At 44.8% G+C, this 144,179-nt stretch overlaps 4 protein-coding genes across 11 annotated transcripts in view; 2 read left to right on the top strand and 2 right to left on the bottom strand.

The window, feature by feature from the left end:
* Positions 1–12,204, bottom strand: part of mtnr1aa (melatonin receptor 1A a) — a 39,525-nt gene extending 27,321 nt beyond the window's left edge. The window contains exon 1 of the mRNA XM_012835219.3: positions 11,616–12,204. Coding sequence (XP_012690673.2) covers positions 11,616–11,799 — 184 coding nt within the window. The 5' untranslated portion in view covers positions 11,800–12,204. The remainder of the gene's footprint in view (positions 1–11,615) is intronic.
* Positions 12,205–27,355: 15,151 nt separating this feature from the next.
* Positions 27,356–28,884, top strand: LOC116218431. Its single transcript, XM_031560128.2, has one exon. It carries the CDS (start codon positions 27,371–27,373, stop codon positions 28,766–28,768), a length of 1,398 nt encoding a protein of 465 aa, XP_031415988.1. The 5' UTR covers positions 27,356–27,370; the 3' UTR covers positions 28,769–28,884.
* Positions 28,885–33,756: 4,872 nt separating this feature from the next.
* On the top strand, positions 33,757–35,139 carry LOC105906967. Its single transcript, XM_031559376.1, has one exon. It carries the CDS (start codon positions 33,757–33,759, stop codon positions 35,137–35,139), a length of 1,383 nt encoding a protein of 460 aa, XP_031415236.1.
* Positions 35,140–36,397: 1,258 nt separating this feature from the next.
* Positions 36,398–111,615, bottom strand: fat1a (FAT atypical cadherin 1a). 8 transcript variants are annotated; one of them, XM_031559795.2, is made up of 31 exons: positions 111,371–111,615; positions 104,879–108,171; positions 92,129–92,443; positions 80,594–80,655; positions 76,042–76,371; positions 75,308–75,518; positions 74,829–74,897; positions 74,187–74,326; positions 66,776–67,051; positions 66,134–66,344; positions 61,248–65,318; positions 60,166–60,362; positions 59,436–59,589; positions 57,041–57,274; positions 53,028–53,417; positions 52,672–52,886; positions 51,371–51,508; positions 50,952–51,095; positions 49,992–50,189; positions 48,297–48,881; positions 47,984–48,212; positions 47,613–47,738; positions 46,808–46,974; positions 44,729–45,197; positions 43,937–44,090; positions 42,637–42,747; positions 41,790–42,430; positions 41,525–41,662; positions 40,889–40,934; positions 39,566–39,601; positions 38,313–38,386 (listed from the first exon to the last, which is right to left on the bottom strand). In XM_031559795.2, the coding sequence occupies exons 2-30, from the start codon at positions 108,141–108,143 to the stop codon at positions 39,583–39,585; spliced, it is 13,305 nt and encodes a 4,434-aa protein (XP_031415655.1). In that variant the 5' UTR covers positions 108,144–108,171; positions 111,371–111,615; the 3' UTR covers positions 38,313–38,386; positions 39,566–39,582. The 8 variants fall into 8 exon arrangements, with proteins under 8 accessions (XP_031415650.1, XP_031415651.1, XP_031415652.1 ...); XM_031559790.1 differs by lacking the exon at positions 40,889–40,934 and having other exon boundaries at positions 36,398–38,386; XM_031559791.2 differs by lacking the exons at positions 40,889–40,934; positions 111,371–111,615 and adding an exon at positions 110,098–110,665 and having other exon boundaries at positions 36,398–38,386.
* Positions 111,616–144,179: the final 32,564 nt, after the last annotated feature.

Raw genomic sequence — 144,179 nt, 5'->3', positions numbered from 1 at the left:
GGCATGTGACCGCAGTCTTTTTTGGCACAGGTATGATGGTTGATGCTTTGAAACATGGGGGGACATGAGAAAGGGCTAGAGAGCGGTTCAAAATGTCTGTAAAAACCTCTGTCAGCTGGTCCCCGCAATTCCTTAGTACGCGGCCTGCCACACCATCTGGTCCTGCCGCTTTCCTGGGGCTGATGGTTTTCAAGCAGAGTCTGACCTCGTGGGGGCTCAGAGTGGGTGCAGCAGCGTCAGAGGGTAGGGGCAGAGGCAGCTGACCAGTGTTGTCCCTGTCGAACCGTGCATAGAACTGATTCAGCTCTTCAGACAGGGTAGCACAGCTGGACGGGGGGGATGACGCAGTCCCTTTGTAGTCCGAGATTGCCCTTATTCCCTCCCATACTTGTCTCGGATTGGTGTGAGTGTGGAAAAGTTGCTCAACACGTTGCCTGTGCTTGGCTTTTGCAGATTTTATGCCTCTCCTCAGTGCTGCCCTGGCTACGCTGTACGCTGGTGCATCACCTGATCTGTAGGCTGCATCTCTGGCCTTTAATAGTGTACGCACCTCTCTGCACATCCATGGATTTTGGTTGGGGAACACTCTCACAGTCCTCCTTCTTATGACATTGTTCACGCAGAAGTTGATGTAGTCCATAACTGAAGATGTGTATTCCTCCAATGCCCTTTTTGGGTCAACAGGAGCTTCCAGGCTGTTAAATATTGTCCAGTCCGTGCTGTCAAAACAGTCCTGCAGCTGAGGGATGGCATCCTCATTCCACACTGTTATGGACTTGGTGGCAGGCCTTGTCGCTTTTATTCTTTGTTGGTATGAGGGGTACAGGAACAGCGAGAGGTGGTCAGACAGGCCTAGGTGGGAGTCAGACTGTACTTTGTAAGCCTTAACAACACTAGTGTACACCTGGTCTAGTGTCACACTGCCTCTTGTTGCACAGGTCACGTTTGGATGGAATGTGGGGAGCACAGATCTGAGATTAGCTCGGTTAAAATCTCCTGCTACAATGAAGGCGCTGTCTGGGTGTGTGGCCAGTCTTTTACTTATGTAGACATGTAGCTGTGCTAATGCTAGTTTAGCATTAGCGTCCGGAGGGATGTAAACAGCACAGATGAAAACAATGCCAAACTCCCTCGGTAAGTAGAAGGGCCTGCACTTCAGAAGCATAAGTTCCAGTTCGGGGCAGCAATACTTTTCGACAATGCTTGCGTTTGTGCACCAGCAGTTATTTAAGAATACACACAGACCGCCACCGGACTTCTTACCCGAGTCAGCTGTTCTGTCGGCCCGGTAGACGGTGCGGCCTGCTAGCTGGATAGCTGCGTCTGGTGTGGTGCTGTCTAACCATGTCTCCGTGAAAATCATGCAGCAGCAGCTTGTCAACGTCCTCTGTGCTGTGAGTCGTAGTCTGATCTCATCCAGTTTATTTCTTATTGAGCGGACATTGGCGAGGAAGATTGAAGGAAGCGGTGGTTTGGATGGGTTAGCCTTTAGCCGAGCTCGTACACCGGCCCGCTTGCCTCGTTTCTGCTTCCGCTCACAGCGTCTCCTCTGCCGGCCCGTTGAGGCAGAGCTTTCGCTGGGTAAACTGTGGATCTCGGGAGGAATGGATATCTCGCTTGACAGTCGATGTAATTCACGATTTATGTCCAGGAGCTCGGCACGGCTGTACTGTTGTGCCAGTGCAGGGCACATGAGTGCTAACAAACAAACTATTATAGTAGTAGCATAACGGAACAATTGCTAATCGCTAACGATATGCTAGTGGCTAAAACTAACGAAATCTCTTGAAATGTGCTGACTTTGACATTATGACAAACTAGTTAGTCAACAACTGTCCTAACACAGTCAAACACCAAGCAAGTGCAACACACAAGACAAAGCAAGACGGCAAATAAGTTACTTACTAGTTCAGCAGACAGTAGAAATTGGGCAGCTTCAGGCAAACCTACATTTAGCAGTAATATGCCTACGGACCCTGGTATGGCAATGGCACGGAGGCGATTCTCCATATGAAAAGTCATTGTAGCGCCCCAATTTTTAAAAAACTGTTATTTTAAGGTAAAACTGTTTATCCTAACCCTAATCCTGATGTACAATTACTGTATAATGCCACTTTAAGAAAACAGCACGTCAGCCATGGGCTGTCTAGAAGCTACTGGATCCTAAAGCTAACAAATGTAGCCTGTCAGCCGTGGGCTTGCCTATAAACTCCTGGGTCCTAAAGCTACCCGGTTACATTACATTGGGAATTGCGCTAGCAATTAGCCAAGCATGCATGTTTCAAATATTCACCAAAAATCTCCTTTTCATCTTACAGTCAACTTTTTTCAGATTTGTGTACTAAACATTCTCAAGTGTCTTCATATGAACTTGTGATTGAATCAGAGTATCACTTTTTGAATGAAAAATGTGTAAAGCATTGTTTTAGCGTTAGCGATTAATGCAATTTGCTTTATATCAATCATTTTTGAAGATATGAAGTTGCCTTTGCACATCGGAACATGTTGTAGTGTCTCCCACGTGCTTACCAAGTTTGGTGTTGATATCTGAAAGATTTGCTGAGATATGACTTTACTTCCTGTTTGGCATCTTTTCTGCTGAATTTCATTTTTGAAAATCGGTCAAACGGTTCAAAAGTTACAGTGTTAACAAAAGTCCAATTTTGACCCGTTGGTGGCGCTAGTGTGGTCTAGTGGGAGACATGAAACTTGGTGTGAGTAAAGTAGGGACTGTCCTTAATGAGTGTGCCAAATTTCAGAAAAAGTTACCATACGGTTCTAGGGGCTGCCATTGACTCCAATGGCACAAGAATAATAAGAAGAATACCTACAATAACAATAGGTTTCCTCCTGACGGAGGAACCCTAATAATTTAAAAAAAGATCTTCAAACTACCCCTGCCACCCATGCACTTGACCTATCCAGCCCAAAGCAGCTAGGCTGACCTGCCAATCAGCAGAACAGTGGATTGGATGAAGAACAGAATGGCAGAGGAGGACAGGAGGGGGGAAATAAAACCAACCAAAACACCACCTAACACAATGCAACTTTGATCTTGTCGCATGATTGCTTCATTTAGTGAACAAAGACACTGCTCTGCTATTAGACACAGAAAAATACACCAACAAAAATGAGCACGGCAAAGGAGTCTGTTTTGCAAGGGACCAGGAGGAGAGCATTAATTCCAAAAAGAGATTCTGTCCCTTGACAGCTGCAAACAGCCCCCACGTCAGCCAGTGATCCGGCATCGGGCACAGGGTGCTCAGAAGACTGATAGGTTCGTGACAGATTAAAGCCACAATGCAATAAACTATCACACCCACCAAGCCCACCAGGGCAGCACGGCCAGAGGTGTCACTGACCCCACTCTGATCAGGGACCGAAAAAGCAGATTGATATGCGTCCACCTCCCTCGCTTTGTGTAAGCGCCAGGGAATACAGGAGAGCTCAAACAACAAAAGTAAACACTGAATGCAGCGGAGGAAAGGCAAGAGACAGAGAGAGAAAGAGAGAGAGAGAGAAGGAGAGAGAAAGCTGGAGAAAAATCAGTAATTGCAGAGATTTTCTGAAAGAGCAACAACCAGCAACAACCAGGGAGAGCAACAGTGATGAGAATGGCCAGAGAAGGAGAGCGCAAAAAATAGCCCAGGTGAGTGTGTGAGAGGGCGAGTCAGCAAGAAACAGGGAGTGCCACACAGAGAAGGAGAGGCAGACTGACTGAGAAGGAGAGGCAGACTGAGAACGAGAGAAAGACTGAGAAGGAGAGGCAGACTGAGAAGGAAGGAGCTCAGGCTGAAAGGAGCAGACAATGACTGAACACTCCTAGCTCCAGTGCCAACACAGTTTAAAGTGTTTCCTTATGCCCGTTCACAGAAGGCAAAGGCTGACACGCCACTGACTTCAGCAGCCCACGCATGCTGGCTTACGTCAAGGGACACCATTATGGTGATGGGAGGGGGACAGACATTGGACACTGCACTTCACAACTGCAGGTAGCAACCCAGGCAAAGAGATGTCCTCCACTGTTCAGACAAATTCTCAACGAATCAGTCAACTTCAGAAACTATTGAGTAGATGCAGTGTTCATTCACTGGTCTCCCTGCATTCTACCTTTGCTACATGCTATTGCTGTTTCAGAGGGCAGACGTGGGGTGGGTTTGCACTTCTTCTGCTTTTTTGCCCAGAACTTTTGCATGTCGAACAGCTTGCCATGAAGGCTCGGCTCCAGCACTGATGTTTGAGTGACCACCTCAACACAGATGTCTTACACCGGCGAGTAAACTAAGAAACTCATTACTGCCAGTTTTTGCTACAGCCAGTCTTCGTTCTGTTACAGAGGTTTCCTATTCTATTCCAGGGCAATCAGGAAGGTGATTGAGCACAAAGGAGCACTCCCCCCCAACCCAAACCCTAAACCCACAGGCTGATGATCCCATCCTGATCTGGCGTGGGTCCAGAGGCTCATCCGTCTCGGAGACAGTTAAGACCTCGCCTCACTCTCCTCTTTTCATCTGGGTTTATGTGCTGCCCATCACTCTCGTATTTTTACAGCTGTCTACCAGGAATCAGGGGCTAAGACTGATCCACACATTACCTGATTTAGGAGCCTAGAGGAGCAATGGTTGTGCTTGGCTGGCCGCCTGGCTAACTGACTGGCATTGGCTTTCCCTAAGGACATGATCCTTTCTGGACTAGTGAAACAATACCAGGCCACCAGTAGACTGCACTCAGGGTTAGAGGCCGTTGACAGCTTGCCACTGACGTTCAATTTATCCATTCAACTTTATTTATATAGCGCCAAAACAATAAAAATTGTCTCAAGGCGCTTTACAGAGCCCAGGGCCCGGACCCCGTAACATACATACACAACAATCCACACTAAGTAAACAAAGTAACGCAGCAGTTTAATTTTATAACTGACTGGCCAACACACAAAGGCTCAGGTGATTCTACTACACCCACTTCTCCTTATGCTTGCGGAAGGACCTAGCAACATTAAACCATTTGGAAAGTCATCCATCAGGGTATAGCAGCTCTAGAGGTTGCATGAGCACTCGAGCATTCGGGTGCTTGAGCAGTTACATCAATTCTCGAGTTTCTACATTAACATTGAGTACTTTATCATACGTTAATCATGTGATGGTACGTATTACCTCAAGTGCCTACTATTTTAGCTGACAGGAAGGTAACATTGAAGTTTTGTGATGACACAGAGGGTTGCTGTTAGGTGAAGCTATCAATTAGGCCTATTAGTTTTATAGGAAACAAGTAATCGATTCATAAAATTATGCACTCATGCAACCTCTAGCCGGTGCTTAAGCGGCTCTGTAATGTTACTATACGCTGTTCCAAAATAACAATGGAACGCTATGGACTGGACTGCACTGAGGTTTGTACTGTGTCAACCACTGAGGTTTGCACTGTGTGAACCACTGCGGTTTGTACTGTGTGAACCACTGAGGTTTGCACTGTGTGAACCACTGAGGTTTGTACTGTGTGAAGCACTAAGCACTGAGGTTTGTACTGTGTGAACCACTGAGGTTTGTACTGTGTGAAGCACTAAGCACTGAGGTTTGTACTGTGTGAACCACTGAGGTTTGTACTGTGTGAAGCACTAAGCACTGAGGTTTGTACTGTGTGAGGGGGAGCGTGCCTATGTTCCCACAGCCCTATGTTCCCACAGCCCTATGTTCCCACAGCCCTATATTCCCACAACCCTATATTCCCACAGCCCTATGTTCCCACAGCCCAATGTTCCCACAGCCCTATATTCCCACAGCCCAATGTTCCCACAGCCCTATGTTCCCACAGCCCAATGTTCACACAGCCCTATATTCCCACAGCCCTATGTTCCCACATTTCTAAGAGCTTTTTCAAAATGAGGTCTTATGTTCCCACAACTCTGTGTTCCCACATTTCTAATATTCATTACAAAATTAGGCCCTATGTTCCTACAGTTCCCACATTTCTACCCCTGCCTGGTAGTTAAGGGTTCACCATTCCGTAGCTGGCGATTTGAAGGAGCTAGCTAGCTTCCAATCTCTAACCCTAACCCTAGAACATAGGGCAGTGGGAACATTGGGACTCCTTTTTTTAAATAAATCTGTGAACATAGGTCTGTGGGAACATAGGGCCTAATTTTCAAAATTGTCAATGAAAAAAAATCCTTAGAAATGTGGGAACATAGGGCTGTGGGAACATAGGGTTGTGGGAACATAGGGCTGACCCGGTGTGAGGCACTAAGCACTGAGGTTTGTACTGTGTGAAGCACTGAGGTTTGTACTGTGTGAAGCACTGAGGTTTGTACTGTGTGAGCTCTTCCACTGCTTGTATACCTGGTGCTGCGTTGCCCATACCCTCATATGGGTTTCCTGTTTTTCCCCTTCCTTTGGTTTAAGGCTCACTCATCCAACACACAAAGTACCGTTAGGGCAGACTGATCCAGGCGCTCCAGCAGGACATCACAAATGCCCGGGTGAGCTTTCAAAATGGATGCCTGTCTGGATGACTTTTTGTGTGTGTGTTTGTGTGTGTGTCTGTGTTTGTGTGTGTGTGTGTGTGTGTGTGTGTGTGTGTGTGTCTGTGTGTGTGTGTGTGTCTGTGTTTGTCTGTGTTTGTGTGTGTGTGTGTGTGTGTGTGTGTGTGTGTGTGTGTGTGTGTGTGTGTGTCTGTGTCTGTGTGTGTGTGTCTGTATTTGTGTGTGTGTGTGTGTGTGTCTGTGTTTGTGTGTGTGTGGGTGAGATAGAGAGTAAGCCTATGTGGGTCTTTGTGTGTCATAACAGATAGCTTTGATCCAGGAGGACATCAGGTTCCACCTCGTGCCGTTTCTACTGTTTAAAGACTAAGGATTCCCGCTGTGTGGCTTGGGCACATCTGGTAATTAGACGCTCTCCTGGAAAATAAGAAAAAGGAAAATCACTTCCACGTCTACACACATCAAATAAATCTCTCTCGCTCTTTCTCTCCCTCAGTCTGAGGCTTTCTGCTTCAGCAGTTGCTCAGCATGGTGTCATTTTGAAAGAGCATCTCAGGAAATTGTGATCCTTGTTGTTGACTCACTAGGCAGTGTTTAACCATTATCCAGTGGTCTGTAAATGCTTCACAATCTTGAATCTATTACCCGGATTTGTCTGTCTGTCTGTCTACCTATCTTTTTTTTTCTGCTTACATAATTACATTTTGAGTGTATTGTGCATTACTGCCTGCAATCCTATTTAAACTCACACAGACCAGCAACTTTTACTCAGCATTGAACTTTGCAGAAGATTGACACCTGGGGGCCTGAGCCCTCAAAGCGCTTCATTCAACAGACCATCTAATCAGAAGGCAGGCCAAGAGTTTCCCACCAAAGGCTTGTCAGTCATTATCCTTCCTACACCACAACATGCAAAAAGTTGGTTTGCTTGCTAACTGTTGCAGTTTAAGATAACAGGGAGATTTTCAGCCCAAGGCTTTTTTTGAAAAAGCATTATTTTTGTTGCTTTTACAGCAACATTCTGCTTCGTATGTCCTTTTTACGAACTCTGATATGAGTTTTCTGGTCCACTATGCTTACCTCACTAGAGGGAAATCCCAGAAAGTGCACAGGCGTGTGGGGAAAAATCCACAAGGCCCCTGCTACGGTTCAGCAACGTGTTTAAAAATGTTTTCTTGACATGGAGCTACGACAATAAACACTGGCCTCCTGATGAACGTGGGGGTTGTGGTAATCCCAAAAACAATACAGCCCAGGGCAGCCCCTCGCAGCCAAAGAAAACCCACGGAATATGCAATGCAATTAATTGTGACGTTAATAAAAAAAAATTCATGCCTGGACATCTGGAGACAAATGAAACTGGAGCACACACACTGGGAATCATGGGAAAGCTCGTATGAAGTTCCCATTATGGCATCAGCTTGCCTCATGCTGCTTATGGTAGCATGTGCCATATGTCAAATGCATATTCTCTCCCAAGCCAGCCAGGAAGAGACAAAAATGTGTTCGCATTAATGAATATGACACATTCTACTCCACATGTTCACTGCAACTGACAAACTAACTCTATGGTATCTCAAATTAACTTCCTCTGTAATATATGCCACATGCTGAGAAGTCAATCTAAAAGGCTTTTTTTCTTTCCTGTGAAATCTGATTGATCACTCAAAGTCAAAGGTGTTGACATCTCCGCCCACCCATGACATAATTTCCATTAGCTGAATGTGCAGGGACAGCTGTATTCTCCCTGTCAGTCACAATAGAGGTGGACAGATGTGCTCATGACATGGAGGCATATCAGCACATTCCCTTGTGTGTGTGTGTGTGGGTGTGTGTGTGTGTGTGCGTGTGTCGGTGTGTGTGTGTGCGTGTGTGTGTGTGTGTGTCGTGTGTGTCGTGTGTGTGTCGGTGTGTGTGTGTGTGTGATATGTGCCACAGCCCTCGTGCTCAAAACTACTTCACTCACATGACAGGTGAGAGTATTTATGACTCTTTGCCTGACATTTGTGTTTGCTACCTGGCCCAAGCACTCACAATATAGTGATCACTCAATCACCAACCAATACAAATCAAGTCTATAGTATGCAAAATGATAAATGAACATATTTGATCTATCAGCAAAGATTTCAAGCGAAGTTTACATACTCTGCAGTGAAAATGCGCAGTGTTTAAGTATACTCAAATTGACCTTGGCGTTGCTTCTGTTAGTCAACAAAAATGCAGACTTCAAATTGGCTTCCAGATGATCCATACTTTTGGAGCACAGCAGTTCTGGCAAGCAGCAGTGGGCCAGCTACTGACTACAGCGAGCTGAGCCAGTGAGCACCACAGAGGAAGACCAGTAATTCCCTCTCCAGCACTGACCTACAAACGCCAGCATCAGCACTGTTAGGGCCCAGAGAGAGAAAGAGAGCAAAAGGAAAGATTGATAGAGAGAAGGATGGAAAGAGAGACTGACGTGATGATGTGTTTAATATAAGGTGTGTGTGTATGGTGAGCATGTATGTGTATGAGCGTGAGAGACATCTGAGATTATGGGAGCATTGCTGCTGCTGCTGAAATCGGACTGGCCTGAAGCACAGAGGAGGATGTGATATGTGCTAAGAGCTTTGCAGCTTCAAATCCCTCCAGCCCTACCCCACAACCCTTCCCCCATCCATCAGGCAGTGTTGTGTGTGTGCTGGGAGGAAGGTGGGCAATATGCCAGTGCCTAAGGCAATGGTACTCTTGAAGTGCATACATTTTGTCAATGTTTTAGTTTGTTTCTGTTGTACTGTTATTTTGTTTTCTTCTTTTTTTTTGCTTTGGTGCATAGTAGAACCACGGCGGCTCGCTTCCAATGTGATGCAAATTCGGATAAATCGCATAGAATAAACGGATTGAAAGTCCTGGGCAAATCTTATAGACGAATCTATGAATGCGAAAGTGCATTTAGAGTTTATGGGCTGGTCATAAATGAAGACTCCTGACACAGTCGAATGCTTTACCCAGTGCAATAGCTAATCATCTGTCCGAAATGCGAGAGGGAGAGCGCATGCAAGGAAGGGGCCTGCTTCGCAATATATGTGCATTGTTTATCTTGTGAGGCACGGGACATTTCGGCCGACTAGTATTTATGACTATTAAGACTATGATTATTTCCCTGATATATATATATATGCACTGTAGACAGGTGTGTAAATATGATCGTGGAGAAAGCCTCGGGATTCCCTCCATCCCAGACAAAAATGAACAAACACTTTAACATACACGATTGTTAGACTTGCAAGTATCGCACACTTAATTTAAACAAATCATTCCATTGTTTCAAGGTAAATGATAGAATGCTTTTTGAGAAAGTCTCTTCGTAATTTACCGACCATACAACCCTGGATTCTAAAATCCTAATGAAGGAGGCAGTGCACAACCAAATCATTGAGATATAATCTTTTCTGCCAAGCTATTTATGTAACTGCTGTCCCTGTATATTCCAATAAAAAAAAAACTCAATCCAGGACAGCAGTGGCTTGTTGCATAATTCTGCGTACAGTTTGGGTGGAAAAAAACAGGGATTATAATATAGTCAAGGAGAAATGAGAAAATGTCCCCTATGTTAGAATAAAAGAGGTGGAGCTTGCAGGACACATGAATGAGGGAGAGCAAAGAATGAATCCCATCCTGGCGTTTCACATCAATTCACAACATCCCCCGTTACAAATATTTCGAGGGGCCGATGCACTCAGCAGTGGAATTCTTTAAAGTTGCGGAGGAATGACGACGCTCATTACATATATTTCTCCAACTGTGGTAGAAATAGTCCTGCTGTGTAAACAACAACAGGGTTATGAATAATGATGGATATTTATTTGAAAAAAATTATGAATCACTGAATCATTCATTTCAGAAGTGGTGGGTGCGCACAGCAGTGTGTCTAGTGGCAGGTGCAGCTTCTCAAGAGATTAAAGCACGATTGCCGCACATAATGAGTGGGAATCGTTTTCAAACGTTACAGTAATATTAGTATTCAAATGTCTTGCTATCTAGTCGGAACGTGTGGCGTGAGATACGTGGTACACATATTGAAAATGCCCCGTGGGTGACCCAACTAGTACGAGTTGGAAAAAATATGCATTCCGCAATTATTCTCATTTTATGAAAGTAAATGGGTGCACAGAAATTCCCATTGGTTACCTGAATTTCAGGTTGCTCCTCTGATATACAGTACACCTAAACAATCTTGAAGCAGTTCACTTCGAAGTTCAGAGACAGCTGCCAAGATAGACCGCTTTAAATCATACCTCCATCCCAGCAACCCAAGGCACTGTACATCAGTCACTCTTAAATCTCCTCTATTCATTCTTACTCGATCATCTAAAGCAGCGAGGCACGTCTACACCGGTAAACTTACTCCCACTGTCGTTGGAATAGAGGCAACTTCTCAGGTTGGAAACATTCGGGATACGTAGCAACGAATAAGACCACTGGAGTTAAAGGCATGACTTTGTAAAGGCAAACTAATGAACTGACAAAAATACACAACGTTGCACAACTGTGCCATTCATTCATAACGCAAGTTACTGTGCCATTCATTCATAACGCATCACATGGCATCTTTGATAGTGCAATAGTCAGCTTTTTCCATGATATACACATGATTCTGAAATCGTGACACAACGGGTAATGTATTGTTTCTCTGTGTAACAGCAAGGGCAATATGTAAATATGCGTTCTAACATCGTCTCAGCAATATTGGAGTCAGTATGAGGTGCCCGGGAAGGACGCTCATTAGCCTGTAGGTTATTCTAAAAGTAAACACATATAATTGAATATCAGCACATGAGAAAAGCCTGTGTTAGGATACGGTGATTATTTGAAGACAATGGTACGTTCCCGTAAAATCGAAATGATACATGAAGCACCAATACTTCAACAGCGCTGAGCTACTCAATTTGTCTATACCGTAGAAATGTGAGCGTTTTGTTTGGCGCTTTTTCGTTTGAACAGACACATTTAAACAACTATGAAACGAATACGAATACGGACGTAGAACCGAACGCATACAGATGTAAACCGCATTCTTTTACTGAAGGTATGTGCAAAGAGTCACTAAAGGCAACTACCTCAGCTCTTCGGAGCACTCTCTCTTGCTCGCATCACTCACCTGCGTTCCTCAGCTTCTTGTTTCTATAGACGGAGAAAATCACCAAAAGGTTCCCCAGAATATCAACCACTATTGTGAATATCAAGAAGCAGCCCAAAGTTGTAATGACCCACGGAGGTCTATTTAGAGGTTGCTCGTTAAGGTCCTGCGAAGAACTGTTCAGATTACTTCCATTTATAAGCATTGTATATTCTCACGTAACTTTCCTCACAGTTAATAAAATAAATGTGCACATTTGCGTTCCATGAAGTCTAAATGTTCACGCCGAAGCTGCCGTAAGGTTCTCTGATGCTTCTTCGCCTCTCCATGGTGTAGGTATGTATACTCCCCAGTTTGGCGGTCAACTTTCTCTATTATCAGTTTAACTTGGATGTGCCAGGAGGTTTCACTTTTATGGGTATGTCTGCTCCCATCACATGGTCGATATGTGGCATCCAGCGGCAACTTTAGACCTCCCCAACATGAGATTAAATTGAGTACCGCGGATTGCGAGCATGCTGCCGCGCTGTGGCAGCGAAGGGAAACAGTGCTCACGAGATGCCGTACACAAGTACCCTCCCTCTCCTCCTCCAATACCCGCTTGGAAGCCTCGATGCTCTCTCATTCACACCTCGCAGCAACTCGCCGTTCATTTATTCATGTGCTCATTCATCATTATTTAAATAATAAAGAAAAAAAGTATCTCATGCTTTATTTATTCCACGTCCTATCCATTCACATGTTTTGAAACAGGCACATGGCAACACAGTGTGATGATAATAATTGAGTAATATAATGAGAATGTAATTATAATGATGATGAATGATAACAATAATAATAATAACAATAATGCTATGGCGATGATGATGACGACGATGAAGAAGATGACGAAGATGAACTGGAAAATGGATATTACTTAGATTGCATTATGGACCAGATACTAGATATGATCATGTTACAGTAAAAAACATTATCATCCTTAAAGATCTGTGTGGTCTCCAGCATGTGGATTAAGGGAAGGCTTGTTATCTCTCTCTCTCTCTCTCTCTGTGTTTTGATACTGCTCACAGTGTAGGCTAAGCACTGGAGCTTGTGATGCTGTCAAATATTGGAGTATATCTCTGGATGCCCAAATATACCATCTCATCATGACAAGCATTGAATGAATACAACAAAATAAGGTTTTAGTCATCTTTGCCATCTTTCATTATGACATCGCCTAGACAGCTTTGTGAGAATATATTCATATATTTGTTTTCCATGACTTATCAAAGGTCTAACCTACCATAATGCTACAATGGCCCTGATAGACATTTATCCAATAATAATACCCAGCACCTGTTATAGAAATGGATGGATTCTAACAGAGCTAAACATAGCACAGAGGAAAAAAAACAACAAGGACATGTGACTGTCTCGCTATCGCACTCTCCCAGTTATACCCACATACTCTTATACAGTCTCTCTCATGCAACCAGCCACAAATGTGTGTACAAGCAGTCTCTCTCTTCCACCTACTTCTACACACACACACACGCACACACACACACACACACACACACACACACACACACACACACACACACACACACACACACACACACACACACACACAAACACACACACACACACACACACACACACACACACACACACACACACACACACACACACACACACACAGTCCCCAGCGGAACTGTGCATCATCCAGTCAGACATTGAGAGGGGTTGTCAGTAAGCCTCACACAAACAGAACCTGCTGCTTTAATGTAACTTTAATGCGGAAACATCTCACTAATGGGCTCTCTGTGGTGAAAACAGCTAATTGGGATGTCAGCGTAGGATTCCTCTCTCCTCTGTCCCTCTTGCCCTCTTGCCCTCTTCCTTGGCTCTCTTCTCTCCACTCAGATTGTACTGTGTGCTTTTCCTCTCCCTCACCGGCTTGCTCCTCCATTTGGGCAGGAATGGGCTCAATGCATGGTGCAACTTTATAACCAGGGCAGGGCACCCTTATGATTTGAATGTGACAGTTACGACATGACACAATGATACTCCTGGGTCATTCCACGCCAAACGGGACAATTAAGGGAAAATTCCCCACTCGACCATCTCAGATTTGGCTGAAAAAATTCAAGGTTGTTCATACACTTCTTAATATGAATAGTCCCAAATATTAGCTCTCTACTCCCAATAGTTTTTTCACAATAGGATGTTTTAGGGGGAAGGGGGTGCCAATACTTAAGACGCTTTTTGAGCAGCGTTTTGTGAAGAGCCATTTTCAAATTGCTATTACTAGAAAAGTATTTAAGCTAGCTCCTTCAAACTTTGTACTAATATTTTGGACTATACCTATTAAGAAGTGTATGAACAACCTTGATTTTTTTCAGCCAAATCTGAGACGGTCGAGTGGGAGCCATTGTCCCGTTTGGCGTGGAATGACCCTCCTGTGAAAATGTGCTGTGTTTTGGTTACACTGAATGGTCTGAGATTTCAAGTTATCCCACATGTTTACTTTAGTCTTCAGAAGCCAATTGACTTCTTTGTACAGCAAAGTAATGGGTACTCTTGTGGTCTCAGTTGCACTGCACTGCACTGCTATCTACAGCCATCTGCTCAATGAAAGGTGTCCCATTTCCTGGATTACATTGCGTAGGGAACCTCTTGCATAAGAACATGAAATGATGGAGTCGTTGTCTTGTCTCAGTGCATTCCTCACTTGATAGCACATGTAACCTTTTTAAAAAACAGAAGCCTGGTAAAACACCAGTGGGTATTGTGAGATTTTTTAAATATAGTCATCGTTGTGGCTTTGAGGCTGACCAAACTAGCGAGGGTGTGCCTGTCTACCTGTTTTAAAGGTACTGCAGACATGTATCAGTAACAAACCATTCAGTAATGACACATGGAATAGCCATGGCTTCAATGGAGAGAACAGACCTTGAAATGCATTCAGAGAGCTTACACTGGTGTTAAAGATTTCTCAGTCTGAAGTGATTCAGGAGGGGCTAGAGGAACACTTTCCTGCAACCCGATGAAATTAGGCATACCCACCACTGCTAAAAGCAGTCATGTTTTCAAGGAGAATGGCAGAACTTCTTTATGCTCTGTAATTTTGTTTCAATGGCTGCAGTTTTGAAGGACAATTGCATTTGTAGAGGCAAAAAAGCATAGGAAGAGAAGGACAGATGCAGAAGGGGAGAGAAAGAGAGAGTCTGCAAGTCTGTAGGCTGTCTGAACAGGAGACCACTAGACAGGCACGTGGTCTCATGCTCTAAGGACTAAAACTGCAGCCGCTTGTGTCTCTCTCTCCCTCTCTCTCTCTCTCTCTCTCTCTCTCTCTCTCTCTCTCCCTCTCTCTCTCTCTCTCTCTCTCTCTCTGTCTGTATGCACATGCTGGATGCAGGGAATTGACAGAGGACATCACTGATAGGACACTATTCTCTTGAGGCAAAGTCTTATCTGACTTCTGTTGGAGATTAGTCACTGACTTCCAAACCAAACCTGTCAATGTCTTAAAGAGCCTCCACTTGGTGGGGGTAGGATATAGTATAAAAAAAGAAAACAGTATCCAGACAATTTATCTGTTATTTGTTCCAAGTTTTAATGCTTCGGAAGTACAAAGTTATCCAAGAGAATCAGCATGGCCAATGCCAAAACTCTGCACAGGATCATGGGAAACATCAACAAATCTCAGCGCGTGGATCTGTTTTCTTTTTCTTACTTTTGCTGTGTCAGTCCCTGCTGCCCAACACCCGTGCTGACATTGGATGTGCCTGCACTCTCCCTCTACTAAGACACAACCATATAAATCCCACACTTTGCATATACCTCTGCTAAATAGAGGCTACCTACCTTAGACAAGTGGTCACGACCCCCTTAAGTGGTCCATTGACCTTCAGATAATCATGTTATATTGTAAAAATATATTTTTAAAGCCTCCTCTCTCATGTTTTGTTGTGCTAGAGTTTAAATACATGACAATATGCAAGTATGGAAAGTAGCCAGAGCCAAGGCTATTCACTGCCCTTAGTTTGACCTGAGAATAGAGATTAATGCTTCCATTTTGAAGGGAGCGAAAGGTCAGTCAGAGCTGTTGTAACAATGACCAGAACATTTCACTTCTGCCTGAGTAGTTCCCAAGAATGTCAAAAGAAACACCAAAATCTACTGTAAAAAACTATAGTTTTCCCCAATTCTGATGGAATGTTAACAATTGCTTTTGTGCAATGCAGTTTACTTTACCAGGGCATGGACTGAAGATTATCCAGGGCAATGGCTACGGCAAGTCTAGGTGAGCATTTCAAATTTGATCTTAAATGATGGTGTGAGGTATTCAACATGGATTAGTCCCCAAACATAGGTACACACACACACACACACACACACACAATCATGCCTGTGATGTGAAATTGTCCCGCGCTCCACTGACATACCCCCCTTCTTAATCTCAAGGAAGAGGTCCAATCATTGGAAAAATAATAGAAACCTCAACGTCAAACAGCACCATTTTTCTATCTTTAATAGCTGACAGCTGTAAACTGCCTGTGTGGGTCTATTTGTGTGTCACAGACGGGGGAACCAGGCCTGGTGGCTGAAATCCTCTCAATATCCAGTAATGCTGGTTTGGGTTCGAGTCCACCTAGGGTCAGAGAGCCAGCACTGCTTTCTTAAATGTTCCACTAAGATAACTCAAACAGGAAATGCTGAAAAATGAAAGAAAAACACACACACACACACCCCCACACACACACACAAAAGCACACACACACAAAAGCACACACACAGGGTGAGACAAAGAAGGGTGAGGAGAAAGAGCCAAGAGAGAAGTAAAGCCTGAAGTAGATATAAATAAACACATGATAAAAACATAGCAAGGGGATATAGAGATAAATAAAACAGAAAGAGAGACGACAAATTAAGAGAGTGGTAGAACAAAAAAAGAAATACAGAGCATGCAACAGATGAAGGGAATAGGATGACCGATAGTGAAACAGAGATAGAGAGAGGAAAAAAAGATGGAAAGAGATAGACAGAGCGAGATAAAGGAGACAGCAGCTCCCCTGACACAGGGCCGGCCCTGTCTGTAGACAGTAGACATATCAAACTTCACGGGCATCGAAGCAGCAGTGGCTGCAGGATACGTCTGCTCTCTGTTTCCTCAGCGTTCTTGCTAAAGAGCAGCCTGCGCAACGGCAACAAACGCATGTGCCACAGCCTCGGGGTCCAGCTCCTCCGTCGCAGACTAATGATGATGATGATTTCAAAACAGAAAAAGAGATGGCAGGAAGGAAGACGGAGGTGCTCCACCATGACAGTTTGATAAGTGTTTTTGACCGTGTTAGTTCTCACACATTTGCGTTAAATTGACTTGTTAAAAAAAGTTGAGTGGGGTGCTAGGGGTGGTGAACCTTTTGTGAGACAATTTAAAAGAAAATGAGCATGAGAAATGTGTAGACAAAATAGGAAAATGGGAAACATTAGGTGCCAGGAAGAGGAAAAGCAGGACTGAAGGGCAAAAAGATTTATAATGAAGAAATAATGTGTGCTAGGGGGAAATGAGAGAACAGAGAGGAAGAGACAAGGAAAAAGTGAAACATAGCCAGAGAGAAAGAGAAGAAAGAGAGAGGACGGGGAGATGCTTTAAATCATCAGAGAGACTACTGCTGAATGCCTAAGGGCACGTACTGTATCCCCCTGACCTCAACTGACCCTATTGAAACACCAATGCATCATCTAGCCTATGAACAGTGGATATTACACTAAGCATCTGGAGACTACCAGGGGGATTTGGTCCTGATTGTGGGTTCAAATGATGATCAACATATTTACTAGTGCAGTGCCTCGAGACGGCAGAGCTAAAAGTAGCAGAAAACCGAAAAAGTAAATGGAGCTGTCCTCAAGTTGTGGGCAGGTTTTTGAAGGAAAGCCAGCTGTCTTTGCAGCACATTTTGGGCACGAACCAATACCAACATTTCACGTGTACTCCTGTCATTCGGTAGTGCATGTTACCTTCTATAACCCTGCTCATAATCCAATTTTAGCACTGTACCCCATCACCCTAGCAACTACCACAACACCACAACTGCTACCACGACCACTATCTCAAATGCAACTCATGAAGAAATAAGCACAGTAATACACACTCTGATTAACCCGGGCATCGTACTAGAGTAGTTTACACCCCTTTACTCAATATTTGTATTGCTGTCACATGACATTGCCAAACTACTCTATTCTAACCAAAACAGTGTTTTGATCTGCTCCAGTTTTGTCTATTGTTTCTGATTGTGCATTGTCCAGTAGAGCCTCCCTTTCACCCCAGTCTCGGCCCATGCCACACTAGCGCTGATGGGGCCTGCATGTTCAGGCGGAGAGCCCCTGCGATGCCCCTCAGATTGCATGGAGTGGGTTGTGTGTGGAAAACAACAGGAGCCCACCTGGCTTTGGCAGCTCTGGCGCGCTCCATGCCTTGGAGCCGAGGCCGGCGTGAAAAGGCCCGTTAAGCCAGCAGCAGGACGCAGGGGTCCACCGGGAAGCCCCAGTGGATCCATTTGTTTCGGGCTGCTGGGACATCAAAGGCTGAGTGACTGCGGCAGCTGCACATAATTGCCGGCATGTTATCCCGGCGAGCCGCTGGGTTTGTCAGTGGATCAGTGGCATCCCCCTTGTCCGCTGTGCCCAGAGCCAGCACTGAATCACTGCCACGGCCTCGCCGAGCCCCGGCGCAACAGCACGTGGCACAACAGGCATCTCAGGCATAAAATGGAAAAAATGAGGAAGGGAAAATTGGGGGAGATAAAGGAGAGAGGTGGAGACAGACAAACAGAGAGACAAACAAGCAGACAGACAGACAGACAGACAGACAGACAGACAGACAGACAGAAACCACAAATAATAGGCAGGAAGAATAGGGAGATAAATATAAAAATAGACTCAATAAAGGAGAGAGAATAATTGTGGATAGATGGAGTGTGGGTTGAGACATTGCAAAGAGGTGAGGGACAGAAGGAAAAAAAAACCTGAGCAGTGGAGATGAGATATTGCCCCGGTAGCAGGGTCGGAAATTGAGGATATTTATAGCTCCACGTGAGCACTGAGAATCTCCCTCCCCTTCCCACCTACGACTGAGTAGCCACTCAGGAGGGAGTTCCTCCACCGGCCAGCCAATCAGAAGCCCAAATGTGAGGCGCTTGACTCAGTCACGCCTGCTCGGCTTGGCACGGAGTCAAAGCAGGAGCACGTGGGGCCAGAAATAGCGCAGCAGCTCGATATTATTTTTATCACCACTACCCAAAGGCTCCAGGCAGACTCTCGTCCCTGCGGAGATATGGTACATGTGCAGAAACTCTTTTAGCCGTGCAGGCTTGTGACACAGACCTGCTCACCAAACACTGGCATCTGTGAACACTGCAGCTTATTGACAGTGGATGCACATTCCACAACCCAATAGCCATCCCCTTGAGATGCCTTCTGCCAGTCAGATAGCTGTTCTGAAAGGCTCTTTGGTCTGGCACCTGAAGTTTTCTCATTTTCTATGCAGGAGGCATTTATTGTATTTTGTTGACGAGGCCCGCTGCCTGATAGGGCTATTGTTTGCAGGGGAGTTACCTTTCAGTCAATGCCATTGAATCTGGACGGGGTTACTCTCTAATGAGAAGGTAGGAGTGAGAAGAGAGAAACAAAACAAGAGAGATATTGCATGAGAGCACCATAGACAGACAGAGAGAGAGAGAGAGAGAGAGAGAGAGAGAGAGACTCAGAAGGAAAGGAAGAGAGAGGGAGTGAGAGGAAGAGAGAATTCGATGGGTGTGAGAGAGAACAGGAACAGGAGAGAGAAGGAGACGAAGAAGATGGAGAGGGGGAATGAGTGATTGTGGAAAGGAGGAGGGGGAATGGGGGGTGAGTGAGGCAGAGAGAAACATGCTGAGGGGTGCTGTCTCCGAGGCGGTGTCAGCCACCCATGGCCATGCAGATTGGCCAGACAAGCATGACAGACTGATTTCTCCAGGAGCAGCTTATGGTATCAGCCCATCACAGAGCGGGGACAACACTGCCAGAATCACCCCCAGCCTCCCTGTCCTCCCTGTCCTCCCTGTCCTCCCTGTCCTCTCTGTCCTCTCTGTCCTCCTCATCAGCCTCCCCTCTGCACCCCATCCCTACAGCACCCCCTGTCTCCTTTCCTGTCCTTTTGTCTGTCTCATACACACACATACACACACACACACACACACACACACACACACACACACAACACACACACACAGACACACACACACATACATATTGACAGTAATTGTGTACCACTTGGTGAGTTTATACACATACACATACATAAACACACACACACACACACACACACACACACACACACACACACACAAATACATATGGATGGTAATTTTGTACCACTTCGTGAGTACATACACATACACATACATAAACACACACACACACACACACACACACACACACACAAATACATATTGACAGTAATTTTGTACCATTTGGTGAGTACATACACATACACATACATAAACACACACACACACACACAAATACATATTGACAGTCATTTTGTACCACTTGGTGAGTACGTACACACAAATACATATGGATGGTAATTTTCTACCACATACACATGCATAAACACACACAAATAATAATCTCTTGTGTGTCCACCTAAGGAAGCTGATATGGCTTTACCCGAGGATGACAGATAGACAGGCTGGCTGTTGGACGCACAGCCGTGGAAACGCTCCCCATGGTGCCCACCTGTGCCGGAAACAGTTTTACACTCAATTACAGCTTGGTGGAGTGGAGAGTACCGCTGAGCTACATTACTGTGTATGTGTGTGTGTTTATGTGTGTATTTCTTTACAGTATTACTCTGTGTGTGTTTGTGTGTCTGTATTTGATACTGTGTGTGTGTGTTTATGTTTGTATTTATTTATTACTGTGTTGTGTTAGTGTTTTGGGGTTTGGGTTTGCGTGTGCATGTTGTAGCGAAGGGAGAGCATGGTCACCCCACCCGGACTCGAACCCGGGTCTACAGGGTGCCAAACATGCGCTCTGACCGCCACACAAAAGAGCCCGGCTCGATGGCATGGCAGCCAGAGCACATATTCATCTGTAGGGACGATCACATCATCAAACTGCCCTCACCTTCGGGAAGCGCAACCATGCGCTTCACGCACACAGGCATCCATCACGCATACACCAACCATGCTTTTGCCATCCAGAGCACCCCACACACAAGTGCTTCACCCAACCATGGGGTCCTTCACACAGGGTGAACATTCCTGGGGGTCCCTCACACAATGTTCACGGATGCGCCTCCGATGACCTTACAGAAGGGCATCCCACTTCTGACACCATTTGTAGCGAAGGGAGAGCGTGGTCACCCCACCCGGACTCGAACCCGGGTCTACAGGGTGCCAAACATGCGCTCTGACCGCCACACAAAAGAGCCCGGCTCGATGGCATGGCAGCCAGAGCACATATTCATCTGTAGGGACGATCACATCGTCACACATGTTCATTCAGGTTTACAGGAAGCACCACTTGTCATCATCCGCATCTCATTCTGTGCCTTTCTGTATTCTCTGCTCCCCTCCCTGACCCCTGACCCCTGACCCCTGGGAAGGCCAGGGAGAAGAACCCAAGACAAGGCAGCCTATATAGACAGATGGCACCCGCCTTTGAGAGCCTGAGATTAAAGATGCTCCAAAAATGAGGTTTGCATGCTTCACTCATCAGTTCTTAGAAATCATGGTTCGACCTTAAACTTTTTTGTTAGTCCTAGAAAAAACCATCCTGTCCAACTCATTTCAGTCTGAGAACGTCTGTTTGGGAGGACCTACAAATTGATGTCTATAGTGCCAAAGAATGCAATCAATAATGTACATTTCATTGACATCACATGAGTGACTATGCATTGTATTGTACTGTAGGAACCAGGAGTTTTATGGCCGAGGTAGGTGTCAGGAAGCTGGATAGAGCTGGTTGTTTTTTTGTACAGCAGGTTGTTTTTTGTGCAGCCTTTGGACAGAGTTATGAGACCTGGCAAAGTGATTACTCATGCCGGGGTAAAGGTGTCAGGGTGATTGACAGATGTGGCCCTCCCACAGTGTGCCCATAATTGCCAGTTGTGGTGTTTTTTCCCTGCAACCAAAACAGAGCAAAGTGTGGGTTTGTGTGTGTGCTGAATTGGGCAGTTGCAAACGAGAGAGAGACAGTGTGTGTTTGTTACAGGAATGATAGAATAGACAATCTCTCTCTCTCTGTCTCTCTCTCTCTCTCTCTCTCTCGCTCGCTCTCTCTCTCTCTCTCTCTCTGTGTGTGTGTGTGTGGTTTTTTTTTTGTAGAGACAGTGAGATAAGGTGTATGTGCATGTGTGGTGTTTGTGTGTGTGTGTGTGTGTGTGTGTGCGTGCGTGCGTGCGTGCGTGTGTGTGTATGTGTTATGTGCCGGTTTTATTAAATTTAGCACTTAGCAGGACACGGGGAACCTGCTGGGCGGTCTGAGGGAGTGAGATACCCTGAGCGCCACCGGACTGACAGGCGCTGAGTCCTCACTCCTCTTACATAATCACACCATCCGCCCGTCCATCCCAACTCTAGCCGACTGAGCCTAACAGGACACCCTGGACCATTCAGTGCCAATGGACGAAGGCTATTTTTAGGCAACTGCTTCATTTTGAAAAGCCTGGCAGTGCAACGATATAAATCCAATTATTTTGCAGTCCGTCAGGATCTCTGGACTGCCGGTGCATTCCAATCTTTGGCTGGCGCATGCATCTTAGGAGGAGGGGCGTGTGTGGATTGCTTGTTTAAGTAATATAGTGCTCTACTGAAACAACTAAAACATACTAATAAACAACAGACAGATAGACAGATGTGGACTATGGTAAATGTATAAGGCAAGCAGTGTGTCACTAGACCTTTATGCTTAGAGAGAGAGTTCTTCCCATACATTAAAACACCAGTATGCAGGATATTAAGAAATTCCACAGGAGAGAGTGTATTACTGAAATTGGTGTAAATCACAGTGTTGAACTGACACCACCACCTCCAGAAGAAAATACTAAGACCTTCTGATGTGTAGAGAGATCAATTAACCCACCCATTTCATTTTTTTTGTGAACTACCAAATGCCACGTTGCTTTGTTCTTCTTCTTATCTAAAGGGCTATGTCGCCATCTCCTGGTAACTGTGAGGTACAACACAGACACATTCGACGGTTACATTGATGATCCCGTAACCAAGCAATATTCACACATCACGACGCAAATCCGTAGGAAATCTATTCAATTATACCAAACCTAACATATTTTGACAAGGTATCATTTAATATTCATGGGAACCTTTTGCTCGATTATCAGTAGAAGTTTGTTTAATGGTTTCCGCCCTGATGCCATTTAGAATGTTAATCGGACCCGTGAAGCATGAGATTAAAACCCAGTCCTCGGGATTGCTGTGCGCACCATTCATACATTTCCCAGGCTTCATCTGTGTCTTGCACAGCCTGGTGCTATGCAGATGAGAGACACCGACAGTCCATCATGTCAACCACAAACCACTACGCCTAAAAAGCTCTTTCCAGTTCAACCCTTGCTTCCCAAGGGATGTATGTGCTCATCTATCCATGCAGTGCTCTCCACTTTCCACACAGTCATACCACAAGGCAAACATATGGCCCATGATCTGTCCTTAGCAAAAGCTGGCAGGACATTTCTGTTTGCCCTTACTGTGCCAGCTGTCTGATTTTATATGTCACACCGTGTGTGTGTGTGTGTCAAGTATGTGATAGACAGACAGAGAGAGAGCGTATGTATATATGTGTGGATGCATGTATGTATGAAAAGGTTTGTTTTGCAACTTAACTTTTTGTCTGGAACTGTATTGTGTAAAATTGTAGGTGGGTTTTTGCAGGTGCGTTTCTGTGTGTGTGTGTGTCTAGTCTGGACAATATTAAACTTTCAGTGTCTGAAAAAGTAGTGTTGGCAAAAGTGTGTTTCTCCCCTATTTTTCTTTTGGCCAGGTTGATAAATGGAGTGATTTGGGGTCCAATCAGCACACTTGGCGAGGTTGAGCATGTCTGAAAGTTATGGGGCAAATAACTGAACCGCGAAATGAAGCCCTCAGGGAGAGCTGTGCAAAACAAAAATGCACAGAAAGTACACAACACACAACACACACTCACACACACACACACACATACACACACACACACTCTCTCTCTCTCTCTCACACACACACACACACACACACACACACACACACACATACATATATATGCATTTAATTCGCTTCAGGTGGCTGGTCCAATTATTCCATCTGACAGGGTGGATCACGATTAAGCAGGTTTTACAAATTCCTTTACAATCCTACCTGGGTAGAAGGATAAATATTGAATTACTTATTGATTACATGAGTGGGGCACCTGGCTGCACGGCCTTATCAAGGGACAGTGTTTACTCGACTGTGCTTTACTGCCTAACCGAGCTTCTCCGCATGCCTGAAAGTCTTTGTGGATTTGCACCTGGCTAGTCAATACTCCAATGCGATTAGCTGAATCAATGTCTTGCACAAACATGCTATGCAGTGGCACAGGTGTTTGCCTAAAGGTTAGCTCCCACGTTCACTGTGATGAAAACAGGCGTGCCACCTCAGTTTCAGTCAGTGAGGTGTATGAGTGACACTGGTGGTTTCAGAGATTAGGTACGTTTTCTTGTTTTCTTTTACTGCACACTGTCATTTGGAAATGACTGCCCTTCAAAAAAAGATGAATGTGCATACAAGTGACCTTCATTGTAAAACTTCTTATTAGGGGTGCTTTAGGGCTTGAGTTTTACGGATGGTTTTCTGGACTTCACTGACTGGCTTTAAAAAAAACAAAAAAAACAGCAGTAAGGGGTTTTGATCCAAAACTAGCTAGCTAACTACCTTGAAGGCATGCTCAAACCTTGCAAACACCATCAACAGCCCAGTTGGTACTGATAAAATCTTGTTAAGATGCTAACTGGTGTCTTTTGGCAATAAACAGTGACTGGTAATGTCGTGCTGTGAAGAAAGCCTTTCATACATTTTTGGGGGTGTTCCGGCCAGGAACACAAAACCACATAGGTCATATCTTGGATGGCTGGTTTTTATGGTGGTGTTAGACACGTGTTTATGTGTTTCTTGTTTTCCATAACTGCGTATATGTATAAACATTACATTATCTTCAGCTTTCCTTTTACTCTACCCACATCATCCGAAGGTCTACAAATGTGGTACTACAACTTGCATAAGCCATTTTAAAAATGGAAATGTCTCTAGTAGTTCTTGACAATGCTCCCTTTACCAATATGGAATGTGAGGACTTCAGTCGCATTCCTCTTCAGAAATTCTCTTAAGCTTCAGATGTTGTTAGATGTGATTCCGCCTGACATAAGGGTAGAAACTGGAGTCAAATGTCTTTTGGAGAGACATGGGAGTCAATAGAGAGCTTTACTCTTTACCTACTGAGTTTGACATTTGTTTGACATTTCACTTAAGATGCCATAGACCTGCTGTGCTAGGCTTTGATGTTGTGTCCTTTTTTCTAGAAAGAGTACATGTTCCCTGTTGACTCGTCCCCTGTACACCTGTGGCCTGTGTATTTCCAGCTTCAGTAATATCTTGGCTACAGGATACAGCTTTTTCTCTGTGTCTCTGCAGACAGTGCTTTAGATGAATATACTTTCCATTACAGGTGATCAGTAGAATCAAATGTACTTTTGAAATGGCTAAAGCTGATACAATAAGGTGCCAATGGGGGACAGCTGAAGGATCCTCACTATGTGACCATGTCTACCATCTCTGTCGTGTCGTGATTTAAATCAACAGATTTACTATATCTTCACGAAATATTGTCAAAGAAACCAGACACTGCTCTCATACAGGTGATTATCTTAAGGGATAGTGAGGTTGTTACCTTACTGAGCATAAAATCATTCCATACTTCATACAAAATGAAAGGCTATGGCCTCAACACTTCTATTTCTACTATTCCTGTTGGGGCTCCATTTTGAGGTTACTCTGTTTTTGAGGCCATGTTTTACAGGTGAGCATACAACGTGGACTTTTGTAATAGTGATGTTAAGGACAAAAATAGCTTGTGAAACAGATGAATCATGAAACTGACCTGACAAACCTGATCAAATATTATACAAGGCAGCCTTTATCAGAAATACTGAAAGGCAGTGGGCTCAGAACTGCCACTTGTATTTGCGATTTTCATGTTTGTGCTGTTTTGCAAGATCAAATCCATTCCTTATCACATTGAGATAACACACCACTGAATGTGCCAAACCAGTAAAATACGAATGCCCCTCCATAAAAATGTCATAAACTAAAGGTACGGTCACATTTATTTGTTATCAACCGAAAGACACAGGGTGTTTCCAAGGCACAGGTAAGACTTTTTGTCACTAAATGTTCACACACATATCCATGTAAATTATTTAGTTTGATCAATGCAGAGTGATAATTTCTTAAAATATCTCTGTGTTTTCAGAATGTTAGCAATTTGGTCAAGAGGTTACTGAACAACAGTTCGACTTCTCAAGTGTCATATAACAATGGCTACGATGAGTTTAACTACTGCCATGGTGCAGATGGAGTTATTTAGTGCATCAATAGATCGCTAAATATGTCAAGACTGAAATCAATTGAAACTGAATCAACTGAAATTGAATGGTGTCTGGCGTCTAGCGTCTGGCGTCTGGCGTCTGGCGTCTTTGGCGTCTATCAGTGAAATATTAAAGAATGTGGTCTTGGTCATTAAATACCAGAGGCTATTGTGTTAGAATGTAGGGGCGATTTTAAAACAGTCTTGTGGATAGACAGCTTCCAGGGTTATTGAAGGATTGTTTGTCTGATCCTATCATTTATTTATTAGATTTAAGACTTGTTGTTATAAAGATGTATTGACTGTATTAAACTGAATTTTAAGTACAAGACTAACAGTAAACATTTAAAATCATATTATCAATATTACTGCAAATTACAATACATAACTGGACATGATACCAAACACACGCATTTATTTAAGTTTATTGATTTATTTGACAGGACAGTTCTATCATGTTTGAATAAAAAAAGGCATCTAGCTATTGATAGCTGAGCAGTATGTGTGTGTTAGCTAGGCTAACACATGATGTCATAACTGAGTATTCAGTTAAAATGTTCATTTATTGATGCTAGATTGTGCTAGATAGAGAATTAGCTTCCAAACTACTTCATTCAGTGGCAAATTATTTTTATTTCTACTTTGTTGCTTTACACCAATCCATTTGCAGCAGTTGTAAAACTTTCTGGTGTACATAGCCATAATCGTCAATAGTTTGTGCCGAGCATAGCCACATAAATGACCTGATGTTCTCCTCTACATAAGATAAGATAGCCAAAGGTTTCTATAAAATCCTACACAACGTATATTGCCAATGCTGCATGAACATGGCAGGCATCTGAATGATAAAACATAACTGTTGGATTTAAAGATGACAAGACAGGGGGCCTGTTCTCTTGCCCTCACATGGGTACATTCACAGTCCTGCTCAGACAAATAATGAAGGTCACTCGGATATTCATTAATTACTCCACATAAATTACAAGATTTGTGTATGAAATTGAAGCTGACCAATAATAATGTGGCTAATTCACTGAGCTTGTGATACCCCCATCCATTATTTTTGTCTTATTTCACAGCTTTTGCTTGTCTGACTGTTTTTTTTTTTTTTTTAAAGGATCGCCATGGATTGGAAAAGATCACTTTGTTGTCTTCTGTTCCTGCTACCACTGATTTTCACCCTTGAGATTCAGACCATCAACTCCATAAATGAGCTGGAAGAGAGTGATTTTGGCAAATCCTTTCCCCAGCATGGCCTCCTTCTCCTCTACTGGTTCAACTCCCTGATAGATATGGACCCAAACGACATCATCCGGTTCAAGGACAGAAGTTATGACCCGGTCACTGACTACCCATTTCAGCAAGCAGAGAATTCAGGTAACCTTCCGCACATAATTCCAAACGGACAGAGAGCTTACTACTCAATCGGTGACTTTGAAGATGGTTCAGTCAGCTACTTGCCTTTTTACGTCACCCAGGACTTTTACAACGCCAAAAACCACGAAGGACGAAATCTAGACAGGCTCATAATTGTGATAGATAAGTGGTACACGCCAGTCAGAGTAGACCAGGTGTACGTCACTGAGAAATCTGAATGCAACGCTCCAAATGTGACCTACAACAATTTCACCGCAACCTACAAAGTGGGCGCTCAGCTCCTTCGCCAGATCACAACTTTGACCAACCCATTGGACTGCCAGAGCACATTCCTGAAGGAGATCTTCCCCCACCTTGGCTTCAGTCTGACTCTTGCTGAGAACATGTTTGGTCAACTGGGTCTCCCTTTGTTTCTGGCATTATCGGGCTACGACCTCGAGAGCAGATACAATATCACTGCGCAAACGTGGTCTTGTCCGACACTGTGGCTAGCCGGGGGCAGGAAATCCTTGTGCGACACCAGCAAGCAAGAGCTGGCCATCAAGACCAGCCAAGACGGCCACGCTGTAATCAGCTGGCACGGGCTGCCTAGCAGCGTCCTGAAGGTGCACACGACCGTGGCGCTGTTTCAGACGAGCGACCGCAGCGGCCCCCTGGTGGAACAGAGGATCGACGGCCAGGCATCGGGAAACCTAGAGACCACAGTGCCCTTGAACCCCGGACTTCAGGTCCATCTGATCAAACAGGACGTCAACGACGCCACCATCTGGCAAGGGCCTGAGTTCAACGACGGCAACCGGCAGATCCCTGTTCAGGTGGGGAACGCCAGCGCCAGCCTGCTGATGTTCACGCGCAAAGGATACGCCGCAGCTCGACTGTACATCAAAAAGACCTTCACCACCTGGAAGGATGACTTTTATTACTCTTGGGTTGGCTTCTATTCCAGTCCAGAGGAAAGCAATGAAAACTATTTGAGTCGCCAGTGGCAGTGGGTTAGTCATTTTAGAAAGCATAAGCTTCTCAGTCTGTTCAGGTATGATACTTATGAGTATGTGTCTGGAACCGCCATGACTCCAGAAATCCAGATACGATTTTTTCTCAGTGAATTTGAGGAGGTGGCTCGTACAAGGGGCTGGAATATGTGAGATGGTTACCAAACCGGCCAGTACAACAGGGGCATTTTTGCTGAAATGACATGAGTTTTAGAACATCATTACAGATATTCCAACGTGATCATTGATGTTGATGTTTGCCTATAACGTAGTACATGACGTGCATCTAAAAAGTGATCATTTGTTTTTCTTTATTACATTTTGATTATTACTATAATTCTGAAAAGTTTGTATAATTTAATAATTTACTTTAGATGTACCAGGAATGTCACTTCCTATTTAATACATTCATTTGATTCTCAATTTTCAAGTCCAATCTCTGTAAAATCATACACTAAATGGTTTCCTATTCATTACATCTTTTTAATTCAACATGTTGTTAAACTTCCCCAGTATCTTACAGGAAAACATAATTCAGGGTTGTATGAAGTTTAATTTGTACTGTAAGTTCTTATGACATGTTTCTCAATAAATACAAAGCATTCTGTTGAATTCAAACTGTGTCAAAGGTTTTGGTCCAGATTCAAGTTGCATTCCTTCCCAGCAAGGTTTTCCAGTGTAGCAACACACTATGGCCACTACTGTATATACAGATGCACATAGAACTTCCATTTGCAGGGAAAGAGTAAGACCTTCTGCAGCCCTGGACTTATCCATTGATGATTGCCCAAAACAAAAATCACAAAATGTAAGCCAGAGGATTGACATAATTCAATAATTCTTCCTCTGACGGACCGTAGGGATACCAGTAATGTGCCAAGATGTATACATGTCTTTGTGTCTAACAGTGAGCAAGCCTGTTAAATTACCTGCAGAGCTTGGCTGTCTTCAAGAATGAATTTGCAGTCCAGCCATAAGATATAAATCTTACAAGAAATACAACACCATCTAACACTATGAAGAAAATATTGCTAGAGAATTACAGGTGAGCCTATAAAAGCCTAGGTCAAGGCATAGTCTGCTATCCTTTGTTGTTCCCTGAGATCTGAGCCTTTAACTAAAGCCACTTCATTACAGTGTGACTGAGTGTTTATTCCGCAAAACACTAAAGACTTGCAGACAATTATTTACTGGTAGCTTAGTTTGATTATCAGCAATTTGAGCAAAGTGTCCCATGTTGAAAGTAATGTATTGACATAAAGTCAATGATGAAGTCATGTTCACAGGTGAAACCTGTGCAGCTGGAGTATTGGGCCTACTGTGATAAAATACAGCAACATTTCAATAATGACATTTATCCAAAATATGTTTTAGTCTGGGGATTTAGGTATGCTCTCATTGCAGTATTCATGAACAGAATAGAATTTGCAATGGAATGATGGGATTTGTGATTGACACACTATACTACCACAGGTCAAAGCTCCACAGAACCACTTCTTCAGTTCTACATGATCTACATTTACAATATGTTATGCTATATTTAGAAGTCTGTGTTATTTATGCTATTTAATCGACACAAACTGGACCTGTGCTCTTAAAACATATTGTTATCAAGATCAAATCTATTTTTCACAGTAGCAATTTACCCTTTTGTAATTTGGTGATTTCCTTTACACTGAACTGAAACCTTTTAGATTATATTAACGTCTGTTCGTACAAAACTGATGATAACGTTTTTATTATCTCTTATCAAAAAATCAAAAGGTCATTAGATGATCTATTCTTTCGTGACAAGTAAGCAGGTCTCCTTTGTGCAAATTATCAAACCATCTGAAGACGGACATCTGCTGTGCTGATTTTCTATCAACCTGAATGTTATCAGAATATTTAGTTCACATTAACCAATGGCATGCTCACGTACCACAAAAAATAAGGTGTCCCTAGACACACTACCCTTCACTGCCATAAACTGTTCAAACCACACAAAAGTGGTGGTACTATAAATGAGGGGAGTACAGTCTAATGAGGAGTAAGTATTCAGATTCAGTTTTCTCCTCAGAAAACAACAAAATACAAATGGTTGGCCTTGGCTCTCCATTTATGAGTGAGTTTACCCAGAAATAATCCATTTGTCCATGGAGAATGTATGAGAATGCACCATGATTTCTACATCACTAAGGTGTTATGTATGTCATTAGGTTTTCCAAAGTTTTTCAAGATGAAACAACGAAGTCATAAACTAATAATGATTTAAAAGATATCCCCCTTTTATGAAAGAGATGATGTGTGTTTGCAAGCATTTGCATCTGCTATTACAGGTAAGACAAAAGTGTGTGTTCATTTGTAAAGAGGTATGGTTTTGTTTATTGGGGCACATACTAAGCTAATGCTTGGAATGACATGGGTTCATAATTGTTGATATTTATTTATATGCTTTATTTATTTATATATATACACATTCATCTCATTGCAGTGCCCAATAGGTTAAAGGTTTATAGCTATCATTTATATCACAGAGACGGCCATTTTGCCCGTGTCTAAATATGACTTCTGGGCTCCAGTGTCCTTTCTTTGTCCCCCCACTGTCTCATCATTCTGCTGATCTAGCTACGCTCCTGAGCTGCAAGGCAATGAGGCTTCTTTTTGTAGAAGTGTGTGAAATCCCTACCCGGCCTTTTCATTTCTCTCTTCTTTTCTCCTCTCTCTCATGTACCTCTGGATAGCGATGCCATGTATTTGCACTGAAATGCCCAATACATCCAGCCGCTGCTTAATTAACACACACACACACACACACTTTGTACAATCAATCAGTCACTTTGGAACACAAAATATCTAAGCATGTTTGCCCTCATCTCACTAATCTACAGGAGACAAGAACATCTTATCAATCCCTAGCAGGAATGAGAGAGGGAACTTAGGGATAGATCTGGTAGAATATTTTGAAGAGTACCTGCTGGATTGGCTAATCTGTGATACAGTAAAAAAAAAAAAAAACAGAGTAAATCAACTCAATTGAGTGTGAACACTAGAGTTGAACTCCATGCAGATGATAGTTGCTCCTATTCTGATTCAAATGGCCCTTTTGTATCAAATGTTTGAAACCCATACACCATACAATTCTATAGAGCTGAATTTACATTTAAATGAATATTTTCAATTTTATACATCCACTTTTGATTCTCATGTTAAAGGTACATTCAGGGTCAAAATGAGTCAATACTGACACTCCCTTTTATAAAAGTGGGGGCCTACACATTCATGCTGAGAAGATACTCAGTGTTTCACAAAAATGTAAGCACAAAGCCCAAACTGGCACGATATCAACACATTGCCAGCTACAGTGCTATTACGTATATGCTAACTACTGCAGCTTCATTTGTTGTCAATAGAAAAATAAAAAAATCTTTGTATCTTCGCAAATTGTATGAACTTTCAGGTGCCACAAACTTTATCAGCGACCTCAAACCAAGGACCTGTTATAAAGTATCTAGTGTATTATTTATGATCAATTATTTCCAGGCCACAGAATGTTTGACCCAGTGACACATTAACACTATTTGTGATATGCAGGGTAAATTCCAGCAATAAGTATGAAAACAAAGTGCCACTGTTATCGTCTTAAATGTGACTTGAATGCTATCAATCAGCTGTAAGAGCCATTCATTGTAGAAATTCTTTTTGAGTTTTGAAAGAATATCAGCACATATTTGCAGGTTCTATAAATAGACACAGATATTGAGAGGCAGGGATGTAACACAAGCAACACAATGGGGATGGTTTCTTCATCTATGTAATGTAAGGAAATTGGAATCAAAATCCAAAGTATGTGTTAAGCAAAGCAAATATTTCATCCAGTCCATCAAAATTATGACAGACATTACATTTATACATGATATGCATTCACTTCTAGACGTACATGTATATGGAAGGCATATTACTTGGGGGCTTTGATAAATCTAATGTTTTTAGGTCATTTTAAACTGTATGTTCATGAAGGTGTATTGACTCTTGTATTGAATGGCTGTTCTTTAATAGGCATATCAGTGATTCAGTGAGAGCATATTATGAATTTTGCAATATGTGTATTTAACATTGTATACATTGTGTCTACTGTGTTCTCAGTGAGACCATTTTCACACCTAGTATAGAAGTTTCCCCAAGAACATTCAATAATTATTCTTTAAGAAATCCAGGTGGTTTAAGGGTGGACCTTTGTGAGGAAAGTAGAGTTCAGCAAGCTGTTCAAACTACACATCATATGGGGATAAGAGTCAAAAAGGTGCCATTTCCAACAAAACAATACTAACACACTAGCCCTTAAATGACCTCTGAGATGCCCATTGACGCTCACCAGGAAGTCTGTGGAGAAAAACAAGATTGTCAACTATTATACAAAAATCACATTCTGTGAGACTTTGAAATTCTTATGATAAGATATGGTGATAAACTGGATCACAAGAATCAACAGCAAACAGAGGTGTGGGTGTATTCAGTTACAGTGATTTATATAAATATTCTTCAAGTAAGGTCAGACTTTGTTCAGTCATTTATTCCTGTGGACTGGAGTACTGCAGAGGGTAAAGAGATTTATGTTTTTTTTAATGATTAATTCATAGTTTTTTATCATCTACTCATCTACTAACAATTTAACTTAAGTGCTGGTCCTAAGTGACCTAAGTGTTTGTGAATTCATGATTATTACCATCTTGAAATTAAATCATGTATGTGAATTGATACTTGCAAGGGAATGTTAAAATATAAGTTAGTGAGGGTTAATGTCCTAGATTTTTCTTGATACAACTATTATAGCAAATGAAATTGTAGCCACTGTTAATATAACATCTATTTTTAGTTTTGTAATTATAATCTGTAATGTGGTCTTTTAGTAATCATTCATTAACTCTCAACATTCTGTGCTTGTGCAGGTGTGTGTACTGTTACGACATGCAGTTATCTATTCCCTTAGGCACAGTTCCTTTTCAAAACGGCCTTTAAATGGGCTAAGCCTTTTTAGACAAACAGAAAGAGTCATGTTCCTTTATTTACACAAGTCATGACTTTACCTATATGGCCTGTGTCATTACGTAAGATTTTCTACATAAGCCATCATGCCTTCCCTATTTTCTTGAAAGGTTATCATGGAATGGAAGAGTTCCCTTGGCTGTCTTCTTGTCTGGCTCTCTTTAGCCTTGTCTGCCGACATTCCAACCGTCAGCAGCATATCGGAGCTGAGGGCCCTGGACTATGGCAAGTGCTTCCCCCAGCACGGCCTGATGCTGCTCCACTGGCTCTCCTCAATCGTCAGCGTTGACCGCAACGACGTGGTTCAGTTCATACCCCAGGTCTTTGACCCCATCACCAGCTACCCCTTCACCCCTTACGCTAACGATAACCACTTCCTGCCCGATCTGACTCCTACAACAGCGTACTACGCGGTGGGCAACCTACTCAGGGGCTCGGCAGGCCGGCTTCCTTCATACGTCACCCAGGACTTCTACAACTCTTACAACTACCCCACGAGGAACCGAGACAGGGTCATCATTAGGGTAGATTCCTGGTACGATCCTGTTAGGATCGATCAGGTCTATTTCGCACAGGAGAGCAGCTATCAACGTATCCCAACTTATAGTCCTTACCCTCTGACTCTCATCTCTGCAGCTCTCTTCCGACAGATTGCAGTGCTCCGAAACCCCTTTGGCATCAGGAATTCATCTGTGGGAGAGCTCTATCCCACCTTCAACCAGAGTCTGGTTCTTGCTGACAGCATGTTCAGCGAACCAGGCTTGGCAAAGTTTCTCACCTTGGCTGGGTATGATGTGAACGGCAGATACGGCGTCTCGGTTCAGATGTGGTCTTGTCCAAACTCGCCGGCCCTGTGTAAAACACTTTGGGTTTCCATGGAAGTGAAAGCCACGAAAGAGGGTAATGCACTTGTGAAATGGAGCGGTTTGCCCAGCAGCATCCAAAGAATGCACACCAACGTGGCCCTCTACAAGAATGGGGAAAGCAACAGCCCCCTGTTCGAGGTCAAGGTTAACGGCAGGCTCAGGGGAACGGCGGAGACCACCATCAAACTTCAACCCGGCCTCCAGCTGCGCCTCCTGCGAGAGGAGGTCACCAACATGGTGATCTGGAGGGGCCCCGAGCTGGATGACGCCAGAGGGAGGATTCCTGTCAGAATAGGTTCCATGGATGCCAGCCTCCAGCTCTTCACCAGTGATGGGTTTGCCAGCGCAAGGCTCTACATCCGCAAATCCTTCAACAACTGGAAGGACGATATGTACTACTCTTGGGTGGCTTTCTATGCCAGCCAGTCCGATGGCAACGATGACTACCTGAGCGGCCAGTGGCAGTGGGCAATCAACCTCGAAAAGAAGCCATCTGATGAGTTTGAAAACTGTGACATTTATGAGTACGTGTCTGGAACAGCCATCTCCCCTGGTGTGCAGATTCGCTTTTTTGAGAATAAAGATAACGCGGGAAAGGAAGAGGATGGATTCCACACAGAATGGGGGTCTTAGTACTAGTGTCTCAAAGTCTACAACACTAACATGATAACATTGTACATTAATGCACAAATTTAGCAATTACGCAAAATGACATGTAAACTCGATGATCTGTCATAATTACCATACTGTGTACTGTCTACTGGTATGTTTCAGTCTACCACTCCACAATAGACTTATGTTTTCAAATGCAAGCCAATTAATTCCTAATGAAATGTAATCATGACTGTTATGATAATCATGCGTTAATGTAATGTTTTTTCCTTACAACTTCCCATTAAAATGTCAAATAAATGCATCTAGCTGTTTCATATTCATAGCACTAATGAAATTTCAGGTCTTACTGTCCTCTCTGGAAATAGTATTGCCACTCCTTAAATTAGGGGGGAAATATATCAATTGTGTACGTCAATAACCTCTTTTATGGTCCATTTGCCATTTTCACTATGCCTCATCAACTATTGATTACTTTGTTGTAGTGCGCCTGAAACCATTTTCATTGATGTTTAACTTTCAAGTTTCTTTGTAATTATTAACCTAATTACCTGGACAAACAGGACTAACTTTAGGCTACAATTACCCTTCAGTAGGAAATCCCATCACATATAGTTGTAGTTCCACATACAATGTTTTTTATTCTTGCGCAGTTTCCTGTACAGACTAGGACAATTGATAGGACTGATCGACAGATGTTAATTGATGCAGTCGTTGCAGAATTAAGAATACTTCACTAGGCTATACTCAACGGAAAGTGTTTGAATCAGGCATTATTGAGCTTAACCGAACTCCACACAAAATCTTAATTCTGCTATTTGTTTAATACTCCTAACTTCTCATTTGAGAACAGCCTGAAGCAGTATGTCTTGACAAATTATTGAGTCTAAAAAACAAGTGTAAGTGGTCCAATCAAGGTGTAATCACTTTCAAAATCATTTACTCTTCAAATGTCTCACTGTTAGAGGCTTTGAATGGCTGTAACAGACATGTAAGGACTTTTCCAGCTTCCTGTAAAAACAAGGGCCTCCTCTCTACTGTTGAGAGATGATTCAACTGAATTGGTGCCCCCTTCTGGTGAATCCATGTATTTAAATAAGTGCATTCAATGATTAAATATGATAATGCTAACAAATACTATGTCAGCACCATCCATGACACATAATTAAAATGTACATTATTAAAATGTTCATGAATACACTCTTAACTCTAAATCCAAAGACAGTATCAACAAGATGAATATGAAAACATATGCAACAAATGTACAATGGGACAACAGTTTATTATTTTTTTGAATAATTTATTGCCAGTATGAAAGCGTGAGCTAGTGGCAGTATTCAATAAAAACCGTAACAAGACCGTAGAGTCGCTCACACACACGCACAGACACCTGAAAAACAGACACGTGTCCATGAATCTCCTCCAACTATAAATATATTGGGTCCCATTTTGTGGTGGAAAAATAAAAGAGGTTTCAAAGTCGCAATTTACAAACAAAACAAACAAACAGTTCATAAAAAAAGAACACAAGAATATGCAGTCGCCCACCGCTGACCCCCTTTTTTAAGTTTTCTTTTGAAATGAACAGGAAAAAAAAAACTTGACATGAACTTGTACGTCTCTATCTCTCTTTCCATCTTTAAACAACTTTTTTCTTTTTGTGAAATACAGATACAGTAAGGCTGATAATGACAACATTTAGGGCTTGTCTTCTCTTTTTTTTTTGGAAATAAAAAGCATAAAATATCTACAAAACCTAGTAAACCTTGAAATCAAAACTGTACATTTAAATTTACATTGGAAATGAACGAGAATTCGTATTTAAAAAAAAAAAAAAAAATCTTTTTGCATGGTTTGTACCTTTACGAATACAGATGTACCTTTTGAAACGTATCTCATTATTGTCGTGGTGGTTTATATATCTTTATTATTCTGTCTTCTTCAGTTATTCATCTCAGCATGGATCCTCTTCTTCTGCATGATGTCTGTTACTTAAAGTGAATGGCACAGCCAACTCAAATGTGCTTCCCAGTACAGCAGGCAGAGGAGAGTTCACAAGAGACAGCTTTCAGAGTTCAGGGCAACTGTCTCTCCTCGCTACCGAAAAGAATTCCGCGCCGCGCCGAAAGAGTCTCTACAACCACCTCAGTTGTTTGCGATAAGATCCAATGTGTGTACGCATGTTTGTGTGCATGTGAACACTGTGATGGTGTGCAGAGGGTGTGCTCACTGGAGGTGGCATCATCACTGTATTTATTTATTTATGACTTTATTTGTATTATTATTTTTCTTTTCAGGTCAAGGGTTCAGGCACTTCTTCTTTTGTTGACTAGGGCCGTGTCTCAAAACGCCTACAAATCTAATCAGCGACAGAACGCACTACAGATGTAAGTGCTTATTGTGCACTACGCACTGTATTGCAGTGTACTTCGTAAAGTAGGCGGTATGAGACACGGCTATGGATGTGTGTTTGCATGTTTTTTTTTTTTTTTGTCTTTTTTTTTTTTTTTGTCGTGGTGTTTGTTTGGGATCCAGTGTCAGACTTCAGTGTGCTGCTGGGAGTCCAGCGAGGGCAGCGTGAGGCACTCGAACGCGGCGTCGTCTCCGCTCTCGTAGTCGCTCAGCATGGCCTCGGACTCCTCGCAGCACGCCGACATGTCCGAGCAGGACGCCGTGGACGTGTAGAGCGACAGCGACATGTTGTCCAACGCCGGTGGCTCGTAGCCATTGGGGAAGCCCCCCCGGTAGCCGCCGCCGCTGTCGCCCCTGCCACCGCTCCCGCCCGTCCCTGCTGCCGCGGCGGTGGTGTTGGTGGGGGTGGTGTTGGAAGTCAGGGTGTTGCTGAAGGGGCTTCCGGGGGAGTCGGGGTGGTCCAAGGGGTAGTGGTGCTGGGGCAGGTACTGGCTCAGGCTGTAGAGCTGGGGCAAGGGGGGACGCTGGCGCACCCGCGGGGAGGAGCGCGGGCTCCTCGGGGCACCGGGCGTCTGGAGCGTGTCGTAGGGCTCGCCGTAGTCGGGCGCTGGCAGCAGTGGGAGGGGAGGGGGCGGGGGGAGGTCATCATGGGCGGGGAAGTCATCTGGTGGGGGAGGGAAGTCGCTCTCGATATCATAACCACCAGGGTAGTAGTCGGTGTCCATGGCGGAGGGGTCGCTGTAGAGCCCTGCCCCGGTTGTTGCTAATGGTGACTCCACCACCTCGTACTGCGGGAACTCCTGGATCCCAGGGAGCTGGACGCTCGGCATCCAATCAGATGTGTCCCAGTGGTAGCCTAGGTAACATCAAGGAGAGAGTGGTATATCACCTTCTAATTTGGAACTTTTATTCTCACACAAACATTAAAGTATGGTTAAGGTCAAACTCTGTTAGATAAGGTTAACCACTGTCACAACACATCACTCTGTTTCACATCGACAAATGTTAAGGGGAAGATAAAATAAACACCCAACACATGCACTGGTAAAAGCACACCAACACACTAAGCTGAGGGCACATTTTATACACAATACACAACACAAGATTTAAACACAAATCACAACAAACATCACACAAAAACAAAAACATAAACATTCTGTAAGAACTGGCTGTTATTGCAATTAGTCATGAAACAAATTGTCAATCTATAGAAAACTAACCATGGAAATGTGACACTACAGAGGTCAAATTTTCATATTGTGTGTGTGTTAAGGGTGTATAGAAATATCAATATACACTTGAGTATCGCAATATTATGTTTTGTGATACTTTATCGATTCTCAAAAACACTGTATTCATTTTTAATGAATACTTTTCATGCAAAGATCCGTGGCAGACAGTGGTTCATTTTGTGTTGTGTTTAAAGCCTGGACTGTTAGATGGCAGAGTCGTAATCTATCTTCAATCATTCTTCGACTCCAAAGTAACTGAGACAGGAAGTAGCTTAAGGGCACTCCACTAACGTTAGCATTAACAAACCTAGCTCACAAGATTACTGAAAATCATAATCGCCTCGCTTTACAGTACCACAATATATCGAATTGTAACCCCTGTATCATGATACGTGCTGTACTGCCACATTTTGGCCAATACACAGCCCTAGTGTGTATGTGTGTGTGTGTGTGTGTGTGTGTGTGTGTGTGTGTGTGTGTGTTTGTGTTACACAGGGGAAGCCTTGGTATCAATTTGATGAGTCAGAGTTGATCACTGACAGCAAAACTGAAGCAGCAAAAACAACAGCAAAAACAACTGCACGGATTAGCATGCAATGAGTCAATCTTTCATTAAATGACCAGGACATTCTGGGTCTACATTTTGAGTGAATATTCACATTTCAGTGTGTGAATATTCAGTAGCATATGACAAGATGTCTGCCACAGCACTGTCATCATGCAAGACATGTTCCATTTGCTTTGTTTAATAACATAAACGGGGGAGGACACGGGGCTTCAGGCAAACAGTTGATAAAAATCACCTCTCGGGGTCTTGAGCTCATGAACTGAGAATGACTCTTCAAGGCAAAGGTAAAGGAGAGAGGAGAGAAAGACATGTCAAAGTTGAGAAAAAACATTAGTACAGGAGAGAGGCAGAGCAACCACAGCAAACAGTCAAACCTAGAACCTCACCAGCAGAGATCCATTACAGACACCAGATATGCCATTTTTGAAATAGGGAGTACTTGGTGTATATGGTGAAACAGCTTGTCTGATAAACAGGAGTGGAGTAAATCACTTGATTTACTTTTTCTATAAAAATATCAATCGGAAGTCTAACTCACTGTTAGCTCATCAATCGAGTTAGACCAAATTACCATAGTGGAGCTCAAATCACATTCAACTAACTGCTCAAAGGAGCACTTAGCGAGCTTAGCCGCAGTGTAAGGAAATGGCATTTCTGACTGGTCTGTCGTTTGGCCCAACACTAGAGGATAGAATGAGAACTAGACATGTAAGACGGACAAAACGGACGGCTACGGGTTGAGGTAATGAAAAAGAGTACCTTCTCGCACCACCGAGTCAACGGCAGAGTTGACAAGGTGGATTACAGTCACTATGGAGGCTTGTGAGAGGTGAGGGGATGGAAGGGGGGTGGGGTGGACAGATAAGAGAGATCTAGCATTAGTGCAAATGTCTCAGGGAGGGGAAGATGACACCAAACCAACTAAAACCTGGAAAATGGCCTGGAAGACCAGCAGAGAAACATCATCGTACAAGAGACATTTCCCAACAGCACTTTTTTTATCCAAAAAGTAGCCGACGTGGAGATTTTGTTAGGGACGTTCAGGGGAGCATGAAGGGTTCTGCACTGCACTGACTGATGCACAAGACCACCTACATCAACACATCTGGGCACTCATGAGAGGTCACAACACAGGACTGTGGAGAGGAACATGGTGAGGGGACGTTTGGGGCCTTTGTGCCAAGATAACAAACAAGAACAAACAACAGTGCCAGGATGCCGAGGGGTACCGTTAACAGTATGGGAGGAAGGATCAGTGACATTCTCAAGGGTAAGAAATGCTTTTCCAGCCTTAGTGAGGAAGACTGAGGAGGGTATTTGATTGTTGGAGGAGTAGGTTTCAATCACAAAATTTGGAAGACAGGGATAAATGAGCAGGATTTTTGAGGGGTTTGGTTTTCTTTGGGTTAAGTACAGATGAAGGTCGGGGTGATCTGATGGAGAGGACACTCCTCGCATGTCATCGTCACATCCACCGACATAATGGGCACATGGCAGCAGACAATATTCAGGTGGTGAAATGAAGCAAGTATGGGAGACCATCATTTGTACTTTATACCCTGGCTTAATGTTCCGTGCCGTTTTCTTCAACCATCTGTTCGGGCCTTGATAATCGTCAAGAAAAGAGCAAAAGGAAAAAGGATCGGGGGGGAAAAAGAGAAATCATTTTTGGTGTGAGTATTAAAAAAGAGAGTGACTCTACTGCCAGCTGGGCTGGTCTTTAGTCTATATTTGCTCGGATGCTTGTAATGCCGAACAAAGCATAGCGAGCTCTGCGGATTTAGCGCAGTGGAGACTGAAACACAGCAGGAGGTAAGGCTGCCATTTTTTTTATGCCTGGAGAATCTCACAAGGTGCCTTTGATCACTTCCTTCTATACTGATGTGACTGAACACTTACAAAGCTGGCCCCTAGTTAAAACCCTACTCTGGGTCTGTGGACAGATTTTATCCATATGGGGACTGAAGTCCCAGCGGCAGCAGCAGAAGCAAGAGAGAGAGAACAACACATAACCCAGAGCCACACGAATGACCCAATTCATCCAATCCAGTCACACGCAAAGAGAGAAAGGGTTAGTATTGTACACAGGTCAGCAAGGCCAAAACTCAATCACACATTAGTACTGTTCTCAAAAAAGATTGTACTATCGTGGACAGGTAGACAGGTAGAGAAATATTATTTGGCTGATACATACCATTGTCATCACAGGATTCTGACTGGAAGGAGCTAAGTGATTGGACCTCTGACATGCTCCCCCTTGTGTTGTAAGGATGGCAAGCACTGTCCTCCATCGATTTCTTAGTCAAGCAAGGGTCCAGATCTACCACTTTAGCTGTGAAAAAACATTCACACACACAGAGGTGAACCTCACAGCAGCTGTCAGTTATATTTCAGAAGAGAAAAAGCAAAAAAGGTGAATAGTGGTACAAGTGAATTCCTTTTTTAAGGGGTCATCTTACCATCATATTCATAGTCCCAGCTGGGCTTCTGAATGGAGTCACTGTCAGAGACGGAGTTGGAGGGTGGGGGTGGGGGCAGGTTGGGCGCTACACTGCACACGGCCACAGTCTTGCGGTGTCCGTGGACCGTGTCGGGGTTGAAGGTGCTGAACTCTGGGTGCTCGGGGATGGCAGAGCCCTCGAAAGAGTTGCGATCCAGGTTGTTGCGTGAGTCGCTGGGGATGCTGGGAGTGTATGAGATGGGGCGTACGGGGACCTGAGGGGGAATGTCTGAATAAATGTTCTTGTTTAGCTTTGTGTCAAAGTACGGCCGGAAAGTGTGTGGCGCCGAGCCCCCAGAACGCTTGTTGTCCTCGCCGTTTCCCGATTTGGACTTGCGGCGGCACGCACGTTTCCTCACCACCACGAAAAGCAGCACCAGGAGGAAGATGCTCGCTACAAACACCACAATGCCCACCACCTCCTCCAACCCAATGTTCCACGAGGTGGAAATAAACTCGTTGCGAACTTCCACAAGCTCCTCACACAGACGCCCACCGAAGCCGCGAGAGCAGTTGCAGTTGTAAGACCCATAGGTGTTTTGGCACTGCCCTCCGTTGGCACAGGGGTTTGTCACACACTCGTCCACATCACTCAGGCATCTGTGAGGGAGGTAAGGGGAGAGACCTCAGAACGTCAATACTGAATTAACCTTCTATGTCTGCAAGTGTCCACAGAAAAGGAATAGCTAAGTATTGTTGAATTTTAATGTAGTGTCAGTGTTGTCTCTTCAGGTTTGCAAATGTCTCATACGTGAATGCTGTTTTTAACTGGTACTATCAGACGGGACCCCATCGGCCACTCCTACCTGTCACCCTGGAATCCAGGTTCGCATTCACAAACAGGTCCATCCAGACTGTCTATGCATTTGCCGCTGTTTTTGCACGGATTGTCAGTGCAGTACGGGCCCAACTGGCACCTAGGTGAACAAGAGAACATTTTACATTTACATTTAGTCATTTAGCAGACGCTTTTGTCCAAAGCGACGTACAAGGGAGAGAACAGTCAAGCTAAGAGCAATAAAAAAGCATGGTGTAACAATAAATACTACTTTACATGAGAATTAGAAAAACAACAACCTAGAAAAGAGGAAAAAGAAGTGCAGGAATGTAACTGCTGAAGTGCAAGTTAAGCGCTAGTCAGGTGCCAGTTAGGAGGGGAGGTGCTCTCTGAAGAGTTGGGTCTTCAAAAGCTTCTTGAAGGTAGAGAGGGACGCCCCTGCTCTGGTAGTACTAGGCAGTTCGTTCCACCAACGTGGAACTACAAATGAAAATAGTCTGGATTGCCGTGCTTGCACGGACGGCAGTGCCAAACGACGCTCACTAGACGAGCGCAGAGAACAGAGAACATTGCAGATCTTTGAACAAACTTCCACAACTATGAATAACAGGGGGTGGCTCCACAGAGACTTGCAATGCCACTTTCTGAATCCGGTTTTCATTAAATCAGCATTACTGGCATATTTGCATTTGGACCTCGTGGTTTATTGATTCACATGGCCTCACTTCCTCCACCGGTCGATGCGGTCCATAGCTCTGACCACAGAAGCGTTAACCCATTTAAATCCTGAGCAGTGTTGATGGAGTGTTACATTTGTTTAGACACACAGTATGGATATGAAAGACAAATGCCATAGATTAAATTCAGTATCAGTAAAGCTCATGGCTCATGCAAGAGGATTTTGCTGTATTAGCCTGCACGCTACAGTGTTGCTAACTCGTGAGAAGCCTATGATGGGAAAAAAAAAACTGTATTTCATATTTTGTATCTGTACACTCATCTTCATTCCAAAGTGAAAGTATACAGTACGTTAGACTTAACTCCATTATGGTGTGGTATGCACACTCGGTATAGAGAAATAATGACAGCTTCATTCAGGAAGCTATATAAAATACCTTGGCTTGACCTTTCTCTAAACATTTATATTTATTTATGATTACTGGTGGGAGAGGAAATGTTCTTGGCATAAAGGTCGTCATTAAAATCGGCAGCCGTTTATGACATACAACAGCTTCCTCGGACATTATGAAGCACTGGGTTAGATTGTAAGTGGCAGGGATATGAGTCACACTCATTTACTCTCCAGGTCGGTAATGGTCTCAACGTACCGCTGGCCAGAATACTGTCCGCGGCACTGGCAGTAGTAGTCGTCTCCTCGCGGGATACAGGTTCCCCCATACAGGCAGGGGTTGGAGGCACAAGGGCTAATGCCAATCTCACAGTTGGTGCCCATGAAGGCTGCGCTGCACTTGCAGAAGAAGCCTGTGTAGAAGGGGCACACATTAGCAGCAGTCATTGCTGAGAAAACATCAGCACTTTATTAAAACAAACAAGCTGGAGGCTTAATGCAACTCTAATGCAGGAGGAGGCCTGTTATTGCTTAAGATGGAACACTGAGATATATGGTGGATTATGGGACTTCCATATTAAAACAAATTCTGCTATACTGTATTGCTCACCCTGCACGGAGCACTCAAGGCAAAGGTTTCCATGCACTATTGACACTGAATCTACAAAAACCTTGAGATTTAATTTGGAATATCGACACTATTTTATTAAGCCATGAACGGCGCAGATTTAATGCACTTGATGGGAGTGTGGGTACAGCAACGAATTACGCTCTGGAAGTGGAAAGTAAAGACTACATACAAAGTTCTCCCAAAAGTATTTTGTTTAACAAGGGGGGGGGGGGGGGTTGAACTTCTGAAACACCCATAAAACTCATTCCTGCTGTCTACACACTTAAAATACACTATTAGATGACCACATCAGTGTCATAGGGACATCTCCTGACATACTCAGGTTTTAGTATTTAGTTTGACACTACACTAATGTCCAACAGTGGAGCATGTGACAACACTGGCTTTCAGTTATATTTCATCAGCAGCCTCCACACTTACCTCCATTGGGCAGAGAGGAGCAGGTTCCTCCATTGGTGCAGGGGTTGCTGGAGCAACCGTCGGCCAGCGCTGCCAAGCTGCACCCAGGCGCTGCGTCCACCAGCTCCTCCAGCACGGCGTGAGGGGCCCTGCCGTTGGCGCGCAGCGGGAGCTCCTGCCCATTCAACTCCAGCGCCTCCATGCAACCCCGGAGCCCGTTGACCGGGGGCACGCTCCGGCCGTGTCGGGTGCCCAGCTGGCGCACATGGCCACCGAAGTACATGCTGGTGTCCAGGTTGAGGGTGCGGAGTGTGCCCGGGGCAGTTCCGGAGGCGGCGTGCACGTGGTCCAGAACCAGCTTGGCGTAGTTGCCGTCAACTTCGAGCGTGACGCTGTGCCACTCGCCATCGTTAACCTGGGTGCTGTGCACAGAAACCAGGCCTGGCCCGCTGCCACAGTCGAACTTATACTGCAGACGGCCGTTCACAATCTGAGGGAGAGGGGTGAGAGGGACATTGAGGATGAGTTTAAAATCCTGTAACACTATAGTGTTGTAAAATTATAACCAATATTTGGTTGTTGTCCTATCATACAGCATTAAACAAAATAAGCTTGTGTTGTAGTCATTTAATAGGTTTCCATGTTTGTAATTTTTCAAAACCAGTAGAACACCATGTTATTTACATTAACATGCATCAGAGAAAACGTTGGGGAAGATCTATTTTTCAAGTAACAAGGAGGGAAGTGTGCACTGACTTTTTTCTGCTCTTTATCGTGTTAAATGAAGCTAGTCTGATTCCTATTCACAGGATGATTGATGTTTAGTTACTGTGTAGTGAGCGCTGAAGCAGACCTATTATATAATTGACTGCCAATTGACCTTGTTAGCGATGTTTTGTTCAGAACCACCTTCTTAAAACAGTTAAAGTAAAGCGCAGGGAGAACGCTTAAAAATGCTGTGAAATGACTAATGTTATAGCTATTTAATAAGTCACATAATAATGCTTTCACGTCTTTTCTGTAACACTTAAGTACATTTCAGTAGTAAACAATGAACACTGTAAAAACACCGATCCTCTCCCAATATCCACAATCCATACCACTACAAATGACCATGCACAACACAAAGAGGGAATTATTGGATGTAAAGTGCTCCATAAGTGACTCCTTTATGCTGCCCTTACAATGGAGATCTCACACACAAATACAAACACAGACACACACGCAGCAAAAAATCTCTGATCTCACACAGGAATCCAAAATCAGCTGCTAGACCACTAAAACACTAGAGACCAAAGGACCAGCACTGCATCAGTCTGCTTACTGGCTCTGTTATTTCTGCCAGTGTGTGTTCCCATGACGAGCAAACACCAGACCGGTGGGAACGAGTGGAGACAGGGAGATTAACAGAGGATAATCTAATGTAATGTACCAGACAGAGTGATCTCTCTCCCTCTCCCTTCATCCCCCTCCCTCTTTCTGTCTCTCTCTCCCTCCCTCTGTCTACCCCCTCCTCTGTAATTCTCCTGCTCTCACCCCCTCTCTCTCTTTTTTCTCTCAGTTCGTCCCTACTGTGAGGAATGTGTGAGAAAGCCTTTTCCATTTCCCTCCCAGCTTAAAATAACTCACCCTAAATTTCCTATTTCTTTTTTTCCTTCCCCTCTTCAACTACTCTCTCGCTAGTCATTTTAGCTGAGTGAGAGCTTCCCAGTGCCCTTCAAGAGAAAAGTCTCTGGAGTAGAAAGAACTGAATTATGGGTAAAAATACAGGGAGTCCCAGAGACATTCTTTTTATGGTATAAATAAACACCGGTCATCAAGACTGGAGATTTCAGACCCTCAAGACATCTCAGTGCGTCGCATGAGCTGTCACCACCTTCACAACTGCAATGGTAGTAGCACAGGTTCATGTAAGGGTGATGATTCCTCCTGCTGTGAAAAGCTTCTAGGAACACCCTCCAAGACTTAGTCTCAACAAATTTAAAACTGCCAGGCATCCTTCCACTTGTGTGTGTGTGTGTGTATGTGTGTGTGTGTGTGTGTGTGTGTGTGTGTGTGTGTGTGTGTGTGTGTGTGTGTGTAGAGCAGATGTAAGCTGACCTCCAGGATGCTGTAGTCTGTGCCTTTGGCATACATGACTGTAGCATGACTCGAGAAAGTCCTGAGCCTCAGGGACAGCTTCATCTCCTCCTTGTTCTCGTTCTCCATCAGCCTGTAGCGGGCATAGCCATTCCCACTGAACGTCAGGGATGGGCCCGCTGGGGAAACTAGAGTAATGGAGAGAGAGAAAGAGTGAGATTGAGAGAGAGACAGAGAGACAGAGAGAGAGAGAGAGAGAGAGAGAGAGAGAGAGGAGGAAAAATTAGACGACTAATTTAGTAGGGGAAATAAAATACTGTAATGTTGCCAAAATATTGTGAAAGCATGACTCTTTGGCTGAGATTATACCATCCCAGAGAATCTAATCTGCTTGGACTCGCGCCAGCACAGAGAGGCAAGGGAGCAGGGCAGACAGAACCAGAGCGAGAGTGAGCAGGCGGGAAGAGAGACAGGATGCAAGAAAGTGAATGTGTATGTGTGCGTGTGCGTGGGTGTTGAGAGTGAGATAGAGAGAGGAGAGATAAGAGGAGGGAAGAAAGACATTTGAAGTTTAGAAAATGAACAGAAAATCCCCAATAAAGCGAAACATCCTGTACCATTGTGCCAAGATGAAGAGAGGAGAGAGAGAAAAAAAAAATCAATCTCTCTCTAGCCTAGTTTACATCGTCACAGTTGTTATTCAGAGAAGTGAAAAAGGGACGAGGGGTAGAAAAGGCCGAGAGAGGAGGATAGGGAAGGGGTAGAGAGGAGAATGAGAGGCGGGGAGGGGAGGGGGACGAGAGAGAGGAATAGGCTCTTGTGTTACCTGAGCATTGCCTGCCATCTGCACACTCACAGCTGAACTTGCCGTCCTTCTCAAGTGACATGCACTCTGCTCCATCGGGGCAAGAACCCTCTTCACACTGCTTGTTCAACACGGGGCATTTGCCTCCTGGAGGTGAGAGAGGACCCACAGGGTTCAGCATGGCATCTTAACACACAGTCAAAAGGCAGCAGAGAGTAAAACGACATCTGCAGGGGCGTGTTTGCAAATGAAGACGAGGGGAAATAGTCTTCCTGCACCTCAAAGGTTATAGGTACACATGGAATACACTGGACATGTGAGAGTGTGAGAAGGGCGCAGGAGTGTGTGTGTTTGTGTGTGTATGGGTTTGTGTGTGGAGGCTGCGTTCATACCTTCGCACAGGCAGGTGGCCTGGCGCTGGTGTCGCGGTGTGACAAAGCTCAGCCGCGCAGTGCTGTATGTCGCCATGGCGGCAGACTCCAAGGTGACCGTCTCCTGACAGAATCTCTGTGGGCAATCAGGAGGCAGTCCGGCACAGAGCTTCTTGATGACACGCACAATACGCACGCCAGTCATCTCTTCCATGACAGCAGCCGAGGCGTTGAGCTTACGGAACACCACCTGTTGAGAAGAAATCGTCATTCATTTGCCTCGTATGGGTCCATCTGCCTTTTAATGGACTGTGCCATGAATCGTTTCACATACCTCCTGAGGCTGATATGGGCTTCCAGAACGCTCCAGGGCCAGAAGGACCTCCAGGTCCCCAGAGGCATCGGCTGCCGGCTGCAGGCTCACCAGCTGCACCTCACCACGCCGCACCCCTGCCATGTTCCGCAGCGCCCGCAGGAAGTTGCGCCAGTAGTCAGCGATGAACTCCTCAGGCGCAATGGCGGCGAAGCGCACGCCGATGGCATTTTCCAGAGCACGCCGCTCGGCGGGGCGCACATGAACTTTAACCGTAGCCGTAGTGCTGAAGTGGCCGTCAGTCACGGTGACGTTAAGTTCGTACAGCCCAACGTCCAGTGCCCCAACCGCCACGAGTTTGCCGTCAGTCGGAGAGATGGCGAAGAGGGCCGAGACGGGGGAGTGGACCAGGCTGTAGGTGAGTGTATCATACACGTCCTGGTCGGTGGCGTGGACTTTGCCCAGCACCCCACCGGCGTACCCCTCGCCAGCTATGGTCACAAACACTTCCAGGGGCTGGATGGCCGGATGGTGCACGCTCTGTTCGATCACCCGCACGCCAACCAGCGCAGAGGAGTGAAGCTGGGGACGACCACTGTCTGACACCTGAGGTAGAAAGATGGGTGGTGAGAAAGAGTCAAATGTCAAATTTAGTAACAACATTTCTGCTACAATGAAAATGTTTAGGTAGGCAGCAATTTCTTAGCAATTTCCAGGTGTTACTTATGAGTGACTACAAAAAACAGAAGATCAAAGTTACAGATTAGGACAGATCCTTTAGGGACAGGAGGCATTGCTGGGTGCAGTTACTTCACATAACCAATAGAGGGAGCTTGTGGTCTTTCGTTCTCTCCCACTCTAGTGTAATGGAAGCGAATGGGAGAGCCCCTTTCTCTAGCTCACATGAACACGGCAAGATCACTGTGCGTATGTAAATATTTTTGTAAATGCAATTTTTTATCTCCTGTGCACTGCAGCAGATCGGCCTGATCCATGTGCTGCGCACACAGAGAAACGTGGCTGAATGAAGTGTGGCAGTCTGGGCCTGATCTTTAAAAATAAATAAAGAAGTGAGCTGAAACGCACCCACAGGATAAAGTTGGTGGTGATTTCAGCGAGAGATTGGCTCAGAGTGCTGACTGCTGACTCTTTCCACCCACCTAAACTCTGTTCTCTCACTCTGTTTGTTTCTCTCTCTCTCTCTTTCTTGCTTTTTCTTCTCTCACCATAGTAGGCTAGTTCAGCTGCAGGTCATTAGCACCGAAAATGGACGGATATAAAAACAGACAGAGAGACAGAGGAGAATGAGAGAGAGAGAGAGAGAGAGAAAGAGAGAGACGAATGGAGGAAGAGAGAGGTAAAAAGCAGCGCTTTCATGTTTGACCCGCATCTGCACTCTGCAGGAGAGGGCGGCTGGGCTCTTTCGAACGGAATACCAAACAGCACAAAATCACCCGCCGCCCAGACATTTACACATCTTTTTTTTTTTTTTTCAAACATTCTCTCTTTTCTTTTTCTCTGCATTTTTTTTACAGCCAGGGCGCTGCTGCACATAGAGGTTTCCTGGGGGGCAAAAACGCCCACAGGATGCAGTCAAAGAGCAAGAGGAGAAAGGAAAACAGCAAGAGAAGAGATAAAATAAAGAGGAAGCTTTGGCTTTTGAACCCAATGGATCAGTCAGTTTCTTTCTCTCTGTGCCTGGTAATGCAGGCTCACCTGTATCTGCAGGAGGTATTGGTCTTTGGCCTGGCGCCTCAGCGAAATGGCGGCCACTAGCTCCCCCTGGGGGTTGATCTGGAAGGCGCTGTCCTCGTTGCCACTAACGATGGAGAAGGTGAAGGGTGGGCCGTTGTGCGTGGCGTCACGGTCCGTCACGGTGAACTGCAGAACGCTGGTGCCCACCGGTCGGTTCTCCTGCAGAACAACCAGAACCAGGTCCATCAGAACATTTCTCAATAGAGTAATGGTTTGATGGGCGTTTCTACACGGCACAGTAGCCTATACCTTAAGCATACTGAAATAACATTGACTTCCTGTTCACAGTAGACACAGTTCCTCAAACTAAGCGGATTAAGAGCATATTTCAGTGACAAGACCTGGGATTCCATTCTATGGAAACACATACTGTATGTACTGAGACGACATACATTCCCTGTCCTGCATGCTGCTGGGGATATATGCCAAGTTGCCAAAGCATCCCTTAAAGATCAAACAAGGTATTTCTAGGGGATATAGTTACACACTTAACATTCCTGGGACAGCTTCAGACTGCATATACACTCTGGAGACGGACAGAGTCGGAGACTGAGCCCATCATTTTCCCGTTGGTATTGTTTCACAGAACAAAAACCCAGTGGGCTTCAGGGCCGTTTGCTGGAACTGCCGTGAAATTCAATTCTGCTTTCTTTTCACCGCCCGAGCCTCCAACAGGGAATGAGATGGTGATTCATGTCCTACCTGCACCTCGTCTCCCATTCTCAGCTTGTTTTTTTCCTCCTCGCGCTCGTATCGCATTTCACTTGCTGTTGTTCCCCGCTTTCTATCTAAACTATGTGTCCCCTCTTCTGTCTTTCCATCCTTAAGTGTTCCTTCTCTCTCACCTTCATTCATTCATTCCCTTTCTGTTTTAGGTGCTGTTTTATTCCTATGCGCTCCCAGGCTCTCTCTTTGACTCACCTGGATGATGAGCGTGTAGTTGCCTTGAGAGAAGAGCGGTGGGTTGTCGTTGACATCCGACACGTCCACGTTGACCGTGGCACTGCTGGATCTGGGTGGGGTTCCACTGTCTGACGCCAGAACCGTTAGAGTGTAGCCAGAGGTCTGTGTCACACACACACACAGACACAGACACACACACACACACACACACACACACACACAAATACATACAAAAAAATCAAGATAACAAAATGATTAGAGCTGTTTTTGTAATCAACATGGAAATGACCAAAAGAACAAAAAACACAATATAAAGCCCAGACACTGAGGCTTTGGTTGGTGGCCTGCCTCCCTGCCTCATCTGGGGGCCGACAGGGGAGCGAATGTGGCCATTAGAGGCGTGATGAACACGCCCCTGCAGCTGCCAGCGGCCTCACCTTCTCTCGGTCCAGCGGCCGTGCCACCTTCACCTCTCCTCGCACCCCGTCGATGGTGAAGGGGTTGCCCTGGTTACCGTCGATGATGGAGTAGCGCACCTGGTTGAAGGAGGGTCCGTCGGCATCATCGGCCATGACCTGAGAGACAGGAAAACAGAGACAGAAAGAAACAGAGAAGGAGAGAGAGAGGGACAGAGGGAGGGGGGAGAGAGAGAGAGAGAGAGAGAGATGTTTGACGACCCAGCAGCAACACACACACCTGTTTATAATAGATTAGCCAAGGACACAGGTGTTACGGGGGGAGTGTGGAGGCAGAGAAGCTTGAGCATGGGCATGACGGCTCCTGAGGGAAATCAGAGCGCACAGGAGTGTGACGCCTCCAAGAATTACACCCACACTCTCATCCCAACGCAGGCCATTTATATTCACTGAGATCTGACATGTGAAGAACAGCATAAGCAGTGAGAGACAGAGAGAGAGAGAGAGAAAGGAAGGAAGGGGAGAGGAAGGAATCCAGAGCGATGAGCTGGAGGACAGGGAAATGGATAGAGGAGAGGAAAGGACAGAGAGAGAAAGCAGGAGAGAGAAAGAGCGAGAGAGAGAGAGAGAGCAGGAGAGAGCTGGGTCGTGATGGCCTCTGGTAGCTTGCTATAATGAGCCACACTTGTTCCTAATTAACGGGGCTGGGGGTGTGCCTGCTGTGCCGGGGCTGAGTGTAGGCACACACAGAGCACGGAGAGGTTAGAGAGGAGAGACACATTATCTGCACTATGGTTACTGCACATCAAAAAACAACACCTGTGAGCTACATCCTCATCCTATCATTATTATTATTATTATTTTTATTGTTGTAACTTCTAAACTGCTTGAATCTTTCTGAGAGAACAAAGCTGAACATTCAGGAGAGATTAAGAAATGAGGGGTACAATGTAACAGCAGAAAATACACTAAAAAAGCCTAAAGGAGAGTCAAGCTGTGGCAAAAAGGAGCAAAGACTGTGAAAAAAAGAGAACTGATCTACACATCCGTAAACTAGCCAGTTTGACAGGTGGCCGGAGGGAAGGGGTGGAGAAGAGTCTTGCGTGAAAAGAGGAAGAGAGAAAGAGACAGAGTTGGAGAGATGCAGAGGGTGCAAAAAGAGTGTGATTGATAGAGAAAGATCAAGAAGGAGAGTGGGAGGTCAGGCACAGAGAGATCACAAGAGCCAAAGTGGGAGAGAGAAAGAACAAGCAGGTGGAGCGAGAGAGAGAGAGAGAGAGAGAGTGAGGGAGAGAGAGAGAGAGAAAGGGAGGATCCCTCACCGTCACAACAGCCTTTCCAAGATCTGAGTCCTCGCTGACCACAGCAGAGTAGACACCCTGGCTGAAGAGTGGACTGTTGTCATTGACATCTGTCAGGTTGATGTTGACAGTTGCCATGTCGCTCAGCGGTGGGGCGCCTCCATCCGTGGCCTCCACTGTCAGGTAGAACTCATGGCAGGTCTCATAGTCCAGACTCTCAATCACAAATATGTCACCTAAAAAGGGAGAGGGGAGAGGGGACAGAGCCAGGAGAGGAGGGGGACAAAGGAGGACATGTTCACAGCTTCTAGCTTTACACCGCATGGGAAATAACATTATTCTTGCATACTAAGTAAGTGAGCCTCAAAGACGCATACCTGTTGAGGGCTCCACACGGAAGGCCGCACGCTCGTTGCCGCTGACGATGGCGTAGGTGATCTCACTGGCGCCCTCCCTCTCGCGGCTGGTGGCGTGCACTCGCAGCACCTGGCTGCCCACAGCCACGTCCTCGGCCAGCGTGGCGGCGTACTCGCGGCGCTCGAAGACGGGCGGGTCGTCGTTGATGTCGAGCACAGACACACTGATGTCACATAGCGAGGAGAGGCGGCGCGGGGAACCCAGGTCGGTGGCGCGCGCCCGCAGCGTGTAGAGGGAGCGCAGCTCGCGGTCCAGCGGCTGCTCCAGGCGCAGCAGGCCGCTCTGCTCGTCCACGGAGAAGGCGCCATCGGCCGACTCGGCCAGGGAGAACACTATCTGAGCGTTGGAGCCTGGGAGAAGGAAGAAGGAAAGATGAAAGAGCAGCAACAATAACAACAGAGGAAAACATCAATCACACAGTCCATCCATAAATAAACAAGAAAGCCAGCAAGATGCACTATTTCAGTCTGAGACAGAGAGCAAAGAACATGGTATATGATATGACAATGGATGAATTCATAAACAGACACAGACGAGACATTTGAGCCAATATAAAGTTTTATATATAGAAAGGCAGGAAATCTCAAGTCCATGCCCATTTAGAAGTGTAAAATAAGTGTGGAGATTCTATTAAAAAAAAGTATATATAATATGAAAATTGGAACACGTTAATTTGGCGAGGAATGACATCTCCTTGCTCATTGTCGGCTGTGGCTGAGTTATCTGGGGACAGGGCCAGAGAGAGAGAGAGAGAGAGATTGAAAGAGAGAGCTGCATGGCTCATGGCTGTCAGAAGCACAGACTGCTCTTCTGCACCTGCCTCCCATTATATTTGCATTGATCATTTATTTATTCGCTCTTCTCCACTCATTACCACTCTCACTCTCCAACTAACCCTCTGGTTGACAAACCCACCCACCCATAACCACACAGCCTTAAGAGTGACTGTACACACATACACTGACTAAATGCACACAGAGACAGACAGACAGACAGACAGACAGACAGACAGACAGACAGACAGACAGACAGACAGACACACACACACACACACACACACACACACACATTGGCCTGCAGTGTGTTTATCAGACAAAATTGCCTCTGTGAAATTGCTTAATGATGGCTGAGTGGATTGTGCCAAGCCATTTAGCAATCTTCCCTCTCATCAGTAAACACTCATAATTCTGTGCTTGTCTCCTCCTGTTTCTTCAAACTCCCAGAAGGCCATGCACACAGAGCAAGAGGGCGAGAGATGGAGTGCGAGAGAAAAAAAAACTCTTTAAACAATTGTTTTAGAGAATATATATATAAATATATATATTTGTTACGACTCTGAAGAGTCCTTCCCTTTCCTGCCGGACGTTAAGAGTGTGTGAAAAATGTCATTAGCAGAATTTTAAAAGAAACTGTCTGTGAGAGCTGTGAGAAAAAGAGGGCAGGAATGGCATGTTCCCCAAACAGGTTCCTCCTTATCGGTGACCAAGGGCACTGGCTCTGTCCGGCCCACTCTCCCCTGCCTGTGCTGGGTACTGTCATGGGCACTGCCCCTCATAAGCCCTGGCTGTCTGGAACACGGGCAAATAGATAATATGCTGCACTTGACATGGCTGGAACAATGGACTCCAGCAGACATCACAAAAAGAACACACAGACAAGGATTAGGTGGGTACACAAGCACACACACACACAAAGACACAAGGACACCAACAATGCCAAAAGCCACCTGCTACTACTGACCATTCACACACATACACACACGCGCGCAACACACACACAGACCCAGACAAGGACACAGTGACGCCAACAGCTTCACATTAACAAAGAACGACTACAGAGACACACGCAGACACACTGGATTCTTCAAATTCCTCTGATGATAACAAAAACCAGCCACATCATATCTCCTCTGCCTTCTCGGTACTCCGTATAGGTCACAGTGATAACGGGTGGGAAGCACACACACACACACACACCGTCTTGTCTGAGTCAAAAGGGACTCTCAGGAACAGCTGCGAGAGCCTGACCTTGTTTGGATCTCCTTGTCTTTGATAGTTCAGGTACAAGCGCCATGCACCTCCATGTCGGTGCCGGCGAACCAAGAGCGTTTGAAGCGCTGTCAGCCTCAGCCTGCTTGACTGACCTACTTCCACAAACTCATTGCATCTGTTAAAAACCTGCCTCTTCTCCTGCAGCAAGATAAAAGCGATGGCTTGAAGCGCGTGGCACATAAAGGAGGCCAAATACCTTGCGCCTGATCTAGAGATGTTTCCGTGAGGTCCAGCTGCACAGGCCAGCAAACACTCAGGAGTGTGTACGTGTGTATTCGTGTGTGTGTGTGTGTGTGTGTGTGTGAGGGTGTGTGAGGTGTGTACTCCATTAGCCCACCACTTTGAAATGATGGCAAATACTACAGTATAAAAGTATCTTAACTATAAGTGGTGGAGGAGGGAGTTTTTTTTCTCTCACTCTCTTTCTTTCTAACTCTCTCTTGGTTTGGGTCAGTGAGAAAGATGACATCCTCCAGTCCACACAGCTCTGCTCGGAAATCAGCATTGGCCTCTTTTGACTGGGGAAGGGAACGGCATCGAGGAAATGGAGCTGTTAATGTGCTAAGGGGGCTGAGTACGGGGGAGGGGTATTAAGGGGGCTGGGTACGGGGGAGGGGTATTAAGGGGGCTGGGTACGGGGGAGGGGTATTAAGGGGGCTGGGTAAGGGGGAGGGGTATTTGATCTCACCTGAGCTCCCTGGCCTTTACTGCTTTTTGTGGATTGTGATCAGCAAATAAATTGAGGTGGTATTTGATGGAGTTAGGAGAGGAAGTGGGTCCTGTGTGTGTGTGTGTGTGTGTGTGTGTGTGTGTGTGTGTGTGTGTGTGTGTGTGTCTGTGTGTGTGTGTGACACTACTGTGAGTGTGTGTAGGACTAGTGTGAGTGTGCTTGTTTGAGGGCCCAGCCAGTCCTGCACAGTCAGCAGTCTCCCAGGCTGCAGCTTAAAGGAGCTGCATCCGTCTGCCCTGATTATCAGACTAATAATCACTTCACTCAGGGGAATCAGAGATCCAATGAGGAGGCAAAAAATATGCGCAAGCAGAAGCTGGGCTCAGCAACAGGTGCTGCACGACTCTGATGGCTCTGTCGTCACTGGGCTGCGGCAAAATGCACTAAAACTCAGGCAATCATATTTTCCTTCCTCCCGTGTAGCCGGCTTCACAATGCTGAACTTGTTACAACACTCATTAAGGATATAGTGTGTGTGTGTGTGTGTGTGATTGTGAGAGAGAGAGAGAAAGAGAGCGAGAGAATGAGAGAGTGAGTAAGTGTGTTCATCTGGGATGAACTAAAACACAGGTGATGTGAAGGTCCTAAAGGGCTTGGCTGTCTCTGCTGAGGGTGAGTGGGTGAATGTTAAACACATAGGAGCTTTCACCTAAGCAGTAGTAGGATCTGCGGTACCCCACCTTTTTGGGGATTTCATATGATCAGTGGCTTAAGTCCGCTGATTATACTCCTCTCACTACGGAATGTGAATGACAGGATTTATTCGGGTCCTGAAGTCAAAGTAAGGGATTTCAAAAACTGCCAGGCTGCACGATTCTTTCAAGAAATTACTTGCAAGCATACTAGGGGTTTAAATTGCCAGAGACCTCATGATTCGATATTACAACAATATTTAGTTAACGATTCAATTTGTATTGTCATTCTTCTGAACACAGATTAGATGAGACAACGTATTTTTGGAATACTTAAGTTGGAAAGTGGATAAGGTCAACTAGGGGCTAAAATGTATCTGTACATCTCTAGACATTAATGCATTAGTAAGCTTTTAGTGAATCGCTTGCATTAAGAATCCTAATTAGCAACGGAATCCATTTTTTACTTCACCCCTAATTTGAGTGTGTTAGTGTGTCCATATAAGTGTGTAAGCATGTGTGTATGTTTGCGTGTGTGTGTGAGAATATAGAGTGCATACCTGTGTCAGCATCAGTGGCCTGAAGACGTGCAACAATGGTGTGTATCTCCGTGTTCTCAAAGACAGTGATGGCGTAGAGGTCGGATGAGAATTGTGGAGCGTTGTCGTTCACGTCCTCAACTGTTATCTCCACATCAGCCTCGCAGTACCTCCCCCCACCATCCAGTGCCCGCACCGTCATCTTGTGCACTGCCTCTTCCTCACGGTCCAGGGGCTGTGACGTCTTCAGCTCACCTGCACGGGAGGAGAAATAAATGAATGACATGCACATGATTACAGCTACATCCCTCTCCTCTTATTATGCAGTACATGAATATGAATGCGGCTTCATTTTGTGTTTTCTTTGTGGCTTCGCTTTGAAATGCAGCTTTTGCTGTGTTCCACCCACAGATCACCTTGGCGAAATCAGTGAGTTAAGATGGGGTGAAAAGAAATGTAAAAAAAAAGGCGAGCAAATCATTCCCCTTCCATTCAGGAAACATGCTTATTGAAAAATGTAAAATATATAGCCTTTCTGCACAGCTTTAAGTAGAGATCTGACAACATTCTCTGACAAAAAACAGCAGGGCTGTCGGAGGGAGCTGACCGCAAAACAGTTTCCAGCCTGCTACCATCAAAGACTGAGGCAGGCTTCCAAACAGCTAGCTAATGCTCTTCAGAGGCAAAGTAAGTAAATAATTCAGCAGACGTTTGCGTGTGGGTGGGACTGAGTATGTGTGAGTGACTGTGTGTACTGTGTGTACGTTTGTTGAGTCCACATGTGCGTATGTGTTTGTGTGTGTGTGTGTGTGTGTGTGTGTGAGAGAGAGTGTGTGGTGATTTTGAGTATGTGAGGAGACGCAGCAGGACTGAGCGTCCACTTGTTGGGAGAGATGGCACAGCTTTGAGCCAGCGAGCTACCCTGGGAAAATTGCATCTGCCAAAAAAACGAATGTTCCAGAAAAATAAATCACTATCTTGGCATCACTGACACACAATAGAGCACTTTCTCTTTCTCCCTCAAGAAAAAGATAAATAAATTAAAACACAAGCAAACCAAAAACACTCCAGATTCATTAAACTTGCACAACTGCGGTTCCTCTGATTTGAGCCAACTGTCTTGGCTTTCCTTCCCCCCCCCAAAGTACCACCCACTCACCCACCGCTTCAAAGCCTACAGCTAAATGGCTTCTGCTTGGCGGCTGTCTTGTTGCTGCTGTCAGAACAGTTCCATTTACACTAATGGATGCCGTTTTCCACCACACTCCGTCTCTCTGTCTATTAACATACAATGAGCCGAGCAATCGGGATATGGATAGGGACTTTTCCACATGGGAATTTCTGAGTTATCGGAGAGAGACGGATGGGATATGAGCTGTCAGTGTGTGAAAATTACGGATCCTAAACATTGAGGCAAATTAAATTAAAATAATGACAGGGCTTTGGATCAAATGCTTCAATGCGACTACAGTCACAGTAGCAGACTCTTGTGCTCACATATACATATATATGTGCACAAACACTTGCACACATGTGTGCTTCAGCAGGGATTAGAATTCAATCAGATTTTATGTTTGGTACAAGGCTGCCGGGAATCACTAAGGATTACACTTGTATGTATTGTGCTGTGCTCTGAGGGCAGAAGCAGTAGAGCCAAAATAGAGTATTTGAAAGGTAACTGAAAAATAATTTGTGTGTGTTTATATGTGTGTGAGTGGTTGAAGATGGCAAAGTAGTCCATTCACAAGCAAGAAATGCGTTGCTTGTATCCAGTCATGCACATGTATGTGTACATTCATGGCTGCTTTTGTCCCTTGGTCATCAACAAAGTAGCTGTTAAAAAACATGACACGCAAACAGTGACATTGACTCCAGCCTTGAATAACCCCGTGCTCTGAATACACATCACAAGGACTGAAGACCACTGAGGACGTCCACTCCCCCATGGGGAAGATGGCCGACTGCCCGACTCCATAATGTGACAATGACGGAGTGCAGGCTGAGAATAACCTCTGCTGGGCTGACCTCCCCACAGGGGCCTGGGGTCTAGTTTGGGTTCCTAAAGCTCAACTTCACTACCAATGTAAGGTCAAGAGCTCAATTCCGCAAGAGCCGATAAAATATGACTTCACTGCAGTGTTGAACACTTCGGATCAATGGGATTCAGTTGCAATCCACCTCACTTGTATGTTGCCCTGGATACAAGTGCCTACTAAGTGAATACATTTAAAATGTCATCAGTGTCTATTCAATTGAGCCTGTTAATTCAACACTGGAGAGTCAACTATCAATTCTCAACTGCTGTCTCAAGTCACAGCATTTTTTCCATATTGTAAATGGCAATCCAAACCTTTTCGTTCTGCATTTGCATATCTAGTGTGGCGTGGTAGTGTCAAAGGGTGACTTTTTGCTGTACCTGTGTCTGGGTCCATGATGAAGTGCTGTGCCCCGGGTCCCACCAGCTCGTAGGAGATCTGGGCATTGGAGCGGATGTCCGCGTCTGTGGCGGAGACCTGTAGGATGAGCCTGCCTGGAGAAGCGTCCTCCGGAACAGACTCGATGTAGAGCGACTACAGGGGAGTGAAAGGAGGGGAAGGAAGAGAAGAGAAGAGAAGGGGTCAGAGGGAGAAAGGGACAGAGAAGGAGAAAAAAACATGCAGAAGGTAAAGAGAGATGGGATATGTGAAGAGAGAAGTAAATAGAAGAAAAGCAGATGGAATTGGGAATTGAATTGAATGGCAGGGATAGAGGTGGAGTGGGGGGCAATTTATGAAGTGAGTTTATAAAACAGGTGAGGCAGGAGTGATGGGGGGGGAAACCAGAGAAAGGGAATGAGAGTGTAAAAGTGAGGAGGGAGGAGGGGAGAGGCAAAAGACAGAGAGGAATTATACTTATTTCACTTGGACTAAAGGAGTACAGACATCACAATAATCACAGTTTCACAGGGTGAGGAAGGAACACTCAATGTGGCAGGAAAGGAGAAATGTGTAACTTTTGCCATAGCTACTTCTCTGTAATTTCCTTTTTTTAACAGAAAGGGCTCAAGTGGTTAACATTTGGACTGTTATTTCTAATAATACTGAGTTGCATTGTTAACTCCATATTTGATCTAACACTGGATAGGAATACTGGTTGTTACAACATACCTGCTCACACACAGGGCTATTGTCATTGGCATCCAACACCTTGACCTCTACGACAGCCTTGGCCACAAAGGTACCGTCAGTGGCGGTGATGTTCAGCAGGTAATTGTCTCTCTCCTCCCGGTCCAGGGCCTTCCTGACAGAGACCTTCCACTCGTTCTGGATATGCTCGATGGCAAACTGTCCCAAGGGATCGCCTCCTGCAGCAATGCCATCCAGAGGAAAGACAGTCAGATTAATGAAAGTTGCAAAAAGGTGCAGAGCTTTTCCAAGATGATCCCCTTGTTGTGTGTGTGTGTGTGTGTGTGTGTGTGTGTGTGTGTGTGTGTGTGTGTGTGTTAGCGATTATGTGTCTGTACAGTATGTATGTATGTATGTATGTATGTATGTATGTATGTATGTGTTTGTTTAAACTAAGGGGACAGGATTATAGAGGAGTTGAGACCACATATAGTGCAGAGCAAGAGACCAATGCTATGCATTATGGTAACTGAGACTATACAATAACAAAATAAATAAACATTATCAACACCCAGTTTCACCTAGGCTAAAAATAAATAGCAAAATAATAGGGATGTTGAGGTAATTGAGCATGATTTCTTTGTAATATATGTATATGTGTTGTAATAATGCCTGGCTCCTAACAAAATAATGGGTACAGCACTTGGTTTGATTCTTGCTGCATATGGCTGCAAGCCTACATCACAGCAAATTGTGAGTCATTCCCAATATTGGTATAATAAACCTGGCAGAGTTATTCACACAAGTTAATTAACACCAGGGGAAGAGCATTTCCCTTGTCAATTTCAAAAGTGCTACTGGGATAATTATCTAGCTTTTTTTCTTTTTTCTATTTTCCATCAATATAACCCAAATATTTTACTGGAAACCAGCCTTAATGTTTACTCATTTAAATTGAAGAAATGTGGTTGCATACTAAATAGAGTGCATATAACTGAGACAGAGTTCCAATTTACAAAGAATCTTTAGAAAAGTGCTTACACTTTATTTCCCATTAACTTCTTTCAAAGATTAAAAGATGCAAAGATTATAGCAGATAAGGTATTTTGTTGAAGCATTCCTACCTGTGATGAAGTAGTTCACTTGTTTATTGATGTCCTCTGCATCAGCGTCGGTTGTGCTGAGGATGGCTATCACCCCACTTGGTGGTGGGTCATCTTCACTCACTGTGCCCTTGTAGATTTCGGCCGTGAAGCGGGGCGGGTTGTCGTTCACATCCGCCACCATCACCTCCACCTTAGTGCTGGCCACCAGCTGCGCTTTGTCTCCACGGTCTGTGGCTAAGATAGCCACAGTGTACTTGCTTTTCTTCTCACGGTCCAGCTCTTTAAGTGTCGTCACCCATCCCGTCTCGCTGTTGACAGCAAACAGTTCCGCAATCTCCTTTGACTCCTGGGTGGGGTCCAGGCTATACACCACCTGGCCATTGGTGCCAGAATCCAGATCTGTGGCCTTGACTTGGATCACTGAGGTCCCACTTGGGAGGTTCTCAACCACAACTGCTTCATATGGGTTTGCCTGGAAAAGGGGCCGGTTATCATTGACATCCTTAACCTGGATGTTGATATCCACAGAAGCCACCACCTCTCCAACTTCGTTCTCACTCTGCGCTTGTAGTGTAATCTGATACCATTTGGTAGTTTCATGATCCAAGCTCTTTTCCAACTTCAAGGACCCGCTTTCTCTGTTAATTACAAAGATCTCATCTAGGTTACTCTCTACAGTGTTTCCCTTCACCAGGCTATAAATGACGGGCTGTTCACTTTCTGCCTGGATGACGTCAATTTCTGAACCAATTGGGAGGTCCTCGTCAATGGCAAATCTGTAATGAGGCTCAACAAATTTTGGTACTGGCACTTCTGGAGCCAGAATTCGAATATAGACAGGGACAAGAGACTGTTTTGAAGGGTTTCCTGCATCCTTTGCCCTCACATAGAAGGTGTAGAGGTTATTCTCCAATCCAATGAGACTCTCTTTAGTCACAATGACACCAGTGAGTGGATGGATCTCAAAGTTCTCTTGCACACTCTCAGAATCTGTCTCTATGGCATAGGTGATGTCAGAGTTACTTCCTTCATCCGTATCCGAGGCCATGATTTTAACCACGGTGGTTCCTCTGGGAACATCTGAAGCAGCATTGACCCTGTACTCTGCAGCTCTGAATTGCGGAGTGTTGTCATTGATGTCTGTAAGGATCACATTAATGGTGCAGAAACCCACTTTTCCACCACCATCTTTGGCCATCAGAGATATCGGGATGACTTTATCAAGAGGATTCTCACGATCCAAGCTCTCCAAGGTAAAAATCTGCCCTTTCTCGCTAACAGAGAACTTGTCTTTAGCAAAGTCATTTAGAATGTGGTAGGTCAGCTGTCCATATGTTCCTGAATCATCATCATTTGCCTCGACCTCTGCAACCAAGGTGCCAGCTGGGGTATTCTCAAGCAGTTCAACAACATAATCAACTTGTGGGAAGGTTGGATTATGGAAGTTGGCCCCAAAAACTGTCACCTTAACAAGGGCCCAGCTCCTAAAGACACCATCGGATACAGATACATTGAGCTTGTGAAGAGGCTCTATATGTGGTTTCCTGTGGTTAGAGATGGTAATTGCACCCGTAGTTTTGTCCATGGCGAAGTTCTGTGCTTCGTTGCCAGAGAGAATGGAGAACTCCAACTTCCCAGCGTCTGAGCTGTCAGCATCAGAGGCCTGCACTTGGGTGACAAAGTGTTCACGAGGTGCCATTTCACTGACACTGGCCTCGTAAACTGTCTGTGAGTAAACTGGAGCATTGTCATTCAGGTCTGTGACATGCACCGTCACAACAACCTCACTGGAAAGAGCAGGCACTCCTCCATCCACGGCTCTTATAGTCAACTTGTTCTGGGTCGTTTCCTCATGGTCAAGAGTCCGAGCTGTCGAAATTACACCAGTGTCACGGTCAATCGTGAAATAATCTGAGCTCTTTTCCTTGTTCTCTACTATCTGGTAGAAGATGACTTTATTGTTTCCTGTGTCTGCATCTGTGGCAGAGACCTGCAACACAGATGTTCCAATAACCGAGGCTTCCGAGAGACTTGTCTCATAGAACTTTTCTTGGAACACTGGAGGGTTGTCATTGACATCTTCCAGAATAATATCAACAAAAACACTAGACTTTGCACCAGTCAGGGAGTCTGTTGCACTCACACTCAACTTGTAAGCTGGGTGCGTTTCAAAGTCCAATGGTTGAATCACCTGAATAACTCCAGTGTTAAAGTTGATGGAGAACTGACTGAGAGGGTCTCCTTCAGAGATGGTGTACACAATACGAGGGCCCTCTGATTCATTAGCTTGGACATGCACAACTGGAGTAAGCAACTGTATATTCTCTGGGATCTCCAGGCTGTAGAAGGACTTCTCAAACAATGGGATAGCCTTGCTCACCACAGTAATCGGCACTTCCACAGAGGCAGAAAGGGATGGCTCACCCTCATCTCTAGCTACCACAGTTACTACAAATTCAGTGTTTAGGTATTCTTTCTCAAATTGTCTTTTTAGGGAGATTTCCCCAGTCTGGCTTATCTGAACGTATTCATTTTGATCTTGCAGGTGATAAAATATCTCAGCATTGTTGCCAATGTCAGAGTCTACAGCTGTGACTTGTCGGATGACCTGGCCCACTTGAGCATCCATCTGGACAAGGGCATGGTATGGTAGGTTGACAAACATGGGTGGATTGTCATTGACATCCTCTATACTTATTGTCACCAGAACATGGGCCACCTCTTCTAAGTCTTCCCTGGTTACCTCAACCACCACATCATAGGTGTCCTGTTCTTCTCGGTCAAACGGTATGCCTGTGGTTGACAGAGCTCCAGAGGTGCGGCTGATTTCAATCCTCTTGTCTGGGTTGAGAATGGTGAAGAATAGAGGTTCATTGACCTGGTTTCCAACCGCTGTGATGACAGCTAAGGTCTTCTTTTTTGAAGAGTTCTCTTGAACTGAGGCCTTGTAAGAAGTCTGTTTGAGTTTCAGAGTGCTCTCTTTGTTCTCTCTAACATTGATCTTCACTGGAACTGTGCTGGCAAACCTGCCATCAGACACTCTGACTCTCAGCTCATACCTGCTTCTCAGCTGTGTGACGTTCTGTATGGAGATAATTCCAGAAATGGGGTCCATTTTAAACTTGTCTCCAATGTTGCCCTCTGAGATGGAATAGATAAGTCTGGCATTTGGCCCAGAGTCTCCATCTGTGGCATTGACCGCAATCACCTTGACCCCTTTGTATGTCGGCACTAACACTGTGGTCTCATAAAGGTCCTGGTTAAACTTAGGTGAGCAGTCATTGACATCGATGACTTCAATGGTTACATTTGCAGCCTTCTCAGCAAAGAGTCGGGGCAAACCCATGTCATGCACCTGTACCGTAAAACGGAAAGTGTTTCTCTGCTCATAGTCCAGCTCAGTGGTTGTCCTGATTGCTCCTGTGCTAGAGTCGATAGCAAAGTAGTTATGGGCAAATGGCTCAACTATCTGATAAACTAAGCGGGAGCTGGCATCCTGGTCCGCATCTAAGGCTCGGATGACTAATGGGGTGTTGTCTCTGGTCAGAATGATGCTATTGACAGGTGCTGACTCACTGACTGTCCCAATGAACTCATCCTGGATAAATATGGGTGCATTATCATTCTCATCTTTCAGATGGACAAGGAGCGTAGTGTTGCTGGCCTGCCCTGCCATGTTGGTTCCCTGAATGGTGAGCTTGTAGGAGGGAGCTGCTTCATAATCCAGTGGCAGTTGAGTTATCACAACTCCTGAGTTGGGGTTGATGTCAAAAGCTCCGTTAATATTCCCCTCTTTAATCTGGTAGAAAACAGACGACTGACTGCTGGCTGAAACCAGATGCACAAAGCTGCCTGGCTGGGCCAATTCACTAACTTCTGCTGAGTACTCCTTCTCTGTAAATCTTGGTGTGGCATTGTCAGACACTGTCACAGTCATGTCAACTGCTGATGTGGCACTCAGGGACGGTGTTCCCTTGTCAGTTGCTTTCACCACCAGCTGGAACTGACTTTGGCTGTTACGGTCAAGTTCCTTTGCCACAGTAATGGTTCCCAGGATAGGATCAATGGCAAATGAATTTGCAACATTTCCTGTGGATCAAACAGACAAATAAATCAACCGTTATTATACTTTCAATTCAAGTTAGACTAAGCAATGTTCTTAAGATTTAAAAACAGCGTGTGACTTGAGTCTAAATTAAATTAAACTGTAAGGACGTGACTGCAATTTAAAGGCTCCCATTAACACAAGTATTTTGCTCTCAGAGGCACAGTTCGCAGATTAACATTAGCAAAGATTGTATGATAGTGCCGACTCTGCATTTAACACAAATTCATTAATGTGGGTTCCTCCCTTCTAACAACCAGACCAATAAGCTGCCCACTCACTTCTCTGCTTTCTTCTTTTACTTTTAATACACTGCAGTCCAGTCAAGGACATTCCAATTAGCTTCAGCAATCCAAAATATCTCTGAAATGTGCACACTCTGTGACATTTACGGCTGAGCCCCCCCTCCCCCCCTCCCCCCTCCCCAAACACGATGTGTTTATCCAGAATAACAATGCTGGGAAAAATGAGAGGAGGCATCTGCTGGCCTCCTACAGTCCAGCAAGGCGCTCACTCTGCCTGTCTGTCTCTCTCTCTTTTCTCTATCCCCGACACATTACACACATTACACGCTCACGCTGTTTCAAATATTCCATTCATGAAAAGGAGGTCCAGTGGGCTGAAGACCTTTGGATGACACACATGCATTCAGATCCCACAGTCACTGATCTCACTAGCAGGCTCAACCCCCAACCTTGATGCTCTGAGTGCTTGTGCTGAGTGCTTTTTATGAAGTCATGCCTGGTGTGTGAGGAATGGAATTCTGGTATATGGCATCTGAATAGATGAGTTCAGTCACCTGACTCTATGCTGTACGTGAGCTCAGCATTCTGGCCCTTGTCCTTATCCAGGGCTGTGAGCTGGAGAACGGCTGAGCCGACAGTCGCAGACTCAAACACCCGGCCCACGTACGGAGTGCCTGAGAACCATGGGGCATTGTCGTTGGTGTCTTCCACGTTGACAATAACTCGCACCATGTTGCGCATCACTGGGATGTCTTGATCTCGAACCTGATTAGGGAGAAGGGACATGACAGAGAGAATGAAAAACAAGAGAGAAAAGGAGTTGGTTACACCAGCTAATCATTTCTTCTTCACTAATTTAATTAAAACAACAACCTAATCACGTCACCATGCGTGGCATCAATAGCAGAAAAAATCAATCCTTCTTTCTCTTTAGGATACACTTCAATTCCTAGTATGAATTGATAATATAGAACACATCAGGTGTGGCACGCATGGTTGGATATACATACTAAACGAATAAACAAAACAAACAAACATCGTCAAATCCACCCTCACCTGAACTATAACAGAGGTACAGACAGAATACTGAAATCTACTGCACTCATCACTAATCAAAGCAGGTCCATTAGAATGCTTATCTGTTGATGGTGACTGTGTTGACTCTCATATGAGGTATAAATAAGGCTCCCACCCACCATAACTGTGAGCGTGTGTGTCCGCATGGTTTCGTGGTCCAGTCTCTCGGCGGTGTACAACACTCCGGTTCCTGGGTCCAGTCTGAATTTGCGAAGACTGAAGGGGTCCGTGCTGCTTAGGAGCGTGTAGGTCAACTTGTTCTTCTCGTCCTGGTCGGTGGCGCTGATCTGTAGAACCTCTGTGTCCGGCGCTGTGTCCTCTGGTATGCTCACCTCATACTTGGGCTGAGAGAACTGAGGCCTGTGGTTGTTGGTGTCAATCACTCGGATCAGCACCTATTGGGCAGTGGGAGAGAGAGAAAAGAGAAAGCTGAGGATATGACACGACCGAGTGTAAGGAGGGAAATGAAGAAAAGAAGAAGGAATGCTAAATTGAAAGGTGTGTGTGTGCGTGTGCACCCACATTAGAGACAAAAAAAGGTCGAAAGTGGAAACAGCCAACGCCAAGTAAAACAAAAAACACATAAACAATGAGTTGTGTGATAAGTTGATTGACAGGTAAAGTATGAGAGAGAGAGAGAGAGAGGAGCAGGGACCAAAATGATGGAGCGGGGAGCTCATCAGGGCTCTCTCTCTGTCATATGCTTACAGCAATTAGCAGCACTTTAATGTTGTTTTGATTCTGGGTAAATCGATCCACATAATAGTTCAGGGAATACCTTAAATGCTGGGTTACTTGTCACTTCTAACAGGCAATAAATGTTGGCTAACCTTTGCAAACCCAAATTGAATGTGGGTGGGTGTTAAAGAGGGTGTGATAGTTATGGAATGACATTTGCCTTGATAAATACAGAATCAGGCTGCGATGTGTAATTGCTGCAGAAGAGCATTTCATTTACTGTTTCATTTTTAAACACCAGCTCTGAGTAAAATGTCAGTGTGCTTGCTACAATCTATTCATCACAAGGCTGAAGTCTGATGGATGGGAAACAGCATGAACAGACGCCAAAGGACATGTTCATTGTAACAGAAAAATAGAAACACTCACAAGATCTAGTTCTAAACCTGTAGTTTCAAGCAGTTTTGGCTTAAATTAATCTTTAACTTACAACAGAAAATGTTGTTATCAGAGTTGTTCCCAAAAGAAAGAAAACAAATAGGAATAGGAACAGAGTGATTGACTATTTCTTGGAGGCTATTTCCTGTTGTCTCAGTAATTTCCACTGAACTAATTGCAGAAACGAGGGGAAAAATACACGATGTACAGTATCTTTTAAGTGTAATCACAGCTGCTTTGTTATTTATTCAACATGATCAAATCAGTCTGCTGGACTTCCAAGGATTAACCCACTCAGAAAAAAAAAAACTAGCAAAAGCTATCTTTATTTTTTTTTCTTCCATGGCCAAAAATGAAGAACAAAAGATAAACCTTAGATTAGGCAGGTACATACCATCCAGCAGGGGGCGATGTTAAATACAGATCAAGTCTCACGCACACACACACACACACACACACACACACTTAACACAAAAAAGCCTCGTCTACAAAGCCCTGGGAGCCAGCTGCTGAGCTGCCATGCGGACAAAGCAGCATTTGGGGGAGACAGCGCTTCTCATTGTTACGGAGCCCATGCTTTTAGACAAAACCCTTTTAACAGACTAAAATGAATTCTGAAAAGACAAAAAATAGAGAAAACACAAAGAGGGGGGTAACTCTGACACGGGCAGCTGGGCTGACCTGTCTAGTGTTCAGTGTAGATTGTCTTGCCTGCCACAGACGCCTGCCTGCGCCCGTCATGCTAACATGGCTGGTGGGGATACGGCTGCTAGCACTGCTGGTTTTTGAAGCTGGGCCTTATGTGTGCTCTGGGAGCTCGGCTGGAGGATGATAGCCAGCTCACCACTGGCCTTCCTTCCCTCCGGCAGCCACTAGTCTCTCAGGGGCTGCTGAAGCTGCTTCATGGCTTGCCAGGAGTCACTGTGTCTGGGCTTAGATATCTGAGGCTGTCCCTCCATCCCAGCAGCCCGGCAGCCCAGCCACCCCGTCACTGCTGCCCAGGTTACTCTCCGTCTCTCCTTTTCAGCAGACACTGCTGGGGGATGTGGGGGCTGGGGAGAGGGGCCGTGGCCCACACAATGCAGAGATGCCTGGGCAGCGGCAGATAGGGGCTTCTGCTGAATGGGATGGCTATTCATGGAGCTGATAGTGACAGCCACAATGCTAACAATGGCGGACAAATGGCACAACGAGCCGATCTACTTGTCTTCCTGTGTGTACGGATGCACTTGCGAAGCTGTATGTGTATGTGTGTGGGTGGGTGTCTGTAACTGCGTCTGAATGGCATCAAAAAGGCACCCAAGGCTGATGATGTTTGCCTTCATCCCATTACACCCCTCTCCCCACCCCCTACCTGCTGCTGACAGAGACTTTGAGACTTTAAGGTTCTCCAGAGAACCATTCTGCTCCAAGAAAGAATCACACACACTTAACGTGAGTGACATAAAGCACAACTCCCATGAGACAACTCTCAAACACACACACACACACATTCATTTCACACAGAGACTGAGGGACTAGCACATGGGAAGATTAAAGGGGAAGCTTTGCTGCTACAGAGTATAGAAAAAGATTAAATGGAAAAAAGAAGAGACGATTGAGAGACATTAAGAAAGAGATAAAGAGATGAAGAAAGGTAAGAGAAAAAGGTAAGAAAAGCTAACTTTAAACAAACAGAGGTCTATAGCAGAAACAGAAAGAAAGATGAAGGTGGTAGACAGAGAGAAAGAGAGAGGTATTAGGTGAAAAAGTGAGGGAGAAAGAGGACAAGACTAAAGATGGCAAGCAGTACAAAGACAAGCTGAACAGGAACAGGCTGTGCACAGGGGAGCAGCTTGTGGTTCTCCTGCAGTGAGAGGATGGTGTGTGTGTATGTGTGTGTGTGTGTGTGTGTGTGTGTGTGTGTGTGTGTGTGTGTGTGTGTGTGTGTGTGTGTGTGTGTGTGTGTGTGTGTGTGTGTGTGTGTGTGTGTGTGTGTGTGTGTGTGTGTGAGAGAGCGCCTGGGTATCCTGGCAGTGCTCCGGCCTGTGAGATGCCCATGTTGGAATGCAGTTCGCTGGGATCAGCTGAGCCCAGCAGAATGCCTTCCTGGTGCCAGAGGCCCACCAGCCGAGAGAGAGAGGAGCCCTGCTGTACCCCTCTAATAACAAACCACTAAAACACACACACACACACACACACACACACACACACACACACACACACACACACACACACACACACACACACACACACACACACACACACACACACACACACACACACACACACACACACACACACACACACAAAAAACATGCAACACACATTTTCCATTCCAAAAAATGTGTGCATATGTCCACATACACACACACAAATTTGATTTTCTTTGCTTCCCCAAACAAACACACCAGCACACAAAAACAGAGTTCCTTCCATACATACATGACCTGGCAAATAAACCATTTCTTCATATGCATATAGCTATGAACACCCTCAAGGCTCACATATTCTACAAACAAGGACACACAGCTACACAGCTACTTCTCCAAGCGCAAATACACACAAAGTCACAATGGCAGTGAAAGGCAGGGAAATGGCAGTGTGTATGTGTGTAGGGCTGATGAAAGTGGGGTGAAAAAGGGATGTGGAAAGGGGGGTGTGAGACAGGACAGGACAGAACAGGACAAAATGGTGCCAGCTTCCAGAAAGCTGTGCAACATCCATCAGCCGCGCACACACAAAGAGGGAAAGGAGGTAAGAAGGGTGGGAGAAAGAGCCACCATCACGAGGACACGTGAGAGCTCAGACACCACCAGCCTGTTGCACAGACACCACTGCTTACTGCCAGGTGGCAGGTCGAAAGGGCCACGGAGTCTGGCACGCACACACGCTCACACACAGACACACACACACACAGAGAAATAAGATGAACACTGACACGACACACAACACACACATAGACAACGACTGGCACTTACACATAGACATGCCACACTGTACACTGTACAAGAACGCACGGTGCACACACACACACACACACACACACCACAGCACAAACATGCCGTCCATGTTCCCAAAATAGGATTAGAGCAGACGTCCTGATTTTTTCTTTCTTTCGGGCTACAATAATCATAATCCTTCCATGCCAGTTTGAAATGTGGTGCTTCAGGGGGAGGGAAAAAAAGACAAGGAAAAAAAGTTGTAACAATAAAAAACACATTCCGTCCTGGGGAAAGGAATACCAAATAAAACAAAAAGAAAACAGGGTAGGCACGCAGGCAGTCAGTCAGCTGGCAGTCTGGCCTATGGTCCGTGTGGTGGGCTAGACTACATGACTATGATTTCAGAAGGAGATAGGGGGAATCACAGTAGGGGACTGGGAAGTCACCACAAGGACTGGGTTGAGTTAAATGTGGCAGCATATAAAAAGTTTTGAACGAGAGTGATATTACACAAGCACAATGAAAAAAAACAACAACACCCTCCTTGATATCAACCCTAATCTGCTTAAGATTCTCTTTCCTGCCCAACAAATAACATAGTCTCAAGCCGCTCATAAATTTGGTGATGCGCTCGGCAGAAAATCACAGAAATTGAAATGCTGGATGGAGAAGCAATTCCTTTTTTACTCCTAACAAAGTTAAGATTTCTCATGCTTTGAATTTTTGTTTATTGAGTTCAGGTTTAATTGAAAGCACAGCAGCGCAGCCTCAAAGAAAGAGAACAAAAGCTCAGAGATCAAGTAACTATCAAGGGCAGCTATCAAAAACCACAATGTCTCTTCAAGTGCTAGAACAGGAAAAAAAAAAGAGCAAACTCACTCCAGCTGTTTAATAAAACCAGACGATGAAAACTGTGCCCATGCCCAGGCATAAGAAGCAAAAAGGGCAAATATTTGCCTAATTTGTCCATTTGACCTAGTTCCTACCCGTCGCACGCACTTGCCTCTTTCTGAGCTATTTGAAAGTGTTGATGGGAACAAACCTCCGCCTTCTCGCTCGCTAATTGGGGAGCGGACTGACATGGGCTGTCAAGGCTGCACGACGGGCCGAAGAGGCACAGGAGGTGGAAGATGAGACGGGTGTTTCCATGGCCCCATTCAGTCACCTGCTTTGTGTAACGTCGCGGAGCTGAGCGGAATTTGTTGTAAGGGCAAACCGGATGGATTCGTTCAGCACTATGGGGAAGCCCGTCACGAGTGTGTGTTTATTGAATATGAGAGTGTGTGAGACGCTTTCAGGGATGCAAACAGATACATCGACGAGCTTAAATGAAACATTTACACACACACACATCTGGGGAACGCATGTGACAAAATCATGAGAGGACTCGTCTGCTTCACACACACACAAACACACATTACCCCTTTTGACATCAAACATGGAATATGGAGTAAATTGAGTTTTCCTGGAATATTATTGTTATCATATCATTATTGCTATTATTGTTAATATTTTTGTTGTTAGCATTTTGTGTCAGGTTTCATTAGGCTGTAGTAAACCACACAACACGCCAAAACAACAACAAGAAAAAACAACATGAAATTTTAAGTATTCAAAATCAATTTATCGTAAGTAATTTATTTGGAATCAAAATGTGTTAACATTTTAAAAATAACCGTATCAGATGTGGTACGGTGAAATCTAACCGATTCCCGATCCATTTAATAATGTCAGTATATGGATCAGATCGGTGCATCACTAAGTGCACCTTGAGTGTGTGCGCCCACCAAGTGTAACTGATTGAGTGTGATAGTTCTGGGGCCTCACAATGGCACTCACGTTAACAAGCTTGGACAAGAAAAAGAGGGATGCGTCTTTGAACCGCAGCAGCACTGTGACTAATTGTGTTATGTCACCCTTTTGTGTTTCATGCTCCCCCTCCCACCCCAATTTTGACAGAAAAAAGGGAAGAAATAGAGTAGAAATAAAGAATCATCAACAAACTACCCCCCCAAAGCCACCCATCCTTCCCTCCAGTAAATTTCAGTTTGGTGGACGGCTTCGGCGGCGGCTTTGACTGTCTTTGATGTTATTGTGTCCGAGTGCGGAGTCTGTTGATCATAAGTGGTTCATCAGTGTCTGTGCCAAGTTGCCTGAACGAGGAGGAACCATGGGAAGGTTGGTGGTAGTGAGGAATTGGGTGTGGGGGGGGGTGACTATACCGCTCCAACCCCTGTCACAATAAATACTCTGTCCCTCCACTTCAAACCCGACTGAGCTGTAAACATGAGGGCAGATAGAGGTGGGGGTGGAAGGGGGCTGTGGCGGAGGGGGGTCAGTGTCCCTTTTCGGCCGAGTGGAAAACTCTCTGCTAGGCCTCGGTGGCCCCAGCACCAGCTCTGAAAGGGCTGCATTCACAGCAAACACAAAAAAACTCCGTCAACAGACTTGAGCTTTCCTTCCGCTTCAGGTTCCGTTTAACCTTTGAGAGGGCAGCCATGAAAGCCGCTCTCAAACCCCCCATACTAAAAGAAAGTGAGAGTAACAATCCCTATCTTTCGGATATTAATGCAAGAACAGATTTGCTGTTAGTGACATAGAGATTTACTCAATACAAATACATTAGGGGAAAATTACATGTTGCTACTTGAGAGTCTTGTGGAAGTATGTTTTTGTTTTTGGTTAAAAAACTGTATTCAAAAAGAGTCTTTGAGGATGGAACAGTAGTAAAGGACATAGTAAAGAACACTAGATCCTAACTAGGCTGCCGTGTACGCCTGGAATACACAGAAACAAAACATGATGCATAATAAAAGATAATTTACTTCTGAAAACTAACTGGAAAGAGGGTTTTTGCATTCAATAGTAAAGACAGGTTTCCCTACACAGGCCATCGTCAGGTTAGAGCTCCTGAACCGACTCAAACTCCAGCACAGCCATCTGAGGAATGTGGGCTTCCAGACAATCTGTCAGCCCCATCCTCTCTGGCCTCTTCAGGCATGAGACAATGGAAGATTCCTGAAGTGTCAGCGCGGGCCAAAAAAGAACGTATGTCTGGACCGGACCCCGAGACTCTCGGAATGTCTGCCAACACATGTGGTGACGGTACGGCCCATTTGGAGCCCGTCTGAGAGGCAGATGACCGGACCGGCAAGCGCACTAATCTAATCAGGACCCAGCCCAGACCTCGGCAATATGCACGGAATTTCCGACCCACGAGGAAGAAAAGGAAAAATGCCTTTGTTCTATTCTCTTTCTGTATGATCAATTTTTCCGTCTCTATTGACCTGATGTGAGCGCAAGCTCATTTTAATCATAATCCAAAGCCTGAGAACATGATCCAAATGAAAGAAGCAATATGTCATTTATGCAGTTTTTTTTTTTACTTTGTCACTGCTCAAAATGCTCGTCACACATACGTCATCACAACCAGCATCCTTGACCCCCCCGTTCCTTTTTTCCATAAACATTTCATTAGCCATTCAATTACCTGGGTGCTGATTGATGAGGTTCCATCTGTTGCCTCCACCGTCAGGTTGTAATTTGATTTCTGCTCAGCGTCAAGGGGTCTGGCTACGATGAGGGTGCCGCTTGCCTTGCCCACGTCAAAACGGCTGTCGTAGTTCCCACCTTTTTTCACAGCGAGCCAAGGACAATGAAAATTGACAGGAAATTAGTTTCTCATCATCACCTGTTCTTTAGAACACTGATGTGAGAATAAGGGTGACTGGGGAAAAAAGGCTAACAGCTGCTCTAATAGTATATATGGGGGGAGGAGGAGGAACAAGGGGGGGGGGGGAAATCACCAAAACCACCAGGGGAAAATATACAGGACATGACATCATTATCATTACATCTACCATACCTCCACTTGAACTCATAAATAACAACAACCAAATATTTGTGAGATGCATGACATGCATGTCTCCAGGCCACATGCAACTTCACAAAACACCACAATAATCAACATAAATGTTCAATAATGACATAAATCATAGAGGGGGAAAGCAATGTAGTATCTCTGAATGAGGTGATAGGCAGGGCAGTCACACAACTTTACGAGGAAGGGTAAGCACCACAAGGGTCACAGATCTCTTAATGAAGGTTTCATTTAGGAGATCCCAGCAGATACCTTCTGCTGTACAGTTCAGGTCACAAGCCATCTGAACGATGTAAAACACTTCTTTATCCTCTATGTCTCCTTGCAAATCCAAAGCAAATTAAACATTCCAAGAAGGCAAAAAAGACAAGCAGAAGACAGGAGAGAAAAGACAAGAGAGAGAGAAAGAGAACTGTCAGTCAAAGTTGATTAAGAGAAGGGGTAAGGAAGAGTGGCAATTATTTTGCAGAGATATCAGAAACAGTTACAGAAACTTGGAAATGCACATAGAAAAGAGATCCCATACCATGCTAGCAGAGGTCTGCTTAGAGGTAGCATTACTGTGATCAGCACACAACACCCACAGCAATGTCAAAAGTGCCGTAAGAACGTTATGCGAATCTCTCTACCATACATTATCACACAAAGATTCACACATATCAGCATACTAGCCATGGCTAACTAGCTTTTACTAGCATGCGACTCTGCCTACTAGTGCAAACAGCTGTTACCTGTGATCTCAAACCAGACAGGCGTCTCTGCATTCTCCATGGCGATGACCCCCACCATGTGAGCCACAGGGTCGTTCTCCATGACAGAAAAGGTGAGGGGGGTGTCCTCGAAAACCAGCGGGGTGGCCGTCGGCTCTGGCTTGGGGATCCACTCGATGTGCAGCCGACAGGTGGAGGACTTCTGGGGACGCCCGTTGTCCACAGCTTTGATCTACAAGTGACAGGGGGATGGGGGGGGGGCAGACACAAACACCATCAGTGTCAGGCTAGTATTGGGGAAAGACTGCAGCAGTCCACGCCACACCTGTTGTTGCTCCCCAGAGGGCAGGTCAGCCAGCAGATGTCAAGTGACAAACACCAAGGAGGTCTAATATGAATGCCTCCACGGCTCAGACAGGAAGGAGCATATTTACAGAGACCTTACTGAAACAGATGCTAGACGTTTCTTTTAGCAACAACAAACTGAAAGAACTTCTCTTAGATGCATAATTCTAAACCGAAGAGCGTTAGGTCATTTTCCTGAAACATGAAGTTAAGATGACTGTGTCTGAAATTTTACCATGGTGCGGCGATTTCAGATGACACACACATCACATCAATATCATGGTAGGTTCAATCCTCTGACATGCACTATTCCACACACACATCACATCATTATCATGGTAGGTTCAATCCCCTGATATGCACTATTCCACAAAGCTTCAGACATCTGGCAGAGTGCAGAAATAAAGTACCGTAAGGATGTCATATTCTCCCGCAGAGGAAAACTTCTTGGAGGACACCAGGCCGGTCTTGGGCTCGATGAAGAACTTGCCATGCTCGTCTCCTTCCTCGATGCTGTAGGAGATCTCTGCATTGGGTCCCTCGTCCCGGTCAGAGGCGATGACACGGTAGACGGGATCTCTCTTCAGGGCCCTCTCCTTCTCTGGTTTCTCTCGCTCAGGCAGTTTGATCTTATAGATTTTCTCCAAAAACTGTGGCCTGTTGTCATTCTCATCCAGCACCTGGACAACCACACGCACGGTTGTAGACTTGGCTGGTACGCCATGGTCAGACACTGTGATCTGTGGAAGGGAAGAAAATGAACTGAACTGAAATGAACTGAACTGAACTGAACTAGAAATGAACACTTTTAGTCAGTAAAGATTCTTTTTTTTTATTTCATACATTTTCCCTGTTCAAAATGCAATCCAGAGGTGACGTCCTAAACTTTTTCAATGAAACCAGGCACGCCAAACAATGCACAGTGTGAGGGTGTAATAGCTCACATGTGTTCAATAAACAGCCCTGCTGATGGTCTGAAGATGCTTGTTTATTTCTGGGGCCTAGAATTAATCAACAGCATGCGGTAAGGCAGATTTGTCTCCAGTGACTTCTCTCACTTTCTTCATACTGTAGCTGCTTCAAAAGGGATTTTGTCTTTGGCGACAAAATTGAAGCAATTGCCTCTGCATTTAGATGTCAAATTATCTTTTGAGACCCACAATGCCTGCATGTCTACTTAGAGGGATGAATTACTCATTTTCCTTTGTCACTCTTTGATCTCTCTTTTCATGAACACCACCGATATTTACCAGCAGAAAATCAAACTTTCCTTCAATTGTCACAGTGTAGCTCAAGAGCATTTCTGCTTAGGCATGACACAAGAGAGAGTGTGTCTCTTCCTAATGTCCCACGCTGAGATCCATCTATCCCTTTTTAGAAACCAGCAGGGACTAAACACTCTGTTGTCAAACTAGGAAATAATCTGATGACAACAAACAATAAAAAAACAATCACAATCACACACACACACACACACACACACACACACACACACACACACACACACACACACACACAAGCCATCTGATCCAAACCAAGACCCAAACTGCCTCAGGCGGTCAACAGATGCTTACAGACACAATTATTAGCTTAAAGTATTGCTGATCTTTGCTGGTGTCCAGCAAACACTTCATTAATTTGACCCGCAGCCTTGGATTGTTGTCGCACATTTAATCCTACAAACTGCACAGCGCGGCAGTGGCCACAGCTTAACAATCCGAGCCATAAGCTGACCCACACAATACAGAAAAGAACAGCCAGCCCTGGCTTGGGTTTATCAAACTGCGAAAACCCAACAGGCATCGTCTTCGTCGGCTGACCACATGAGGGGCACGAGAAGGCAGAGAAGATGCAAACAGCTTTGTTTTGAAAGCATCGGTGTTAAAAACCATCTGCTCAGGTCTTTGGCCCACAAGCTCCAGCCAGCCAGTCACACACCATTTGGTGGCGGCTGCGATTAAGCCCATAATGTTTTTTGTTTTTTTTTGTCTTGTTTTCGAAGCTGCCCAAGCTATTTGCCCGTATAGAATTAATTAAAAGGTAAGACGTGGAGCCCTCTGGCACTAGCAATTTTCTCTCTCTTTCTTTCTCTCTCCCTCTCTCTCTTTCTCTCTCCCTCTTTACAAATCTGTCTCTCCCTCTTTGTATCTATCTTCGTCTCTCCCGAGGGAGTGGTTTGAAGTTCAAACCGTTCTCCCTTTCATTTTGACGAGATGGGTGTGTATCGGGACATTTTTGATGAAGGGGACTTGTTGGTAGAGGCTGGTAATGTGAGGGGAGGAGGGACTTGTCTACTGTTTGTTCAATGAACACAGACAACGAGGAACCTGGAGCTGGGGCTGCTGCTATGTAAACAGTGACTTCTGAGCAGTAATTATGCCAGGCACGAGGCAAGATGGAGCATCAATTATGAAAACAAATCTTGCAAAAGGCAGAATACACCAATTAGTCAGACAGGAGATATGACAGGCTTATGTTTGGGGGGTGGGGGTCGCTATATTATGTGTGTGTGTGTGTGTGTGTGTGTGTGTGTGTGTTTTTTTGTAGCGGGCGCAGTGGTGCGGGCGACTCATTCATCGGCGTATGCTTTCTTTCTTTCAAAACAGCTCTGTTGTCGTGGAGCCTGTCTGTCTAACGGAGGTCCTGACACAAACGAAGCCCTCAGACGGTTCACAAGTTTTCATTGTGCACGCACACTGACTCGATGCATTGCTGTCTGCTGTGGGTGAGACCAATGGTCCCCACCAGACATCTAAACAGCCATGTGGTGAAGAGATGTATGCCACTCCACTGCAGTGAAACTACAGGTCTGGGCAGTGGGTTCAGTTGTCGTTTGACAGCGTAGGGTTTGGTAATGTGCTGGTGCTAAACATGGATGGATCTCCCTCTCTCTTCCCTCCTCTAACATCTGGGGGCAGCCTAGTCAAGCTATTTTAAGGGAGGGTGTTGGGATGTTGGGTAAAATGTCTGTTGGCTGTGACTTCCACAGAGGTACTACACCAAGCAGCCCTTTGCAACCCCCACATAAAAATACTCCTACACCTCCTCCACACCTCCCTCCCTCCTCCTTCTCTACTTAATTTCCTCACATTTTACAGCCCCTGGTGCAAACAAGCCTGGCAAATCCACCCGCCCTCATGGCTCCACACACCTGCATCTACAACTCCCTACTACACCCTCTACACTCCTCCCAGAGAATGTTCCAGTACTGGAAAACCGGACCGGGACGGGGAGGTGGGGGCAGTGGGACACTAGTTGGTAGGGGAGAGCGGAGGTCAATAAAGAACTTCCTGGACAATGCACTGACTAGCGCTAGAGTTCTAAAGTCACCATAGTTACTGCTGAGGAGGCTGAGAAAGTCAGTCAGAGGAAGTAGAAAAGTTTGGGAAAAAATGTGTGTGGGGGTGTGTGTGTGTGTGCACAGTTCTCGCTACACCAGTGTTTAAGAAACTGGGTCATCTGAAATTAAACCGACATCTGCGTCTCTCTCTGGCTTTTTATTACGTGTTTTAAGTGGAATGTTAATCAAATTAAAACACTCACATTCTCTCTTTCACTTTTAATTTTTTTTTTTCTCCAGGTCTCTGCCCGTACCTAATGATCTGGAAAGAAAAACTGCTGATGTACATTTCAAATAAGAATTACTTAGTGTGCTTAATCAGTCAGACCTTCACACTAGGTTGTTCTTGTATTCAGTGCATGGAAGCATACCAGCTAACTGATTTCTCTAGTGGTGTGAAAGCAGTAAGAGAGTGATTCATTTAGTGATGCGATAAGAGAGAGGAAGAAAGAGGGAGTGAGAGCGCATAACAGATAGGGGGGAGCACAGAAAAACAGTATCTATGGACTCCTGTCAAGACATGTCTTATGATCTCAGTTCACTAGTGCTGCCAATACAACCAACCTTTGTAAAAAAAGAAGAAGAACAACAAAAAACGTAGCACTTTTTTGTCGATGCCCTCCAGTAAGTCATTCCAAGCGCCCTGTTTCCATGACGAGGACACAGACAGTGTGTCCAGTGGGCTTAGTCCAAGAGGGGGGCTAGATCATCAGTCCCCCCGACCCCCCCTAACTCCCTCCAGCACCATCTACTGTAAGGCTCACAATGCAATTCCAAAGCCTAAGCGAATGTAAATTGGTGCTGACAAAATGGCGCTGACACATGAACGTTAATCGACATCCAATGGGGCTCAAATTGCGCAATCTACAATAATAATTAAAGGCACACCAATCTATTTTGCTGGTCGTGGCACACAATTAAAAGTACTGCAATTGGCTGAGATCTGACACGGCAGATGGATAGATAAAGCAAGGGAGGGTGAAGGAGAAGAAAGGCAGAGTAACAAAAAAACAAAATACAGCGAGAAAGGTGGGAAAGGTAAGATTGAGGGAGAGAAAAACAGAGAGAGAGAGAAAGAGTGAGATGACGCGGTCAATTAAAATCCACAAGTTTAGACATCGGCCGAGCGCTTGCTGGCACTTCCTGCCCTGGCGTGCCTTATCCCGGGACGGTACACTGGGAAAGAACAAAGGAACAGTCACCCGCATTCCCTCCGGATATCTGCACAGGACGAACGATCCAAAGCCTCTCCACCAAACACAAACACGCGTGCACACACACACACACACACACACACACACACACACACACACACACACACACACACACACACACACACACACACACTCACACACACTCACACACACACAACTGCTTTTTCAGTTTGGTGGTGTGACCGCCCCCCAACCTTGGCAGATGGCCAAGTGTCATTTAAGGGCTGGGAGAAGACAGGGGGGTTCAGTTGTAAACGCTAACTCTTTGACACTTTCTACTTTGCGTCCATGAAAGATTTTAGAGAGGGGGGTTTCAAGGGAAAGGGGCTTGCTGTGCTTGTTTGCAGATTTGCTTTGGTTTTAGGGTTAGGGCACAGCAGTAACAGAAAAGAGCAGCGAGTGGTTTACCTCGAGAATGTGCTCGTTCTGCTGTTCCCGGTCCAGCTTTCTTGAGGTAGTGGTGACCAGACCTACAGAAAGAAAGAGAGAGAGAAAAGCACTGTGAGACCAAAAGTCCAGATGTCATGCAAGCTCAGTTTTGCTTGTGCTAGCATCAGACACACACAATGTTAGTCACAACTAATAATCTAGATCTCATCATCATCATTAAGTATCTCATCAGCACAACTAAGACCATGTAGCTAAGAGCACACAAGCATTCATTTATTTGGCCATGTTCATTCAGAGATGTATCATACAGTCATAAAGCAAACAGTAATCCACTTCTACCGCTTCCTTCCCAGGTTTCGTAACATCATTCCCACTCACACACACACACCCACACACACCTTGTAGGCTCTTTTTTTAGGGAAAGCTTTTAAGACAGGCCTCTGAGGAGATGACCTTGCCGGCGCGTCTGCCTGGGACCACCCCTGGAGTTCCAGCCCCCCAGTCACTCTACGCCCTTCCTCCCTGGAAGGCCAGTGACCTCAGATGGGCATACGTAAAATTCTGCACCTTGCCGCTAACGGGGCTCGCGGTCTCCTCACTCCCAGACGCCCCGCAAGCTGAGCAAACAGGCCTGCGGACGGAACCAGGAGCCGCAAGGCTACGGCATCTTCGCCAGTGCTGCAGACGAATGGATGGGGGATGGTGTTTTACCGCCCACGCCCTAGACGTTTGTTTATGTTAAAAACACAGATTCGGCCCTGGCCAAGGGGGATTTTTCTTTTCTTTTTCTCCGCTTTTTAAAAGGGTTTTTACTGCTATGCCAGCCATGTTCACAGGGTCCATTTACATCACGGGTCTTTCAGTGGAAGCGTTAAGCGGGGAGTAAAAATAAACCCAGAGTCGACGCTTAATCCAATTTGAATGGAGTTCAACAACACATAGACGAGGAGATGGGAGAGATAGTGGGTGGGTTGGAGGGAGCAAGGCAGAAGGAGGACAGAGGAGGGAAAAACAGACAAGAGGGAGAGAGGGAGGGAAGGAAAAAAAAAACGATGAAGAAAAGAGAGAGAAAGAAAAAACACATGGCTTCATTGCAAGCGAGTCTCGATTCCAAATAATAAGCGCAATCTTCTCACTCCCAGTTTAATTGTGGCCCTGCAGAGGGCTGAATGCTAGAGTAGCGCTGCCAGCGGGAGCCACACGAGAGACGCGCGGCCACCGCGCTGCATCTGATTAGCGGAGAGGAAAAGATTTCCGAAACCCAAGCCCATCAATGGCACATGTGCTCGGCCAGGAATAGCGAAGCCACAACTTACAACCCCCTTTAAAAATAGGGCTAGCCCACGCCACAGTGAACCAGGCAGTCAGACGCTCAGTTGGGCTCTCTGGTTTTTGTATGCTCTCGGGTTATGGGGGATTGTGAAGGCGTACCCACAAACATACACACACACACACAAACTGAGAGACAAGCGTACACACAAACACACTCACCAACTAAAATGCCTACATGTGCGTGCACACACCCACACACATACACACACAAACATATGAAGCCCCACAGACACACTCACACAGAAGCTGGGGCACGGGCTCACATACAAACACAGGAGCACACACAGAAACTAACATGCAGACAAACAGAGACAGCAAACAACTTTCTAAAATAGGAAAAACATGAAATCTGCTTCTCGCCATATGTTACAGAAATCATTTAACGAGACAGGGACCTGCCAAAACGGACTTAAACCTCTACTGCTATTAAACATAGGTCTGGTCCTCGTAGGAGGGGTGGACACCTCTCCAAATAAAAGTATGATTGAACAAATGCTATATTCATGGTTTGGAGATAGGCCTATGGGCTCTGATGTGGCTTTGAAAGGTCCAATTAAATGGCCCATTTAGACTTTCTGCCTGCCATGCGTTTCTATCTGTTCCGAAAATGGATCTTAGAAAACGGGGGAAAGGAGATGAATTACCCACAATTCCAAGTGAATGGCTTTCCACACACACACACACACGCATGCAAGCTCAAGCACACATACATACACACAGTTGCACACATGTGAGTGCACATGTACTCACATACTTGTATGAGCAGAGACACACACACAAGGACACACACACACACACACACACAGAGACTCGCACTTTGTCAAGCTGCCAACCACGTCTGGATAAAAAAAAAAAAGTAGAATAGGTTCAGTAAGCCCCCTGCCCCAGCGGGACTGTGGGTTCAGACGTCGCGTCCTCCTTCCTACAAGAATCTAAATTTAACCCTGAATGAATTTTAAAGGTTGCTCTAAACTGATCCTGCTTGCTTTCAGCAAGGTAAAAAAGAGGAAATAATGGAGAGCAGGAGGAGTAAGGTGAGGCTTGGGAGAGAGGAGAGGCCTTTTGATGTGGTGAGGTTGGGGGGGATTGACTACTGGGGGAAAAGGGGTGGAGGGAAGAGATGTACACCGAAACCATGCTTGAGGGAAATTAGTACAATCCATCTCCTCTACCTTCAGTCTCAACACCTCAACCTCTACCTCCTGGAACTTACACTCACAACGCAAAGTAAAGGCAGAGATCTGAAGGGGGCGAAAAGCAGAAACACTGCAAGAGGGACAGTTTTCCTAGTCATATGACATCAACAAAGAGATAGGAGAGAGAGAGAGAGAGAGAGAGAGAGAGAGAGAAAGAGAGAGAGAGAGAAAGAGAGAGAGAGAGAAAGAGGGAGAGACAGAGTGAAGGGGACAGCGGCACCACAGAGGGGTTGGCTACAGCCAACAGTAATTACAGAGGTGGCATTTTGGGACAGAAAAACAAAAAGGCTGAAGTTGGGGAGGCAGCAGAGCAGGGCGAGCACAGAGGCTGCTCCCAAAATGGAAGACTCAAGAAAGAGAGGGAAAGAGAAGGAGAAAGAGCAAAAAGAGCTCGAAGCAAAGCTGGACACTGATGGAGCTGCTGTGACAAACAAGGGAATAACAAATTGCTGACTGGTTAGAATGGATGAGGCGCCACGCATTTAGCTCCCTCAAAGACAGTGTGAGAGGGAAAGATTGTGTGTGTGTGTGTGTGTGTGTGTGTGTGTGTGTGTGTGTGTGTGTGTGTGTGTGTGTGTGTGTGTGTGTGTGTGTGTGTGTGTGTGTGTGTGTGTGTGTGTGTGTGTGGCAGGGGATAAACTAGTATCAGCACAGACTGCAAGCCAACACACACAGTTCAAATGCCCAGAGATGTTTACTGCAATTGTGTTTTTTTTTTCCTGGCTTGGCGAATGCAACAAGCAAATGAAACAAGCCCGCGGATGTCATTATTTGATTTCGGTTTTTTCGACATTTGTTTTTCTCCTTGTCTCAGCGAACAAGAAAAAGAGGAGCTCATGACCCTGGAGCGAGACTCCTCTCCAAACAAGGAGGCTGCCCATTTAACCTCTCACTCCTGACGCCACTAATCCAATATCCCCTCCCTTCCATTTCATTTTTTTGGAAGATAAATAGAAGCATGCAAGCTAACACAAGTCAGTCCCTGGGGAAAAGCTCAGTTGAGGATCAAGGAAAATGTCTGTTCAGCTCATTCACAACTTAGACAACAAGACAACAAATACACAAACTATCTCTTAAAGCACACACACACAGTCCACCTTCTCTGGGAGGGTGATGAAGGGACTACAGTAGAGTTGCAAACAAGCCAGAGATCAAAGACAAATGGTATAAAAAAAAAGAAACGAGAGGAAGTGAGTAAGGAGTTGAACTAAGGCCTACAGCTTTGGCCCCTTGGATTGTTCCAACACTTCAAGCATCGCACAAAAGCTTCTGAACTTCTTTATAGAGTCTTCAACTCACATACTTACACAGACACACTCTTTCCCTCTCACACACATACACATAAACACACACACACAGAGGCATGCACATACACACACACAAAAGGCATACAGATACGAACATGACTTGTACATAGATAAATGTGCGCACACAACAAAGAAACACGTGGGGCCCTGCAAGTTAGAGAGGCCTGAGAAACTGTCCCCTGCAATCTCTCCCCCTTCCTCTCCACTTTCTGAGAGAGGCTCTTTGTTTGCCAGGGCTGGCATTTAGGAAGGGGTGGGGGTTGAGAGACAAAGAGAGAGAGAGAGAGGGAGAGAGAGAGAGCAAGGGAGTGCAAATGAACGAATGAGACAGACTGTGCAACCACTTGAGGATGAAAATGGTGGCCTTGGCTCTCCGTTTTCCTGGCACGATTTCAAATGCTATTCTCTGCTCTGAAAGAGCCTGTGGGTGAGAGGTGGAGGCATCGTTACCCGCACCACACCCACTCCATTCCCCTTATTCCCCCCCCCATCCCATTAGCCTCATACTAGGTGCTCAATAGAGCTCATCAAATGGATATTCATATGAGGACATACAAACAAATACAAGTTCAAGCTAGCGGCCCGCCCACCAAGGCCACCACAGCCAATCAGATCGCCCTAGTGGAGAGAAGCCGGAGGGAACCGGGGCCAGGTCTCTGAACTCATCAGTCAGACAAAATGAGCAACAAATAGCGATTCTGGAAAACACATTTGGTTGACTCTGAATTATTCACACGGTGAATTTACATGTAATTTCGGTGTGCTACACGTATGAATGCAATGCTGGGGATTGTTGTTTCCATCGTCCCGTTCGAGACGAAGATTCCATCAGGCTTGGCTCATTACTGAGACTTCAGTGCCCCCGATCACGGCCAGAGTGGCTCTCTGGGGGCGCTAAAGGCCGTCCGTGCAGATGCCTGTTTTTTGGCTGTCTACGGGGAATGCCTGTTTGACTGGGGAAGTAATTGGATGCTGTGGTGAGCTGGAGATTACCAGCTGGGGCTTTTTTCACCACTGTCTTACCATCAGAGCCCTTTCTATGCCTCGTCTGGGCCATCCATTTACAGAGAGGCGGAGTGGAGTCAGTGTGTGCATAACAAGACCACGCAGGCAAAAAAAAAACATCCCATGTGGATCATCCTGCTTTAAAATGTATGATATTCTTGATATTCTAAAGCTGCAGAGTGCATTTGCAGAGTTTACATGGAGAGCACTCTGCTTTTAAGTCTGCCCCTTGGCTAAAAGGCAAAGTCCAGGCCTGGCAAAGAACAACAGGTGTGCCAACAGCCACCCTAATAACCACCCCTCCTCCCAACAATATCGGAGCTCCTCACCCCTTCCAACTGTCCAACCAACACTCAAGACGTGCCTGGGAGACGAAGACAAGGAGGCTTTATTTCTCCTCCCTCAATCTCTATAACTCAACTCTGCCTCTCCCTCACTCTAACGATCCCTCTCCTCATTCCTCCTCCTCTCTGCATTTTTCTTCTCTTTATAACCTTTTGTGTGTCCTGCCAACAGCTCACCTATCACACCTCCCCCATCCATCCCCCAACCACCCTATGACAAAAGAACAAAAAAAAAATCTCAGGAAATGGTTGGAAGTTGTTGGAGGTAGTATCCATTTCCTAACTGGCTTCCCCTCGCTCCCAGACCTGAGCCTTTTCAAAAGCACGGCTGACAATGTTTTTCTTCTTTATCCTCCCTCTCCCTCCCCCCCTCCTCTCTCTCTGTTTCTCTCAACAGAGGAGACGTTGTTGAAAGCTGATACCAGATCCAGTGAGTAGATGATTTACTGCAAAGACCCCACCGGCTATGACCGCTCCGACCCTCCCCCCCCCCCCCCCCCCCCCCCCGATAACAACAGCTTTTCATGCAACTCCAGGGATTAGCTATGCATTTGGAGAAAAAAAAAACCTGTCAGAAGAATTCCTGCTTGCAAACGCATTACAGCGATTTTCCTTTTATGACTGTCTGTGCATGCCAGGCACAGTGGGATGGGGGAAGGGGGGGAGGGGTTGGAGTCCTCCCCTTTGAATGGACATAAAATAATCGCATGGGTTTATCTTTCACATTCAGCACAAAGACTGTGGTTTTTGAGCACCGCTACTACAAGTACAGAAGTACAGGAAGACACTAGGAATCAGAGGCAGGGTGGGGTGTGGGGGGGGGGGGGCCATACTGACTCCCCTCCCCAGCATTGAATCGTTCATTCAATACATTTAATGAGCACTGAACGCAATGAAAAACAACTATGGTTAAGAAAAAATTCAGGTTCATCTACGTGACTTTAAAACATGCAGAATGCTCATTTATTAGTGCTTGGTGTTCAATGCCTCCTCTTTTAAGTCCGATAGAGGATCAACAGAAGTCCTTCCAACCTCTCGTTGGAATATGCTAGTGGTTCAGTTGAGTCTCATATACAGCAGTCAAAACAAATATATCAGTGAGGCTGCTTTTCTATCTTCTGAGTTGTTGAATGTTCTGAGCAGACTCGTCTGGAGGAGGACTGAAAGGAGCGCTATACTACACAATGCTATGAGCCACCAAACAAGTTCTTGCTTCACTGATACGCTTGTGACCTGTGCTGTAAATGTGCACTGGTGGGTTGATCTTACTTGCAAAACGCAGCAGTAAAAAACACTGTTAAAGGCCTCACCCAAAACCATGAAAAAAAAAAACATTTCTGTAAGCTGGGATTCACAGCTTGGCCAGAGTCCTGGCCATCATCATCAGTGTCATCATCATCATCATCATCATCATCATCATCATTATCGAATTCTGTTGCCAGTCCCTCATGGCATTTTCAGTGGATATGGGTGGAGACATATCATACTCTCTACCACACACACAGCTGCACACACACAGCGTGTACACACAAACAGCCATATAAGCACACCATATATCACACACAAATCAGCTCAAAGTTCAAAGCAGCTTGTTGGCTCTCGTTGACAATCACGTGCAAGCCACAAAATGACTTAAATTACTGTAAAGAAATAATAAAAAACTTCAAAACCCCTTAGACCCACAGAAGTCTCTTTTTAGAGGGTATAAAAAGCTGTTCTAGCAGGCTTCTTAGTGCACTGCAGGAGTGGCAGCTGTGGCTCTACGCCCACCAAGCTCACTAAGGGCAAAGGTGCAGAGGGAGGGAGAGGAGCAGAGCTACGCACGGTGACTGGAGAAAAAGGACACCCAGGGCAGAACGAGAGAGAGAAAGAGAGAAGGAGAGAGAGTGAGAAAGACAAGGAGAAAGAAAGAGGGAAAGAGAGGGAGAGATTGGGTGTTTAGGGTTAGGTATAGTGAACAATTATGAACGATGGGGATAGAGAGAGAGATGCAAGGGGAATGCAAGAGAGAGAGAGAGAGAGAGAGAGGGAGGGAAAGAGAGAGAGACAGAGGGAAAGAACTGAGGAATGCAGAACTATAAACCTGATCCACTCTGTCCTGGTCTGTGGTTGGGTTTCCAACGCAGTAGGTCAGAGACCAAACATTCACCTTGGTCTGACTGACTGCCCACCACAGGATTGACAACACACATGCACTACATAATATTACATTGCTGACACACAGTCACACACACACTACCATTACACACCTCCACAACCCAGTTAATACACACAAATGCTGTCATAAACACACACGTGCACACCTACTATTACCCACCATGCACATACCAAAGTATGCTGACATGGGCAGACACACACATACAACCAGACATGCACAGAAACATGCATATACCTAACATTACCCTGTAAACACACACACATACACACATACACACATACACACATACACACATACACACATACACACATTTCCTGCCGTACACACCCTACCATCACCCTCCTACACAGACCACACACAAAACCCACGCACACCTACCATTATGCTGCCAGACTCACACACAGACACACACAAACACACAATCTGGGGGAGGAGATTAAGGTCAGTCTGACTCTGGTGGCCGGCTCGGACTTTGGCTCTGAGCTGCCCTGCTACAGTTCTGTGTTAACTCTCTACAAAGAGAAAGAGGCAAAGAAAGAGGCAGAGAGAGAGAGAGAGAGAGAGAGAGAGAGAGAGAGGGAGAGAGAGAGAGAGAAAGAGGAGAAATACACTGCCAATCCCAATATGACTCCCATGTTGACGAGGTGGAAGGGAGACAAATGGTGACAAGAGGGAGACAGAGAGAAAAAGCCAAGAAAGAGTGATATATAAATGGGAGGGCGGGGAAAAGAGTGAAAAGGGGGGGAGAGATAGACAGATCAGGAAAGAGAGCTGCCATTGCACTTTAATGAAAGACCAAAGCCAGACGGAGGGAGAACAGCAGGACTTGTTTACGCGGCAGAATAAAAAAACAAATGAAAGCCTTTCCTCCTGGGGTTTACAGGGCTGAGCTGCGGCGCGAGAGGGAGGGGGGGTGTGGAGGTGTGTGTGTGTGTGTGTATACGTGGTTGGTTGGGGGGGGGGGAGTAAATGACCCCCGACCGCCGGGGAAGCGGCGGGGCCTTCATGTGAGGGTTTGAAGCCGTCACACATCGTCAAAGGGCCTTTATGCGCATCACACATCAGAAAATACTCTCCTGTCTTCCTCTGGCTGTCTCTCTTCTCTTTCTATCTGTTCTGCTTCAAATCAGCTTCAATTATCATTTCAGTTTTTGATGTGCATGATCAAAAACTTGCAAGTTGCAATTTGTTGTTGTTGTAATTTTTTACACATTTGAATGAGTGTGTGTGTTGCAGGAATATTCTCGCCAATTTTTTTCCCACCAAAGCAATTTCTCCCTTTGAGCATCAAACAGTGCTTGTTTGCTCAAAGACCCTCTGGCCTGAAAGGCATGTTTAGCCTTTATCAGCTTGTTTATTTATCTATTTCACGTGACGCTCCTTCTGTCACACTGCTGTGACTCAAGGCCGTGCACGTCCACACGAGGGCGGGCAGGTGGGGAGCGGGGGTGAGCTCAGTTCTGAGCCTGTGCTGCTCCGCTGGGTCTGACAGCTCAGATGCTCCGCGTTTCACTGATGAAAGTTTTAACAAGCTTTGATTTGCATGACTGAACTTCACACACACACACACACACACACACACACACACACACACACACAAAGCAAAGCAATCTCTTTTTCTGTATCTTTCCTTCTTCTGCTCTAACTCTCTCTCTCTTACAACTTATCATGCAACATGCCCCCCCCCCCCCCCCTCACTCCAACTGGTTCTCCCTTTGAACATAAACCTCACCTTAGCCTTCTTAAAACCAAACCTCGGGTTTCCTAAATAAACATATTCCTCTTGTAGAGGAAATATTTAACTTTCTTTTTTTCTCTCTTTTTGAACTTGAGAGAAGGGGGCAGAGAAAGGCTCTGTCTGATCGGAGCAGCTCCCTTCTGAAGCACTAATAGTGTCCAAACATGTCCAAACACTGAGATCCATATTGGTGAATGTTACGGGGCACTGGCAATCTATCTCTCTATGATGGAAAGCTCAGAACACCCACTAAGATTCCACTTACTATGTTCCACTGGTGGTCTGACTGTTCTGAGAGCTTTTTGCTAACCAGTGCAGGTTTCACTTAATTAGATGAGAGAATCTCAGAATCACAGGGTTAAGTGAAAATCACTGTGTGAGGTCACCTTCAATTGATCTCCAGGTCGAGTATTGATCAATTTTACTTTCTTTCTTAAGAGTGCCATTGCTGGATTTTCAGCTGGACCTCTCAAAAGCAAAATGGAAAGCAATCACTTTCGTTTTTTTTTTTTCCATTCAGGTTAAAAGTAATTAGTCTGCACCCTTAAGAAAACTAGGACACTGGAGTTTCATACATTTCTCTGTGATGCTGCACATGTGGTCTTTCACTCGCCTTGTCCCTTTTCTTCCCCTCCTACTCTAGACCATCTCCACCGTGGTGCTGCTGCAATCTTTCCACCTGATCCTCTCTCACCCATTCTCACCAAATGTTATACATATACTGTGTACCAGCCTATTTACCTGTAATCCTTATAATAGCAACCTTATGAGTAAACCCACTAAGGTGTTCTACAGCCAATGCTTTGAATGCTGTCTCTCTCCATTTTATCGACTATCAGTCTTGTACTGTATGTATCATGGAGTCTTGATCATGAATATGTGCCACATGCATGCTAATGTGTTCTATCCTGATATGAATGAATTAATTAATATGAATTAATCTGCTTGCTTCTGATTCTCTCTTCTCCTCCCTTCCCTACTTCCGCATGTGTGTCCTTTCCCCTCTTTATTGCTCAAGATTTACCGTCTGGCCCAAAGGGATGCAGCGAGCCACTCGCTACTTCATTAACCAGGCCTTCCGCTGCTGTCCAGCTTTACAGTTAATGTTAAACGAGCACCATAACCAATCTCGCTGTTACTTCTCTCTCTCTCCCAAGGACTCTTGCTCTCTCCGTTTCCCTCCTGCGCTGGACAGCCGCCAGCTGTGGAGCAGCCGTCTACACAACACACCCTTATTTGGTCTGAGAACTGGCGTTGGGGTCGCTGCTAGCAGAAAATAACTGTCGTTTTGTTGATGAGAGCGCAGACCACACACACCAGTGCAGGAGTGACTGTGATTAGAGCACGGCTCCCTTCACTGAGATGCACGTTGGCTGGGAGGCAATATGGAGCCTGAGGCTACAAAAGGAAACCAACAGCTACGAGCACTGCACTCTATAGACAAGAGGCTGCATTTTGGAATGGAAAATAAGCATGCTTGTAATCAAGGCAACATTTGGTCTGTAAACAAAAGAAAATCGTTGAATGAATAAATGAATGAATAAGACCGGAAAAAAGGGAGAAAGAATACAACTGACACAAGAGCAGCTCAGATGTGGGGAAAGGAATGGCTGGGCAGCCAACGTCTCCACGTCTTCAAGGTCTCTCAGGCATGTACAATCTCTGTTGGCACCCTCTACTACCGTTTTCTCTCGTCTAACACTGAAACACTACAAGGTTCCTCCACCAAGAGAAAGGAAAGAAAGTAGGGAGGACAAAAAAAAAAAACTACGCTATGAAATATTTAGTGAGGGTCCATTTAGAGAGCACCATATGTGTACATTGTGTTCCCTTGGCAAAGTGAGGGAGAGAAAGAGAGAGAGAAGGAAAAAAACAGAGAAAAGGGGAGCGACAGCCACTAGATTCCTGTAGTGTCTTACACTCACGGACCACTGAGTTCTCTTTTTTACCCAACCTAAAACTCACAGTTCGGATGCGCACTGTTTCCTTAGATGAGAGCGGCAGCTTAGCGCATCTGCCGCGTTCTCGGAGGGAAACGTTTAACATCCACTCTTTCTGCCCTGCTTCTTCTACGCGCACAGCCAGTAACCCGGTTTGACTGTCCGCGCCGGAGTGTAAAACACGGCCCCGTAAACTCGCCCTCCATTCTCTATTAATGGCCTGCAATCTGGCACAAGCTGATAAGCAGATTGCAGTGGGGCCAGATTGAAGACGAAGGGGGGAACTAAATGCTAGTACAGCTTCAGATGGGGCTGCCTTTGGAATGTGACCACAAAAGCCCTTCACTGTCTAAAAAAACCAACAACTAAATACCACTAAAATCAGGTGGTTTGTCTTGCGTTGGGATCACAGCACAGCAGACAGTGATTCAGTTTAGGAAGGAAGGAAGGAAGGAAGGAAGCCAACAATACTATCCAATACCAATACCACTATAGCAGAGAATATCCACCAACATCCATTCTCCCATCCTTACCTGTCTTGGGGTTGATGGCGAAGAAGCCTTGTGGGTTGCCGCTGGTGATGCGGTAGGACAACTTCTCGCTGGAGCGTGTGTCTGGGTCAAAGGCCTCAATCTGGATGATGGACACGTCCTTGGGTGAGTTTTCCATTGCCGTGGGATAGTAGACGGGCTCTGAGGTCTGTGGCGCGTTGTCGTTCACGTCCTGCACCTCCATGTAGACTTCTACGAAGGACGAGAGCGGGACCACACCCCGGTCGGTGGCATATACAGTCAGCCAGTAGTGTGATGTGGTCTCATGATCAAGGAGCTCCTGGGTGCGGATGACACCTGAAAGTGCAGAGGGAAGAAGGGATTTTGAGTGAGTTTCTGTGAAATATGAGTGTGTGTGAATGTTAAATCGCTGGGTAACACACAACTTGAACCAATTTGTATTTGCATGAGTGTATTCACATTCTAAACCTTTCCCCTAAAACACTGACTGTTTTCACAAGGAAATACACTTTTTTGTGACAGTTCAACAAAATATCCTTCCAGTCTTCAATAAACTGCCTCGGATGATAGAACCCACATTTACCCAGAACAACATACCCTTAACCATCAATTAAATGTTTTGTGAGAATTGACTTTTATATAATATAATCATTTTACTTTTATGTCATTTTATGTTCAACACAACAATGCATGGACACACATGGACACTATCTCTCAGAGCCCAACTTTGAGGTATTCATTTTGTATTTACACTTGAACCAGCTGACTTCAAGCTGGGTAAATGTACTCTGGAACATTGCAAAGCACAGTTCCTGGTGTTATGATTTAAAAATTTTAACCGAAGTCCGAAGACTGGCCTGAGTCATTCACCACAGGTTATGGCAGGGTGTGAGACTTGCACCATGAAGCCATTCAGTAAAAGGGGGAAGTAGACAGAGAGAGGGATAAAGAAAGAGAGAGAGGGAAGGATAGAGAAAGAGAGGAGAAGGACGGGGGGGGAGAAAGAGAGAGACGTTATTGCCCGTCTGCTCAGCTTAGTTTTCAGCTGAGCAAACAAACAGGTCTACACAGATCAGCTGCCGTTGCCTCACGGACACGTATCGATGACTTGAGGAGGGGCGTGAGAGATCGCTGAGCAAACACGAGGCCACAATATGGGCCGTTAATTTTCCCCTCACGACACGCACACACTGACTGGCCTCTTTGTTTATGGAGGGAGGGGGTAAAACTTCTCATTAAAACACCGCCGGCCAAGTCGTGAGATCAAATGTTTTTTCACCGAACTTCCCGTTAAGGGTGAGGATCAAAAGTCAATAGCCTCGCTGTATGTTTGAATAATAAAAACAAAACACTGATATGTAGTCATAAACATTTAATTCGCTCAAAAAACTCCTGATTACTATCATTGACAGTCATATAATAAAGTAGTGAGCTCACCGCATTGCTCTTTGCAAGGCGTGGGTGTGTTGGCTTCACTGTAAGAGTGGAGGCGCGCGGGCACTCCCTGTCCAAAGTTTACGGCGACCTGGATAACCAGGTCCTTCGTTTCCACGCAATGCACACAGATCACAGATAAGGCCCATCCCATGCTTTTCCGGAACAATCCACCACTGTCACGCATACACCACCTCTCTATAGGCCACCTCCCAGAGTCTTTTGTTAAAAGCACCGTCAGAAAAAGCCCCCACACACGCCCGCCGCCCCACCCCGCCCCCCCCCCCCCCTCTGGCCCCAGCTCCGTAACTCAATGACTCCCACTGTGGGTTTGTAACAGACTCAGGGGCCAGGAACAGGCCTCAGGGGAACACCACACCAAAAAGAGCCGCCAGTGATATCTCACTTTCACAGCCCACACCATTCTCCGCATCTCTCCACTACCTCTCTCCCCAGCTCCTCCGTTTCATTTCACTTCTGTCCTCAATCATTACTCATCATTATGGCTAACTGAAGATAGCTCCAGGCTCCTAATAGGTGGACTGGTGAGCCAGAGAAAAACAGATAGCCTACTTAAGCCACATTTCCTCTAGGCAAGGGATGGAGGGGTATAGAATAGCTCATACATCTTGCCATGATCCTCTTGATGTTGAAGATTTGGAGTGAAAAAAAAAGACCTACATGTCCATAGATGGGTGGGATAAAGATGAGCGATGGAACACAAAAAAACACAATATAGGATGCTAAGTGCTATAAATCTGCTACACAATGAACGTGTGTGTGTGTGTGTGTGTGTGTGTGTGTGTGTGTGTGTGTGTGTGTGTGTGTGTGTGTGTGTGTGTGTCTGTGTGTCTGTGTGTGTGTGTGTGTGTGTGTGTGTGTGTGTGTGTGTGTCTGTGTGTGTCTGTGTGTGTGTGTGTGTGTGTGTCTGTGTGTGTGTGTGTCTGTGTGTCTGTGTGTGTGTGTGTGTGGTGCATGGAGTCCCAAAGAAGGTTGGTAGAACACCAAATGTGCTTGTCCAAGGCAAAGTGTGCACATGGATTGACTGGCTGCAGTTGTGCTCAAGCTGCACTGGGAGATTCTAGAGAGAGCGGTGCAGAGCAGGGAATTGCAAATGTGCTGCATAAATAAGAAATGTGAGTGCCGATCTAACTTGTGGAGAGCAGTAAGGCAGTGTGTGAGTGACTGTGTGTCTACATGGCACATTCATTTGGGGGGGGGGGGGGACCAAAATGAACGTTTGGGCAAGTGAGGAGAATGAAGAGAAAGTCAGAGAATGAAAGAGAGAGAGAGAGAGAGAGAGAGAGGGAGGGAGAGTTGGAGGAAGGGAGAGAAGGAGAGGCAGATGGGAGTGCAGAGGGGAGCAGAGGAGATGGAATGGGCTTCACACTAAGGGAGACAGCGTGAGAGAGGAGCGGAAAGGGCAGACCCTGCAGAGAGAGAAAGAGGGATGAAGGGAGGGAGAGAAGGAGCGCAGGAGGACTGGATCAGGGGTGTGAGAATGTGACTGTGGGAGATCCTATGTTAGGAAAAGAATGGTGTTGAATTCAGTGAGCGAGAATGTCACATACAGAAATATAGAGAGGGGGAACGAGTGACGAGTGAATCAGAGTATAAGTAGCATATAAAGAGATGGGAGAAGAGGGGATAGAGAGAGAATGACAGAAAAAGAGTGGTCAAAGAGAGAGAAACAGGGCCTGTGCCAAGCCTATACCCACGCTTGAGTGCCTGTCCTTTTGACTGGGGTTGCCTAGATGAGACTCTCTCTCTCTCTCTCTCTCTCTCTCTCTCTCTCTCTCTAAAGCACTTCACTGCTTCACTCCCCAGACACGGCAAAAACTACTTCATATCTTTACCTTTGAGCCATAAAATAACAACTGTCCTCATTTGCCACTCCCTTTGACTAGAATTGAGTTTGGTCAGCTCCTAGTCTGAAATGAACACTAAGTTGTGAGAGTGGAAACTGGATTTTTTTGCACTTCTTAGCTAAATCCTTTATTTTGTAGAATGTAGAAAGAAGCTCTTGACTTACTGGGTGTAAACTCCGAATTTGCACTTGAGTTGTCTTTCTAATCAAAATGCTTTGCATTTCAATAGAAGTGTTACGATAGAGGGATTGCCTATGAAAACATCGTTCAGGTTTGAATTCTTAATCATCAACTGAAAAACGGATAAATAAAAGAACATACTGCTGACTAACACCTCATAAAAAGAATTAATCACAGTCTTCCTGTTTGTTCAGAATTTGGCATGGTATAGCACCTATCTGAACACAGTGATTCACTCTGTACATAAGACACTCCAGGTATTTGGCCACACCTGTAAAACAGCACACCTGATGCAGGAAGTTAGAAAACCTGCCCTTGGGGCGTTAGAAGACAAAAAAGACTGTCTGCCTTTGACTGTCTTTGCTTTGTCTGTTCATCTTTCACCCCCAGGCTAGATTTTTCACAGCCACCCGTCCCCAGATTCACCACTCCATTGAGAGCTGCTGGCACCTAGACGACACGTCAGACTTCTCATGCACGTACTTGTCTGTGTTTATTGGTATATAGCCTGCTTAAAATCAGTTCGTATTGGTACCACTGATGGCAATCATTTCAACTAGTAACAGATCCACCAAAGAAGTGACTTGATTGAACTTCAGAAAGTGAACTGATAGAATTTTGGAACAATAAATGAGGGCCGTTGCCCGTGCTAAGCTACATACTGCCTGGAAGAAAAGTAGGGAGAGAGGAGACAGGAAGAGGGAGAAGCATGAGCGAGGGACTAGGAAAACAGAGGTGAGAGATGGAGAAAGAGAGATGGTGGGAGCATGGTGGGAGAGACAGACAGAGGGATAATAATTCAATTCAATTCAATTTTATTTATATAGCGCCATAACAATACAATTGTCTCTAGGCGCTTTACAGAGCCCAGAGCCTGAAACCCCCTTAGTGCAAGCACAATGGCAACACGGGCAAGAAAAAACTCCCTGTTAGTCAGGAAGGAACCTTAAGCAGAACCACGGCACATAAGGGGGAACCCATCTGCTTGAGGGTAATAGAGTGAGAGGGACAGAGACAATGAATGTGAGCAGGACTGGGACAGAGCGAGGGGGCAGAGCGAGTCTGTAGCGAGGAAGAGAAAGAACATAGAATAAGAGGCCAACAGCATTGAAACAGAAGAAAAAATGAGGGAGGGCCCCAAATGCATCATCCATAATGAGAGTGGTGAGTGCATCAGGAGCTTACATGAGGAACTGTGCCAGGGCACCATTTTAGCTCACAGCAGGGAAGCTACACCCTGCACTCCTATCTTCTCGGCGAGGGCGATCAGAGGCTGACAATGTCAGCGGTTAACTGCAACCCGCTCCCTACCGAGCAGCCACACCATGGCACACTAGTATTAGGCCAAACAATGTGAGAGGAAGGGAAAACTGCACACGGAGAAATAACACGCACACACACACACACTCCCATTTGTACACATGAAGTGAGAAACATAGTGCCTGAGGTATCGTTCACTCACTCCCCCCCCCGCAAACACACACACACATCTCACAAATGTGCATGGAGGATGTTGCAGCACCATGGCAAAGCTTCAGTTTGAGAGACTGCATATTGTACGCATATTAAAAGCTGGCAATTGAAACAAATTAGAAAGCCAAAAAGATTATCGGTTGTCAAAAGAGGATTACGATTCGCAAAATCCTGTTTATCCCCCTGTTCTCATTTTCCTACGGCAGCAACTCCGCTTCCAAAACTGAGTCAATATCATATTTTTCTGGCAATAAAAATAGCGTGTCTGTAATAAGCACCAACACCAAAGAGACCTTCTTCCATCTCAGCGCGACTAAACTTTCTTTCTAGCTTTTTTCATCTGACCTCAGCAGGCAGACACTCTGGCAGGATTAAGTTAATTCAACCTGAGATCACAAAGTGTAGGGAGAGAGTGTGAGCATTTGAAAGGGCTGGAGGGCAGCAGGTTTCAGAGGCAATGCTGGGCCTGTGTTCTCCGGGTCTGCAGGGGAATAGAGGCTTTCTTTGAACTAGGCTGGCTAATTCTGTACTCCCGTTCTCTGCATTCCTCAACCTTCTTAGGCCTCCTTCTGCCTCACATGCTTACATAAACTCTCAGTGAGCTCTCTCTCTCTCTCTCTCTCTCTCTCTTTTCCCCCTTTCTTTTCCACAGCCTGGCAAAATATTTGAAATTCCTCCACTGTGGAGAGCCTGGTGTATTAAAGGCAGTCCTAAGCTAAGCTCTCCATACCCCCGCAACTTAAATCATATCATTCCCTCAGTTCCCAGAGTTTTCAGAAGCTCAAAAGTAACCCTGATCTTCAACATAAGTATTAATGCCTGAAACTTTTGAAAAATGTAATAGTCTGAAGTGCAGCCACAGCGTGTGTCAGGGAGGGGGAGGGGGGCTGCAGAGCCATATCCAATCATGTCTAAAAGATCCAGCTATGAGTGATGTTTCATTACTTTGTAAAATTACGAAGCATAGCCTATATACTAGTTGAGGGAAGATCATACGCAACAACTCTTAAGAGCACACTGCACTCTAAAGAAGAAATCATTATCTGAACTGGAACTTTTTTGGGGCAATATAGATGTATTTAAACAAAGGGGTCGGGAGAAAGATAAATACCCTGAGACTCAACTGAGGAAACCAACTACTCTCCAACAGACTGTGTATGACTTCTGATATGCATGTCCGTCACACAACAGCAGCCAAGTCACACCACCACACCCCACCTTATCTCCCAGATATCCTCACCCGGAGAGATTAGCATCCGGAGAAAGCCTCTCAGTTTGAGCTGCAGCCCATATCCACCTCATGCATCGGCATGTGTTTGTGTTGTGTGCAGCCACTGTTGGCACAAGCAGCCATATCAACAGCTGGCCCATGGGAAGCAGTGCTTTAGACAGACAAAATCATTTCCCCAGCTTAACAATGTAGAGCACTGTGCCTTGCTCCATATATCACCCTAATCTTATCTTCTTTAAAGCGATATGGAGGGGTGGGGGGGACTAACAGCCCCCCATTTAGTAAAAACGCATTATCAACTGTACACTAATGTTTCAACTTATGGAAGAGGCTAGAACTCGCTAGAGTTCATATGGACAGAGAAAAGCAAACCCTAGCCACTGAATGTGTGGAATGGGAGGAGAGAAGAAAAAAATCTTGAATGAAAGAAGGGGAGTGATGCAATTAGAACATGCCTGGTGGGATTCTCTTTTCTCTCTCTCACTCTCTGCCTCTATATTCTGACTTTAGCCTGTTAATTCCAGTCCAGAGAGCCTTTTGGGACATGCCCAGACAGCTCCCATTGTCATTGCATCCCACTGTTTTTGTATGGTGCCTCGAAGCGAAGCTGCTGGATGAACCGCCTGCTTTAATATCACATTATTATTTAAGTCCTACCACCTTTTGGCCCTTTGGGGGGGGTTGAGGAGAAGCCAGTTCCCTTGATAACCCCCCCCCCCCTCTCACGCCCCCCAACATACCGCATTGTCTGCCCTATACTGCAATACTTTCAAGAATAGAAAAATAGTTCTCCCCTGAAATAACCACACCGATATTGTCAGGGCTTTGCCGATTACAGTTTGACCTGAAAGCCAACTTCTGTCTTTTTCTCTATCTTCTTCCTCTATCGCTCACTTTCTCCATCTTTCTAGAGAGGGACCTGGATAACATGAAGGAGTGAGAATATGTTCAAAATCTGGCAAGCCACTGACATTTTGAGAGCCCCAGTTTTTTCTCCTCTCCCTCCCCTGCTATTTATAACCTCTCTCCTGTGTATTTTTGCCTCAATCAAAGGACCTCAGAATGTGCCCAAGTGGTAGAAGGCCTTACTTGAACTAAGTGTTACTACAGTAAATGCTCTAGCCACAGCACATCTCAATACTCATGCCCCAAGTGACAACCTTTGGTGTACCCACAGACCAATCTGTTGTGCTGTTGTGCCACAATGCTGGCTGGTTGATATTTCAGTAGACATGTGGTTGGATAGTCCTGTGCTCGTTAACTGTGGGTTTTTTTTGTTACAGGGTAACAATGCAGAAATAAATAAAACAGGGAACATTTGTCTTCATCACTCATTGTTAGGGTCTTTTAGTGGTATGGCTGTCAACTCACTGTGGGCATCCTAAGACCCTTATTGTGGCAAAAAATAATTTGCACTGTTCAGTCACACACACTTAAAAAGTCAATGCATACAGTTTCGCACGAGTGGATCTTTGAATGTAAATGCAGAGCCCCCTAAACACATGTGCTTGTTCTGCCGAGCTCTGTTAACGTTATCCTTCATCAATGTCACCACAACATTGCCAGAAAAAAGACAATCAAACGATTTGATGTATTCTTATGTGAGGCATAAAACCACCTCATTCATTTTAAAAATCAACGATCACTAAATTACAGAAGGTGTCTGGATACTTCCTTATCCAAAAAAAAGCACAAATCCCACAAACGTTTGACAATGGTTGCTGCCCACAGAAGACTTGGGTTCTTTCTCCCTCGCCCGAACCATGGACCTGATCTGGTAGCATTACCATAACAAGAGTTAATTTGCAATCAAGGCTAAGGCATCTGCACGAGGTACCTATACAGGGCCCAAAAAAGATTTAATGGGCTGAGAGAGCAACAAACTTTTAACAGGGGGGAAGTGTGCCTTTCATTTAACACCCTACAATCAACTTCAGGGCTGCTTCACATTCCTGGTCTGGTCGTCCAGGCAACGTTCCTCAAGCAAAGATTATTTGGAAGTCATGTGTGTCTGTTCAGACAGTGGAGAAAGAAAGTCACACTTTCAACGCTAAATTATGTTTAACATTCAAGGCCATCCAAAAGAGAAAAGAAATTTCAGTTGAGACTAGGCACTTCCGTTCAGTCAACCTCATGGGAACATAAGGTAGACAGCCACCTCCTACCTCCTACCTTCCCCCTTTACCCTCCCACCTACCATGCTCTTTCTCTTTCTCTCTCTCTCTCTCTCTCTCTCTCTCTCTCTCTCTCTCGCCCCCTTCTCTTTTTACCCCCTCCCTCTCACAGTCTGGGATCTGGAGGCAGTCAAACATGAAAAGACAAACCATTCAGCACATACCTCTCTTATCTGGCATCACTGAGAGACTCAGCCTACCTCGCTTTGCCCAGGAAGGGCAATGGGGGGACAGGACTGTAGAGACGGTGGGGTGGGAGTGTGGGTGTGTGATGGGGAGTGTTCTTCCAAGAGGAAAAGCACACTTGCAGTGTTTTGTCATTACATGTCAAACTATTTCATCCAGCTCCACAAAGCCCTTCTTTCATTGTGCTGTTTTGACACAAGTTGAAGCGAAAGGGCAATGCATACATTATCCAATAAGCAAAAGGGCACTGCATATGTTAGCCAATGAGCAATTTGGACTGAGGAAGAAGCAATTCCATAGAGACCCAAGCATTAGTCTCTTGACTGTTACAACACAAATCATGTGCAGCACTGTTCCTCTCATTAGCATCATTAAAACGGCAAAGCCATTTTCTGCAATTGCAAAAGTCAAAGGGAGGCTTTATTTCCCACTCGTACCCACTCCATCCCTCCACCCCTTCTTGCTAGAACCCTACACCCAGCCCTTATGCTCTTATCAGCCTGTGCTCCAGAGGAGTGCAAATTGCTTTATCGCATCTTGCTTATTTGACTTGGTTTGAAATTTCATGCTGACTTCATTAAGGAGTTTGAACAAAGCAAAAGAAGAAAATTAACAGTTCTTGGAAGACAAACAAGTACCGAAGGGAAAAAACAGGCACATCTCGGCCTCTGAGGGAAAAGAAGAGAAGGTAGCTTTCTGAGTAAAGAAAAGGAGGGCTGGAATGGAAAAGCATGCTTAATTGAACACATAGGAGATCAGACAATGCCCTGACCTCAAATGTCAGCAGTCAATCCGTTCGTGCAAATAAAGACCTAATGAATAAACTGAAAATAAGGTGCACTCTCTCATTCTGCCTTTTGCCTGTGGTGCAACTGCTACCCCCACATCACCACAGATTGGGCACAGCCAAACACTAACAACATCCTCCACCCAAACCTACTTCTGTCTAAGCAGCTCCAGATGTTGATGTCGGTCAAGAGTTTTCCCCCTCTCTTGGTTATTTTTTAACCCCCCCTTGCAGTGGTAATGCAAGACAACTTATCAATTATGTGCGAGGAGGCAGCAGCAGACCGACACAGAACAGCTTTCCTCAGCATTTTGATGACAGCCACTCTTATTTGGGTCAATCATCCTCACCGTTGACAAAGCTGTTCGCCTGACCTTTCCAGACCCTGAGCAATCTAGTTCTCCTTGGACTCCCTCAGCCATAGCTCTCCCTGCTTGCTTGATCACCCACCATTTCGAGACCCGTCTATTTATTCCTTGTTTTCACCAGAGGTTTATTAAATAAAGCAGGCGGATTCCATGCGTGGCTCTGGCGACATCAATCAAGTTGGCGGCATACCTTGCTGGCCCCTGTTTCTGTCAGGCACTGCCATTAACTCAATTACCTTTGCAGTCTGTCTGTGCACACATCAGGGCCAAAATTAGCCCAGGGTGCACACTAAATCTCAGCAGGGCTCCACACATCCCCCAGCTTTAAACACATTTGTGTGATCTGCAGAGGTAAACACAACTGCCTGAGGTTCACTAGATTTCAAACCATAAGCTTGACAGATCATGCCAGCCACTGAGGGTGCCAAAAGTGAAGAACAGCAAAAACCCAAAAAATAAATAACCTGCTTCAAAGTAACAATTTTGGTTTTCTGCTAATCTTGGCCAAAAAGGACAAATTACTGATGTTCTTTCCTCTGCTTTTTGGGGGTGGGGGAAACTGAAACACATGAGACCAGAACATGCTAAATCATAAGCATTGCCTCTGAGGAACCCCGAGGTTACATGGGATATAGTTTCTTCTTTCCTCTGTTTACTAAAATACATAAAGCAGGAATTAGGCCTAAATATAAGGATGGGATGGAGCTGTAAAAAACTATAGCTATAGCTATTCCCCACATGTAGCCTACCAAATATGAGGTGAGGTGTTTTTTAGAGTAGGCTCTGGAGAACTTTTCATTTACACATTCCTTCCTTCTCCACTCCTTGAGCCCTGAGGCTTGCAGAACAAGAGCATAAAACGGATAAATAAAGACTGCACGTGGAGAACACAGGAGTCCAGAGCCGTTAAGTAAACCAGCCACAGATGTGTTGGGTCTTCCTTGGGTACACTTCTCATAAAACATTTGCAGAGTTGGAGGTGTGTGTGGCAGTCTGGACAGTATTGAATGTCTAGGGGGGGTTGCTATATTGTTGCTGGACATTTGTTTGTTTATCTGCTCTTGTTAGTCTGCATCTTCTACCCCAACCACCACCCCACAGTAGTTCTAATTAGGAATGACTCCACAGCTACATCACAGAACTAAACCCCCAGGCTAGCACTGTAAGACTAATCTGTTAGAAATGTAATCTTTCAGCCACATGTGGCAGCCCCCTGCCACCCACCCCCCATCCAGACCTATGTCATCCCAAGAGAGCACTCTTCCCCTCAGGCATATTTGCTTTGCTACCGGCACTGGCTGTGATCCCTAACAATGGCAGCTCAAACCAAGGCAATCCTATCGTTGCCATTACAGATAAATCACTTTAAGGAGGGCGCAGAGGTGGAGGGCCGACCCGGAAGAGCAGGTCAGGGCTGCTGGTGACCTGTATCCTTTTCACAGGGAACTGGGGGATGGGTGGGGGGAGGGGCATAGGAAAGGGACAGCGGGGATAAGGGGTGGTCCCAGCCAAAAACCTAAGCTACTCAAATGTCCTTTAGTTCTAGGTGTATCGTGTAACGGGCCCTTTCGGTGAATTGAAGTCAATGTCACCACACAAACTAGCTAACCTCATTCCAGAGATTTCTGGACATGTGAGAATACTCGCCCAACTAAGGGTTCATTTTCAGAAAGCAGAAACCCTTTGGTGGATTGGGGCTCAAGCCAAGTTTAAAACAATCTCAGCTGAGTTTCAAATTGGATGAAAGAATAAAAGAGGGGGAAAAAAACAGCTGCACGTCAGTTCTCAACAATGTACCCTTGCAAGCATCATTTAGGCTTATTTTTTCAACCTCTTCGAACAACAAGGAGAAAATGATCAATAACCATCTTGTGAATAAAGCACAACACCATCACCATAAGACTGGACCAGAACAATAGCTGACAGATGGCCCTGAAGGGGTGAAGCTCCATTCTGGCTCATCCTGTCATGCTAAATTTACCAGCAAAGAAAGTGATATTTCCCCAAAGGTTCACAGCAGACGCTGCTAATTTACTCTTGTTAATGAAGAGCTAGCGTCCGTCTCTGTCCATCTAATTTCTCCATGCATTTCATTTAACATTACTGAGGTCCCAAATGATCCTGTCATGCTAAAACTCTTTGAAGGGCTTTAATTACTTTTAAAAGTTTTTTTTTTCTTAAAAACTGAGGAATGTGAAAATTATGCCTACATACACTGAAAGGTTGATGTTTTATGTATGAACTTTCACAGGCTTACTTTTACATTAAAAAAGAAGCCTATATTGGAGTGCAAAAATATACTTAAAGGAGAGAAAATTCTGACATTAAGCTACTGGGATTATGGTAATTCAATGCATATTTCAAAAGTGCAGCAAGAACCAGACCTAACTTAAAACCAGTAGCTTTCTGTGACAAAGAGAATGTTTGAATTCCAGAATGATTATTTAAAGCCCAAGACACAGGTGTTGCTGCAGTTGTAAGCAGCTGAGAGAAATATTAATACATTCTTTGTATGGCCTGAATAGGGTAGTTTCTTGACATTTGACAGGGAAATGAGAGCAGTGTGATTTTGATTCCGATAACTTCCTTTGACCCTCACTGACAAATACACCAGTCTGTGCCCTAATTCTGACATTTTTTATGCGTACAATTCCAATTACAGGTAACCATACACAGTCCACAGAGGTATGAAAAAAAAATTCAGGAATAAAAATGGCGAGAGAGAAATTGTGGAGAAAAGAGAAATTGTGCTACAATCCTCTTAATACCCCGGCAACTAGTTTGGAATGGCTACGGCAGGTCTAAAGAGACAGCTGCTCCATCTGTTCCTACCATCATTTTTCTCCTCTCAGAGAAAAAAAAAGAAAGCCGGAAGTCAGGAAGCTGATCATGTCTCTTTGAAACTCCATGGCTTAAATGTTTGCGAGAACACACAATTATTCTCCCCATTTTCACAGCCTGTGAAGCTAGCATTTTGTATTTTGCTGGCAAAATACAAGAGTAGGCTTAGGATATATAATGCAAAACTGCATCTTTTACTCAGCCAGTGGAAAAAGTAACATTTACTCACCAGTCTCTTCATCGATGGAGAATATCCCGAGGCCTGAGCCATCCCTTATGGAGTACCGCACCTCTCCATCTATGCCTTTATCCTCATCCTGAGCAGACACTTTCATCACTGAAGTACCGATCGGCGCATCTTCTTTGATAAATCCTTTACTCACAAACGACGGGAACCAAGGCCGGTATAGGTTTTCATTCACATCCACCACCTCCACCTCGATGTGGCAGGTGGAAGACAGAGACATTGGCTTTCCTTTATCCTTGGCCCTCGCCGTGAGGCTGTACACCTGCTTCTTCTCATAGTCCAGGTTCTGAACGATGCGCACGGCCCCGCTGAGTTTGTCCACTTCAAATTTCCCTTCCCCATTGTCCACCAGACTGTATCGTACCTGGCTGGAAGGTCCGACATCAGGGTCATGGGCCTCCAGCCACATAATCACAGTGCCAATGGGAAGATCCTCACGTACCTTTACCCGGTAGTTGGGTGGGATGAACTTTGGGGGGTTGTCATTGACATCTTCAAGAACAATTTTGAGCAACACGGTTGACACAAGTTGTGGTTCAGCAGTTGCTTGGTCGCGTGCCGCGATGCGCAGGGTGAAACTCGGGTGTACTTCACGATCCAGAGGCTTCTTTACACTCACAACACCAGTCTCCTCATCGATAGCAAATTGACTGGTGTCAGCCAAAATAGAGTACCTGACCACCCCGTGATCTCCAAGGTCCTTATCTTTTGCCTCCACCTGAATGATTTCCGTCCCTACTGCTATACTCTCACTAATTTCTACAAAGTAACTATCCTGGAGGAACTGTGGGACATTATCATTAGCATCAAGAGTCTTAATATCTAAGAGGCGTGATGAAGACTTCTGAGGTATCCCTAGGTCGTACACAGTGATGTTAAGAGTGTAGTGATCCTTAGTCTCGCGGTCTAGGGGTGCATACACTTGGAGCCAACCAGTATCCATCTCTACCACAAAGCGGCTCTCAGAATCACCCCCAGAGATGACATAAACTAGTTTTCCATTGAAACCGCTGTCTTCATCTGATGCTGAGAGATGCACAATCCTAGCCCCAACTGGCAGATCCTCTTTCACCTCAATTACACTGGGAAAAGAGTCAGTGAACAGAGGAGCGAAGCGGTTCACTGAGTGAGTGTCTAAAAAGTTTTCTTCAACTTCCACCTGACTATGGATTTTGCTTCCTTGAAGCAGCTTCTCAGCCAGCATTGTGGCAACACCGGTGTCAATGCATTTGACATGGACTGGCTTGTGTGAAGTTATGACAGTGATGTTCATTGCCACTGGCTGTGTTTCATGCTCTCCATCACTAGCAATTATTAGTAACCTATGAAAGGAGACTTTCGCTGCCTCACCATCAGTCAACGGATGTCTCAGGGAAAGGACCCCGGAGTTGGGGTTCAAGTCAAAGAGATCCAAGTCGTTACCTGCTTTAATTCTGTACCTTACAAGCTGCAGCTCATCAGCATCAATGGCAGACACTGTTGTAATCTGCTCACTAACACCGTGGTCCCTTGGCACAGTAACATCACAGTCAACATTCTCAAAAAGGGGTTTGTTGTCATTTTGATTGTTCAAAGTGATTGTGACCGACGACTCCACCTCACGGCGGAAAGGAGTACCCCAGTCTGAGGCCCGTACCTTCAAATTGTAAATCCGGGGCATAAGCTCATAATCAAGTTGTTCTGAGGTGCTGATGACCCCTGAAAAATAGTCAATGATGAATGGCTGAGGGTTCGCATTGGCGATGCTGTATGTCACATACCCATTTTCACCACTGTCCAAATCAGTTGCCTTCACGGTCAGCACACTCGTACCTACAGGCATGTTCTCATCCACGCCGGCCTTGTATGAGGTCTGCTGGAATTCCGGGGCATTGTTGTTGACATTTAAGACATCAACGATGACCTTAGTAGCTGCATTTTTATCGCTAGTGACAACTTCAAGCTCAAACTTGGAGGCATAATCAGCGCGGATGGGTCCCGCAGTTGTGATGAGGCCAGAGTCTGGGTTAATGGCAAAAAGATTTTTCTCCATCTTGTGCCTGAATGCATATTTCACATGTGGATATTTTGGCACAGCTGTGACCATAACAACTGGTGTGTGGAGAGGTGCAAATTCGCTGATGTTGACACGGTAAACAGCCCTCTCAAATTTGGGGGGGCCCACTTTGAACTGTGGGGATGTGACATGAATAACTTTAGCAGATGAAAACTGGGGAGGATTTCCTTTGTCCTTGGCTTGCAGAGTGAGGTTGTATCCAAACGGCTGACTGTCCCAGTCTACGTCCTTAACTGCTTTGATTTTGTATTCCTTGCTCCCAGGACTAGTCCGCATGGCCTTGAACTGCTGGAGTGGATCCCCAGCAACAACACTGAGTGATGCAATCTCCCCATTGGCACCCTGATCTCCATCCTCCACTGTGACTATGGCATAAGTAGGGTCTTTGTCTGTGCCGGAGGGGGCCAAGGTGACAGCTGTGATGACGGGGGCATGCTCATTGGCCTGCTCTACTCTGATCATCAACTTAGCCATGCTGCTGAAGCCACTGCTCCCATACAGCTTCATGCCCCGGTCCACCGCCAGGATCTCCAGTTCATACAACTTGGTTTCAGAATAATCCAGCTTTCCAGTCAGTGTCACAACCCCACTGGTGGGGTGTACAGCGAACATATCAGTCCACTCCCTGAAGCTGTAGTAGTACTCGCCATTAGTCCCGATGTCAGCATCAGTCGCGGTGACCTTGGCCACACTGGTCCTGATGGCGGTGTTCTCTGGTAGGGAGATGCTGTAGGAGGTGGGTGAGAAGAGAGGCCTCAAGTCATTGGTGTCCTGCACCGTAACTTGGACTCTGGTGCGTGCCTCAGCATTGGTATTCTTCTCCACAGCCTTGATGGTGAGCACATAGTGGTCTCTAACCTCCCGGTTGAGAATGGCGCTGCTCCCACCTTTGGTCCTTATCCGCAGGAAACTGAAGTCCCCTAACATGTAATCCTCAGCTTTGAACAGGTTCTCGTTGTCTCCTGACACAATCTTGTACCGTATTTCCCATCTTGGGTCTGTGACATAAATGCCCATTTTGACTGGACTTTCTAAATAGGTCTTAGCAGCTGAGTTCTCGTATATGGTGGCATTGTAAACAGAGTGGGTGAACTGTACAGGCAATGCTGTCTCTCCCAGCCTTTGGTTTGCTATGCAGCCACAGAGGAGCTGCAAGAGCACTGCAGGCACTGAAGTCAAGTGAATCCCCATGATGGCTGAGTGTTCTTCACCAAACCACCTACAAACAAAAGATAGGGGAAAAAACATTAGAATCTCCTGGCTTTCCTGCAATCTCTGATGAGTTACAGTTTAAACTGTCAAATGCAAGTAAATTAGTAACATTTTAATTAATAAATTAGTAAATTAATAATGTCAACTACAATGTTACAAACAATTCATATTACATGTTTTGTATAGTGCACTGATAACACAAATCAGGTACAGCGGTAAATCAGCCCATCAGAGCAAAGACCTATGAAAGACATTTACATTTTTATTTTTATCAAAATTGGTACCTAGTGTAAAGACACACAACACAGTACGGTTTTTTTCCCCCAAGTAATTTCTCTAGCACTTAAACTGATATGTGAATCACTCCGTTGCAATCTCAAGCTCACGGTTTAGCGCTATAACGGCTCCTGTGACTAACGCAGAACAGGGAATATGCAGCCAGACTTTTCATGAATAAAAACAAAAGTAGACGAAGACATTCGCTTTCCATGTCTACTTCACCGAAAACCCTGCTAATGCATAGCTTTTCCTCAGCTTGAGCTGACGTCGGTGCAATGACAAACCAAATGCGTCGGATTTCAGTGCATACACATACTAACCTTGCAATAGATCGTGCAATGTCTATCAAACCCATTATATATCAAAGTAGGTCCAAATATGCATTAATTACATGTATCATTCTTTAACATTACGTGCATCTTCGCGATTCTGAGATCTGCGCAGCAATCTCTATGTGAGCTGAAATATTCAGGGCTTGGGTTACAAGCCTCCCATTAACGGCAAAGCTTTGATAAATGCAGTGAAATACTTTGAGAGACTACGTCGGATAGCAACTGGCTTGCCAGCATGTAAAAATACCCTGCTCATTCTTACGTTTCAAAAACTATCTCCAGTGATACGAATCTACGGGCCAGTTCTATATCAGACACTGGGGCCCTCTCAGGAGTTGTGAGCTGGCATGTCCACCGTCTGCTTGGCGGGGTTAAAATAAACAGAACTTTGGAGCACACCCGTTGCAGAATGGAATGGAAGGCAAAAGTGGTGGCCTTTCATAGATATCTATAACGGCAAAAGTCTATGCATTTCACCTAATAGTATTGGAACAGAGGTGTAGGGTTTTCCCGGCTTCTTAAATTGCTGCCGAAATATACTACATGATATGCCTTAGTATTGTAGTAGAAATAGTTAACGTTAGTTAGCTAGCTAGCTAAACTAGAGTCTCCGTGCTCTCTTGCCTGCAGGTTTGAGATTCAACCATATCGATACTTAACTAATGCGCATGGGTTGTAGTGTGGGATACAAAAAAACTAAAAATTAAAAAAAATCGGTGGGTGCATTGTACTTCAACAGATTTTAGATGAAAAGGCAGTCACAAAGCAATCCTTAAAGAGAAGGAAGGCAAATGCAATTGTGACCAGTGAAATTAACTTTAACACAACAGCCACAAATCAATGCTATAGTTTCGGCTGTCCCCGTTTACAATTCCAGAGAGACGCGTTAAATTTAACCACAAGTCTCAAACGAATATACCTAACAAATAACTGAAGATTTCTTTCTCTGCTAAAATTCACACACCATCCCCCACCTGCACCCGCACCATTTAATTCACTTCAGTCGTGCGCTAGCCAGATGTATAATGTTAGATTGTTCATAGGCTACAACAACGACCACAGTCCTAGAAAACAGAAACGCTGACACATATAAATTAAACATACGACAACTTGTTGGCTGTATGTGGTATTTTCCTACTCTTAAATAAAGTTTCCTCGAGCCCCGAAGTCAAATCACACGGACTCCGATTTGTAACTACAAAAGACTACCCGCAGGCTATCTACTTTGAGAACGCTTAACTTTTTCGCATAGAAAATGCCAACGGAGACTGGTAAATCATACAGACTTTTTTACGTGCAACAAAACACCCCAATGTACATACCTATTCCCTCATTAACGACTTTGATACGGAGGTTTTTCATGTGGTTTATAAAATCCGATTTTCTGCATGGTATCGACGTACTCCTTAGCTCAGTCGTTCCCAGCGCTCTCTGGCGCGAAGTGCCTTCTTTCCCCCTGCTCTCTCTCACGCGCCTGCACAGTATCTTTCCGCTCGTCCGGATCTACTTACTGCTGGCATGAACGTGTAACAACCCTTGATCAACCGTCTTAGATCCTGAGAAAAAGTCCTCTTTCTGTCAATAATGTCACCACATGAAATATAATGTCCATCATATAGTAAATTGTAGGCTATGACTTAATAAACGATACGTTTGGTTTATGTCTTGATGTATTTGTTTTATAGGCTATATGGCCATCCCTTACACATGGCAGGATTCTCCCACACATCTGGTTGCTTTGAAACCAGTTGTGCATGGGACATTTTATGCACATTCAATTATACTAGGTGTGATGCCCTGTTAAAAGTTATTTAGGCCAACTGATAAACTTAAACTTAACTGCTTAAGCAAGCGGTTTTACGCTGTCCGCAATGTAGCTTCACACACGTAAGCTATGTGGAGATATTTTGGTGCAACCTTCTCTTGTCTAATCTATAGCGCCTACGATATTTATGTTTAATAAACAGTATTAATAAATATTCTCACAACTATTGATTAACACAGTGGATTTCCAATCCGTTTCTTTGTCCATCCCTTTAATTCTTCTTTTTAAATGCCTCGGCAAAATCCGTCTACCAGTAGGCTGTTTGCAGGGGTTGCCGTTGCAAAAGGCAGTGCTGCCACTTGGTCCGAAAGCATTGGCTAAGGTAGGCTACCACAGCCGACGAGCGGCGATTGATGGCGCTCTCTCACTACTGTTGCCTTGACTAGAAATGCTCTCTCCGGAGCGCAGTTCACTTCTTCATTGCTTCCGAGAAACGGGCATGGACAGTAAAATTGACTTAAATTTGCAGGGCTTTTATTGATTTAGGCTATGGCTAAGCAAGTCAAACAATTCGATCTGCAGTATGAGTTTAGAAAAGATAAACAAAAAAACGTTTGTGGGAACTGATACTACTGCTTGTAGGAGCGTCGGCTGCTAGAAGGCTGGATGTCATTGTTCAGTTTTTGTTGATATTGCGAGCGTGAGGCTGCTGGTGGTCTACGGTCAGACTGGGCTATTAAACTCCAGCTGTCAGTAGCGTCTCTCCTAAAGATAGCCCTAAAAGTATTCTCGTTTGTTTCATGTTTTGCCATGCAGTTTAGCCTACTCACCAGACCCGCTGAATGAATGTCCACACCAAAGTTCCAATCAGAAAAATCCAAGGAAATTTCGATAAACTGTGTATGCGAGCATTTCGCACAATGTAATAGCTTAAGTCACACACATAGATCCGCTGATTATCGTTAATTTCCCTTTAGTGACATGTAATGCACATCCACAAAAGCCACATTTTACTCGGCTGCGCTGGCATTATCCACTTTTCCTGACTGCTTGCGCTCCGTTAACACAGTGATCTAGAGGTAGAAAGGCGCTCTAGTCTGACTGGGACGCGTGCCGTTCCAAATCTGTGACGTCACCAATCTCGTATGGCAATCGGTGTGTCACTCCTTGATTCTGCTTGTGTACAGACCCTCTAGGACTCAGACCGACGTCCGAATTGCGGTTGGATACCCACGACATTGCCGGCTGAACATATATGTCAATTGCAGATTTTTAAAAACTAGTAGACATCAAGCACACACCGGGAGCAGTTGGATAGAGGAACCAACGCTGATAAACCATAGGCTGTTATGAAATAAAACTGGCTAAGAAACTAATGTATGCAAACTGTTGGAATTGCGAAGGAAGCACCTAGACTGATAGCATCACGTCACACTATATGTTAATCTCTGCCCAAATCTATTCATTTAAAATATATTCCCCCACAGGCTACATAAATGAGTGGCACAAGGTCCTTTATATGTCTCTCTGTGTGTTGGCATGCACAAGTCCCCCCCCCCCCCCTCTTTGTCCCTCATCATTCCTCCGAATCTCTCCACCCCCCACCCCTTGAAGGAACCATAAAGGTTTAATTGGATTCCGGTCAGGTGGAGCAAGAGGCTGTTGGCCTGAGCCTTTTGATCCAGCATGTGTTTAGACATACCAGTGTTAGCCTGGTACTTTTGCCGCTCCTGCTTTAACAACATTAGCACTAACAAGAGGCACCAGTCATGGAGTCACTGGTCATGTAAGAAAGAGGAAAATGATGCTGTAACAATGCAGAGCATTCACAGCCGTCTACAAGCTTTCATGGTTGCTTCCTTCCCTTTTCTACTTGGTGTAGCAATAGGATATGTAGATTTTTTTTTTCTTCAGATTTAATTCTAATTATGTTAGATTTTATCTTGTTTCTGGTTTTATGGCATCTCACAACACTCTGCCACGAAGGTATGAAGGAACATTGCAGGAATAGTTATGAGAGGTATCTCTCAGAGGACAGAGGTATCTCTCATTTGGGAAACCCTTTTTAAATTAAAAAATAGGAGCATTTATTCCTTCCGTCTGGGAAACCCCATGGCCAGTGTAACCCATTACTAATCATATTACAAACACTTTTGTCAGTTAAAGTATGAACTGTCTTTCCTGTAATAATGAGATATCCCATATTTTCCTGTGTCAGTATGTCACCAGACTCTAGCAACAAGCATGAGCAGCATGCAGAGTGGGAAGCATGTTGTCATGGTCCCAAAATGTTACCTTGTTTGTTATCTCTGCAAATGCTGTAAATGGTATGATGTCAAGATTTGCAGATCCCTGTCCGTATCTTTCTCGGAAATAAATAAATGTTAATGTAGCTTATGCAAGGGCATTTAATATAGTCTTGGTTGTGTTTGCAAGCAAATCGAAGTCGATGGGAGTTCTGCATAGCATGCACACGCACACACAAACTTACTCACAAAGGCACACGCACACACATACACACACATGCTCCTGCCTTCAGAATATAAATTCCCCTTTCCTTTTCCCAGAGTACGGCAGAAGATTATCTCTGCAAAGCCTCACAGTTCAAACCAGCCTTGTAATTACCCCCAACATTATGGTATAGAAATGCTCTTGCTAAAAGTCAAAACAAATCTGCTGAGAGTGTTGATAAATACATAATGCATAATTCAGGGTGCGCAGGAGGCTTCTGTCTTATCTTTGTCTGACTGACTGCTTTATTTGCAACTTCCAAATCACTCTTCATGGGCCTCTTCCTCTCCTTAGAGGTATGACATAGTGTGCACACTTTGTATGGTGAAAGCCATAAGGTAAAACGTTGGGAATATTGAGAAGAAGGAAATATTTGTGTAGTTGCTTTTACATAATCATTTTCTCAATAACATCATGAAAAAAAGCTGATTGGTCTCTGGTTTTGATTCAAACATTTGTTCCTGTCTTCATCCACAAAGATGTTCTGAAAGGTAATATTAATATCAGAACTAATATAATTATTATAACAATGTTATTTCATTATAACTAGCCCAGAAGAGCCATACTAACCCTAGGTTGTCCATTTGGGGGCAGAGTAAACAAAACTGCTCTTAACTCAAAAGCAAAAATGATTAGCTGACTTTGTGAACAAAGAAAAACCCCAAATCACACCGAAATGAAGTGACTGGGAGAATGAGTAAAGGGAGGAGAAGATCACTAAATTATATATGCAGAAAATCAAGAGCCCAATGAAAGGTTATAGAATGTGCCAAAGAGAGGAAGAGAGAGACAAAGAGAGAGAGAGATAGCAATAGAATGTGTAATGAAGAGAGGAAACCTACAGAGAGACAGAGAAAGAGAGTGAAAGAGGCGGGGGGAGAGAGAGAGAGGGATGTTCAGTCACACATAATGGAATGTCGATGGGACTTAGCAATGTGTATTCAGGATTGTGTTAGCTAGTCACCTTGCATTAGTGGGGTGGGGTTAAAGGTGAGGATTTGAGTGAAAGGTCATCATTCGGGCAAATGGGGATGAATACAGGGGAACTCCCTGGATCCTCAATTATGGATTATCCATTTTACTGCTTCATTTTCCTGTTTTCCTGGTGTGGTATCTGGAGTTTACTGTTACAATACAGACGCCATACCTCCTCTTTTTAACGTTATTTATGAAATTATGCAAATCAGCGTCTTTGATGGCTTGCACAGATTTATTTGGCATGATAATGCCTCAATCTTGGCTATAACCTATGTGGGTTGTGTTTATGAAAAGAAGTGGTTTGAAATTAAATGCTATCCAACTTCCCTTATTACTCAGGGGAAATAAAAGCATGATGATAAGAGCTGACTGAATTTTAATCACAGTATCAACAGCATGCACGATACAATTTCCATTTGAAGACTGATGATACGTTTAAATAATAGAGGAGTGCAAAAGCTCCACCTACCACTCATAGTGTTTTTTGGCGAGAATATGGATTGTGGTTGCCTTTTTAAGACTGCTGGGTTGACTATATAGTATACATGCAGCTTTGCTTTCCCTTTGTTTTAATCCCATGAAAACTCTGCTGGGATTACACACAAAAGGAGCACTTTCTACATGGATTTGCATGGCTGGATTAGTGCTGCCATGTAAGAGATGCACATGTGTTCCAGTAACATACATTACATCAAAATGATGTGAAGCTCCTTTTCAAAATGGTCTTTTTTACGGTCCAGTCTGTGAGCGCAGATGATGTCTGCTCTATGAAATTTCCCTCTTGTTCCTATTGCTTTCTTTTCTCTCTCTGTATTGGGGAGAAGCAGATGCTGAAGTCTCAATTATCTGTCTCAGCGAGTGGAGCACCACGCCTCAGCAATCCTTTCCTCGCTACAGACACCAGATCCACTCGGTGCATTTGCATCGTCGAGGCTTAAGAGAGGAAGCGAGAGAGAGAGAGAGAGAGAGATAGAGAGAGAGAGAGAGAGAGAGAGAGATGGCAGAGAAAGCGCTTTTGAATCTTCAAGTGCTGCTGCTCCAGCTCAATCCCCACAGCACCTACATCCTCTGTTTTGCAACTTCTAAGTCTGTATTTCTTTATCACCAATCCAAGTAGGCCTCTGGATCCAGATTTCCTCTCCCTCTTACACGGTGCTTGACAGAAGCACTCCTAAACCACCCTCTGATTCCTCAGCCCATGTGAATTATACATTCAAGCTCACATTTGCTTATCTAATGAGAGCATATAGTCTGTCAGATTTAAGAGGCTTAGGGAATACCCCTGGGTCACTCCTGTCTGTAATCCTCTCATCAAGATGTGACACTGAGTTTGAAAAACAAACTTGAGAGGGCAGCAAGGTACGACATTACAAGTAGACCATGTGGAGAGGAAAACACCTTAACCCTTTGAAAACATCATCCTGTGCACAACCGAGCACTTGATATTTTGTTTTTGTAGATAAATTAAATTCCATAGCAAGTGCTTTAGAAATGTATTTAACTCAGAGCTAATTGCTGTAATTGATTAAATTAATTGTTTACAAAGCAAGCTAGCACACTAACTGCCCACAAAATCACAATGTTTAATTGAGCAGACAGAGATCACACTGTAAAACTTGAATAAAAAGTGAAATGTAAATATGAATTGCTATATGACATATTGTAACGGTATGCAATCCTCAGGCCTGGGTGAATGATGGAAGGACACAGAATCGTCAGACACAGAATCGTACTTTCCCTGGATCTCACAACGACACATTCGAGAAGAGTATTGTTGTTGTTGTTCAAAATCTTTTCCTGTGTTTTGCTTGTCAAGAATGCAGTGTTTTTGTTTAGGTGTATTTTCAGACCAGCCGGAGGAAAAGGAGAGCACTAACTCTTCCAAGGTCTCTGACGCCAATGAGACCAACTCTACTAAAGGGACTCGCTGCAGAACTGAAGGAAACTAGTCTAGCATCACTTCTGAACCTGCTGCTTTACAAGAACCCATCAACATGTGAAATGACGTGTTTGTTTGACAATTATCTTGATAAATATTTGACTAAAAATATAAAAGAGACTTCTTCTGCAATACATTGCTGTAGGGGACTGAAAGTCTGTCTGCTGTGTGTTAGTGTGTTGTTGGAGCCCTGCTCAGGGCTCTCCTGTCATGTCCCCCAGGCTAAGGGGTCTCTCAGCCCACTCCAACATGGCCTTCTCCCACCAACCTCCCAGCTGCATGAATATTCTGCTGCTGGTCTGAGGCAGGAGGCTCACTCGGGACCCGGCCCACAAAGCACCCTGGGAAATGAAAGGATCAGCTCCACCGGCAGGGAGAGCGCAGGAAGCCATTATGATGCAGGAACACAAACCCAATTAAACTCCACTGAGAGCAAACCTGGCCACAGCCTTAGTTATTTCAGCTTCAGTTCTTGCAATCTCAAGTTCGCTCAGTCATACAGACAGCACTGCTGTGCCTTACTGACTCCACAGGGCTTCAATATGGCACGGAAGGGAAACAAACACTGGCCGACTTATATTTACATTTTAATTAGCTACAACTACCTATCTGTATTTTTCACTCGTGTTTTTATTCATCTACCTGCGCTGTCAATCCCCTATGTCCAGTCAGTCATGGATTCACTTATTTATTTATTCAGTATTTTTAATAGTCTTTCATGTATTCACTCCCTCACTCCCTCACTCACTCACTCACTCACTCACTTATTCACTCCCTCAGTACTCCTCCCCAAACTCCACAATAACTCTGGCTGGCTTAATTGATCTCTGAAAACATTCACAATCTTTCCTGTAGTGTTTATTTCCCCTTCTCTGTGATACACATGTTTCCAATTTGTTTAGCAGTGTAATCTTTCTGAGTGCACTCTCAAATAAAACTATTTTAAAAACCCACATAAAACTGGTAGACCAAATTTCAATAAGAGTTATGAGATTGATTGATTATGACGTTGGAAATTAAGCAGCTTATTTTGACTTAATGTTGTGCTGTTGTTCATGAGGTCTTCTTTCTTTGTGCAAAACAATAACAATACGTCAAAATACAAACAAAACAAACAAGTGCTTTCTTTCTATTTTCCATTTTGTATTATAATCAGGTGTGTTACAGCCACAAAATGTCATGCCCCTCTGATGTACAGGCTGATGAATAAACTGCAGGGCATTGAGCCTCCATTTGACACCACCTGTCACAGTTCTATACTCAACGGTCAAATGTAGGTATGTGTCAGAATGCACCTTTTTTCCCTGTCCAGATCTCCATAGCTGCTCTAACGTGACTGCGGCTGCACACGGCGCACAGTCTGCTGCGCTCCATGAAGATCAGGGATGAAGCGGCTTCCTTTGAGGGCTTAATGAACTTGCCTGTGCACAGCAGAGCAAATATTCTCCTAAAACACACACACACACACACACACATCCACACAGACGCCGCAGCCCCCCTAAAACACACACACACACACACACACACACACACACACACACACCATCGCCCACCCCGCCTTCATCTTGTGTGTCCAGAACACAGCAACCATGTTGCCGTGGTGAGAGCAGGAACAGCGGCGGTGATTGAAGTAGTGCAGAGGGAGGGGTGGGAGTGGGCGAGATTAGAGGGTTAACCTCCTCAAACATCACAGCCCTGCGTATGACAGCACTGCACCTGGGAACCGCTCCTATACACCCATCTGCTGCTTGCTGCACTACCCTGCCTCCCACACGGTGGAAACACACACATACACACACACACACACACACACACACACACACACACACACACACACACACACACACACACACACACGCATATGCACACACACACACACACACACACACACACACACACACACACACGCACACACACACACACATATGCACACACACACACACACACACACACACACACACACACACACACACACACACACACACACACACACACACACACACACACACACACACACACACACACACACACACAAACATTTACAAACACCTTCACACACCAAATGCATACCCATCCACCCACACAAACCCACAGAGAGTGAGAGAACACCTTTTTAAAAGGTGGAATTAGCTCTCTTCAGAACCCTTTCAGGTAGCAAATGTAGGTGGTTAAGATGTCAGATTATCAGTGTTATTGGATGATTGCACACTTTTTAGTTGAATGGCTGTTTGGGTGTGATGCACGAGCAATGATTGGGCTGATGCAGTGAGAGGAAACCTTGTGATTCTCCGTGAGTCTGTGAGTCACTGCCGGCTTGATGTGTATCTATTACATCAGCAAACAAACACTAGGAATATATTCCTCACAATCTCTCACTTTGTCTCTGGAGGACGACAGGGATGCTCTTAAGTATGGATGCCATCTTTTTTGCTGCCGTGAAGCAGAGATATATTTATCTGTGAACACACGAAAACAACAACAGAGAAAATAACACATTCATCTCGGAGGAAAAGGATCAACTGCAGGCAGACTCAAGAGACGCGTTGTGTTCCTAGAAGACGCCTTGATGTATTTTGCAAGTGCAGTTTACATATGGTAGCAGTGACACATGGTTTTCTTTCCTTGTGGTGGCGGCAATTAAAGCTTCAGCAGGGAGGGCGGCCATGGTGGGGTGGACCCTGTAAAATAAATCAATTTGAAATGAGTGTTAAACACAAAGTGCACAATGATATGAGTATGCTCTCATGTCCTCTAGGAGAGTCTTCAGAGAAACAATAGCGGGAAAGGGCGAGGGAGAGAGAGGGAGAGGGAGGATAACGATGCCGCCAACACATATGGCGGCCCGAGTGCACACACAGACAGTGCGAGCATATGCCCAAACCCCTGAGATTCGGAGAGCACACTCTGATAGTCCCCAGGCGTGGAAATGGCTTCATGAGGGGTCATATTCAGTGTGTTTTGAGGTCTGTTCACAGTCAGGGCAGTCCCAGAGGCTTATCATGACCTGAGTGTTCACTGCTACCAGCTGCTGTTGTGTTGCTTCTGTTCTGGTGTGGACGGCCCATACAGAGGAATGGCAGGCTAATTGAACGGAGAGCTCAAATTGAACCCTCCCAGGGGAAATAAATAAGGAATGGGGGCAGATCTGTGTCTTCCTTTCCTGCTAAAAAGGGCAAAGATGTGTAATTGGTTTGACCTTTCTACCCCCTTGTGAGTACATAGCACAGACCTGTACAGTATCTCAGCCAGTGCGAGAGCTCTGTGGAGAAGAGAGGTGCAGGTCGGGTTGTGATTGCGGACCTGTGTTGGGTTCTCTTAGTCATATTATTCTTCTATTCGTTTTCATCATGGTGTGTACAGCTGTGTGTATTTTCTTTTTCACCTTTAATTTCACTAAACATCTTATTGATGGAGACAATCATGGCAATATCATACCCTATTGTCTTTATTTGCATGAAGTGTTGCCACTTCATTCTCACATTCTAACAAAAGGCAAAATATAAGTAGAGGGTATGTCTAGGTCAAATGAAAGGAGCCCAAACCAGAATGTCTGGCGCAGGTTTCATTGACGTTTCCCCTCAGTACAGAGCTCGAGGAGGCGTACAAATCCAATAGAAAAGATGAAGCGTGGGGGAATGATCATTTCAGGCCTGTTTGTCAGTAGTAAGTGATGCCACACTGAAGACGCTGGGAACAGCACCTGGGGAAAAGACATTTCCTGGAACTAATGGAGTGCTGCCTCTGAGTGCACCTCCGGCAAAACTAACACCGAGGTGCAAGAGGGGTAATGGGGTCTTCTGTTCTCAGGTCAGGAAGATCCACTCTTGCTCCTTGAGCTTCTGCATTCAAACTCAGAGTGATTTAGAGTTTTCAGGGTGGCTGTGATCGGCAGTGTGTATCAGTAGGTCAGGCAGGGAAAGAGGAAGCCTAACACAGTGCACAGCTCCTCTGACCCCACCAGTTATTAGGTTTTTCTATTTACTTCCTGGGGTTATGCCTGGTGAAGGTCACGAGCAATGTGTCGGTTTACAGGCCAAAATATACAGTGCAATATCTCCAACTTATCATGCATGCAGTAGCCTACACAGCCTTGATAAGAAAGCTTGACAATACCTAAACACAGCAGTGACGTCTAAGATAGGAATGTCCTTCGAAGCTTCAGCAGTAAAGGGCTAATTGGGCTTTCCTCAGCACATTCACTCTTCAAGGTCATCGGGGGATGCTCAGCCTCACTATCCATCTCCAACGATGTGTATGCCAGTTCTGGGTCTAACACAAGCAATGACTAAAACACGTTATCAGAAGTTTCATGTGGTTTCCCTTCGTACTGTCAATGGGTTCCTCCAAAATTACACCATGGCTAGATCATGCAAGCTTGTTTGATCATTCCCTAGCTATAACATCATTAATGTCTGTGCTACTGCATGTGCACCCATGGCAACCCTGAAACCACAGAGCACCCCCTCCTTCCCTCCACACACACACACACACACCAAACAAATTCCAGTTTAACACCTGCTTAGCTGTGTTCAGATTCTCTGCGATCTAAAGATGAGAGTATAAGTAATTTTATGCATTGGTTCAGTGCAAACCCAACATGTTAAAACGATGTGCAACGCTTGGTCCATATTTCAGGTTCATTCTCAACCAGGACCTCTGCATTCCTTGAGCTTACTTGGCCCTTCTGTTCTTTATATAACATAAGTAAGAAGATTTCACGAAAGAGGTCACAATGAAAAGTTCAAAGAGAAAAACCCTCAGGAGAACGGCGAGGTGGTCCCTTTTGTTGAGAGTTCATGGCAGCCAGTGGTATGTGAATCACCTCTGACCTGAAGAAAAATCTAATCGAGCATTGTCCTGTGGGGATTATACTGCCCCGAAGAACCCTCAAAATCTCATAACCTCACACTCACAAGCATGTGCACGCAATAATACACACACGTGTGCATGCACACACACACACGCACACACACAAACACACACACACACACACACACACACACACACACACACACACACACACACACACTCAAATTCCTATGCATACACACACATAATCACATACACAAACATCAAAGCATGGTGATTACACATGTGGAATGAGTCGCTTATGACAAGCCTTTTTGTGTGCAACACAGGGAAAAGTCAATCTAAGGGCCCAGGTTTACACAGGCTTTCTGTGGTTCCAAACACCCACCATGGTTCAAATCCTTTCTGAGACTTACTACTGTGCTACAAGCACACACATACCACTGGCCCTCATGCTTTACCAGTTCTCAGAACTGCCCAGGAGCCTCCTGAACCAATCACGTAGTACTACAACAAACCCAAAACAAATTACAGCAGTTGGACACCACAGGAGAATTTTACTGAAGCGGTTTCCCCCTGTCTCCTACACCCAATTTACAGATCTTGGTTAATCATGTGTAGCCTTGGCCAGCCTCTCACCAGACTACGCCACCCCTTGAGCTATAATAGAGAGCAAGGGGAACTCCGTCCCAATAATGGTACAACACAGGTTCTTTGGAAAGATATAAAAGATTAGGTTTAATTTTGTTTCTCGTTAAAACAAGGTGTCACTTTGGTTGTCAATAAATAAATACATAAATACATTAAATGGACTTCAGGGGAATGTCCCAGCCGTTGGGTAAGAATCCGGAGCCACTGACCACACAGACTAACAGGGGCCTGCCTCCAATACCACACGTGAAGGAGAGCACACACTACTAGCTCATTGGCCACACCACCGCAAGCGCACCACTTGGGCACATTAAGAAAAAGGGGTTCACACTTCACTGCATTACACTGCACATCTTATCAAAGGTGAGAAACTATCTTAGAGGAAAACCTGGCCAACCTGTAATCTAGGCTAGGGCCCCAAACGATACCCAGGCTATTGCGGCAGGGGAGATGACACAGGGGAAACAGATAACAAATAAATGAAACAAACAAACAAAAATAAACCCTCTAACCTGTGGCTCACAATATCCTCTTAACCACATATACACACCTAGGCCCCCAGGCTAGAGGGGAAAACAGAGATGCATATATTCTAAAAGCAGCACCCGGACCTATAACTAACTGGAAGAGAACAGCAGCTAACAATGCTGTATAGCTGTGTGCTTCAATAGCTTCTTCGCTGTCTAAACAGCTGCACCCGAGAACGTCATGCACCTGGTATCTATACGCTGCCAGCAACCACAATAACCACCGCACTGATACACTGACTGCTACTTAACACGTTGCGATGCATGTAAACGGGATATGGAGTGCAGTTGGTAGGGAAGACGCTCAACTCGTTCCTGTTGGCATCCGCTCTATAACACGCGTGTCGCTGAAGACAATGCTCCAGAACGCGGCTTCACTCCACAATCAGCAATGGACGGCTACCGGCATAAGGACCCAAGGTGTATATATCTATGCCTGTTCGCACTAAACTAATTGGAACCCAGCCCAAAACCCTACTAGTGACGTACACACAGGAGAAAGGTGACAGAGGTGAATCAAAATAAAAGTTCGCTACACCCATTGGTCCCACCGGCTACACATGTTACCCTGGCCAAATGTGATCCTACTCTTTATCTCGAGAGTGAAAGATCAAGCTATTAGAGACTGTGACCCTGCCAACCCCTACGACAAAGATCTGGAATTTAAGTTGGCAGTGAAAGGGAAGGAGGATGAATCTTTCCATTTCAAGGTAAACAACAAGAAAAAAGAGGAAAAGATTAGTGGTGTTTGCACGGCAGCATGAAATTGCCCGCCGGCCTCGTGAAAAACAATTATGGTGTCAAGGAGATATATACATGTGTTTACCAAGAGTAGAGGAACTTTGAGTAAAAATTAAAAAAGCAATCCAGCCATGGGATTTATCTGTTGCTGCCCTCCCCCTTCCGTCCCTTCCATGTCTACTTTTTAATTTAAAATTCCTTTATTTAATATCGATCAACACAGATGGTAATCATAAGAAACATGTGGGTGTGGAGACTTACAGCGCTGAGATAAATGAAAAAAAAATTGATTTTGTGAAACAATTGCAGCACGTTAATCTTAGATACAGCTCTCTCCTCTTTGTAAACTCCACTTCATTGCACTTCCCTCCATAAATAGTACATTTCCTCAGCCAGCCAAATAGCTGCTAGAACATCTAATAGGGATGTGGCATGCTGAGGCAAAATGCATCTATGGCCTGTACTGTTTACCAGCCTCCCTAATCCATCAACAGGTGAAACTTATTGAGCAGTATTTTTCAAGGAAAAGCCCACTTGCGCTGCCTCTGCAGTGCTGGGGAAACAGTTTGGTGTGGTTTGCTAGTTTGGTGTCCATCAATATAATGCACTCGCACACTGATGCAGCCCTATAATCTATTGCAGGGGGTGTTGACATCAGAGGGAGTCGGTGTGAAGGGTGCAGGGAAAGCATGTGGGGCGTGCACCGGCTGTAGTCCTAATCGGCCGCAGATCTGCTGGACCTGGTCCAGAGGTCCAGGTTTAGGCACCCCTGACACAAATGCTCCTGATCTGAGGAATGAATGCCGGCACGGCCAGCTCAGAGGTCTGAAAATTCTGAAATAATCCTGTCGAAATTAATTTTGGTTGTGCACCGAGGATGATTAAAAGATCGCAACATGCCACAAATGATGTAACTAAATGTAGTCAGTGGAGTTTGATGAACTGGCGGAGGTGGTTGTGAACATTTATTTCAACAGCCCACACAGAAAATGTTTATTTCTGTATCAGTTTGTCAGATGAACAGCTCTGTTTAGGGGCAGGGAAAAGAGCATGGTGATTCATTCCAGCTCTGTTGTCTGTTAAGGTCCTGTAAGTGTATCCATGCGAAGTGAAATGAGAGAAATCCACACCACCATCACCAGAAATCTGCTTTTCATGCTTTTGATGCACTTCAGGCATTTTTAATCAGATGGATCTGTGCTAAACAGCCCATAAACCAGTCCCTCTGGAAATACGTGTAGACCTTGATTTGAGACCAAACCACTTCATCACAATTAATTTGTTGTTATGAATCACATTACAGTAACCCACAGAAAGCAGTTTAGCGTTAGACTGAGGGGTCCTGTGATGTGAATACCATGTCAGAAATAGCATGATCACACCAGTCATTCCTCTCTCTTTCCCTCTCTCTGTCTCTCTCCCTCCGACTGATTTATTTGTAAGTCTGTTTATGGGGTATGGGAGGTTAAATGATGGAGAGAAGGGGGATGGTTTGATGGGCTGGACCACCCCGTCCCGTCCCCCCCCCCCACATACACACCTCTTGCCTCAGAGTGTTTATGACAGGCCCCCTTGACCCCTCCGCCACCCCCCCCCCTCCCCCCTTGAGTTGACAGGCCAATCACATATTTCCCCAGGGCTCCCTGTACAGAACCACACTCCACCAAACCCAACCCTAACATCATGTGACGCTCTGTGATAAGCGTGAGGGGGCAAGCACTATCTGAGGGATGGATGGTTGTTTTTCTCCTCAGCACAGAGAGTGTGTTTTTTCCCTTTCTTTCTTTTTTGAGCGTGTGTGTCATCCGATACCTGCACAGCTGCAGTCACTGTGATGAAGCAGCCCATCTTCTCAGGAGGGGCTCAGCTCAGCTGAGCACACACTGACACAAACCCGCACTCCTTTGCCCTCATCATACACTCACACACCCTATGTCATACACACACACACACACACACACACACACACACACACACACACACACACACACACACACACACACACCACACACACACACACACAAGCAGACAGAAGCACATATGGAAACATGACAAACAAAAAGACAAAACTGACACACACTCACTCAACATTTAGCTCTAGAGTCTTCGAGTCTACTGAGTTTTTAAACCTTTCACTTCACTCAGACATGGTCTGTTGAGCTCTGAAAGTGGGTAGCTTTTGAGTACGGTAATGGTTCATGCTGTGCCAGTTGGTGTGGAGCAAGGGTGGAGTTCGGTGTAGGTGGGGCTGGGTGGGGAACACAGCCTCTCGGGTGTCCCCCTGGGGTAATGGGGTAATGGAGCAGCACAGATCTGGGTGTAATGTGGAGGTGCTGTGAAGGGTCATAATGTAATTAAGTGCTTATTAGAGGTTAGCCCATGAGGAGGCCTGGGGAGATTCCAACAAGGAGTTAATTTGGCTCAAACAGGGCACACATGCTAACAGTGATTTAGGTTTGTTTTACTTACTCGGACTAGTAGAGATGGTAGCCCTGTCTGCTGTTTCCAGAACCTCACAATAAAGATGCATATGTATGTGTGTGTCATATGTACTATATGCGAGTCTGTGAGGTAATGTGACTCCGTATTTGACGGTGTCTGCTTGTGGTCGTTAATGGTCATCTAAATCCATGTTTGTGTGTAGTTGTGAGTCAAAGAATTTGAGTGTGTGTGTGAATGCATCATAAAGATGATGAAACACTATCTGTATAATGTGTGCAGATCTGTGGTGGCCTGCACTGTGTCCTGTGTATATGAAAGCGTTTACAGCACCCTTTAGACAACTGGCCATGACAGCAGGCTCATAAAATATAACCCCCCACGACAAAGACACCAGCTTCAACCCACAACAGTCATTAGCCCAACTGTGTCCACGGTAACCAACCCCATTGATTCTTTTCCCAATGAGAAGATTTATTTAGTCTTTATTTTCTCCATGGCAGTTGACAACTACAGTCTATTTCTCATGAGAGACCTGGGCAAGTGGATCAGCAGACACACACACGTATAAAACATCAAGATAAAACACCAATAACGAAAGGCATTTGCATCCTGCTCAGTACTGTAAACCAGTCTGGACTTTTACAGTGGATTTACATCTGTATATTTTTATGAAGGGAGTAGAAACATTGACTGAACATTACTCTTGTTTGGTCAACTCAGTGCCATTACGGTCATTCTTACAATGTGTTCACTGCTTCCTGTGCAGTGCAGGGATTAAACTTACTGTAAGAAGAGTCAGTGAAGAGCAGTCATGGAGGGTAGAGGTCTGGAAGACGCTCTGTGCTTGTGTGGGTTTTATAGTGCCAGTGAATTAATTAAACTAAAAAGGAAGTGTAAAGAACGGATTGTAAGTTAACACTGCATAAATGGATCTAATTAGAATCGAAAGCATGTTAAGCCATGGTGACTATGGTGTGTGTGTTTGTATGAATATGTGTGTGCGTGTGTTTGTGTGTGTGTTTGTGTGTGTGTGTGTGTGTGTGTGTGTGTGTGTGTGTGTGTGTGTGTGTGTGTGTGTGTGTGTGTGTGTGTGTGTGTGTGTGTGTGTGTGTGTGTGTTTCAGTATGTATGTGTGAGCAAAAACAGTGTCTCAGTAGATGAAATGAGCCTTGTATATGGGGCAGATAGAGCCTAGCAATGCACAGTTTGTGGCGCCCACATGAAAACCTTTACTGCTCTACGGGGCAACAAGAGGGTCATAAAGAGCAACACCCCACAACAAAACACAACAGCCACAAACCGCAGCGCAGTCATAACTCCTTGTGTGTCCACAGTTACTGTAGCGACCAGAGGCTCATGGACTCAATCACAGTGACTAGAGATGAGTTTTCAGTCCTTCTCTTGTTCATGTCTCATTCTCATTCTGCTTTTAGGATGCTGTTGAATGAAATGTCATAAATCATGTTGACATCAGAACATCAAAATGTAGTGCAATATACGGCAATATACAAATGTTGTTGTTTGTACTGTATATCTGAATCTGCGATATCTTCTATTTTGTGAGTGGGCGTATTTGTTGGTAATAGGAACACGCATGTGTGAGGGTCTGGGACTGTGTGGGATCAGAAGTGTGAGACAGAAAGAGGAGGTTTCCTAAAGTGATTTTTTGGATCAAAGATCAGATAATCTGAAAACATCTGCAGCAGAAGAGGTGAGACAGGGACAGAAGGGTGGCGGGCAATTTGTTTGCGAAATACCATTGAAAGAGGTCCAGATTGACCTTTGTGAAGGTGCTGTCTGGCTGTCTAATCCACCATCCCCAGAGCTTGCTTGTCCAAAACACACTAAAAGTCTGGATACAGAACATGGAGCCACACACTCCAAACAGCACAAGATGTATAAGCTTGAGCAAGACCCAGGAATGTAAAATTGTCCATAGTCAGTGTCTCAAAACACTTTATGAATCGCAGGGGATTATATTAAGGATGGTAAGGAAGTGTGACTTTAACTAAATGGAGGCTTTGATGTTTCACAATTGATATTTGTTTACTCTTTGCCTCATGTATAGCAATGCTACAGTACATGCTATCATGATCAACCAAAACCATTACAATGTCATTAAACTCTCTACGAATGTAGCACTGAAGTGTTTCTGTGTTTGAGGAAATACCCCAGAAATGCCATTTGGAGTTAGAGGAGGAAGTGCTGGAGACTGTGGTCAGATAATAATGAACACTTACTGAGAAAAGTGGTTTGGGGTTGAGAGGAGAAGAATCAGCCCCAGTATCTTGAGTCGTACCCTTAATCGCCCCGTGCAGCCTGACCCTCCATTACCGGAGCATAGAGGACAGGACAGCAGCCCAGCACAGTGCTAAAGGACTTCACGCACCGCAGACTAGCAGACTGCTGCGTCTGCATCCGACCCGGTTTGCATCGCTTGAACCCTCCTTACCCAGCCACCCCCACCCCCCTTCCTGTCTCCTCCAGGAAGAGTTCAAAAGGGGCACAGGGGCGCGAGGCTGAACCTGGGGCGTCCTCAAACGCCAGCCGAGCAGAAAGCAAACACGAGCCTGGCAGAGGTCAGGAGGTCAGGGAGGAACCAGCCGGATAAACAAGCTCAGCCAGACGTCTCCAGCATGGAAGCTGACTGGGATGAGTCAGAGCTTCACTCCTGCCTGGTGGCCTCCAGTGCTGTGTGGTGCATTCATGGGTGGCTCTTTCACTGTGTTCATTCATAGGCTGGCAGAAGACTGTTTGTGCAATGTTATGCCAACCTATGCCACCGATATGTTTGTAAGGATGTTAGCACTGATTGAGTGTGTGTTTATGTTTATGTGTAGGAGAAAGAGACTGACTTTACAAACTATGAAGCTGTGACACTGAGAAAAGGATAAGGCTCTGCACATAGTGTAGCATACAGGGGTGTAGCCTACATATGCATTTCATCAGAAACAATTAGCTTAGTTGTCAAACACTTATTTTTTTCAAGATGTTAATGTGGAAAAGGCTGATGCATGACTGATTTACTTACATACACAAACACTCCCGAGCCTTTATGGCGTGACCCTGATGAGATAATTACGCTTCTCTGTGTCTGATGGATCTCTCCTCCAGCGCTGACCTCTGGAAAATACTCTCTGAGTAAACACAACTGGGCAATTTTTTTTTTTTGCTGTTTTTTTCCCTGTGGGGCTCTGACACCAAGACCATTATAGACCCCTGAAAAACTGTCAAAACAAAAGATGAATGCACCAAACTATTAATACTGTGAGCAAAAAAGGCAATACATTAGTCACACGTTTCCATTAAAAGAAGCAAGAAGAAATTGCTTGACATTAACCTTTAGTCTTTGATGTCTTGCACTGAAGATTTCATTGGAAGCCCTGTGCTGTGCATGCTTGATACCTGATCTTTCTAATCTAAATCAGATCAATGCTCCCTTTAGTATTATATATTCATGCTAATGTATTTTGGGGGGAAAAAAACCTCTTTAACTCTTAAATTAATTAAACTAATACAACTGAAACTATCATTTTAAATACGATGAAACATGATATTTACAATGCAGTGTGTTCTTCCCTTGACTTAGTCAATCTTTAATATAAAAATTACATTTGGCAACAGAGCCAACAGGAGAGGCATCATATTGCCTGAAGTTGATAATCTATCAGAATGAGAGTTCCACCTCTTCACCAGATTAGGGACACACGGAGACTGAGAGCGACAAAGCCATATTCTCTCTCACGGCTTCCAGCACAGTTGGCCTGCCTTCTCTCTCATCCCCCAGAAAGCATCATGATATAACTCAGCAATGTCACTCACACATCCCATGCATCCCAATCTGTTAAAAGTCAACACGCACAGACATCATAGGCGCACACATGCCATGCTGTGTGTTAAGCCGTCATTGAATTCTATGGTATTTGGTGGCTGATGTGTCATCCACCCATTCCAAGCTGTTTTGTGACACCCTTTGATTCAGACCATGATGGTTTTGTTGCAATGCTTCAATTGAGAGAGAGTTGTCAGGAATATCTTTACAAAGAAAGAAAGAAACATTAGGAAAATCACCCACAACCACCTGGTGTTTTTTTTTTCTTCTAAAATCTGCCAATCTCAAATCTCTCTCTCTTTCTCTCTCTCTAGCTCTAACTGTCCGTCTCACACACTCACTACCTCTCTGCCCTTCTTCTGTTCTTCATTGTGTCTTGTTACCCCCAAGTTCTTTTCTTCTTCTCTCTTCAGCTACCCTACTTAACAGAGATGTTGTAGCTGCTGCAGAGATTCCTCTATCCCCCAGGGCACAATCTCGCCGCTGAGCTGAAGAAAACCTATTGTACCTTTTGCATCTGTTGGCGAGGACAGTATATACTATGGGTATCTGCAGCAGGCACCTACACACCTGCACACATTAACACACACACAGAGGAAAGCTGTAAAAGATGGGAAGAAACTAGTATCTAGCGTTGGATCTTTAACTGATCTAAGCTTGAGGGCAGCAGTGGGAGTCTGATTGCCATGGTAGGCAATGCAGCAGAGCTACTGTCTAACTGCACGTGCACAGTTGCAGCAGCCTGACAGAATCAGAGAACCTGAAGAGTGACACATCGGCAGAGATGATGGATGCTCTCATTTCCTGTCTGTTTCAAAGCCTCATACTCTGGCTACTGATGCTGCCGCCCCCCCCCCCCCCCCCCCCGCCAATACATACAAGAATCTCTCTTTCTCTCTCTCTCTCTCTCACACACACACACACGCAAGCAAACACCTTCACACACAGTCACTATAAAAATGAATTTCTCCCCCAAGAAATGGATGTACTGTGCAATAAGTGGTGAATCGCCTCAGAGACGGAGCATGGTTAATGCGGCTCCCCTGAACTGCAGGCTGAGTGTTGTAATCAATTGTTTGGTTCTTAATGAAAAGACAGTCAGTGGAGATCGGCGAGGCCTCACAGGGTATTACTCTGCTATAAAAACAGACACCCATCCTTTTGTTTTCCAGAGCTGGTTAAAGTCAATAAACAAGAGTAATAGATGTCTGGCTTTAGCGAGACATAAAGGATTATCACGAGTTTAATTTTCCAGCCACATTAGACCCCGGCCCTCAGGAGAACGGAGAGGGGCAAATTAATCAGAGTGGTTAAACAGCAGCCTGAAGTCCCTCCTGATTCACAGGGGCCTTTACAATCAGACATCACAAAACACTAATGAGCTCCCGGATAGCAACAGTAGGGACAGAATACCACAGGATGCTCATTAACAGTCTGGTCACAAGCACAGGTTGTCACTGTTGTCGAGTGGAGGGACAAGGTGTGTGTATGTGTGCATCTTTGTGTGTGTGTGTGTGTGTGTGTGTGTGTGGGTGTGTGTGTGTGTGTGTGCATACATAGTGGGGTTTGGAATTGAATTAAGGCACTTAGCAACTGCTTAGTCTTTTGACTGTGTAGTATTCGAAGCCCTCTGGTCAATGTAAGATTCTCCATACCTGTTTTTTGGTATCACATTTGCCACACCTCTGTCTTCTACCTCTGATGAAAGGTCAAGGCAAAAATAAAAGCAAACAAATGAATCCTCTCATAAATATGCTGTTTTAATATGTTGTTGCTGTTTTAAGGTTCTCAGTGACATCAGTGACCACAGAAAACAGCCTGACATGCACTGACAGATTCCAACATGTGCTCTAAGGTACCCAAGGTGGACCTTTATTTTTCCTTAAGATTAACTCTGCCCGCACCCCCCCCCCCCCCCCCCCCCCCACCCCACCCTCCACCCTGACAACTTCTAAAATACTGTGGGTGCTCTTTCTTCACTGTCAGCATGTGCCACCTTGAGCGTGGGTGAGACGGCCTACCTCTAGGGGTTCAGAGTAGGCCGTCTCCTGCCCAAAGTAGGCAGTTTCCTGCCCAAACTCTGCTGCTGCTGTTGCTGCTTCTGGAAAAGCTATTTCTGTAAATGGCAAAGTTAATGAAGCACACCTCCAGAGCTCTGTGTTTATAGTTGAAGAAAGTGCCCACCATCCTTTACCCACTGCTTAAATCAGAACATCTGAGATGGAGTTTGGACTAGATGTATTTTCCCGAGAGAAGCATTACGGGCAAAGTGATTTAAGCAGCTGTGCTTTTCGTGAAGGCCAGAGGTAGTGATACACTCTGGTAGCAATGTATCATGATCTATGAAGCTTTATTGAGCTTTCTTTTATAGAAATGTCACCAATGTCTTAAAAAGGCTGTGTCTTTCTGGTCTGTTCTACTAGTAGTGTGGGTAGGTCTGCTCTCTGTACTATGGGGTTTAAGCTTAGCTTATCTTCACTGCACCAGTTTTCTCTGCAGGGTTGATAGATTCCTGCATTCTAACATTTAATTCATACAAAGTTGCTCAACCAGGCCAGGTATTTAAAGAGCTGTACACCTCTCCCAAAGGGTACTAGGTAAGCTGAGTATTTAAAGAGATGTACACCTCTTCCAAGGAGTACTAGGTAAGCTGAGTGTCTTATGTGACATTACACAGATGGTGTTTGAATTAGAATCTAACTGACATGATGAATAGTGAAAAATGTGATGTTTGTTTGTCTCAGCACTCTGGACTAGCATTCCCCCCACCACAGTAGTCCTCCCACACACACACACACACACACACACACACACACACACACACACACACACACACACACACACACACACACACACACACACACACACACACATATACATACTGCAGTCTCAGTTTAATTAAAACTCCAACCAACAGAGTGAGATGAGCCCATCATGCAGCATGTCATCACATTGCTAATGAGCCAGCAGGCCTGTTTGTGAGAGAAAATATTTGTGCTGAAATTGTGTAGATGGTCTGTGAGGTGTAGGTGTTATTGCAGTGTGGGTATGTATATCTGTACATGTATATGTGCGGCTGTATGTGTATATGTGTGATTGTGTGTGTGTGTGTGTGTGTGTGTGTGTGTGTGTGTGTGTGTGTGTGTGTGTGTGTATTTAGATAATTTAGCATAATGTCTGCACTCTGAGTCGCTGAAGTGAATAATGATGATCATATGCAAATGTAACATATTGAGATATTTACGCCGCTTACACACTGGCTAACTATCGTGCCAATTAATGGACTGCTGGCCCAGCTGTCTGGATGACTGACAGACTGGCTGATACAGGAAGAGATGTCACTATCATCACAGTCCCACTGTGTCATGTCTGTGAGGCTGAGAATGGTGTTATAAGTTAGGGGTAAAACAGAAGCCCTGGCAGGCTACTGTCAACAGGGGTAGAATGGATTTCTTTGGGACTGCAGCCCAACGGTCTAGCTCTGTCTAGGGGTGAAATCTATTTCCTCTCAGCTTGGCACAGAGGGGGGACAGATTTTCTGCTAATAACATCTGACCAGCAACCCAGACCAGCAGTATGGCTACAATTGCCAAGAAGCTGTCGGCACTGCACGGCATTGGCAGGGTGCAATAGGCAGAGAGGAATGGGTTAGAGAGCGCAAACACACACACACACACACACACACACACACACACACACACACACATACACACACAAACACACGCACACACACACACACAGTCTACAGACACACAAGTAAACACACACAGGCATAGGTATAATAGTAAAACCCATAACCCAGCTCCACCACTTACTCACGGCAGAATGGAGTGCAGATCTGGAATGACTCATGCTCACTGCACTGAACACGAATTGTTCTGGCTTGTTCATCATTTTTGCCTGCTTCTTTTTCAATTCAAATGGCTGAGATTGGGACATTAAATCCAGGATATCGGAGCCATAAGCTGTGGAGCTTTTGGGAAACACTCAGCCAAGCCCTGGGTTTAACACTCCAACCTGCCAAAACAAGCCGATCAAAAAGCTCGCGCTAAGTCCGTTCAGTAAAACAATTAGCCTGTCAGTTCTTCTTGCGGTCAGAAAAGGGCCGCTGCCATTCCTTCATGATAAAGGTGCCTTTCTGTGCTGGAACAATGGCCGTTTCTTCGTGAGACGTGAGGTGGGTTTGGTTCCCGAAGCTGTTGCAGCTGCTAAGTTACGTAAGGAGATTTGAGCCTTTTACACCGTCGCCAGAGGAAGAGCGTCTTGCTCTCCCCGTCTCTCTCTCTCTCTCTCTCTCTCTCTCTCTCTCTCTCTCTCTCTCTCTCTCTCTCTCTCTCTCTCTCTCTGTCTCTCTCTCAAGTTTCACCTTCATGGATCATTGGCTCCATTCAAAGGAAACAAACAGAGGTGATGTTTACCTGCTTGACTGGAGACCGTAAGAGCTTCCTCTGAATCAGATAAGACATGCTTTACCCTGGACAAGGACATGTTTGGAGAGGCAGATTTCATTCAGGCGAAGGCAAACAGCATCATCCTCTGCCTTTACCTGAGAGACATTTTGTAATAAGTGCTCAGATATTAGCCTTCATTAAAGTCTTTTGGAATGCATGGCAAATGTACAAGCCAAGAGTCCAACAAATGGACTGACACCCACACACATAGTACCTTACAATACAAACTATGCCAGCAGTAGTGAGTTAAGGAAAGGTTTGAGAAATAAAAAAAATAAAAAAACCTGAACAATAGCTCTCTCTGTGCTGATGTACTGCCTCCAGCTCATGGATTTTTCCTTTTTAAATGCAACCAAGTCACTGTGCTATTAGTGACTATGCCTGTCTCATGGACGTAGGCCTGTATGGAACAATGATTTTTGTTAAGAGCAGGCATGTAAAGACGGGTCTAAGCTGACTTCATCTTTCTGCCCTGACTTAAACACAGACACCCCTCCGTGGGATTCCTTTGGACAAATGAATGATGATCCCCCCCCCCCCAAACCCTGGAGACTTCCTGTCAAGGGCGGGGTTTGCCTGTGATGGACGGATGATGAATGAGGTTCTGGTAGGGCTGTTTGCTTAGTCAGCGGATGTGTCAATGCTGCTGTGTGGAAGGGTTAAGGGGCTGAAGGAGGAGCGGTAGCTTATCCCAGGTGTGTGTTTGTGTGTGTTTGCTTTTGCCCATATGTGTGTGTTAATTGTGAAAATCGTGTTTTTGCCTATTTGTGTGTTGATTGTGTTAAGCAGAATGGTGTGGAAGGGGGAGGAGGTTGTGCAGGAAATTCCAAAGGCTGATAGTAATCTCTGAGTTAACACACAGTGTGTTGATGTATCTAAGACCATTTGTGTTGGGTTTTAGCAAACTACTGAATCACTTTCTCCTCTCTCACTATACTGAACAATGCTTGCTTAGAAGGTGCAAACTGGTGTCATTCCAAAGCACTGACACGAGAGATTTCCTCTTCTGTCTCCGCCAGATTCTCAGATCATATCCGACGTAATCGACCCTCCGATGCAGCAGACAAAAGGAGGCCGTGGGGTTTGAGGGGGGGAGGATGTGTCCAGCGAAGGTTTAATGACTCATGCCCCTTCATTTCCGGGTTGAGAAGATTTATATCGTTAACCTTATTTTTGAAAGTGGCCGCAATCTGTCAAAACTAATCTTCCCCAATTTCCCTCCAAATCTGGACCATTTCCTCTCGGATGCCACCGACTGTGAAAGAGGGACGTTTGGATCTTCGGAGCGTGGAAAACAAGTCCTCGAGGATACAGCCTCAGTGGATGCCAGATTAGTGTAAACTGTTTAAGACCCCACTGCTCTTTTGAACCTTTCATCCGAATGATAAAACCCTGTTATAATCCTCCAAAGCAATAACTTATCCCTTCAAACAGTAAACACGCACAACCTTCGGCTTCCATTCCGATTGGTCTGCAATGCTAAACATGACAACTTAAATCATTTGCGTGACAACTACATATGAATATTTGAACACAAAAGAAAAAAAAAAATGAAAAAAAAAAATCACATGATGAGCTATTACAGGCTGCTCACTGTGTAATTTTACTGAATATGATGCAAAACAGATTAAGTCATAAATAAAAAAAACACCACACCATGTGCAGTCAATCAGGCTGTCCAGTAAGGAACTGACACCACACTGTCCCTCCTTTCACTCCACATCACAAATGAGGGCACTGCAGTTTGGCAGCAAAAAACGCTCCCCCTGGCCCGAGGGGTAAATTCATCTCTGACAAATGATTCTGAAATATTAGATCCCTGATGCAGACTTGGGCATGACTTAGAGCCCCCTGCTGCCATTTATCTGCTATCAATTGGTCTATTCATCAATCAGTCAGAGCTGGCCCTTCCAGCCCTGTTCAGCTCTGTGCTGTTCATCAAAGCTCCTCAACAGCTGACTGCCATTCATCACAATGGGTGACCTAATGGGATCCACACCCAGGTCTCTGTGAACCTTCCCCATGACAAATCCATCGAAGCTTTCAGTGCCAAACGACATGCAAAAGCACATCGTCCACTCCAGATTTCTGTGTACCTACCCAATATTTGATGTGCTTCAGAGGCCATGCGTGTTCCTATATTTGGCAACACTTTATTTGTAGGGGTATATATAAGACTGACAAGACAACTGTCATGAGCATGAAGGAGTCTTTATAAATGTTTCATTCGGTCAATTATATCATTTTTAATGCAAAGTTAACCTTTTTTTTGGGGATGTCTTTGTTATGACAACTTGACATTAACCAAGAAAGCATAACCTGTCATGAGCATAGCAATAGAAAGAGGATGTTGTATCAAGAAGATGGTCTCCTGACTGGCTGCCCTGCTGTGTTAAATATAATGGTGCTTAAATGCCTCCAGATGCCAATGCGGTGATAAGACAATTAGGTATATGGTATGCCCCTGTGCTCATCTGTTTTTCTTTTGTTTGTTTGCCTTCGAGCCCTGTGGTGGGTTTACAATACTCCATTATCCTGGGACACAGGGACAGGGTATTGTCAAGGTAGCTTGTCAAGTTGATGGTGTCCTCAGGGCATTGGGATATACTTGTTTTCTCCATTCCCAGATAAACTCTGAGCAATCTCTTCATCTCTCTTTTACGCTCTTTTACTCCCTTTAGCCGATGAAGAGTCTGTGAGACTGGGGGAGAACTCTAGTGTACTTCAGGCCATCTCAATGAGCCAAATCCTCTAGCTACATTAGCAGGCCACTGCCTCCCTGAATTGGAGATCAGACGCATGACATAAAAGAGTTCACCAGCGGAAGAATAACCAGCATGACAGGGCCACTGTTACGAGTTGAGAGAGCAGAAATTGCTCAAAATATGGACAGCTCAGTTAATTTAAAATCACGCTTTATCAGTTGGAGAGGTGTGGACATTTACTCCCTTTTTGCAGCTCTTCTGTGAAGTTCATTAGCCCTCACTTTCCTTTGAGGGCCATGAAAGCACACCTTTCTCAGCTACTATGGAATAGTTTCAGTCACTGTTATTAGCAGTATGAGTCAAGGGAGCCACTGACTGAACTGAGACCAAATTAACTCAATAATTGGAGCCCCCTTCTGAACTTCCCCATGAAAATCAATGGGCAGCGTTTGATCTGGCTGCACTATTCATCTGTTATACCCATTTAATCCTGCTGCCTCTTCTTGCTTTACCTATAACAGGAGACCCTGCATGGACCTGTATCTGGGCAACCATGCACAGTTTTGTTACAATGTTACCCTTAAAAAAAGGTTTATAGCATATCAGGTATAAATAGTCTCACATCAAAAGTAATTTAGAATTTCATTAATAATGTATCTTATATTTAACTGTGTGTAAAAACATGTGAGTGAATTAGCAAAAGTGTAGCTCTGGGTTGCCAGGCTAAGAACTGTTCCCCACATTGTGGCTGAGAGGGGAAATGAGCCAGAGCCTTGGGGGTTCAACCGGTGGTTCATCTTCTGTGTTTAAATAAGAGTAGCATCCTAACAATGAATAACTGACATTATATTTCATATTTTAGATGTAGCAAAACAGCTGTCATACCACGAGATTAATGAAGAAAAATAGACAGGGGCTCCATAGTCATGTGCTTGTAGCCCTAGTTTTTGTTTACCTCCTTACTTTCTGTACATATGTGACATGTGAGTTTTTTATGTAATTGGCGACAAAAGTGTGTGACCCCACATTTTGTTGTCTATTTGAGTTAGGCACACTGCTAAGGTCTCAATTAATTGCACATATCCTTGTGTTGTATACATTTGTTTTATTTCTGTCTCATGTTCCCTTTAGAACTGTTTATCTCACGCCACCGAGATCTGCACTGTTTCATTCTCCTGGAGCTCAGTTTTAGGACAACACACATTGTCCTGTTATGATCCAGTGTGTCCTAATACACTGACAACACAGAGACACACCCAGATAAGCACACAATCTCTCTCCCTCCCTCAAGTAAACTTACATTCCTTTCCCCTCTCTCCCGCTCCCTCTCTCTCTCACACACACACACACACACACACATACATACATACATACATACATACATGCATTCACAAACCACTGTACACAGTGAAAGTGAGAAACACATTTTATGATGTCTGTCTTAGCGGGATCATACGATTTAAAGACAGCTGCTGTCAGCACGTGTCCTGCAGCAAGCCCAGCACAGCGGTCAGGCGTTTCACTCGGCTCGTTGTCGTCCATTAAGCAGCAGGATAATAGCCAAGGGGGAGGCTGTGATCAGCCAAGCGTCCAGCATCACACCATAGAGGAATAAAACAGGATGTTTCCTTTGCATGCAATTTCACCATTCATAGGGGTCAGCATTTGTGTGGACTGCTGTGTCTCTGGTGAAGCTGGGAGTAGCCGCATCACGGGAAAGCTAAACGAGTTAAATGGATAATCTAACTAGCCGGCTGTTTAGCGGCTTCCTCAGTGCAGGACTTAATGGGGTGCACAGAACGTGTGGCGTCTCTATCGGTTCTGATGAGAGGAGAATAATGGGCCTTTAATTCACACTGAGAGAAGGGGGAGGTCTCTTCTGGTCCTCTCACGGCCTGCACAGCCATGTTTAGAGCTCAGTTCCCTAATCTGTGAAATCAGATGCTGTTGGCCTGCTGTGGCAGTTCCCTGATAACTTTGCAGATCCAAAAGTTTATGAATATGGGCAGGCGGTCAATAAATCAATTGTAATTTAATTTAATGGCCTTCGAGAAAGTGCAAGGTCAGTTGGTCGGTGTGAATGAGAGTGAGTGAGATTAATGTCTTGTCAGTCTCGGCTTTGTGAAAAGCCATGCAGCAGCAAACTTTATTTTTATTGTTGAACTTGTTTGATTTACACAGGATGTGCTGGCAAGAACAGCCAGAATCTTTACAGAAAAGTTCAATTTATCCAAATCCACATTGACTGCCAGTATTAATGACGATGACAACATTTTTTAAAGTCAAACCTCCATAATTTAAGACCCTTTGCAAAAACAAACAAACAAACAAATAAATAAACAGGAAAAATATAATTAGAATAAAGTAAATAAAACTTTGCTTAAATTCAGAGTTCAACATAATACAATGTTTCTGTTTTCGTGCAGTTTAATTGACTGAAGTGATTCTTTCATTTGTTTGTGCTCTGGCTTTGTAAGTTATAATATGCTCCATTATCTGTTATGATGACAACAATTAGAAGTTTAAAATGACTTTCCCTTGTCTCTGTGATCGATTGCCATGTTATCCACGAAAAGAAAGACAAGGCACTTAATAAACCATGAAAATGTGCATCATTACCACAGGGTTGTTTTGTTACATGCAAGGAATGCCGTCAGGAAAAGCCTAATGGTATTACAGCAATCCAATTTCAGAAATACATTAGTTCAGTTCACGTCAACAGAAATTCTAGACAAAGAAAATACCTGGCTTTCACTTGGTCCATTACATGCAGGGACTGTTATTGCATTTGGAAAGGGGCAGAGGGTTGGAATGGGACAGAAAGACAGACACAGAGAACCTTTTTCAGTCCATGTCTTCAGTGCCTGGTATGGGTCATTTTTGCCAATTAAGACTGAACCTCGCAGTAACAGCAAATTCCCTATCCATTAGAGTCACTCAGCACTCATATTACTGAAAAAAACATGCTATTAAAATGTGCTGTCATAATAACGTCTAATTACAGCTTATTTGGATGTGATATCAGTCAGGATGCCATAGTACACGAAGAGGGTATGGAAAAATAAATGACAATAAATATGGTCATATCATTTTCATATTGCACTGGTCATAGCTTCAAGTGTCTCTGCCTGAAGATCTCTAATGCCCACATCTACGACACTTAGAGATGTACATCTTCAGGCATTACTCAAAACAACAATATCGTATTTTTACAAATATACATGGTCAAAATTATAGTTTGCTATGATGAATTAACACACAACAAAGATCCTAATGTGTGTCCACAACTTCTAACAACAAGATAGTTTGAAGAACCTTCTAGGGAAGTTATGACATACCATGCCATGCTGTATCAATAGTGTTTCATGTATTATTACAAGGACAAAGCTGTCATGTTTCTTCCGGTCTTTGAGAGGTCTGTACAAGTGTTCCAAAATGTGTACCAGGGCTCAACACTGAAAGTGAATAAACTGTATGATGTTTTAGTGCAGGTATTGCAAGAAGGATTACTAGCCAGTTTCTTTTTTATTTAATTACTATTTCTGGTCTGGATTTACATTTCGTGCAATGATCAGCAAGATCAGGATTGTGAATACACTGTAGAAAAACATATGATGGACATGCGAACCTGTCGCCAGCAGAATACAAATGGATATATTTTTCTTTTGAACTGATGATGACAGTGTCTTCTTCAGTGTTTCAGTGAAAAATAGTGAACTAACCCGATTCAGTTAGTCGGCACCTGCACTGCCCCACACGGGGCGGTTTGCCATGAAGTCATCAAAGGATGAAATTGTACTGTGTGTGAAAGCATGTACAGTTTTAAGGTGTTGCTTTGTTAACAACAAAAGATAGATAAGGCTGCAATCATTCCCTTATCATGTCTACGCTACAAAGCCAAATCAGTATCAATGCAGCTTGGCTGGCAACTTGTCAGTGGTTTCACTGTGGATCAGTGGATCATTAGTTGATCCTGCTATGATTTGCTGAATGCATTATCCAATTTGAATAGTTTTCTGCGGCTTAAGAGTGTGAATGGAACAACAAATTTGCACACAAAAAAAGATGTGCTCAATGAATGTGCCCAGGGAAACCCTGTGAAAATATGAGATGAGTTTAAATAGCATGGTTTTGCTAAATATATAATCAGAGTGATATATTGCAATCTGATATAATCATTTAGCAAGCTTGACCAGCTTTGCTGTTGTTGGTGCTTGCAAAATAAGTCTGTTAGCTTTTACCCAGTTAGCTCATCAGCTTTAGACAAGCCCTGTAATACCTGGTTTTAATTAAAGGATTCACTTAAGTCCTCAACGGATGTACAAGTGTACTGTCTAGTACTATGGAATGGAAATGCTAGGTAATGTTGCACTTGACTTTCAGGGGGAACATTAAGTATCAGATCCACTCATTCCAGATAGAACTTAGCCAGACTGTACAGCTGCCAAGTAACATTAATTTCTAATAGAATTTGTCTGCTGCAAAGTTACAGGCTCATGTTCCACCCAGAGTTAGTCACTAAGGGGGGATAAGTTGAAACATGCTCCATGTTCCTAAATTGAGACAATGCAATTTAGAGTCTATTTTGATATTGGTGTATTTTGAGGGAAAGTGCAACAATGTAATACCATATTGAGAGCGAATGACTCGGAAAATCACACAAAGACACAGAAGCCAGTGTAATCTAGAAATATGGGGTGTGATATATACGGCTATAGGAAGCTAATGAGCTACATTTTCTCCCGTTTAAATGAACCCAATTTACTGAGCAATGCCCATTTGATGTAATTTGCCTTTTCATCAAGATAATGGCTGCCTGAGTTGAGATGAATATGCTGAGGGTGTCGGTATCAGAAAGCTTTCCTGCATGAAATGACTTAACAGGGACAACTGAAATGTGCCGATTTGCCTCTCTTGTCTGGCTCATTTCAATTTTTCAGGCAAATAATATGTTTCTTTGCTTTTTTCCTTTAGCATTGTCTTAATGCATGGCTGTCTTTTCTTTTCTGTTTCTTTCTCAATCTCTCTCGTCTGTTTTTTTTTAATCTTCTTTTGTTTGCTTTTGACTTCTATTTCTTTGTTTATCATAATGTCTATCCACTTGTTTGCTTTCTTTTATTACGTCTCTTCCACTCGCTCGCTCGGAGGGAGAGAGAGGGAGTGACCCTTCTCTCTCCGTCTCTCGCCTCTCTCTCCCTCCGCTGTGTCAGAGTGGATCAGTACTGTTGCCATGGCCTCTGCTGGGACCAAAAGCGAGGTGGCGCCTGCAGGGTTGATGGATTGATCAGACTGCGGCTGCATACAGCAGAGTGTGTATAGCAGTCCCCCCCTCCTCTCTCTTTCTGTATGTCTGTGTTTGTGTTCTGTGTCACAACATCAGAGTATCCGCGGGCTGCTGAGGGCTTAACTCCACACACAAACACACCTTAAGGCCCACAGACCGCCCTGATGCAGTACAGAGACAGTCAACCCGCATACAGAGAAATGCTTGTGTTTTCTGCTACTGTACTGTCGCTAGCTTTACCCTGAGTAACTGTAGCTTTACCCTGAGTAACTGAAGGCTGACCACATACCACAAAGAACACTTCAATACGTTTTTTTCTGTGCAATGATAATAGCAATTGAAACCCAAACTTATTTGAACAAAGCTCTTCCTTGCATTGTTTCATGGCTGGGGAGAAACAATAAAAACATTGCAGTAAACTAGTTTAACTGTCTTGTTGACATATTATTGAGGTCAGCAATGGCACAAGTCCCGGAAATGCACCAAAACAACTACAGTTTTTTCAGCCAAACATTTGAACTTCAGGCATAGTTCAGTCCCATGGATGACTCGGTTGTTTGACTGTGGTGCTTTTCCCAGAGAGTGACCTTCAGGTGTTATCTCCCCGACTTGCGCCACATCAAAAAGAGCAGCAGATAAGAGCTGCTGAGGCTGAAACCTCTGAGAGCTCCGAGTCAGCGGCACCTCTCAGTTCTCCCCACCAGTGCAGCGGGCAGCCGCGTCTGAGGGGCTTCATCTGCTGCCAGCCCTACATAAACAGGAATGAAAACAAGAAGAAAAATCCTTTCTAGCACACAGTCACATATCACACTCATTTCACACACTTACACTCTACCCTCATTCACAGCATCACACTAATCCTCAGTGTAGAAGAGAGAAATGACAGCGATGAATTAACCTAAAATGCAGACAACAACAAAGTCAACAAATTCTGTCACTGCAGTTAACACAAGGGCACAATCTAAACAAACAAGTTATGAAGGAAAGAAGATGAATAGGTTGTCACACATATGAAGTCAGAGAGGAGTAGGCAGACTTAAAACCTCAAGGGTGAAAGGCATTATCCCCCACACAGCATACCACACACTTTACACCAAAGGCTGTACTGTGGGGGAAGAAATGGAATTAATATGATGTACAGACAGAAGCTGTGTTTGTGCCAGAAAGGCAAATGTCAGTGAGCCTACAGGACTCCTACAGACACAGCAGGTCTGGCAGATGGCCACTCAGGAGAGGATTCTTCTCAGAGTTCTGTCTGAGTTCAGGTTTCTAGAGAGGCTTGTCGTAGGAATATTTACAGCACAATTTTTATTTTTGTATTTGTTTCCTTTGCTCTCCTTTGTTCTGTTTTCTTTTTCCAATCGCAGCTGATCGTGCAGTGATGTATTCTTACTTCAATAAGACCAGGGAGTAGGCTGAATTTGGGCTGTTTTTCAACATATCACCTTCTGTTTTAGCATTGGTTGGTCGTCTCCAGTTCATCATATAAATGTACTGTGATAAAACCTTTTCTGAGATGTATGTACCGTACTGCAGTTAAAGTCCAAATGTGTCATGCCCAAATGTGACTGAAGGAATATGTGTTCAATGCGTTCAGTCTTAGTCATTTACAGGATAATTAGGTTATGATGGACATAAAAAATGGCAATAAAGAACTAGAGATGCACTTCCGCAACAAAATGCAAAGTATAATTGCTCAACCGTATGCAAAATGAATTGACAGTCTCCACTTATTGTGTGCAATATGGTACATAAGTGTAAAGAGTGTCAGTGATACTCAAATAACTTGCTTGAAAAGGACTTGGTTGGTAATGTACATGTTACCCATAACTGACTAGTCACATAAGTCGGGGGACTCCCCCTTGGCCTTCTGGAACACATTAATTCAGTGGTAGCCAGAGGGTCTAATAATGATTCGACTTAAACATTTAGCATCCAGTCCCATACGTCACCAAAACACTAAATAAATGCTTAATAAATGCATGGTTTTCACTGTCAGGTAATGAAGTATCCTATGGGTGTGTTTGTGTAAGTGTGAGGAGAGGGTGTAGTATTTTTCCTTGAAATGCCCATCCCACACAACCTTTCAATGGCTAGTAGCGCTCACACCACAACTCCATTCCAAATACAGTACAACCTGTTTCTTTTCAACCTAAACAGCATTTATGGACCTGAAATAGGTTGTGTGTTTGCTCAAACTTCTGTAATAAACAAGGACATTGCTTTGGTACATATTTGACTGCAATTCAGAATGGATTTATTATAGGTGGGGCTGTTCATAATCAAAGTTGCGATGCACAAAATGATGACTTAACCGGAAATCAACAGTATTACCATACTAGGACATTCCTGTTTCTCTGTCACCCTGACGCCTCCCAGCCACACCCCTTTGTTCTTTCCTTATCTCCTTTCCAATTTGAAACTCCCCAAACAGTTTTTTCCTTCCCTCTCTTCATCAGCTGTCAGTGAATGGCAGGCCCTCCTTGCTTGTCTCCCCACACCTCACATGCCTCCTAACCACCCTGTGGTGTGTCATATCTGTAGACTTCCCCTTATCTCTCTGGCTGTTGCAATTGGACTCATTTGACTGAATAAAGAATGACATGTGGACACTTTAACAGCTGACCGCCTCTCATGAGAGCCCCATAAAGCCATAAAGATGTCTCTGATGGCGCCATGGAACTGAGACAGGAGTCATAACGGGAGAGATTAAAAGAGCTGTAGAAATGCGCCTCTCTGTCACGACACAAATCGGATTAAAGTTTAATA

Source organism: Clupea harengus, chromosome 22 (assembly GCF_900700415.2).
Source record: "Clupea harengus chromosome 22, Ch_v2.0.2, whole genome shotgun sequence".
Lineage (NCBI taxonomy): Eukaryota > Metazoa > Chordata > Actinopteri > Clupeiformes > Clupeidae > Clupea > Clupea harengus.
The sequence above is the reverse complement of the archived record's forward strand: the minus strand, read 5'-3'. Positions and strand labels throughout refer to the sequence as shown.

What these genes read in the sequence shown, in the direction of transcription:
- LOC116218431 (XM_031560128.2), top strand. Translation starts at nt 27,371, where the DNA reads ATGGATTGGAAAAGATCACTTTGTTGTCTTCTGTTCCTGCTACCACTG.
- LOC105906967 (XM_031559376.1), top strand. Translation starts at nt 33,757, where the DNA reads ATGGAATGGAAGAGTTCCCTTGGCTGTCTTCTTGTCTGGCTCTCTTTA.
- fat1a (XM_031559790.1), bottom strand. Translation starts at nt 108,143, where the DNA reads ATGGGGATTCACTTGACTTCAGTGCCTGCAGTGCTCTTGCAGCTCCTC. An exon ending in CGCCATCAACCCCAAGACAG is followed by an intron (nt 80,656 to 92,128) that starts GTAAGGATGGGA and finishes TTCTTTCTGTAG; the next exon opens with GTCTGGTCACCACTACCTCA. An exon ending in TGTCTGGTTTGAGATCACAG is followed by an intron (nt 74,898 to 75,307) that starts GTAACAGCTGTT and finishes TGGATTTGCAAG; the next exon opens with GAGACATAGAGGATAAAGAA.